The sequence below is a fragment of the Canis aureus genome, chromosome 16 (assembly GCF_053574225.1).
Source record: "Canis aureus isolate CA01 chromosome 16, VMU_Caureus_v.1.0, whole genome shotgun sequence".
In the NCBI taxonomy this organism is placed as follows: Eukaryota; Metazoa; Chordata; class Mammalia; order Carnivora; family Canidae; genus Canis; species Canis aureus.
In genome coordinates this window covers 59,546,235-59,668,130 of record NC_135626.1, presented here as the reverse complement: position 1 = coordinate 59,668,130, position 121,896 = coordinate 59,546,235, and the positions used below count along the sequence as shown (strand labels likewise).

Genomic DNA, 121,896 nt, shown 5'->3' with positions numbered 1-121,896 from the left:
ACATCCGGTCAGTCCCCCCTGCCAGCTCCCCCAGACCCTGCCTAGAAAAGCAAATGACCCACAGGTACTAACCGAGGCAGCAAGCAGGCGGTGAGTGTTCTGGCCTGCTTGGGCCCTACCACCCTGGCGCACCAAATGGCAAACAGCCGGGGACAAGGCGGCCCAAGTTCCTAAGGTCTACACGTGCCCTCTTTTTTTTTCTGAAGCCATAGGATTCAAGGATCTGTTTTGTTACTGAAGAAACAGTGCCTCGGGCACCAATGCCACAAGTCGTGTCTGACCTCAGAGTCCAAGGCACCTGAGCAGGTCTTCTTGTGGCTGTGAGGGAACCTGTGGGCACCGGGTCTCTGCTGCATGTCAGCCGCTTGCAGCTGCGATGTGTCTGCAGGACAGCCCGTTCCTGCACAGTGGCTCCCAAACTTCTAGAATCCCGGCGCTCGGGCTCCAGATGTGTCTGGCTCCAACTTCTAAAATCTCCTAAGGATGTCAAACTCTCCAAGGGAGGCTGCTGCTCCACATTTCACAGGAAGAAAGAGACGTTCTCTTTTTTAAACAGTTCACATTTATTATTGGTAACAGTAAAAAAATCTTTTAAAGACTATCAGTATTGTATTACCAAGAGTGAGGTAATATGTTTACAAAACATTTACAGAATTTGATATGCAAATAATGAATTTAGGAAGAAAAGTGAGTTAAGACACTAGTAATAGAGGGGAGACCAAAAGAACCCTTAGTGCAGAAGAAAGGCGGAGTGTGAGAAGTCAGGGCATGGACAGTAGGGGCAGAGTCCAGGTCCATGTGCCCGCGGCCCCTCAAGGAGAACCAGAGAACCAGGCGCCGTGTCACTCAGGAGGAACCCTGCAGGCGTCTGCGCAGTGATGTGCTTTGAACTCTTAGAGACGCGTTCGACTCTCTGGGAACAAGACAGTGCCACTTCTGAGGCAACTTAAAACGAACACGTCTTCAGACTGGGGGAGGGGGGAGTGGCTGCAACTCAAAGAGTTCTACAAACACCCTGGGCTGAGGTGGACTGTGGAGGGAAGCGTTTTCTTGGCAGCTGTCAGCAAAATCGCCATCTGAGACACAGAGAAAGAGAGAAGAAAGAGAAGAAAGGGACCATTTTCAGGTCCTTATAATTTAGAAGCAGGAAGCACTGATCGGAAGCAGCCCAGATGCACTAACCAACCCTACTGAGCTTTCTGGAAACAAGGCTTTAGGGGCCAGTGGTGAGTGTTTCTTTTCAAAGGAGACACAGGGCTGTGCCCCAGGAAGGCGGCAAGCACGGAGAGGCCCAGTCTCCGGTGTGCAGGCAGCCTGGGGGCCTCACTGACCAGGCGTTCCTCCCGAGCCCTCCAGGGCTCGCCCGCGGAGCACACACGCCCTCCACACATTGTCCACTCGGCGGCCACCCACCTCCGGCCTGGAGAGCAGATGGGAAGCCACGCAGCCCCGGGCTTCCGTGCCTCTCTCACATGCCAATAACAGCCACGTGGGTTTTGGCACATATCTGTAAAAACACAGCCTCTTCCAACACACGACATCACACATCACACCCTTATCACAAACGCGAACCCAATGCAACATCCAGACAGATCTGCAAATAACTTGCTTTTCCCATAAAAAGCAGAAAAAACGCGAGCCAATCCAAGAATGCCATGCTTTGTAATTGGGAATCAAAAACAAAAGACAAAAGGCAAACCAAGCTCACATTCTGATTTGCTTCTAAGAAGAATCTCTGACAACTTCATCTCACTTTCTATTTGCCCTGTTTCTCACCAACACCCCACAACCCCCGCAGTGCCTCACTCACCTGCATGTGCCCCCACTGCCACTCACGTATGTGCCCTATGTACTGCCACACACACACTCCCATTTGCTCCCACTGCCACACTCACACACTGCCATACTCACACACTGCAACACACACACGCACCCCCCCCCAACTGCCACATTCACATCCACTGCCACAGCCACCCCACATGCCTGCACAGGCAAACACACCCCCACAATCTGCAATTTCCTTCTATGAAGGAGCGGGACTCCCGTAAGCCTCATGCTCTCCTGGAGTGACCACACGGCAAGAACACTGGTCAGCTCAAATGAACACTGGACAATTTCAAAATGGCAAGTGTGACTGAGTCTTCAAAAGAACCTTCTAGTGACCTCAAGGACCACGTGGGTTCTGATGCTATCAAGCTATGAGGAGGCACCGGGAATATAAGTCTACATTGAGTTTAGAGCTAGCATGTGCAGGTAAGAACATACTAGAAGAAAAAGGGAAAGAATCCTTTCCGCGCAAGTTCACATACAGAAAAATCCTGCTCTGAAAGTATCAAAAAGATATGGAAAGGAGGAAAGAGAAGCTGTTTAATGGTGGCGGTACTCTCCTGGCGCTGTGGGGGATCCTCGAGAGCCCCCGGGCCCACCCGCACCCACTGCAGAACACCCGGTCCACCTGCCAGCAGGGCCCGAGCCGGGTGCCGCAGGCTGCCTCCAAGTCCTCCCCACAGAAGCAGTGCTGCTCAGAGGACACATGCCTAGCAGGTAGCCCCTCAATCCACGGGCCGTGCCGGCTACCAGCAGAGGGTGACACTGTGACGTGGTGTGGGGACGAGCTGGCAGTTCCTGCTCCGTGTAGGAAGGCTGGGTCACCTCTGAAGGATGATGTAGGAATTCATCCGCTAATGGACAGAGTGTGAAGGTTGCTGGAAACATTTTTTGCATCAACGTTTGAGACAAAGTCAACCTCTTGATTGTATATAAACTACTTTTCTTTCAAGAGAGCCCTTGTGCTCTGGTTTGATTTTGTGCACACTGTATACAAAATCTATGGCTATGGAGTTGGAGTTAAAACTACCTGCTGAGATAGTCTGGGATCAAGGACTACGTCTGCCGTCTGGAGAGCTATCTGCTACCTAGAGGGTGAGGAGTCTGCACAGTGTGGCCGCCGAGCGGGTGGTGGAGCGCGGCGGGCTGTCCGAGGAGGCGCGCCGTCCCCTCCACGGCCCAGGCACGGGCGCCGCAGCACTACCTGGAGATCATAGAGCTGGCCTGAGACTGGCTGGAGGAGGTGGTGGCGGCGCTCAGCTGGGAGAACCCGCTGTGGCTGGACTCCAGGCTGGTCATAGAGCCTCTGCGGACAGCACAGGGAGCAAGGAGGTGAGGTGAGAGGACCCCGCTGCGGGCCACCCCCCAGCCCGCATCACCCGCCAGACTTCCTGGCAGCCTCTGCTCCCTGTTGCCCACTCGGCCCACCTGGCACTCACAGAGCAGGCTCTCCCAGAACTGCGGTCCACTACGGCCCTGGCCCATGATGACAGCTGGCAGCAACGAACGGCCCAGAGGCCACCCCCGCCCATACCCAAGCCCACAGCAGTGGTGCTGTGATGGCCCCAGTGGGAGGGGAGCCATACCGGAAATCCTCGGAGCCGATCACTTCGGTGTAGTACATCACTTTGCACTTGTGAGACGACACTTGCAGGGAGGCCAGCACATCGTCCACCCGGGGCAGGTTGGTGGCGGCGCACGCTGGCATGCTGTGGAATCTCCACTGCAGGATGTAGAAGCCCGGCCATCTCGTCACGTGTGAGCCCTAGAATGAGTCAGGCAGTGCCAGCTAAGAACTGACTTCCAAGTCCCTACCCTCCACTGGCCCAGGAGGATGTACCGGCAACCTTCCCCGAGTCCACTCGGATTGGGTGGTGACAGCCAACCGACCATTCCAGTGCGTGGAGGACCTACTACTCGCTACCAGAGCCAGTCCCACACGGGCTCTGCCTGCCTGCCTGCCGGCCCTCACCCAGGGGCTGGGCAGGCCTTGGGGAGGGGCTCTCCCCCTCTGCCCGTCCCTAGGACTTGCAGCCTCAGGAGGAGGCCACAAGAGAAGCAGGTGCCTGGTGGGGTGGGAAGAGCTTGGGGGCCCTTCATTCAGCCTTAGGGGGTCAAAACAGATCCTCTGACCAGGTGGCACCCTCTTGGACACGCTCCCAATGATCTTACTAGAGTACTCTGGTTAAAAGCCTGACAATCTAAAGGAGAATGTCAACCTATGAAAATTACTTTCTCCATTAATTCTGGAGCTTACACTATCCGTTATTTATAAAATTGAATTAAATATTCTCTTTTATTCTGTTTCTCGGATCACCGAACACTGAGAGGCTTATCCCCGAACACTCTAAAGGCAGCAAAACCATACATCTATGATGCCAGCCAGAAGCACCTAAGAACTTCTGTTCTGGGAACAAGCACTCAAAGTAGCTGGCCAGATTTTTAAAAACTGAACCAACAGAGCATTTGTAAATGAATGAGAACGCTCTGTGATGAGAGTCAATGGTTTCCTCAGCACACTTGCTCATCTCCCTGCTATTGAGGGTGACTGTCCTCTCCGTGGAAGTCTGGATCCCAGCTGGTCACGCACACAGAATGCCTTCCCCTTCCTTCCACGTTGCTTTTGTGAAGCTAACTTCTGAAGAAAACTCATGCACTTAGATAAAAGTCATGGATTCAGTCCAAAACCACTGCTCAGGTCTGAGTTCCTTGCCTTCAGAGTCTCACTCGGCTCCCTGGGTCCTTCTGACAGTAACTAAAACTGCACACACCCGCCGACTCTCCTGCAGACAGTGCCAGCCACATAGGACAGCAATGAAGCAAAGGACCCTTCCTTTTGAAGACAAAATACCCAAGCTGTAGAGGATCAGAGATGGCTCTACCTGCACGCTTTCTCCTTCTTTGCAGATCAGAGGTGACTCCACCATGCTATAGTCACGGCCCAGCTGCCATACTCTGTCTATAAGCTGCACGTTGTTCCCTCCCGGGGAAGTAATGCTGTGCGCCCCCAGTGAGTCCTTTTTGGGAGGCTGGGGCGACCTCTTGGAGTGGTAGATGTTGAAGACGATGTCCCCTTTGCACACGTCAAAATCCCAAGTGATCACTGAAGAGGCATCCACAATCTGAATGAGGATCTGGAAAAAGAGATTACACTAAGCAATCATGGTAAGCATGAGTACCCCATCCCTTTGCCAACACTGTGGCAGCTTCGTCCCTGGAAGAGCTTCTGGGCCCAGTCATGCGTGTTTTGGAGGGAGGGAGACATGTCATGTCAGCCGTCTCTTGACCTGCATCCACTGTTCAGCTGCCCAGCTTTTCCTGTCTTCCCTCCTCCCAACCAATGGCTCCTGCTCCGTGTCACGTGCCAAGCTCCGTGCTCTCCCTTAGCTATACCTACAGCCGAGATTCCCCACCGCACCATCCTTAGCATTCTGGCACACTGGGTACTGGCTGTAAAAACGCGTTAACAACACAGAACAGAAGTGACTCAAGGTATAGAAGTGGTTCCGTGGATCACTCTAGGCTGGCAAGCACAAGGAAGGTCCCAGAGAAGGTGTGAGCTAAATAAAGAGCATATGGAGGAATGGAAGGAAGCGTTCCAGGCAAGGGAGGGGACATAGACTCACAAGAACGGTGGCAGCCAACACAAGGTGGGGAGAAAAGAACCAGGGGCTGGGCAGGGCAGGGGCCCCGGGGACTGAGTGCCAACCTCAAACCCAAACTTCCTAACGGCGCCCATATAAAGTTTCCCAGCAGGGAATGATCAAAGTCATATAGTTTAAAACATTACTGTGGGAGGGATGTGAGAATTGAAACCAGCTGTAAAAGGCTGTGTACTCGCTCAGAAATTTCAGCCAAAGCCAGGGCCGGTGCCCCCCTCTTCTCGTAAGACCCATCTGTTTGCTCTTCAGCACTCTGCTTGTCGTCAGGCAGACTCGTTTCAATTCCACCACTGCTGCTTCTCACCACAGAAATACCACTCTGGAATTTCCCTAAAGAGCAGATTCCATGGAGCACAAGAGTCCTGTCTGGGAACAGCAACTATCCCGCAGCAAAATGGCTCCCCAGGGGCTGAGCTGTCCCCAGACGCAGCCCCCCTGTGCTGCGTGACAGGCACCCTGCTTCCTGCACTCAAAACAGGGACTCCGACTTCAGCCTTCGTTTCAGGGGCATCATGTCCTTGATTTGTGTTTTACTTAACCCCCAAAGCAAGTTTTAGTGTTCTGACGTAGAAAACTTTCATAAACACCCTGTGACTCACAAAAAACGTCATACACCATGCGGTTCTCTACCAGACAAGAGCGAGTTACCTGAGAGAAATAAGAACTGCATCTCCTCAAGCCTGGTCTCCAAGAAAGGAATTCATACAAATAATCCCCAAGACACAGTCATGAAAATCTGAGCTTTCCCCTACAGAATCTATGAATGAGGCAAAGCAAATCTGTCTCTACTTATTCAAACCCAGCAACAGTACCCACCTGCCCCACAAGCGACGGGCTGGCCATGGGGGGACACACACCAGTAAGGACAAAGGCTATGGCAGTAAGGGGCGGGCTCCAGCCACCACCATCGGCCTGAGCCCCCCAGCCCCTAGTGCATTGAACACTGGCTCAGAGCCCAGTGCCACCACCACCCTCAGCGACAGCCCGAGGCACAAACAAGCTGCCCAGAGCTCAGGAAGGGAGACATGGCTGTGAGCCCTCACAGCTCAGACCACTCATGATGTCACAGGACACACAGCGTTTGCAAAACACAGGAATACTCTAGCCTCCACACCAATTGTGACAGAAAGAAGGGAAAACAGAGATGTGCTTTTTCCTCACTCCATTTGACTTACAAAAATGGGCAAATTCCTTAAAAATATAATCGAAGCCCACTCATGAAAAAAACCAGAAAATGAACCCAGCCCTATATGATCATTAAATAAACTAAATTTAAAGTCAACACTCAGGCAGCCCCAGGGGCTCAGCGGTTTAGCATCGCCTTCAGCCCGGAGCAGGATCCTGGAGATCCAGGATCAAGTTCCACGTCAGGTTCCCTGAATGGAGCCTGCTTCTCCCTCTGCCTGTGTCTCTGCCTCTCTCTCTATGTCTCTCATGAATAAATGAATAAAAATCTTAAAAAAAAAAAAAAGAATTAAAAAAAAAATAAAGTCAACAGTCTTCCACAGGAAAGACCTTCCACATGCCACTCATCCCTGTGCTCAGGGCTCTCTGGTAAAGCCCAGGGCAGGAGGCCTTATCTCCTTCAATGAAGAATTTTACCTCAACTAAAGATTAAAAAAAAAAAAAAAAAATCAACAAAAATCTAAATACAGAGACCAGAAAAAGCATTTGATTCTTCTAACGTAAATCCTACTGGGGAGCCCCGTGGGGAGGAGGGTCCCCACCCGCCACCCCGCCAGGCCCTGAGTGCAGACGGCGCAGGCGCACCTCGTGCGGGGCTCCTTTGAAGACGCTGGCCGACTGGTAGATGGTCTCGGTCCAGAGCCTGAGGTCTTCGTTCTCCAGCTCCTCCGCAGTCCTGTACAGAGACTTGGGCACCAGCCCGCCCTCGGGCACTTCACACTGGGAACACAAACACGGCAGTGAAAGCCATGCACACAAGAGGGGCCCTCTGAAAACCAACACCCCGGCAGGCACCGCGCCCCCGGCCACTCGGGGAATGGCACCCACTGGCAATGTCGTCACAGCTTCTGCAGGACTTGGCAATATACATTTTTAAAACTTCTGAAATATCCATGTCTTTCTTTAACTAAATGACAAAGCTGATTTCCCACAGAATTTACACTACTACGTATGAGGTATGAGGTACTGGACTCCCTCACTACTGCTGCTTCGTGGAAAAACCACAAGCAGTTACTGTGCTGTAGAGAGAAAACATGTTAGGAAAAGTCTGATTCTCAGGCGACTACAGGCATGCGTTTATTGTAAGCAATTACAGTTAATCTATATATAACCAACAAAGAAAGCTTTGTGTCTATGCCGAGTCAGAAGGTCAGTCCACTACACCAGACAAAAAATAACAACGGAGAGCCTCTTCTGAATCGTGAAATGGGCTAGGTCGAATTAGAATCTGAACACTTCATAAATTTCTGAATTGACCCTGACCTAGTGACTCAATCCTGAAGTCCAAAGAATCCCAGCACCCCGTGCACCGTGGGCTCTGGGAGACGGTGGACAGAGCACACATGCACTACCACAGTCTCCAGCTAGCAGTGCAGCACGACGTCCCACTAGAAGACCCCACACTCACACGGTGCATGAACACAGGAGCAAGGAGGGCGGGGAGGAGCCTCAGCGCCGGAGCCTGGACCCGTGTGGACAAGTGAGGAGGACTCTCCCCACGGGGAGCACATAATGGGGGTCAGTGCCTGATAAACGCGGTCCGGTTTGCCACAACTCAGGTCTCCCTCTGCTCCAGCTCACTACTGGGAGGACCAACCACTTGGGACCATTTGTAACATGAGTTTGTGGGTCGCTGCACAGCTGACCTCACAGTTTAACCTCATGGCCTTCGGTAAGGGAGGGTCCCATGACCCTCACACTGCGTCATGATGACGCCTGCAACAGCAGGATCAAGGCCCTGGAAGCTGAATCCAAATGCCATTCAAAGTCCTCTAACCAACCCAAGAGACCTGAAAGCCCAGTCCGTTAGCTAAATACATGCATTGAATCCAGTGTGGACACATCTCAAAGGACTTTATTACGAGGATGACAGAAGTCCTCTAAGGAGAACCAGACTCCTCTCTGCATTCAGCTGTCACTACAGGAAGCCAGCTGGGCCGCTAGCAGTGTCTGTCTCCTTCACCCTCATGTCAGCCCATCATGTCCCGGGGCCCGTAAGGACCTCAAGGACCCTTCATCACAGCTCAGGGCCCTGATGTGGAGGTGGCTGCCTGATAACTTAGCAACGCCATGGATACAAACCCCAAATTATAGAAGGGAAGTAATTCCCTTAATGTGCCCCTTTCAAGATGTTATCCTTATTTATTGTCAAGGGGGAGATCTTGCAGAATCATTTTGAGTCTTTTAAGTGTTTTCATAAAATGCACAGCTCCTCCAAACAGTTACAAGAACGTGATCCGCACAACACTGAGTGAATAAAGCAAGCTGCAATCCTATCAGGTTCTAAAACAAATTCTCATTAGTATTTAACATCGAAGAAATATGCACATTGTCAACAATTTACCTAACTGGCTCTATGTAGCTTAACTCTGGGTCAGAGAAATGTCAGCCAAATAAAGAAAAACAACAATCCAAACTAAAAGTTCTGAAAATCATTTGTACCAACCATCACCCACCTCTCCTACCCTATAAAGCAGCCAAATGTATAGCTGCTTGCCTAAATACATACCATGCACTCCCCACTCAGGAAATCTGGAATGATCTCTTTATCAATGTAGTCCAGCAGGCCTCCAGGGCCCTGGTAGTCATTTCCTGCATAAATCAGGAATTTCCTTCTGGTGTTGTCATCAATGAATGGACTAACCTGTAAGTAATGAGAAAAGACCACAGAGTCATTTTGCTTTGCTGTCTGATTTCCAAAGATTAAAATTACAATGCGATGGTAAAAGTGGGTGGGGGCAGGGGCAGGGGCAGGGAGTCCGATTCCCTTTTTCCGTGAAGTCTATTTGTGTGACAAAAGGAATCTTGGGAATTCTTTCTGCCCTTAAAGGACCTGAAAAAGTGTATATCTTTCCAGGGTTGTTACTTCCTGACTAGTTAAGACGAATAGTCACAGACTCGTCATAGACTCGTGGATATGAATGCATGTGTACCTGCCTTCTAAATGGCTAATTGTTTCTTCAAAACAGCATCCACACCTACCAGCGTCCAGAGCACAGGGAACACCCGGGGAGCACGAAGAATAAGGAGGCGGCCGAGTGTCTCTGGGTAGTTGGCCTCCACCACCTCTATGATGCGCAGCAGGGCCTTCACGCCAGGTCTCCACAGGTGGCGCATGTTCAGCCCCTCCAGGTCCACCAGGCAGGTCCATGAACTGCAGGGGATGCACACGTGTGAGCTACTCACTAGACAGCACACTTGCAAACCATGTCCTAAGCTATTTTCTCTCTGATATTATGACACAGTCATTTATATCCATTTCCAAAAATATACTAGTTTCTAAAAATTAAAGTGTCACGAATTATATTTCTATCTACTTGTGTGAAGCACACGGGATCAGTGTGGTAGGACCAATCCCTGAGACATCAAAGCCTCAATGGCTGACAATTAATAACAACCTCATTCAGACAGGCTCATGACCCAGCAAACAAGGTGACATGCTGTGCCTGACATGCTGAGCCACCTCTACTGACCCAACAAGACAAGAATCTGGATTTTTAATGCACAGTGTGACTGAACTGCAAGCAGCTTTTCTTCAACAAATACCTACTGAACCCAGCAGTGTCTCAGGAGCTGAGAAACAGCAGGAAACGGAAAACCCTCGAAACTCTCTCCTGTCGCAGTGGAACTTCTGCTCTAGTTAACCTGCTATGTGTCAACCTCTGAACCACTGCACATTTTCCAAATAGTTTACCATAACTCCAGTGTGGTTTAGAAATACAGGATAATTTTCTTGTGCCCCTGCAATTAAAATCAAAACCAAAAACCAAACCAAAGTCAACCTGCAGCCCTGTGCTCCCCAGGACGGTGCAGACTAACCACACAGGCCGACCCCCTCAGACTGAGGTGACAGCAATGACTCGCTCAGGATTAGAAATACCCAAATCCAGCACCTCTCCCTACCAACCGACATGGTTATCTATCTTCTACCTTCTGGAACACTGCAGAAAATGGGAAGCTAAAAATCTAAAAGCCTAAAAATCAAACCAGATTTTGATCCTGAAAGTCGATGGGAAATATTTACCTCACGTTCTCAAGAAACTGGAAGGAAAAACAAAATCATCATCTACCTGATAGGTCGACCGAAGACTTTTGTATTTTCTTCACATCGTCTCAGCCCTTCTTCGTTTATGGAGAGAACCTATGTGCAAAAGAGCCATAAAAAGCCCAGGATTAGTCTAAGTAACCCCACTGTGTCAAGTTATGCAACAAAATGACAATCATACAACCCATTTTAGGCAAGCGTCTCAACCAGAGGAGTCATCTGTTTAGATTTTCTGACACATTCATACACACAAAACATATCCCAAAGACTCTTTCTCTCCAGAGAGTGAGCTCTGTCCTTAGGACAAAGGTGACAGCTACGTCATGAGAGATCAGAGCTAGGCCCCACCAGATGGGCAGAGAGGGCGTGACCTCCTGACCTGTCTTCAGAAGAAGCATTTGGAACAGCTGGAGGTCACTGGCTGCGATGGGGGAACATTCTAATACTACACGTACTATCCACGAGAAAAGGCAGTTTAAGAGCTGACTTGAAGTACGGCTAAGGGGAACCCTTTGATTTGGATTAACAAGTGCTTCCCCTGGAGACACGGTCCATGCACATCTTTATGTGCTTACAGGTGTACATGGGGTTCTGCGTGTGTAAGCACTCACATGATGGCAGGGGCCAAGAGAATATATAGATGCCAATGGCAGATATTTGAAGATAATGGGATTATAGGAGTTTCTTTTAAAGTTTTTATTTGGGGGACGCCTGGGTGGCTCAGTAGTTGAGAACCTGCCTTTGGCTCAGGTTGTGATCCCATATCCGGGGATTGAGTCCCTCATCGGGTTCCCTGGGAAAAACCTGCTTCTCCCTCTGCCTATGTCTTTGCCTCTCTCTCTCTGTCTCTCTTATGAATAAATAAAATCTTAAAAACTAAAAAAAAATTTTTTTAAATAAAGTTTTTGTTTGGTTTTTAATTTAAGAACATTCTTCTCTTCATAACTAGCCTGTGGAGGCTGAAGTGGGAGGGGAACCTAGAGTTCAGCAGGCAGGAAGTATTTATAATTGCCCAGATAAGAGATGTTAGAACCCTCACGTAAGGAAATACTGGGCAAGAATACTATGAATAGGTCTGATCTGAGCTCAAAAGGAGAGAAGAGGTAAGGGGCCAATCCAATGGAACAAGGGGACTCAAAATTGGACCCACGAAGTCACCTTGAGTGGCTACACAGATTTTTGTTGATGCTTCCCTGTGAAAACATTTTTATAACTTCCATGCCCTCTTTTGGAATTTTAAAAATATATTAATAGATCTTCCTTTCTAATTACAAAAGCACTCTATGCTTGCTGTAACGTTAAGTGTAAGACTGCAATCCTGCTGGTAGAGGAAGGGGTGGTGACCTCCCCAAGAAGGCACTTACATATCGCAGCAGAGCCTCCTCCCCGAGGGCTCTCACCAAGCCCTTGGTATCCATCTGCCCCAGCCTGAGCACGTACAGTGGCCGCCCGTCTGCAGGAGGGGAAGGAAAGGTATGATCACCATTCCTGACGAGAAGCTGACAGTACAACCCTAGGAACCTTCCCAGTCAGAAGCTGCTGTTGGCTGTGTGTGCGCACAGGAGATTCCCCCGACTGCCGTCCCCCTGCCCAGGATGAGCAGCATGAAGCGGAACCCAGCCTCTCATCTGGGCCTAACCACCAGGAGTGACCGGGGCCGTCGCTAGGCTCAGCCTCCTCACTGAGACAATCAGGGCCTTGGGCAAAGCCGGCTCTCAACAGCAGGGAGACCTCAGAAGACCTACAGACTTTTTTTTGTGAATGTGGAGTATTTTAAAATTTTATTTTTTAGGGAAAACAAAAAATTTTCCCCCATTTTATGGGTTATCAAAAAGTTAATGTCTACTAGATTTTTTTTTTAAAGGCAGCTTCCCTTGATTCCCACCGGAGCAATCGGGCTACATGAGGGTTTTCAGGAAATGTTTTAATCCGTACCAGCCAGCACATGTTGGCTCTACATGTTTATAGCCTGGAGGTCCAATGGATGGAAACTGAGAGAAACCTCACTCATTACACAAATAATGCACTGTCATCACGAGCCAGCTACATAGAGGGGAAGATGATCTTGGGGGCCACGGTGTCCCCTGCAGTCAGCAGATCCTCTAGAATCTGGATTCCTAATATTTGGTGCCACAGGAGCAGCAGGAAGGACAGCAAGTAAGACTTGTCTCCTGTTGTTAATGGAGGGCTCGTTCTGTATATCTTGAGATATACAGAGGCTGAGATATAAAGAGGCTGAAAGTTCCCTTGTATTCATCAGCCGGTGACCTTCACCTCCTAGGGGAATCTGGGTCTATATCTTGTCTTTGCACTCCCAAATCTTGTTGAAAGGAGTATTGATTGATTTTTTGAAAGGAAGATTTATAAAAAGCATCTCCCAACATTTACAAAATACATTTGTTAATGTTTTACTACTTCTGAATGGCGGGAAAGTAGAATAAGTAGATGTTTATAGTAAGAACTGACAGAGCTACAATTAATCTGGAAGAGTACGAGAGATGCAGTCCAGAACACAGACAAGTCAGAGCTGTTCCGTTCTAGAAGAGTCTGCCTGGAAGGGGCAGGGGTCCCAGGGTCCTCCCTGTCTGCAATTCTGCTCTGTCCACTGTCCGGCACTGAATCAGGAAACAGAGCGCACCTCTGGCAACGCCAGCATTCCCACCCAGCGTGGTACGTAAAGTGACCCAAGCGGACTGTGCTCCCCCACACCGCCCTTCGTCTGAGGACCATCGCTTCCTTGGCTTCTGTGTTGCTTCCTGTCCAAAATGGAACGGAAATTCTTCACTGTTGTGAGGGAGAAAACCTGGCTACATATTTTTACAGATATTGTAGGGGTTGAAGTTATAAAAGTTCTTTTACTAACACTGTGTTCCTGAAAACACTGCCCTCAAAGTTGCAGGCTTTTTAAATCAATCAAAACAAAGTCCTCGGGACTAAGAAAGGAGGTGAAGAAACCTGGCAGCCAAGAGACCATGCACGGAGAGAAAGAGCACACAGCCGTGCTGCTCCATGGGGGACACCGGGGACTCCCTGAGTGTTGGAGGGCCGGGTGGGGTTGGCCATGATGAATGGGAGCCACTTTGTTCAGGTGGGGGTGGGGTGTGTGCCCGATGCCTTCACGGGCCCCTCAGACTCCATGTAACAAGGCCTGGAAGCACGTCCTCAATGCCCAGCTCACCTTTATCATGATGGTGCCAGCCTCCTGCATAGTAGTCCTGGAGGACCTGGGGAGGGCTCCAGGTGTCAAGAATGTAGTCCACCTGGTGTTGCTTTCGCCAAGTCAAGGACTGACACATGATCTCTCTGGCTTTGTCTATGTTGAAGTCGCGGGCACGTAAAAACCGAAGAATATGCTCATCTTTCGGGATCTAGTAAGAGAAAAAAAGGTTTCTAAGCAATGTTAAAAGTTGCTAAGGGAAAAAAACCCAAGTTACTAAGGGAATAAAACTCCTAAAACTGTCACTTCTCATCCAGAGTGAGCTGCATTATTGCACTATTTAAAATTAGCGATTACTAAAAAAAAACCTTCCTCAATGCTTTAGCAAATTGGTATCATTAATCTGAATAATCTTTATAGTACCCCATTTTAGTTTCAGCCAAGTAGAGCGAAGGCATAAATCTGTTAAACATCAGACGCTTCAATTCACTGAACTGATTTACGATTATGAACTGTGTGCACTTTTTTTTTTAAGATTTTATTTATTTATTCTTGAGAGACACAGAGAGAGAGAGGCAGAGACACAGGCAGAGGGAGAAGCAGGCTCCATGCAGGGAGCCTGAAGTGGAACTCGATCTCGGGACTCCAGGATCACGCCCTGGGCCGAAAGCAGGTGCTAAACCGCTGAGCCACCCAGGAATCCCCGTGTGCACTTTTCCACACTTAACAGTACACTAGTGCAAAACTTAGAATACAGAAGTGTTGTTGATTTTGGCAGCGGTGGTGGCATTCCTAACACACACCTTTTCTAAAGTCTGTTATTGGATAAGCTGACTTCTCTGAGTGAAAAACATGCCCAAAACTGCGTCCGTGTGTCATCCGGCCTGGCCATCTTCCTCTGCAGCCACAAGATCACTGACGCACGCAGCTGGTCCACAGGGGACGGGAAGGTGGTACGAGGGGAGCCTGCCAACTAACCCCTCACTGAGAGAGCAACTCATGGCACAGAGATGGGGTCGAAAGGACCACCATCAAACGTGGTGAAGAATGTGGTTCTGGAACCAAAGGGCCTGGCTTGCTGGAAGGCCTCGGGCAAGGTACTTGTGCTCTGTGCCTGTTTCCTCACAGGATAAAAATATCACCACCTCAGAGAGCTGCTGGGAGGACTTCTCTTTTTTTAAACATTCTATTTATTTATTCGTGATAGACACACAGAGTCAGAGACACAGGCAGAGGGAGAAGCAGACTCCATGCAGGGAGCCTGATGTGGGACTCGATCCCAGAACTCCAGAATCACGCCCTGGGCCAAAGGCAGGCATGGTACTACTGAGCCACCCTGATGTCCCTGGGAGGACTTCTTAAAGATCGCAAGTGTCTAGGACACAGTGAGTGCCCGACAAATGACCACCATCATTACCATGGTTGTGCTCTTGACAAGCAACACTTAACAGTCCTCAGGATGTGGCTCCAGTGACCCAGGCGGACAGAACAGAGAGTGGGCCGACTCCATACAATCCCAGCTTTCCTTTACTAAATGATGCCAGTACCAAGTGGACATGCCAGTCTGCCTGCACTACTAGCCCCCATTAGCATGAGGATTATTAGAAAAACCTGATTCCTTAACGAGGCTAAAGTTCTACCAAAAACCTCAAAATGAAAGTTCAAACATTTCTGGTCTTGGAATAACCTATGAACTCCTTCCAAAGCTTCTGAAAATTAAAATATCTGAATACTTGGGGTCGCCCAGGTGGCTTGGTTGGTTGAGCATCTGACTCTTGGTTTTGGCTCAGGTCATGACCTTGAACACATGAGATGGAGCCACACATCCGTCTCCAAACTCAGCGGGGAGCATGCTGGATATTCCCTTTTTTTCTCTCTCTACCCCTCCCCCTGCTCTTTCTAAATAAAAAAATCTCTGAAAAAATGTCTGAATACTTGGAATATAATATTGCTTTGTAATTTGGCATGTAACTGTTTTTTTTGTTTGTTTGTTTGTTTTTTTATTTTTATGATAGTCACAGAGAGAGAGAGAGGCAGAGACACAGGCAGAGGGAGAAGCAGGCTCCATGCACCGGGAGCCCGATGTGGGATTCGATCCCGGGTCTCCAGGATCGCGCCCTGGGCCAAAGGCAGGCGCCAAACCGCTGCGCCACCCAGGGATCCCCACATGTAACTGTTTTTAAGTGAGACCCTCCTCTGGTAAACCTAGAACAACACAGCTAATTATATGTGGAAGGGCATCCCAACTTGCCATGAGGGACTCAGATGCCACACACACAAATACAGATGCAGTGACTCTGGGACTGGGAGGGACGTCCCCAGCTATGACAACTGGGGACATTTACTCTGAGTAACTACGAACGGGACCAGGGTCCAGAGTTCCACAGACAACACCACTGCACACGGGGTGCCGGTCCTCACTTTGCCCTTGTGGGTTTCCTGGAGCCACTGGCGAAGCCGGATCAAGCAGCTCTCCTGTAGTGGGGTCAAGTCGCCCAGGTACCTCTTGATGTAGTCCGCATCTAGTTTGTCTGGAATACAAGTTACACGACGACATTTACAACAAAGAACACTAGAACATGAGGGCTTCCAAAGTCATCCCGCTCAGTGAAGTGAAGTATGGTCCCTGAGTTGCAGAACTCAACAATACCACAGGGATGGCAGAGCTAAGCCAGCCCCCTCGAGACCCTCCCTCAGTGATAGTTTGTGAGATCAAATCACTGAGCAAACCCCAGGTCAAGCTACTGATTCAAGTATATTCACTGACCACCCTGTGGTCAACTCTATTTGCAAAATCTCAACACTATTCATGTAGAAAAAAATCTGTAACAGCTATTTTAGTGGCTATTTTAATTCAATCTTATATAAAGAGGACCTACGTGACATAAAACTAGGAAATAAAACAAGCATGTGGATTTAAACCTACTCTGAATAGAGCTACTGTGCTCCAGAACACAAGAAATCTTCATGATAGGTACCATAAATACAGCAACATCCATAAGGTGGAAAAATAAAATGTGTCCCCAAACCAATTAAAATATCTGCCACCTGCTATCTACTGGATGGCTAACAAATAGCACAGTTTAGCTACAGAGAGGAAAGCATGGAAGAAGTAGCAGCAATACTTTAACAAAACTTATGGGTGATAGAATTTTCTTGTGTGGTTTACAACAGGCATCGCTCAGAGAAATAAGAGATGTGTGTGTGTGTGTGTGTGTGTGTGTGTGTGTGTGTGTTTAACACACATGAAAGGCAGCACAGCACAAGCTAAAAGCAGACCCTGGAGCCAATTGCCTCAGCTCAATCCCAGCACCACGACTTGCCAGCTGTGAGACTCTGCAAGTTAACTCAGTTCCTCTGGGCCCCAGTTAACTCACATATAGAATGAGGGCAATAAGCACTTCGTACCTAAAAGGAACCACTGTTAAGTGAATAAATATTCATAAAGTGCTTACAACAGGGCCTAGCACATACTAAGCATAAAGTGATGGCGATACAATTGTGTTAAGAGGGTTAGTTGCCACCTTTCATTCACTAAAGATGTCTCAATTAAAATAAATGAAACACATTTCCTGGTTTCAAGAATAGAATAACTTGATGTAACCCTTGCTGCCCATTAAAATAATTAAACGTTTCTTCATTTTAAGAAAAAAATAAAATATGTTCTATAAGGCAGAGGAAAAGAGACCGTAACAAAATGATCTCTATATGTCCTCAGGAAACAAGAATGGGCAGAGGAGGCAGGGGAGAAAGGACTCCATGTAATGCCCCAGCCTTGCTCACAGGACAGACAAGTCACTTTCCGACCCACCATCAGGGGTCCCTGCCACAGGCTCGGGCGGCCCGGTGGGGGTGCCAAGGGCCTCACTGGCCAGCCCCTCTGCCTGGGCAGTGTCTGGAACCACAACAGCCAAGGACGCGGCTTGTTTCTTGCATGATGAGGAGGTCTCTGAGGAGGGAGCAATGGAAGGTGGAGTCCAGCGGGGCACGAATGTTATGCCTTCTTCTTCCAACTGACGAAGGTAGTATTCAATTATTTCTTTTCCCTTTAAAACAAAACCGATTTTAAAGTTAGTATATATTCAACATTCAAATTATTCATCACTCACAGGTTTTAAAACACTAATAAAAACTTAATTGCTATAGCATAAATCTACAAAAAGAAAACTGAATTGCCTTTGTCTTTTTGTTTTTCATATTTTACTTCCTCTTCTCCAAACATTTAGCAAATATCTAAAAAGACAAAGTTTTATGACTAATTAAAAGCACCAATTTATCACACTTGTACTTAATATGTGTTTTGTGTCTCAATCCAAATTCTTTACAACATCCTGAAAATAAAACAAGCCTTCAAAAAGCACTCAAAAATCCCACATGGATACATTTCACAACCAAATTCCACACCAACACTGAGCAGCAGTATAAAAACGAGAAGGAAAGTGGGGTGGGTGCCTGGGTGGCTCTGTCAGTTGAGCAGCTGACTCTTGATTTCAGCTCAGGTCATGATCTCAGGGTCATGAGATCGAGTCCCTCATCAGGCCCCACACTCAACAGAGAGTCTGCTTGAGATTTTCTCTCCTTCTCCTTCTGTACGTCCCCCACACACTCACACATGCTCTCTCTCTCCCTTCTCCTCTCCCCACCTCCCAAATAAATAATAAATCTTTTTTTAAAAAATGAGAAGGAAAGTTTTTCCATGGAAGGTGAACTTAATAATCCAAGGCCTGGGGAACCCCAAAGAGATCCCCAGCAATTGCCTCCTCATGAAGTACCTCCTGCCCACAGACCCTGAGGTGGCAGCAGGGGGTGCTATCAACTGGCTGTTCCCGCCTAAGCCACCCCACCCCAATTTCCCAGCGATTCTAAGCAGAGAGTACCACGGCCAGTGGCTACATGCTCCTCCTTACCTCCACTGGCCACCAGCATCATCTGAACACCCATCCACCCCTACAACTCCCTGGAACACGAGGCCTGGGGAAAAACCAAAGCATTTCCTTGTCTTGAAATGGCCGGTATCCCTGACTAGTCCATTTCTGAGAACACTGCCAGCTCGGAGCATCTCAGAGGCTACTGCCTCCCCTTCTCCATAAAATCCCAAGCTGGACTCACTTTTTTAATGTTGCTGGTATATTGTTTCATTGCAATTTTTTCAACTGTACTTTCAAAACCAAAGAAAGATTTAATATCTAAACTTGCAGACTGTTCAAAACAGGTCCAATCTTCATTTTCAGGGTGAACCTGCAGATAAATCAGAAATCATTCCCATTAACTATGCTGACAACTGATAAGGTCATTTGTTTGCTCCTCAATCAACTCGTAACTGAAGAAAACATGTTATTTTACTAACAATGTTATTATCGTGAAAGCACCAGATGGAAAAATTATACAGAGAGGTATTATCATAAAAAGACCTAAATAATATTTCTAAGATACTCTAAAAAAAATTCTAAAAATGACTGTTAAAAGGAGAGCTTCTTTTTCATTCTTGATTCGTTTGTTTACCGCATTTATTGAGCAGTGTTCTCTATCATAAACGCAACGAAGATCCCTGCCCTATGAAGCTTACAGTCTGCAGGGGGAGAATGGCAGTTAGCCATAACATAAGCGGTATAAATTCTGCCATTGTTGGAAGACAAGCGCCGCGGGAAAAGGAAAGATGGAGCAGCTTCAAAGGACTGGGATGGGGGTGGGGGGCAGCGGAATTAAATAGGGTGTTCAGGCTGGCTTCATCCAGAAGGGCAGATGTGAGCACAGACTGGAGGAGGGGAGGGCGGGAGTCAAGCAGAGATCCGGAGGCACAGCGTTCCCGGCAGAGGGCACACTTGGAGCGGAGGTCCTTCGGGGAAGCGCGCCTCCGCACCCAATCAGGAAAAGCAAGATGGTGTGCAGGCTTGTGCACGAGGAAGCCAGGACAGCAGATGTGTGATTAAGAGAAAACACAGGGCCTTGTAAACCACTGGAAGGCCTCTGGGCTCCTCCTCTGAGTGAAATGCAGTAGTGCTGTAGAAAGTAGGACATGATCTGATACCTTTAAGAGGACCACTTTGGATTCAGTGCTGAGGACAGGTCGTAGGAAGCTAAAGGAGAAGCAGAGAGACCCTACTAGATTCTTCTAATAATCTGGTAATAGAAGTTATTGAAGATGGTGTGGCACATAAGTAGCCTGATCTTAGAGGTACACATTACAGGCATTATCCCTTCCCAAAGTCTGCATTCCACAACTTTGCTTTTACAAAAGATCTATATTTGTACCTGGCTTTGCTAGCCAAAAGAAATCCAAAGAGGATTTCTGCTTTTAGGAAAAAGGGCAAAAGGGAAAACAGCATTCACTATTTGCTTGCAAAAGCCATTACAGAGGCAGCTCGTAAGCTCCCCAAGCCTTGAGAGTAGCACCAGCGCCCACTGGCAGAGCCACACTCAGCATCTCAACATCAGGACTTCGGAGTTTAGAACTGTGTCTGTGCATCTGAGCTTTATCTCATTTTGTTCATCTGTTAGCAAGATGTGTCCTAAGGTCTCAGAAAAGCCTAAAGAGATTATTTTTTTGAGGCTACAAATGCTTAAAAAAAATTCCACATAAATTCATGGTAATTTGCTGCTTTGCTTTGTCCCATTTCAGTGTATGCCAAGGGTTCAGAGGAACGCTCTACTTTCAGACAGTGGAGGAAAACGGTATCTTGGGTCCTTCCATAAATACTTCTCAAGTGTTAGAGTGGCACCAGAGAGGAAAGGACATATTAAGGTAACATTTAATGACAAATCAAAGCATCACTAGGCTCCCTTAACTGCTATGACAACGTAATCCATTCTGCAGTAAACCACACCTGCCACACTGCTAATCCCACCAACAAGAAATGAGTGACAATATATGATGGAGAGTTGCCATCTGAGACAAGGCAGTGCACTGGGTAAAGTGGTGGCCAAGCAACTCCCTGGAGCACATGCTGACCCACGCCTGCATCTCTCCCGCAAATGCCAGTTACTCACAGTGTAGCAGCAGTGCTCATTGATGATGACGCGATTAGAAAAGGTCTCATTATGGGCCTCAATGTGCAAGGTACGTTCCCGAGAATTCAATGAGTTCTTCTGGACAAAATAAACATAATCAACTCCTGCAATCTTTAAAAAACAAAATAAAGAGGAAAAAAAGGGCTTGTTATTAACAAGTACAAGAGAGGCTATGAACATTAAGTTTGTCTAGTTTGGGGATGGTCTTTCTAAGGTGTCCCTGCAGGTACCTTTTTCAGCAGCCGTGGTGCATCTATGTCCAGCTTACAGCGCCTTTCTATAACGTGAATAGCCCCATCTTCACTCTTGAACTCATTCACAGTATCACTGTCCACAAACATTGGAATCAAAGGACATGTAGGAAACCTCCTTTCATAGGCCTACGAATAAATTTTTTTATAAAGAAATTGAACAAAGATGCAATCTGACAGTTTGCATTTGATATTCTCCCTGGAATGAAAGCATCTCTTAATATATGTCAACATGTTACATCAGAGCCATCTCTGTCTTTACATTGCAAGCTTTCAAAAGAAAGAAAAAAGACATTCTATGCTCATGGATTGGAAGACTCAATGCAGTAAAGATGTCAACTCTCTCCATATGGATATAGAGGTTTAACATAATTCCTGCAAAATCCCAGCAATGCTTATTTTTTTTAAGCTACACAAAAGATTATTTTAAAATTGGTATGGAAAGGTGGAAGAACTAAAATAGCTACAACAATTTTGAAAAAGAGACACCTGGGTGGCTCAGTGGTTGAGTGTCTACCTTTGGCTCAGGGCGTGACCCCGGTCCAGGGATCGAGTCCCACATCGGGCTCCCTGCAGGGAGCGTGCTTCTCCCTCTGAGTCTCTGCCTCTCTCTCTCTAGGTCTCTCATGAATAAATAAATACAATCTTCAAAAAAAATCTTTTTGAAAAAGACTAAATTGGGAAGAATTACTCTATGTGGTATGGTGGTGATCCAGGCTACTGGTACTGGCAGAGAGAGATACACAGAGATCAATAGGACAGAGTAGAGAGCCATAAATGGACTCTAACAAATATGCCCAACTGATTTTTGACAGAAGGTGCAAAAGTAATTCAATGGAAGATGTACAGCCATTTTTTCCAACAAATATTACTGGAGAAATTGCACAATGACAGGGGGAAAAAAAGGACCTCAACCTGAGCCACACACCTTATACACAAATTAACTCAAAATGGACCAAGGACTTAACCATTTTTGTAACATTCTTGAAATGACACCACTACAGGGGCACCTGGGTGGCTGTTGGTTGAGCATCCAGCTCTTGGTTTCCATTCAGGTCATCTCAGGGTCATGGAATTGAGCCCTCTGTTGGGCTCCAAGCTCAGCACTGAGTCTGCTTGAGATTCATTCTCATTTTCTTTCTTTCTCTCTCTCTCTCTCTCACCCCCCACCCCCACTGCCCCTCTGCTCAAATCTTTCTTTAAAAAAAGATTTTATTTATTTATTCATGAGAGAGACAGAGAGAGAGAGAGAGAGAGACGCAGAGACACAGGCAGAGGGAGAAGCAGGCTCCATGCAGGGAGCCCGACGTGGGACTCGATCCTGGGTCTCCAGGATCACACCCTGGGCTGAAGGTGGCACTAAACCGCTGAGTCACCCAGGCTGCCCTAAATGAATAAAATCTTAAAAAAAAAAAAAAAAAGACACCACTATAGAAATGCAGAATAGGTCAGTGGCTGCTGGGGGGAAAGACAAGGCAGGGGTGTAACTGTAAAGAAAGATACTTGGGAAATGTTCTGTATCTTCACTGTATCAACATCAGTATCCTGGTTCCAAATATGTACTACAGTTTCCCAAAATGCTGCCACTGGGGGAAAATGGTTAAAGAGCACATGGCATCTCTCCTTATGATTCCTTGTGAATAATGTATTATTAATATATTGTCAATCTTCAATTATCTCAAAATAAAAAAACAATTAAAAAAAGAAAGTTTCACTTGCTATATAATTCATCCAAACTTTTAGAAAAATGCACTCAGGCACTTGACTGAGTCACTGTATAGTGTGTGGTGTGATCTGGGAAGACAACTTCGCTAAAGACCCTATTAAATTCACACTAAAACCTAAGCCACCCAGCAGCTCACAGGAATGTGTGAGCAGGAAAACATGGAACCCAGAATGACAAGTCCTGGGCTATAAGAAAGAGCATAAAAAAGAAGCTTGGGGCTGGGCTCAGCAGTTCATGGAGCTGATGCTCCTATTAAAGTGACAGACAGGGGATCCCTGGGTGGCGCAGCGGTTTGGCGCCTGCCTTTGGCCCAGGGCGCGATCCTGGAGACCCGGGATCGAATCCCACGTCGGGCTCCCTGTGCATGGGAGCCTGCTTCTCCCTCTGCCTGTGTCTCTGCCTCTCTCTCTCTCTCTCTTTATGACTATCATAAATAAATAAAAAAATTTAAAAATATATAAAATAAAATAAAATAAAGTGACAGACATCACTCCTCCATCAAATCCTAAAAATGGGGGGAAGGGGCTGACTTTCCATCTTAATCACAACCAAGCACAGATTTAAGAAGAAATGTATGCTGTTAAAAAGATTAATGAAAATCTGAAAGCAACACAGATTGCTCTGCTTTTACCTCTAACAAGGAGCCAGGAGTTCTGGGGCACCACCATACTAGAAAATACTGCCTATCATGGAGAAGTTTCCTGATGTTCCCTGTGAACAGGCTTGAAGTCTCAACAAAATACTCAGATCACAAGAGCTGCACTGAAGATCCCATAAAGCACCAGAGCAACCTATTAATCCCTCCACCTGGTTTTCACTAATCCCACTCCAAGTGATCGTAGATTCTCTGGTCCATAGCTCATCTCCCCTCCATAACATTGCAGGGTTATACCACTCTGAAAACCGTGGGCTGTGCTCTGGCTATCTATACATCTATACAAGATATCACACTAGGTAACACGGCAGGGAGGGGGAAATGAAGCAGACAGTTCAGGAAAGGGAGTCAGGGGAATACAAAAGCATGCCCTAAGAATAAGCAAGTGCATAAAGGCTTGAGGAGAAAGAGAACACCCTCAGCTTTGAAGAGTTGGTTTGGGAAGGCTTCATGGAAGAGGAAGCATTTACACCGGGCCTCAAAGCATGGGAAGGTCTGTTTATAGTCAGCAAGGAGGGGAGGGATTTCCAGGAAAGAGAACCAGGGCGCACAGCCTCACGGGAATGTCGGGGTGTGAACAGGGACCCAAAGCTGGTGGAAGAGAGAATGGTGGCCTGCAGTGGCACTGTGACATGGCATGTCCCTACTGAGCAGTGACCACATGGCCATGCGCTGAGGGTACAGTGCTGGCAGTCCTGGAGCTGACCTCCTCCACAGGGGATGGAGAAGGAGGAAACTCTACCATGGGACTAGGGTCGCCTTTTCAGGAAATTAATGACAGTCACACATAGGGCAGGCTGGAAGGGAGGCAAAATTTACGTGGTCACCAGGTGTATTTGATTTTTTTTTTTGTATTTGATTTTTTAAATGTTTTTGCTTTGGGAATTGAAAATATATTCTTCGTATTTATCTACTCCCCGCTTCCCCTCAAATGTATTCTGAATCCCATTACTGCTATAATCTTGATAAATCACACAGTATCTGTCTCTCAATGCATTTTAAATAAACAACATTTAAGAAGTTTATCCAACCACTCAGACGTTTAATACCACAGATAAGTCTCAAGGAGGACCTGAAATTTGTATTAAGCACTGTGCACATGAACAGTTCTAGAAAAAAATTTGCTATAATTTGTTCTACAGACACTGAAAACCATCTAAACTGATTTTTAAATTGTAATACATTAAAAAAATAAAGATAAAAAAATTGTAACACATTAAAAAACAAACAAACCTGGCTTTGTACATTCCAGCACTATGACATACCAAAAAACTGAGAACACTGCGGCTTCAAACAAAACAATTCTTTTTAGGTTACGTAAAGGGTAAAGCAAGCACTCACCAAGAAACAACCTAAGCTAGGGTCTCTCCTATTGAAGGACCTATTGAAACGGGGAAGCTGTTTCTCCCTCTGCCTGTGTCTCTGCCTCTTTCTGTCTCTCATGAATAAATAAATAAATAAAACCTTTACAAAAATAAAAATAAACCAACAAATTCAACTTTTTGTTTCTGTGCTCACTTCCCTGGGCCAATCTTTCAGAGATACATAAAGTCAATTAATTCTGCATACTGTTGGCATAGAAAACTCTTACTTTCCAGGGGTTTGGGGAAAAGGAAGACTGCAGAAAGCTGACATAATTTTAGTCTCTGAAACTGCTTACAGATACCAGACCCCAGGTTTTCAACACAAACTACAACCAATACAGTATTGCTACAGCCTCTGAAAAATAGAGACATTCCAATTGTATTAAAAACATTAATATATGTTCTAGTTTTATCCTTAGGAAAGGCCTAGAAGCAATGACCTCTCACAAGAAACCTGACATCTAGACCCTGGTTTCCTTTTAAGATTTTATTTATTTATTTGATAGAGAGCTCACAAGCAGGGGGAACCGCAGGCAGAGGGAGAAGCAGGCTCCTCCCTCAGCCAGGAGCCCCACGCAGGACTCAATCCCAGGACCTTGAGATCATGACCTGAGCTAATGGCAGACACTTGACCGACTGAACCACCCAGGCGCCATGACCCTGGTTTCTAAATACCACTCTCTATCACAAACGAACATATGCATTGTGAAGAAGTGGCTGATTACAGGTCTAAAGGAAGAAGAGGTCGAGATAAATCTGAAGTACTTATCAAAAATTGAGGATGTGCTCAGTGACTGATGGGGACATGTCAAAAAGACACAGAAACCTGTCCAGAGAGGTTCCCTCCCCAACCCTGGGGTCATTTGAGAAAAAAAAGAGAAAGAGAAAAGATAGTAAAGCTTTCTAAACCACAGAGTGATACTCAAAAATGGGCAGGGGAGGAAATCTTACAGGCAAATGTCACTTAACCACAAGAGCAAATGACACAATTAGGAGAATCACAACTGTGCTAGTACCAATCCAGTCACCGGTTCAGACAAGGACCACCAAAGGGCACTGCAGGGCGTGGCTGTTGGAGGAGGTTATCACAGTCTCACATATCATCCTGCAGGTTACTAGTTACAAAGGGACAAAAGTGCCTTTACAATGGAAAGATCTAGTAGACATCACCTTGATCAAACAATTCAACTCAGGACGAACAATGGGACAGCCTGACAAGCTGATGTGACACAGTGGAAGCACACACAACCTATGCAGTCCTCACAACAAAATGGTGAACCCGAAGCTCATGAGGAAGCAATCTGACTAATCCAAGTTACAGAATATTATACAGAACCACCAGCCTGGACTCTTAAAAATAATTGAAAAATGCTGGTGCTTTGAAAGATGAACAGAGAACTATCTAGAATAAAGGCAATTAAAGAGACGGAGCCATCAACTGCTGCACTGGCTCTCTGATTGGAATAAGAATAGCTATACAGAATATTTAAGGAAATGTGACCATGCCTCACACATTAAATAATATCATTCTGTCAGTGTTAAGTTTCTCGGGTGTGATAATGATGACCGTTAAGGAGAATTTCTCTTAGACAATATACACATTATACTTAGGGCAGAAGTGTTTTGATAGACACAGCTTATTTTCAAATGGTTCTGCAAAATATATGTCGCATATGTGTATGTTTAGAAATAAAGCAAATGTGCTAATCTACCTAAGTGGAAATGTATACAGGTATTTACTATACTTCCTTGATTTTTTTAAAAATGGGATTTTCTCAAAAAAGAAGTTGCGGAAAGTATTTTTTTTGGGGGGGGGGAGTATTAATAGGAGATGGTAACTTTAGGGGGAAGGGCCATATGGAAGCTAGCAGTGCTTTTGCATGTAACTGATTGAATATGACACTATCACATTTTATACATGAAAAGGTAGAAACCTGAGGTTTCCCCAGGCCCCAGCCCAAGGTGGAAGGCTGGATGTGGAGTCTACCAGAAACCTGGGCCTCTGCAGGTACAGGGGCCCCCTGCCCAGGCCTGACGCCGCAACTCTGAGGACATGTAGGCCCAGAGAGCGCTAGCTCCTGGCTGTTTAACAGAAGACAGCAATCTGGATTTCTATGTGAAGCTTCCCTATTTTTAAAACCTTGTTTGGGCCAATGAGCCCACATAAGCAGAACTTTGAGCCTTCCCTCTAAGAAGTCTCTCCAAGAGAAGTGAGCAAGAATCCAGGCTTCAGCTCACATGGAGTTCAAATGACCGCCTCAGGAGAACCGCAGGAATTTCTAAATGTCTTCTTTTTCGTGAACTATTGGCAATATTATCAAATCACTTCCTAATCACGTTCAGCATTTATCAAACACAAAAATCAAGAAAAGCTGAACAAAATTAACTGTTCTAGAAGGAAATCTCCAGAGAGGGAGAAGCATTCTTCTAGGTCTCTTCTTAAAAGTTTTATTTTAGCAAGAGAAAATAACTTTATAATCATTTGCTCACTCTTTTTGTTTAACATAGCAATTGTTTCAATAATAAAAACAAAACCAGGCCCTTATCCATTTGCCCCTGGGAGGAAAGCTGCCTTCTGGGTAACTTAGCTTCCTCCTACCTTCCTACACCCACTCTTCCTCTTTCAAAAAGGAGTTCTGAGCCTGTAATTTGGGAGCTGGCAACAGTACTTTCAGTTTTTAACCAACCTTTAAGATGTCAGAAGCCTGTACTGTGCTAAAGAAAAACCATATTTTAGTGAAGACATTTCAACTTGAGAATTAATGAGCTTAACATTCTGCCAGGAAAACCCATTTAAAAGAAATTCCATTTAAAGAATCTACCTTTAAATTGAACTATGTTCATACACAATTTAGCCAACAAACCAAGCCAGCAGCTTTCCATACAACCACCTGGGTATCCTGTGGCACTGAACGTGACCATCAGACTCACTTAGAAACAGATCTGGTTTCACCCCAGAGAGAATCCATAAGTGAAAAAACTAAACATGACTTAAGTGTGTCTCAGAAGTTGCCAGTGCTCAAGGAAGTAAGTATAAAACCGATCAAGACCATATGGCAAACTGACCAACGTCCTTCAGAGTCAGGATTCCGTAATTCGGGGACTGCACAGTGACAGGTACATACAGAGGGCCTGCCACATACGGCAGTCCATTAAGATCCCAGAGAATGCAACAGTGCAAGGCACAGGGATGTGGCTTCAGAGGCAAGACATAAAAACATGTACTGTATTCAACAACAGAGGAGAGGACAGGGAGGAGGTGACAAGCGTCAAGGAACTGTACTGACCCTAAAACTGCCTGAGAGAGTCAGGGGGAAAGGGCTTCAGGATGGACAGTGAACGGCTTTACCCAGAAGTGCATCTGCCGAAGGGAACGTTCCTGGCGGGAGGAACAGCAGCGAGACGAGCAACAGCAGCGAGACGGAGAGGGAGCACAGCACGGACACACTGCAGGCCTGTTTACACCAGGCAGTGCTCTCAGAAGCTGGCCCAACGCAGGCGGGGGCTGCAGGCGGGGGCTCCATGCGGAGCTTCGGGCGCCTGGTCTGTGGCTGAAACTCAACAGCATGTGAACAGCTCAGCTGACCGTAGAGGTTAACAGTGTCACCCACCAGGGAACCCGAGGGCCCGGACACTGCACGTACTCACTAGTCGGCCCTTTGTGGGCTTCTGGAGTCTACCTCCACTACTACTTCCGTCTAGTCCACTAGCAAAGCGAGGTTCCAAATTACACACTGCTTGTGAATGCAAGTGTTCAGACTTCACGTATTTATAAAAACGTCCATTTTTTAAAAAAAATGTGAGCCCTTCTAAAGAAAAGTTATAAATCAGTTATTTCATTCATCCAAACACTTAATGACAACCCGACCAGATGAGCAATTTTCAAATGAGCACGAGACCAGGAGCAAGCGAGCGAGGGTAGCACAGTGCACACGACCGTGGGAGGAAGTGGTGCCTTGTCCTCAACCACCATCCTCAGTGAGACCCACGAGTCAAGCCACAGCAGACTGGAACACTCGCTGGGAAGATCAAACAGGAACATACAATGGCTCTACTAAAGCGGAAAAGAAATCTGTAAAAATCTGATGGATTCCAAGCCATCTCCCTCTGAGATCAAACACACTTTAAGTTTAAATTATGAATTTCATCTTAGAAAACCTCAAATCCCATGGTTCTGATCACACATTCTTTCCAGGTGCTACTTAGTGTGGAGAAGGCAGTTCAGCCCATGGTGCCCTGAGCTCCAAGGACAAGGAGGGCATCGTGATCAATGCCACAGTGATCTGGCAAAAGAGCTTGGATTCTCTCCTAGGACCTCCTCGTTCGAGTAGGAGTGCGCTGCGCTGCTGAAGGCACAGCTCTAGCGGAAGAACAGATGGCAGACATGCTGCTCACACCACGCACCGACACGTTCCCATCTGCAAACATTGGAGACAGTTCTCACCAGGATTACCTTCTTTTTGCCATCCATCTCTCCAGCACCCGCCCTCACAGCCACCCCACCATGACGGAAACCAGCCGTATTTATTGTGATAAGGCAGGCGCCACTTGGCGCTCCAGAGAGGGAGCGGACAAATACTGGGAGGGAATGCGTATTGGTGTCATCGCTGCCCTCGCTCTCATGTCCCTGGCCCCAGCTCACACTGGACTCCAACTGCCTGCCCTTTCACTGGCCGTCAGACAACTGGTAGCTGGCAACAGTGGCACAGTTCTACACGGCCTGGTAAAAATTATCCAGGATATTAAAAAACTTCACACATAAGAAGTTATCATCTCAGAGAGGTTGTTAATCTTGTTTACCCATACTATGATCATTTTAAATAGTGTCCCCAAAACACATAATAATAGGGTTTTTTCTGACCTCTTAAAATAATTCAGGTCAGTGAGACCCAAACTGTGCTTGGCTCTACTCCAAAAGACAGGACAAGAAGGCCCTTAACCCAAGTGCCTGGCAAAGGTCTCTCCTGAAGAGGAACACAAATTAGCACTAAATGAAGTTCTATCCATTTTAAGATTTTCTAGCACAAATTTTCCTAACCCTTCAGGTCCTAGAAATAAATGCTAGTCTATGACCCCCTCCCCAAATAGTGAGCAAAGGAGCAAGGAGCAGGAGCAAGGAGCAGCAGACAAATCCCAGCAAAAGAGCAGGGCACCCCTACCAAGTGCCCCTGCCCTGCACCTCCCTCTCCCACAAAAGCCAGTGAGCCTGAGGCTCGATTTTATCCTGCACATATGGCAGCATGGGGCCAGCTAACAAACTGTTCCTGGTTCACAGCAGAGAAATGACTGGAAGTCACTATTACACAACACGCAGCAGAGTCCCAGAACTTCTCAGCATTTGAACCATTACTATAAGAACAAAACAAGCAGGAAAACAAAGAACTGTCCTCAGAAGATAAATAATCATCTAAATCTTTTTTTTTTTTTTTTTTTTTGGTAAGATTTTATTCATTCACTTGACAGAGCGAACGAGCACAAGCAGGGGGAGCAGCAGGCAGAGGGAGAAGAAGAAGCGGGACTCCCCGCAGAGTAGGGAGCCGGATGCGGGGCTTGATCCCAGGATTCTGGGATCATGACTAGAGCCAAAGGCAGACACTTTACTGACAGAGCCACTCAGGTGCCCCCATAATCATCTAATAAAAATTTTACTGAGCATGTTTGGGACATCTGGCTGGCTCAGAAGGTATAGTGGATGACTCTTGATCTCAAGGTTGGGCGTTCAAGCTCTACATTCAATGTAGAACTTAATTAAAAATAAAATAATAAAAATAAATAAATAAAATAAAATAATAAATCAGGCAGACACTGGCTTGCTCAGTTGGTTAAACGTCTGCCTTCAGCTCAGGTCATGATCCCGTGGTCCTGGGATGGAGCCCCACAGGCTCCCTGCTCGGTGAGGAGTCGGCTTCTCCCTCTCTCTCTGCTGCTCCCGCTAGTGCTCTCTCACACACGCGCACTCTCTCACTCTCTCAAATAAATAAATAAAATCTTAAAATAAAAAATAGCATGTTTACATTTGGCTAAAGCAAAGCTACCAACTCATAACAGCAGCGTAGTTTCAGTTGTTAAAGACAAACATCAAACAAACCATTCCTTCTCTCTTGGCAGTGTGCAACCAACTGTATAGCTAAAGCCTTGATTTAGAAAGGTCTTCTAGAGTACTCTTACAGTACTTGTAATGTATTCCTTTCCAAGAATCTCCAGGCAAGACTACCTAGAAACTTCTGTTAACACAATTTAATCGATTGACACAGAGCTCTTGAGCTTTCAAATAAAATTCCAAGTACGATCTAGCATGCCTGATTAACGGCATCTTCTCCTTTTTAGCCTAGATTAGAAAGCTGGGGCCTGCACTGCTTCAATTGTGTCCCATTTCTGAAAAGAGCTCAAAACTGACATCTCACACAACAGCCTGAGGGTGGTTTCACAGTGTGTTTACTGTCTTAAAGATAATCACTGATGACATTTCTGACTATTCGTCCTTAGGCACAGTCACATGGAGCTCTACGGCAAAGGTTTTTCCAAATTTCCTTTCAAAATACCCTTGATATCTCAGTAACTTTACTATGGTGCCCCAAAGCCAAAAGAAATGCCATTTGTTATTAGGTCTAAACAACTTAAAAAGCGTCAGTAACCATCTAAAACAATAACACATTTAAGTTGAGAGAAAACATGTTTTCGTTTCCTTCCTAAACACCCAGTATTACTTGTGAACGTGTATATGTGGGTACACGTGTGGGGGCTTGGAATCACACTGGACACTCCTACTCTGGTTTCCTGTTGCTCACTGATTCTCATGCGGCACTCGCTTTTTAGCATAGCAACCAGTGAAAACCCAGCTCCACAAAGATGTGACACCATTAAAAGAAACGCAAGTGTGATCTAATCTTAAAATGTGAGCTACCGTGGGCTGGGAGTTTGCACAGTGTCCAAGAAATGTTGACTATCACTGTGTTTCCTTGAAAATTAAAAATACCCTACAGCACTGTGGTGCCTCAGAACAGTGAGGGAACTGTGGCTCCAAGTGCTTTAAATCGTATTCATTTGTTCACAAATTCTGCCTATATAAAGAGGCAGTATTCAAAATCTAAACAAAGGACGCCTGGGTGGTTCAGCATTTGGGCGTCTGCCTTTGGCTCAGGGCGTGATCTCAGGGTCCCAGGATCAAGTCCCACATCGGGCTTCCTGCAGGGAGCCTGCTTCTCCCTCTGCCTATGTCTCTGCCCGTCTCTGTGTGTCTCTCATGAATAAATAAAATCTTAAAAAAAAAAATTTAAACAAATGAATTTCAATACAATCAATCATCCTCTACCATCAAACTTTGTATCAAAAACAAAGAGTCCAGTGTTCTAGTAAGTTTCCAAAGTCTACATAGAGACCTTTAGAAATGGAAGAGCTGGGCGAGCAAATTCCTCCTGTAAGTAAAGGGCCAGATATCAAATGCTTTCAGCTTTACGGGCCAGACATCCTCTGTCACAAATAGTCAGCGCTGCCACCGACAGCATGTGAACAAACGAGTACAGCTGTGCTCCGATAAAACTATTTACAGACACCGAGAAATGAATTTCATACACTTTTCACGTCATGAAATATTATTCCTTGGGATTTTTCCTAACCATTAAAAAATTTAAAACTGTTTTTAGCTTGCATATGAAAACAGGCTGCAGAACATCGTTTGCCCACTCCTGATCTAAGAGATTAACTGTGACAGGTTCCATTTAATTACTTTCTCACAAAAATTCAAGAGTTATTTAAAATGCCAACCAGTCAAAACTGTGATGGACAAAAAACTTTAAATAAAATAGAAAGAACTGCAAAGCCAATGGATTGCCACTTCCTGTATCTGTATTTACATTCACCTAAACTGTTCGCCATTAGAACGGCAGAGTTCCAACAAATACACATCTAACTTACGCACGCAAATTTGACTACATACATTTTACCCAAAAAAGGAGTGGAGAGCAGGGGAGAAGAGGGAATGAATTTGAATAGTGAGGAAAACACCCACCATTCCACTCACTGAACAGATGACTCCGGAATGGTTCCATAAACCAGCAGCCACCGACCACACGACCACACGTGGCGATTCACAAAATCAAGTAACATTAAAATTCAGTTCCTCACTCTCACAAGCCACATTTCAAGTTCAAGAAGTTGCTCTGATATTCCTGACTTAACAATGAATAACTAAATCTTGTAACAAACGTATTGACCTGACAACTCCACACCTTTGTCCTAAAGTCCCTAATTAGAACGTCTGCGAGGCTGTGCTGGCGGACAGACGCTGGAAATCATAAGTCCTCTGATAAATTTCTTCTCCCCATGAAACCCAGAGAGTCATTCATACTTATTGATAAGCTAATTATGTTAGTCTGAGTTTCAAATGTTTTATTAATTAGGCTTTGTTATTTAAAGTCTTTTGTCCAGGAACAGAAGACTATATTCTCCATCTAAAAACTTCTGGCATCAGATGGAATTTTTTTTTTAGAAAACTGGTGACCTCTGAACTCACACACCAATCACTAAGCTAACTTAAGGGTAAACATCAATTCATTCCTTCAAGGACAGCTTACTGAAGCAGCTCAAAGCTCTCTTCAGCTCCTCTGGAGGCTGCACCTCCCCACCCCCGCCCGTGGACCCCCTTCCTGCCTCACCCTCCCCCAACCTGATCCCTGCTATTCCTTCTCTGTCTCTCCTTGCCAAGAATCTTAGATCAGGTTTTGTTTTCTGCCTAGAATATAACTTGAGTAACTGCTTTTCTTCTTTTTGCTGACAGCCTGAAAAGCATCTCTTTTCTAGTTTACAAACATTAACCCAGCATTTTTTTTTATTTTATTTTTTAAGATTTATTTATTTATTTATTCAGAGAGAGCGAGAGAGGCAGAGACACAGGCAGAGGGAGAAGCAGGCTCCATGCAGGGAGCCCAACGCGGAACTCGATCCCGGGACTCCAGGATCACACCCCGGGCTTCAGGCGGCGCTAAACCGCTGCGCCACCGAGGCTGCCCTTAACCCACCATTTTAAAATAAATTATAGGAAAAATAAAAAATAAAATAATATAAAAAATAAAATAAGTAGGGGCGCCTGAGTGGCTCAGTCTGCCTTCAGCTCAGGTCATGATCTCAGGGTCCTGGTCAGGCTCCTTGCTCAGCAGAGAGCCTGCTTCTCCCCTCTGCCTCTGCCTGCCCTTCTGCCCACTTGTACACGCACACGCGCTCTCTCTCTCTATCAAATAAATAAATAAAATCTTTAAATAAAATAAATTACAGGTTTTACTCTTGAGTCTAACAAATTCAAAATTTTAGAAAAGCACTATAGAGGGATGCTGGGTGGCTCAGCGGTTAAAGCATCTGCCTTTGGCTCAAGTCATGATCCTGGAGACCTGGGATCGAGTCCCACGTCGGGCTCCCTGCATGGAGCCCGCTTCTCCCTCTGCCTGTGTCTCTGCCTGTCTCTCTCTGTGTGTCTCTCATGAATAAATAAATAAAATCTTAAAAAAAAAAAAAAAGCACTATAGAATCAAAAGGTATTCTCTTTTTTTAATGCCAATGTTTCCTGCTGCAATATATATTAATAAATTGTGGTATACCCACCCAATGAAACACTCTTCAGCAATACAAAGTAACGAATTATTTATTTATGCAGACATGAATAAACCCAAAATAATTATGCTGGATCAAAGTAAACAGGTAAAAAAAAAAGTACATGTGATTCTATTTCTGTCAAATTCTAGGAAATACAAACCAATTTATACTAAGAGAAAGCAAATCAATGGTGGCCTGGTCATGGGAAAGAGGAGAAACTACAAGGGGCATAAAGAACTTCTAGGGTGAAGGATATGTTCATTATCTTAATTACAGTGATGGTTTCAAAGGTATATACACATGACAAAACTTATCCATCTATACATCCTTAAAATGCAGTTTATTTTTCATCATTTAGATCTCAGTAAAGCTAAAAAAAAGTAAAAATACAAGTACATATAGTTTTAATTAACAAGCCAACTCAGGGAAGCATTTCTAGCAGTGACCAGGATTTCCTGACAAAGGAACCCGATTCTCCATCATCCAGCATGGAGCAGGCAAGGGTCAAGGGCATTTGAAAAGGAACATAGCAAAAAAAGAAAAAGAAAAGGAACATAGCAATCGTCAAACACTGGAAGCAGCCAAGATGTCCCACAAAAGATGAATAAACAGGCTGAGGCACATCCATACAACGGAATATTATTCAGCAAAAAAGAAAAATCAGCTATCAACCCACAAAAATACCTGGAAGAAACTTCAAAGACTATTGTTTAATGAAAGGAGGCTGCGTGAAAAGACCGTGTCCCATATGATTCTAACCACATAAAGCTCTGGTAAAGGACAACTACGGATGCAGCCACTCAGTGGCTCCTGGAGGAGAGGGAGGGAGGGACAGGTAGACACGGTTTTGAGGGCAGTGAAACTTCCCTGTATGACACTGTAATGTGGACACATGATATTCCACACGTGTCCACACCCAGAGAATGTACAACACAAAGAGTGAATCCTAATGTAAAACACAGACTTCAGTGAATAATATATTAATATTGGTTCATCAATCAAAACAAACACACCACACAGGATGTCAGTAACAGAGGAAGGGGCGCCTGGGCGGCTCTGTCTATTCAGTGTCCGACTCTTAATTTCAGCTCAGGTCCTGATCTCAGGGTCATGAGGTCAAGCCTAGCATGGGGTTCCAGGCTCAGTGGGGAGTTGGCCTGCAATTCTCTCTCTCTCTCTCTCTCTCTCTCTCTCACTCCCACTCTCTCTCCCTCCCTCCCTCCCCAGCTCCCGTGAGGGTGCGCACTGGCCCTTTCTCTCAAATAAATAAGTGGAGAAATTATAAAGGGGTATTTAGAAATTCTCTGTACTATCTGCTTAATTTTCTATAAACCTCAATCTATTCTAAATATATATATATATATATATCCATTAAATACCAAAAAAAGGCAAAAACCTAACCTATTAACTATGCTATAAGAAAGCAAAGTTCTTTTCCAAAGAACTTAGAAAATTCAGAGCATCACGTACTCCATAATCACTCCCTCCCTTCTCCCATGACAGGCACTGCAGGGCATGTGTGGAGGGGCACCAACAGAAGGCAAGGAGCATGTGCGAAGACCGGAGGAAGCAGGCCGCAGAACAGACTCCCAAACCACCGCCTACTTACTGAATCCTACGTGTGTAGCCTCATGGCTTTCACAGAGATTAATGCAATTACCATGCAAGTTCTTTCTATGAAATGAGTTTTTCTATGAAACGAATTTCTCTCTACTTTGAAATGAGGAAATGGAGGCTGAGGGAGCAAATGTCCCAGATGTGACCCCAGGTCTGCCCCACTCCTGATGCAGATGGCCTTGGATCTCAGAGCCGAGCCTGGGAGAAAGAGACAGGCTTCAGATCCCAGCTCTGCCCTCAGCCAGAAGACAGCTTGAGGGGTTACCGAATTTCCTCATCTTTTTTTACTGTACAGAATTGTAGAAGATTACAGAAGAAAACGTTTAGCAGATCCTGACTCAGAATAAATAGTCAAAACACATGGCTACCGTTCCCCACTTGTATGTGAACTTCCCAAAGAGGAAGGGACTGACGAACCCTGGGTAAGACCGCAGCCACCCAACAGTCCCAAGGAGCCAACTAGACCACGCAAAAAGAGGAAGGACGCCTTTCTAATGCAAACAGCTTTAAAAACTAAACAAACTAAACATTTTTTTACATTTATCTTCTCTACTATACTTCAAAAATGCACCCCTCAAAAAAATCTATGTGTTCACTAGACTAAAATGATAATTATGTCCCCAATGGCCCTAGAAACACAAAGATGCAAATCTCATGAGGCTCTAGTGGAAACCAACTGTTAAGTTTATAAAATAGCCAGTGGTGGAAAAAAAATTTGGTATAAATAACATCATACAGGTCTCCTTTCTATAAGAAAAAAGAAAAGCCAAACAAGATGAAAACAGGCATCATCTTTATTTCAATTTAGGCATTGTGGATAAAATATTCCCTTCGTAATATAAAATAAATACAAGAAATAGATGGCTTTAGCAGGTTAAATAACTGATTAATTAGCTGAATATACTATACCCAGTTACTGGAAGGAGAAAATAGGGCCCTGAAGATACGCGTAACTGGAGCTGGGAAGAGAACTTTCATAAAATACAGGAGGGCAGCCGGGAGGGTGCCGGCTCCCAAGATGTTCTCTGAAAAGATTCCAGTTACAGGCAGCCCTGAATCAGGCCTGATGTTAATGGTATTAACATTTTCCACAGAATGAGGAAATACAATATACCTGGAAGGGAAAGAACTCACGTCAGGAAACTAATCGCTCAGCTCCCGCTGTGGCCTGAATAAATGTAAACATTAGCCTGCTGTTCCCACAGTCTCAGGAGAGCCATCCGCTGTTCTGCAGACAGAGCCCTGCCCGGGTCACCTCGTACAACTCTTGACCAAAGACATGATGCTGCACCAGCACTTACAGCCTCACATGGATTCTTTATTTAGTTTTTCAGATGGACTATTTTTTTAAAGATTTTATTTATTTATTTGAGAGAACTAACGATAAAGAGAGCAAAGGCAGGGGGAGGGCAGAAGGAGAGGGAGAAGCAGACTCCCCAATGAGCAGGGAGCCTGAAGCGATTGGGGCTCCATCCCAGGACCCCAGGATCAGGACCTGAGCCGAAGGCTGATGCTTAACCGACTGAGCGCCCAGGTGCCCCCAAATGGACTAGTTTAAACTCAGAGCACCAGCAGCGTTCCTTCCACCCCACAGCCTCACCTCACCAAGTATCAGGAATCTGACTCGGCGGCGCAGCAGTGTCCCTTCCCTCCACTCCTGTGGCACTGTCACCTTAGGACCAAGACACAAACCAGAGAGGCACACCAGAGCTTTAGTTCTGGAGTTAATAAGCCCTGATCAGAAAGCCAGCAGCACCCACCTATGAGCAAGAGCCTGCTGTTAAAGAGAAAAGACTGAGAGACCGGGCACTAGAGAAGTCTGACTGCCCAGCAGGGAACCAGGTCAGAGACACAGACAGATGGGAGGCAGAACAAGGAGAAAGGGAGAGGAATTTTAAAACAAAGACCACAAAGCAGCCCTGGGCAGAATCAGGAGAGGCAAGGGTGGAGTGTTACCTGCTAGCTGGTAAGATCTGGGTCTGTCTGGAGGCAAGCCAGCTGCAGGAGGCCACCCTCACCTGCTGGCTGGCTGGCTCAGGACTACGGTCTGTGCCATGGTCACTGGGTGAGGTGGCCAGTTCAGAACTGCCATGGGGTGAGCAATTTCAACCTCAGTTTTCCCACCTGCATAGTAGAGTAAGAAAAGACCTACTCCCCAAAGTACACACTTTCAGTTATAAGTCAGTAAGCCCAGGGGCACCTGGCTGGCTCTGTCAGTGGAGCATGCAACTCCTGACCTCGGGTCCTGAGTTAAAGTCCCATACTGGACTATAAAAAAGGTAAGGGAGGGCATCTGGGTGGCTCAGTCAGCCAGTCGGTGAAGTGTCCAGCTCTTGATTTCGGCTCAGGTCATGATCTCAGGGTCATGAGATCAAGCCCCAAGTTGGGCTCTGCACTCAGTGGGAAGTCTCCTGGGGGATTCTCTCTCTCTCTTCCCACCTGCTCACAGGTGCACACACAAACACACTCTCTAAAGCAAACCTTAAAAAAAAAAAAAAAAGTCCTGGGGATGTAATCACAGCAGAGTGATTATAATTAATAATACAGTACTGCATATTTGAAAGCTACTAAAAGAGTACATCTTGGAGGTGCCTGAGTTGCTCAGTAGGTTAAGCGTCTGCCCAGGTCACGATCTGCTTCTCCCTCTCCCCCTGTGTTCGTGCTCTCACTCTCTCGCTCTCTCAAATAAATAAAATCTTTTTTAAAAAAGGGGGCACCTGGGTGACTCAGTGGTTGAGTGTCTGCCTTTAGCTCAGGTCATGATCCCAGGGTCCTGGGATTGAGTCCTGCATCAGGGCTCCCTGCAGGAAGCCTACTCCCTCTGCCTATGCCTCTGCCTCTGTGTCCCTAAATGAATAAATAAATAAAAATAAAATCTTTAGGGACGCCTGGGTGGCTCAGTGGTTAAGCATCTGCCTTTGCCTTAGGGAATGATCCCAATTTAGGGATCAAGTCCCACATATCAGGCTCCCCGTGGGGAGCTTCTCCCTCTGCCTATGTCTCTGCCTGTCTCTCTGCGTCTCTCCTAATAAAATCTTAAAAAAAATAAACTAAAATCTTGAAAAATATAAAGAGTACATCTTAAAAATTATCACAAGAAAAAAAATGTGTAACTAGGTGAGGTGATGAACGTTCAATAAACTTACTGTGATGATCATATCACAAATATGTACATATATCAAAGCACTATTATGCACCTTAAACTAATACAATGTTAAATGTCAATGACACCCAAATAAAGCTGGTAAGGACCTTACCCACAAAGGAAGTGTAAGCAATAGAAGAGATACTAGCAATATCCTTAACTTCTGGGTCTAACTTAGGTCAGTGGAAATGAACACAGTGTACACATTTTTTAAGATTTTATTTTTAAGTAATCTCTACTCCTACCGTGCGGCTTGAATTTACAACCCTGGGACCAAGAGTCACGTGCCCTTCCAACCAAGCTGATCAGATGCCCCAAAAGTTTTAAACTTTCTGAGACAGGATATAGTTGTAATTGAGGACCATTTACAAGAGACTCTAAAATTCCTTTCATGAAAAAGAAACATGACTTTAAGAATCATAAACATAAAAGGACCCCCACACACACCTTTCCACTTTAAGGTGACAGAATCAAAATGTGGATGTATCACAAAATGTGATTTTCTGCAGCTCTAAGTCAGACCGAGAAGCAGAGGACATTACCACTGGTCTTCACCATTCTTGATTTCACCAATCAATGCTCAAAGGACAGTCAAACAAACAACCTACTACTATGTTTTCATTGTATAGGAAGGTCCCCCATTGTTAGTTAGACCAGTTGGGCCAGGACACCTGGGTGATTCGGCAGTTGAGCTTCTGCCTTCTACTCAAGGCTTGATCCCAGGATCCGGAATCGAATCCCACATCGGGCTCCCTGTGAGGAGCCTGCTTCTCCCTCTGCCTGTGTCTCTGCCTCTCTCTCTGTGTGTGTCTTTCATGAATAAATAAATAAATCTTTAAAAATAAATAAATAAAAATAAAAAAAAAACAGTTGGGCCAACAAGCCATCAAGTGAAGCACCCTATCCCCACAACCTCCGGTTGTTTTCAACCTCAGGTTGAGTTGCAAACAAACGTGGTTCATAGGGATTTATGCAAGTACAGAAAAATCTAATGCCAAGTTACTGGGTACCAAGCTTGAATAATGTACAAACCTCTTTTAAAAGAGAAAAGTTTCTTTGGACCTTTGACGTTGACCAGTTATTTTTATTATTATGTTACTTAAATACGTACAAGGTACATAAAAACTCATAGAATTAAAAAACCCATGACATACATTTACTAGGAAGGGTGACAACTTGTTGGAGCCGATTTCTCCTTCAGCACAGGCACAAACCGGTGGCCAGGGCACAGGTTTCAGACCTGAAGGCCTGTGGGGAGACACTGAGGGTGACCCGCCATCCCCACTGCTGTCTTTAGTTAGGCCTATATTTGTAAGTTCCCTGTCTGTGAGGTACCTTAGCCTATCTTGGCTCAAACACATCATCCATGTATTAATTTCACCTCAATTTTTTTTGTATTTGCTTTCAATCATTAAAATAGTATACTGGCACCCCCAAATAAACCTAACAGCAAACTGCGTACCATCTGATAACACTTAGCTATAAATATGTCCGGCATCCAGATGACCTCAATGTGTTCATACATATTTTTGGACTGTCAAAATAAAAAGCATATTAACCAATCCCTACTAGAGAATTAAAGGACACTACAGTTGACCCTGAACATGAGTTTGAACTGTACAGGTCCACATGTATGCAGATTTTTTTTTTATAAATACAGTATGGTAAATGTATTTTTCTTATGATCTTAACATTTTTCTTTACCTTATTTGATTATAGGAATACAGTATATGATACATATACAAAATATGTGTTAACTGCTTATGTGATCAATAAGGCTTTGATCAACAGTGGGCTACTTACTAGTAGTTAAGTTTTTGGACAATCAAAAGTTATAGATTTTTTTTTTAAGATTTCATTATTTATTCATGAGAGACATTGAGAACAGGCAGAGACAGAGGCAGAGGGAGAAGCAGGCTCCCTGGGATCAAACCCTGAGCCAAAGGCAGATGCTCAACCAGAGCCATGGAGGCGTCCCTATATGCAGATTTTTAACGGCATGCGGGGGGAGGAGCATCTGTGCCGCTAAACCCTGTGTTAGAGGGTCAACTGTGGTTAGAAAAAAAGAGGTATATAAATCTTTCAAGTAGGTCTTTACACTATATCTCTGTCAATAAATCTTGAAGGTCAAATATTTCACAAGCCACAATTACTTAAGCCCCAGGCAAACAAGAGTGTCTAGAGTGCTATGAAAGGTTTCTCTTCTCTCTGGTTTTCATGTGCAATCATATGACTGACCCATGCATGATCTAATGGCATCCAAAACACACCATAATTTGCCAAAACCATTCCTAATCCATAAATTGTTTTGTCTAATAAATAGCAAACAGAGTATAGGTAGCAACAAAAATAGCAGTTTTGCATATTCCTGTTCAAATCAAGTTAGATTTGGCAGAGTACTATTTTACTTTCCAGAGTGTAAAAAATAAATCCATGGACTTCAGAAAAGCATCTGGTGTTCCAGGGAATCGCAGCTGTCAGCTTTGAAAGATGCCATGTGTTTGCCCACATAAAAGAATGTAATGAGCTATGGAAATATTATCCGGTTTCACAAACCAGAATAAAAACTTCATCATCAGTAGGCTGAAAGCAGGAGCTGTTTCAATCCATCAGGAACATATCTGTTGTGCACTATTTATTACCTCCCTAGACCTTCCAGCACCTGCTCCCCTATATTCTCTGCCACTTCTCTTCCCCTAAGCAGGACCCCACTGCTGTATTTCCGTGGCACTACACCTGCTGTAGATGCTGCTCTTTCTTCAGAAACCAACAATAGCAACCATGAGATGTAAATTACAGATATACTTTGAATAGACGGAACCAAATTCAGTGATGGAATTTTTCAAGGAACCTGTCTTTTGGATCTAGAATCTATTAACATAAAGGACACACACACACAAAAATAAACCGAGAGAGATATGCAATTTTGGGGGCTGATGCTATAGTAAAAAACTAGATCTTAAAAACATACAGTAAACACAATAGCTGAAAAGTGGAAGCAACCCAACTGTCCACTGATGGATGAATGGACAAACAAAATGTGGTATAAATTATTATTCAGCCTTAAAAAGGAAAGAAATTCTTTTCTTTTTTTTAAGATTTTATTTACTTATTCATGAGAGACAGAGAGAGAGAGAGAGGCAGAGACACAGGTAGAGGGAGAAGCAGGCTCCATGCAGGGAGCCTGATACGGGATCTGATCCTGGGACTCCAGGATCATGCCCTGTGCTGAAGGCAGACGCTCAACCGCTGAGCCACCCAGGCATCCCAAAAGGAAAGAAACTCTGACACTTGCTACAACATGGATGACCCATGAAGACATGATGCTGAGTAAAATACTCAAATCATGAAAGGACAAATGTTTTATGATTCCATTTATGTCAAGGAACAGTCATAGTTCTATTCAGAAACAGAAAGTGAAAAGGGGGCAGGGTGTTTGCCAGTGGAGTTGGTGCTTAATGGGTACAAAGTTTCTGTTTGGAAAGGTGAACAATTCTGAGGATGAAAGCCAGTGGCTGCCCAACAACATGAATACCCTTAAGCCCACCGAATTATACACTTAGAAATAGTTAAAATGGTAGATCTTGTATTACTGTATATTTACCACAATAATACAGTACAAATCTACTCTACCTGAAAATTAGTAAACAAAGCCATACAAATAATTAAATTAAGGCAAGTTCAGAGAAACATACACTTGTAACTTTGGTATTATTAAATAACAAGAACAACCTTCTGGAGGAGCATATAAAGCAGACAAATAGTCTCCCTCTTGGCATGTTAAATCCTTCAAAAGAAAATATAATGTAAGAAGAGTCTCTGACATAGCCTATTAAAGAATCTATTCCTTTAAAAAAATTTAAAAGTTACAATTAAAATCAACTTCCCTTTCTCCAATCTCATCTCCTGTAAATTCTAATGAAGGAGATCTACCCCAGTGGTTCTCAAACCTGGGCAGGTGTCAGAATCACCTGCAGAGCTGTGAAGCCACACTGCTGAGCCCACTCTCAGAACTTCTGATTCCATAAAGAATCAGAACTTAGAATTGCTAGAATTTGCATTCCAAACCAACTTTGTGTTAAACATAAAATGAAGATAAGAGGTATTTGGGGAAGAGTTCTGATTATTAACAGCATAAATCCTGCAATAAATCAATGATCTCTTAAATGAATTTACTTCTTAAAATCTGTACCTTGCAGCTTTTAGGTCTGGACTTGGTTTTTAAGACATACACAAAGATAAAACTAGGAAAAAGAAAACACACACATTTATGACTAGGACTACCTGATGGTACAGAATAACTTATTCACTAAGGAGAAAAGAGTCATATAATAACCAATCTTTCAGATTTAAACCTAAAGGTATCTCAAAAAAAGGGGAGGGGGGACACCTGGGTGGCTCAGTGGTTGAGGGTCTGTCTACCTTTGGCTCAGGCTGTGATCCCGGGGTCCTGATATCAAGTCCCACATCGGGCTCCCCACAGGGAGCCTGCTTCTTCCTCTGCCTGTGTCTCTGCCCCTCTCTTTGTGTCATAAATAAATAAATAAATATATATATATATATTTTTTAATAACCAGTTTATTTTTATTTATTTATTTGTTTAATTTATGATAGTCACACAGAGAGAGAGAGAGAGAGACAGAGACGTAGGCAGAGGGAGAAGCAGGCTCCATGCACCAGGAGCCCCACGTGGGATTCGACCCCAGGTCTCCAGGATCGCACCCTGAGCCAAAGGCAGGCGCTAAACCGCTGCGCCACCCAGGGATCCCATAAATAAATATCTTAAAAAAAAAAAAAAAAGAATACCATACTATTGGTCAACAATTTTTAAATGAATTTTATGTTCTATAAGGGAACTACAGAAATGAAATTCTTTTATATTCCATATTCATCACTATGGGAGAAAAGCCACTCAAAACACCAAATGATACATAAAACCAGGACACATTTTTTTAGTCAACTATAGTGATTATAAGCTTCAGTTTACTGAATATAGACTTTATTTTACTCACAAAACATGATTTGAGTCAGTTCCTTCAAAACATGATTTAAGTAGTAAATACCTCCAACCAAAAGAATATGATCTGATGTGACCTTTTGTCAAAATTTTCATTACCAGAAGCAGAAGTATCAAGGAACACAAGCATATATTCCAAGATTCACTTATTCTTTAGACAAATCTATTTCTGAGAGCTTACTATATGCTCAGGTTACAAGCCCGAAGGCAGAGAGCACAGAGAGGGAATTTCACCTAGGAGAAGTGAGTCTGACCAGTTAAGAGTCAGCCAGGTGAGAAAGAGGGAGGAAGGTATTTGAAGCAGTCTGCAGAAAGGCAGAGGCCATTGGAAATAACAGCATACTGAGGAAACTCCAACTAGTCCAATATAACTGGATGCGCAGCAAACATGGGGGCTCATGCGGGGAGATGAGGCTGGAGGTGCAGGAGCAGATGGGGAAGGGCTCCAGGTACCAAGCTGGGTACCAATTTGAGCCTCACTCTGAGGTGCGGGAAGACACTTAAGAACTCTAAACTAACACGGAGCATGTTCAGCTTTACCGTCAAGAGCTCCTGGGAGCAGCCCTGAGCAAGAGCAGGTTGGGTGAGGTGGGGTCAGGAGTCCGAGTCCAGAGGCCCCGAACAGGACACCAGGAACTCTCATCAGAGAGAAGCCAACATGATCAGAGACTGGCAGATTCAGAAGCGGTCTGGGTGGGGCGCCTGGCTGGCTCGGTCAAAAGACCACATACGTAACTCTTGATCCCACATCAGGTCTAGAGGTGACTTAAACAAAAGTTTAAAAAAAGATACAAACAAGCGGTTCAGGAGACATCCTGGACATCCAGGAGGGTCTGGTCATCCCTGAGCCTGGGGGGTGAACAGGGAAGGCAACGAGGGATGCCGAGGCGCCTGGTCTGAGGGCAGGGCACATGGTGGTGGCACGCGTCAGATGCAGGAGTTCACAGGAAAAGGCAGAGCTTCCGAGTGGCATTTTATTGAGGGCTTTTTTGGTTTTTTTTTTGTGTATTTGTTTTCTGTTAGGCTATGTTCTTTGTGCAGGCAGGAGGAGGGAGTAGATTCTGTTTCAGACACACTAAATTTGTATATAGTCAAATGGAGATGTTCTAGCAGGCAGCTGGCTAGGACTCTGGAAGCTGAGTGGGAGTCTAAGCAGAAGATAAACTTTGAGATCTTCTGTTTATAAAGTTAACAGTTGAAGCCATGAGTTTAAATGAGGCTGCCCAGGAAGAGATGTCAAGTGAGAGGGAACCAGATAGTTCTCAAATACCATTAACTACCAATTAAAACACCATGATGTTTATGAGGGCCAGAAAAAACAAAATATACAACTGGGCCCCCAAAATAGCAAAACAAGTATCATCAGAGGAGGAGCCCATCTGTCCCTGGAAAGGCATGGAAGTGGAGAGAGGCCAGATCAGTCAAAAGGGCAGGCCAGAGAGTTCCACATGCAGCCTCTAATCAAATATGCAAGACACTTACACACTGGATGCTTATCAATAACTCAAAGTGCGCTCTGAATACTCTAGTGCGAAAACACGCAGGAGAGCCATGGAACAGATGGCAAGATTTCTGAATGGAAAAGCACTCAGCCCATATCAAGATGCATAAAGCAGTTACCTTATATAGAGTGATAATGGTATATACATACATTTTTCATTAAAAAAAAAAAAGGCTAGTTCTCCTAACATCAAATTGTATCTTGCAAAAGAATTTGAATGCAGTTATGTGCTCTCCATTTCAACACGTAAAATCATTCCCCTAGAAATACACAAAACTGTTTCCCGCTTGTACAGGTTAAAATCAAGAAAGAAGAATCAGTTATGACACCAGGCAATCCAAGTCCTCTCTTGAGTTGAAAGTCTCTGTGTTTGCTTCTCCAACCAGCCTGATATCCCTACCCAGGGCTGAAATGGAAGAAGCACCCATAGCCAGACCCTCAGACCACTGCCCCCGACCTCACTGGCCCCAGCCAGACCTCCACCAGCACCTGCTGCTCGTGCTACTCACAAACCCTCTCAATCAGACTCGCCAACAGATTAACTCCTTTCTATCGCTTTCTATGTGACACAGTAGGACCAACGAAGTGGGTTAAAAAGTAACCATAAATAGAAAGACCCAGTTTAATTTGGGAAAGAATATTTTGCATCTTATTTGTAATTCAACATTCCTGAGGAGGGTCTCAGGGACCAAAGGGGAAGACAGGGTTTTCACCACTGGCTCCAATCTCTACCATCAAGCGTTTCAAGAGAGCTGCTACGAGTCACTGAACCGATTTGAGGCTGCATCTGCTCCTATCTGCTACCATGAACAATTAAGTCAGCCAAAGGTTAGGGGGACGGGACTGGATGATGACCCAGTTTCTCTAACAAAGGGAGGGAATGAAAGGAAACAAAGGAAAGGGAGAATGTGGGAGAAGTACAGAGACTGAAGATACAAAAACCGAGAGCAACGGCTGATCTGGAGCAGGAACCAAACAATTTCCAAAAAGACATTGTTCCTGATAGTCGAGAAAAGTCTAAACATGGGCTCAATGTTTTTGTTAAATGGGATAATGACATGGCGACCGTGTTTCAAAAGGAAAAGGTCCTCACTGGTTAGAGATGCATCCTGAAGGAGTTATGGATGAATTCACAAGATGCTGAAATCTGCTCTAAATACACCAGGAAGGGACGCCTGGGTGGCTCAGTGGTTGAGCATCTGACTTTGGCTCAGGGCATGATCCCGGAGTCCTGGGATCAAGTCCGGCATCGGGTTCCCCACAGGGAGCCTGCTTCTCCCTCTGCCTATGTCTCTGCCTCTCTCTGTCTCTCATGAATAAATAAAATCTTTAAAATAAACAAATACACCAGGAAAAGAAAAGGGGGGGGTGGCAGATGACACAATAGTTAGTGGCACAGCGCTGCTCCTAACTTAAGGGGGGGTGGCCGGGTGATGGGCCTGTGCATTTACTTCGTTCTCTCTACTCGGATATGGTTGAAAATGTCCCTAATACAAGGTCGGGGGTCTTGTCTTGTATTTTGTGTTTTCACAAAAACAGGTAAGTCAAAAAAGCAAGGGGCTGAGTCAGATCCTGCTTTATTTCGCCTTCAGATAGTTCCTACTGAACCACAACTGTCCTCACCCTAGCACATTAAAAATAATTCAGGATGCATAACATGTTGGTGAGTGGGTGTAAGAGAAGGGAAAATGCCTGGTTCCATCCCAAGCAGCGTGTAATCAAAGTGTACTATAATTGTCCATTTCCAAAACTAAGTAAGTCTGACTAATCACACCCCACTTGTATTAAATGCAGTAGGACTCACACTATGGCACTCAAACACCCTATAAACGAGAAGACTACAACGTCCCCCTACTGAAAATTGACCAGCATCTTATTAATATACCATCAGAGAAACTGGATCATTTCCCTCCACTCCTACACTTAAACAAGTTGTTTAAAGTCAGCTACCCAAAACACATGAACACTGCCTATTTACTTCTGAGTAAAATCAAATCCTACTGCCTGTCAGGCTACCTGAAGACCTAATGCCACCTCAATCAACTAGAAAGATGTATTTCCATTCACCATGAGGAGCTGGGAAGCCAAAGTCAGGGATGCCAAAGGCCCTAGGATGAGATCTAGGATGAGAGGAAGATGTGCTTCGAGAAGAGCAACAAGAGACACTAGCTAGCCCCCAGCAATGACAACACTTCAAACTAAAATGCTGCTCAATGGGACGCCTGGGCAGCTCAGTGGTTGAGCGTCTGCCTTTGGCTCAGGGCGTGATCCTGGAGTCCCGGGATCGAGTCTGCACCAGGCTCCCTGCATGGAGCCTGCTTCTCCCTCTGCCTCTGCCTATGTCTCTGCCTCTCTGTGTCTCTCATGAATAAATAAATAAAATCTTTTTAAAAATAAATAAATAAAATGCTGCTCAAAACCCATCATACACGTGACTCAGGCCAGAGGGGAAAAAAAGCAAAAGCGGGACAGGTGGCTCAATATTTTTTCAGGAGAATGAACAGGGCTTCAGGAGGCAGCTGGCTGCCAGACAGAGTGAGCAAGGGCAAAGCAAGAATGTGTTCCAGCAGGACTTGTGCCCCACTGCCCCAATCAACCCAAGGAACAATCTGGAAGCAGGATGACTTGTGTGCCAGGCCATCTCGTGAAGAAGCACTCTACTTCTCAGATTTCTACTACACACCTCGCTCTCACCCCAAAAAGACCAGATTCGGTTTAACTCAACATGGAGCTCTTCTCACACTACAGTTACACATACAAATTTACCTGGGGTCCCTACAGGTGTCCCCAGTTGTTTTGATACAGGAAATTTGAATGGATGGAATAAAGCCTAATAAATGTAAGTACAAATGCCTGTTTAATCTAAAAGAAATCTTAAAAATAAAAGAAATACACCCAATCAGAGAAGTCATTTACTTACTGATTCATTTCACCTCATATTTGGAGGTAGGCAAAGGCTGGATGAAACAAAGAGGGGAGGGCGTAGGTATCGCCAGGCCCTGTCCTCCCCGCCCTCCTATCTGCAGGCTAATTCTAGCACCTCTCACCACAGCCTTCCACTAGGTACTGGCCTAGTCACTGGGTCACCCAGCTGGTTTGTGGCAGGGACCAGATGTGTACCCAGGTCACAGCAAAGCTCTCCCTCTTGCCTTCATCATCTGGTCTTAGCGGGAACCCAAGAGACCCCCAAGGAAAGGAAAAGGGGGCTAAAAACAGAGAACAAAATAAGCAAAAACAAAACAGAGAAAGAGCAAAAGCAAATTTGGTGGTGGTGGGCCATTTAATCAACAACTGTACACTGGCAAATAGCTTTTCTGTTCGTTCCACCTATAAAAGCCATCACTTAAACAATTAGTAAGGTGCTTGTCAACACAGCTTTATATAATTTATGAAGATGTTAAAAAAAAAAGCCAAATTCATCACAAAGGGCTCTGGTCCTAAAGGAGGTATCGGTTAACTGAAGGATATAGTGCGTTACTTCTTTTCCATAGAGAAAACTGTCTGAAAACAGACCACAACTACATTTTAGATCTGAGCTTGCATCAAACCCACTTCCAAGTCCTCACACTCCAAGTTCCTGTGCACAGACAACAGCTGACCAAGTGCAATCCAAGAGCCTACTACGTGCTCAGTGCCAACACTTGAGAGAATAAGGGAAATAATACGCCAAGTCACTGCCCCTGAGGAACATACAAAACAGCTGTACAGAACCCTGAGAATAAAAGAACCTCAATTAGCAGGGGAAGCAGCTAACACCAACCACCCTGATAAAAAGGAATCAGAGGAAAGGGAGAGACACAGGCGATCCCCCAGAGGCCCAGGGGAGTGGGCCAGGTCGGCAGGAGCGAGATTCAAAGAAACCGATGGGAAAGCAAGCAGCTAAGGCAAGGAAGGAAGTGTCAAAAGGGTGTAAGGGCCGGAAAAACACTGTGTGGCAACCCAGGACAGCACAGAATAGATTTAAAAGTTCATGTTTGTGAAGTAAGGGTAAACAGATGGGGGAGGACAGGAAGGGCCTCGAGGGAGGGCACAGGAGTCTAGAGTGGGAGAGACAGATAGGCAGAGGTCACTCACACGGGACGGCCGAGTGGGCACAGTGTCTGGCAACAGAACATGGGGTGACCTGAAGGCATAAAAGATGGGATGAGAAAACAACTAACTCGGGTGGTGCCAGGAGAGAAAGGGACAAAAACGTGAGACCAGAGGGCACCATCAGGCTGTCTGCTGGGACACAGATGGTCGGGGGCTCTGGAAGAAGGCCGGTGCTCCCGAGCAAGGGAAAGCAGCCAGAGCAGAGCCCCGGGCCCAGCGTGTGAGTGGCGGGCGGCAGGGCAGGGGCAGGCACGGTGGTGGCCTGCATGCAGCACGGCACACACCACGTGCGTCAACGGCTCAGGGGGCAGCTGTCCTGGGGCCAGGAGGACACAGGCCAGTCGTCGCTCCCCGTGCCTACAGAGGACAGCCGTTGCACCTGCTCCTTAGTTCCACCATCCCTCGTCACCCCTCCTCGGGTCGGTGGTAAGGGGCCCATGATGTCAAGGAGGCAGAAAGCTGTGCTTGAAAAATGTTTCTTTTTAAAATTGTGTTTTCCCCCAGAAATGTCAACATGAAACACTCCCCCACAAGCACATCAAAGTCCTCCCGCCCATACCAAGCTCCTGCTTTGTGGGATCCCCTCACTCCACCCAGGCAAGACCCCAAACCTTTTAAATGTCCTTCAGGGATTCAATCTGCCTCCCCGCAGCCCGGCGGAGGAGCCCCAGGAAACGTGCTTGGATGACACTGGACAGGTCAGAGGCATCCTGTGGACCAAGAACACTGGGAAGCCCCTGCAGGTGCCCACGGGGCAGGAGGCCACGCGGGACGCAGAGAACAGTCAGGAAGCAGATTTCTGCCACTAAGTGTCCCTCGGGCTCCTCACCCTCCAAGGTGAGGTAGGTGCTCTCAGGCCATTTCTCAGCTGAGGCTCTAACCTGCTGTTCTTGGGCAAACATCTCAAAAGCAGGCCCTCAATGCCACAAGGGCCTGCTGGAAGACTCCACTGCCATCTTGCTCGTTTGCCATTTAATTCAAATGAGTCAATGAGAGCACTAACACATGATTTCTTCATGCTACGGGTATACTGATTCCAACACAAATGATAATTCTCATTATATCAATCAAATGCAATTAACATGTTTGATGCCCACCGTGTCACTACTTACACTAGGCAATTTCCACCTGAGCCATTTTCTGGCACTACTAAGCTCAGTCACACCCATGGTTGGCAGACAAGGGCATGTGTTCCCTGCATGGCATTTCCCCCAACAGTCTCCTCCCAGCAGGGACCCCTCTTGAAGTAGGACTTGGAGCCCCCCCTTTGATTCCCCAGGCCCACCACCTGCTCAGTGCTCTCACCACTACTAGGCACTTGCTGTGGTGCTCTCTCAAAACCCTTTCCCTTGAGGAGTGCCTGGCTGGCTCAGAAGGTAGAGTGTAGGACTCTTGGTTTCCAGGTTGTGGGTTCAAGGCCCACACTGCGTGTGGAGCATACTTAAAAATAAAATCTTTAAAAATAAAAAAAGACGGAGGGGAACTCCTTGGGTGGCTCAGCAGTTGAGCATCTGCCTTTGGCTCAGGGTGTGATCCCAGAGTCTCAGGATCGAGTCCTGCATCGGGCTCCCTGCATGGAGCCTGCTTCTCCCTCTGCTTATGGCTCTGCCTCTCTATGTTTCTCATAAATAAATAAATAAAATCTTAAAAAAAAAATTTTTCCCTTGAAGCTACAGTTCTGTTCTTGCTTTAATTCCTTGCTGTCCTCAAAACTCTCTCTTTCTCCTTGCTCTAAAGAACTGCAAAGAATAGTTCCAGACTAAGTCTATTATACTACTGTTTCTCAATGAAAAATAATAATAATAAAGAAGATAATAATGAGGATTTTATGACGTACCAAATTTCAGTCTGCAAAGTGGCCAATGGCACTGCACAAAAGTCACTAACGACTTAAAACATTCTAGTTTCTATCTAATTCTGGAAGGAGAGCATATTTCATTTTTTCGTTTTCAGATTAAAAAATATTTTCTACAACTCAAAAGAAAAGACGCCTTGCCTCAAAACAAAGCAATTTAAAAATGAGTTAATTTTGGGACGCCTGGGTGGCTGAATGGTGGAGCGTCTGCCTTCAGCTCAGGGCGTGATCCTGGGGTCCTCAGATCGAGTCCCGCATCGGGCTCCTTGCAGGGCTCCTGCTTCTCCCTCTGCCTGTGTCTCTGCCTCTCTCTCTGTGTGTCCCTCATGAATAAATAAAAAATCTTAAAAAAAAAAAAGAGTTAATTTTAAAAGCCTAGGGGAGATGGTTGAGAACTTGAATTTCAAATTCTCCTGTAAATCCACACATAAAATGGGCAGAACAAACTTCACCATTTTGAAAATTGTCAAGTAAGGAAAATAAAGTTGACCATTAGATGTCAAAACTTCTCTTTATTAATCTAGTGTCTGCAGAACACATCAAAAAACCTTTGCCTCACACAATCAGTTTTGCACTGCGCTTTTAAAACCGTACTTAACGTTTTAAAAAACAGAACATACCACTCCTGTCTCCCATGCCCCCCGCACCTACCTGGCCTGACCCAGCCCCTAGAGCAGTTCTCTGTTTCAAACGGGGCCACTGAGCTCCACGGCTCCCCACACCTCTCCCCCAACCCCACCAGCCTCTGCCAACTGGAAAGGGTTGGACAAATAAGCTGGAGGCTGGCCAATAACCTACATACTTGCTCCAGGAGAAAGATGACCAGATCGAGTCTCTCTAGAATCTGAACTGGGAAACATGACAAGACTGGGTCACTTAGAAACTGAAAGAATGCAACAAGAAATGCCACAAAGCTGAACTGGGGCCTGACAGGCTTTGAATAGCTAAAACAGCCAGAGGGCTGAAGCCACAGGGGAGGGAAGACCAGGAGTGAGCAAAGCAGCCGGCCAGCAGGAGAAGGGGAAGAGATGCTCCCCCATATGGAGCAAGGCAGAGTCCCACAGGGTGAAGTTCCAGGGACAACTGCAGCCGAGGTTCCCCGGAGCTGCCGGGAACCACCTTCCAATGCCAGGTTCTTGGAACTCAGCCCAGCCAGCTCTCATTCCTGCATTCACATCACCACATCACGCCACATGTGTTCCCATGAACAATACCCCTTCTCCAGCTCTCTGGAGTGGGTCTTTGCTGCAAACAACCAAAAGCCAAAGCAGCACACATAACATGCAAACAGGAAACAAGCCTTTCTGATAAACCATCAACATAAAATACTGAACAGTCCTTGTACTTAAGGGAAACACCGGGGCGCCTGGCTGGCTCCACCGATCAAGCACGGGACTCTTGATCTCGGGGTTGTGGTTCAAGCCCCACACTGGGCGTAAAGATTACTTAAAAATAAAATCTTCAAAAAAAAAAAAAAAAAAAGGAAATACAGAACTAAAACCACCACCCCCGTGCCAAAAGAAAAACCCCCAAAACCTCACATTGACCAAGAAGAGGCACAAGGGAACTTTCTGCGGTAATAGATGGAAAGGCTGAAATCCTGACAGCATCTTGATAGAGGTGTGGGTCCCTTTCATCAAAAATGATCAAACTGTACACCTAACGTGGCCATTTCACTCTATATAAATTATGTCTCAATTTTTAAAAACTCCCTATATCTAAATTTTTTCCTTGAGAGGACTTGTGTTTAGGGGGTTATTTTTCAAAACTCTACTGCTCTGAATAAATCTCACAAACAAGGTTGAGCAGAAGCAGCCAGATGTGAAAACACCTGAGTTTCTAGTTAAATATAGAACAGAAACAGCCAACACTCATCAATGGTGTTGGAAGTCAGAGCACTGGCTAACTTTGAGGTGGGAGGGAGGGGGCAAGTGGGACTTCTTGCTGGGCTGGTGTGTCCTGGGTCTTGCTCTTGGTCCAGTTTTGCATTTTCACCAGGTTATGTTCATGACAAAAGCATTTCCGGGACGTATGTTATATACACCTTATATACACCTTAACAGTAACACAAACGAGAAAGGAGATGGAATACCCAAGAATATTCTATAAGTGATTGGGAAAGATTTGTTTCCTTTTGCATCTAGTGAAATGCTTATTTTCAGGCAAACTCTTCAGATAAATAACAAAGAAAATTAAGACTTTAGTCACCCCATTTGTGAAATTCTACTATGCCTCATGAATTTGATGTTGGGGAGAAACTCATTCAGTAGTCGTTAGAATAATCTAAACTCCATCCCATAGTGCTCAGTGCTACGTTAAGTGCATTCACTGACAACCAGAGCATGCTTCCGAACAAGCAGCAGAGGGGAAAAAAACCACTCTCCATATTCCTTTTCTACTTTAAACCAAAACAGCAAAATCCAGAAGTATTTCGTCAGAATTCCACTTCTGTGTTTTCAAAGAGAGAATTAACTCAAATTCACCTATTAGCCTGAGTTGTATTTTTAAAAAACAAATATGCAGGTTTGGATTTTCAGAGATTTACGGTTTAAAAACATTTCACGAACTCTAGATCTGGATCATAAGCATAGAAACAGAGTAAGTAAAGGTGAAGCAATGGAGACAAATTATGAAATAAATATCCATTTACAAGTCATCAAATCTGAATACTTAAAAAAAAAAAAAAAAAGCCAAACACTAAATTAAAATGTAAAGTACTTACAGCCATAATTAATTCAAAGGGGTGTTTATACACCCTCACCGGTGACTGGTATTTCTGCACCATGATTGTAACACAATAGCAATCCTCTCACACCTGCAAAACACAAATATAGGATTTTTTTTTTAACATGATTAAGTCTGGAAAAAATTAAGTCTGCATTTACTCATCACACCACAGTCTAAGTGTAGAAAGGGACCTCAGTAGGTCACATACTTCTCTACGCACAAAAACCCAAAGATGACACTTGGACTATATAAGGAGAAGGAGAAGGTAAGAAGGCAGCAAGAAAAGGTGAAGAAAGTCCCAGCGTCATGAGGGAAGCAGCTCTGGTCTGCCTCCCAGGGCCTGTGCTGGGGTCTTTCCAGCACTGAAATGTTATGATCTGATTATTCTCGAATCATTTTCTCTTCTACAGCTTCTACAAGAGGCCAAATAAAAAGGATGGCACTTCAAGGTATTAAGTCTGGAGACACACAAAAATAAAAATGGAAAAAAATGCCATTGTATCTCAAATTGTGGTACACTCCTCAAAAGCTGGCTCCAAAGTAAACTTGTCAATCCGTGTTTTCTAACTGCGTAGACTACTATGTCAGAGGCCTGTCTTCAAATGACAGCAACACCAAGCACTCTGGCTACAGGGAACCTCCAGCCTCAAACAGCTGTGATACTTGTCAATAATCCATTAAATGCTGGAGCCTACTTCCTAGAGGAAGGAATCTTCCTGCAAGGTACATATTCCCACTCCAGCACCAGCCTACATGCATTTTTCTGGAAAACACACTTTATCTGGAGTCCTCTGAGTGACTTAACTTCCCTATTTAAAAGTGAGGAAGAGGGATCCCTGGGTGGCTCAGGGCGTGATCCTGGAGACCTAGGATCCAGTCCCACATTGAGCTCCCTGCATGGAGCCTGCTTCTCTCTTTGCCTGCGTCTCTGCCTCTCTGCCTCTCGTGAATAAATAAATAGAATCTTTTTTCTTTTTAAGATTTTATTTATTTATTCACAAGAGACACAGAGAGAGAGAGGAAGATGGAGACACAGGCAGAGGGAGAAGCAGGCTCCATGCAGGGAGCCCCGCGTGGGACTCGATCCTGGGTCTCCAGGATCAGGCCCCGGGCTGAAGGCAGTGCTAAACCGCTGAGCCACCTGGGCTGCCCCAATAAATAGAATCTTAAAAGAAAAAAAAAAAAAAGTGAGGAAGAGGGGCACCTGAGTGGCTCAATCAATTAAGCGTCTGCCTTGGGCCCAGGTCATGGTCTCAGGGTCCTGGGGCTGAGCCCAACGTAGGGCTCCCTGCTCAGTCGGGAGTCTGCCTCTCCCTGCACCACCCCCCCAACACCACCCCCACCTCCCTGCTTGTGCTCTCACACTCACAAAGGATTAAATAAAAATCTTTAAAAAAAAAAAAAAGAAGTAGAAGAGAAATAAACCCAAAGAGCCTACCTGTCCTGCTGAGAATAATCATTAAAAATGTTACTTCATGCTGAATATGGTCAGAGGATATTCAAAAGCACAAAATGGAATATCCTCAAGGAGCCCAAAGGCTAGCTGTAACCAAAAAAAAAAAAAAAGATTAGGGAGATATATTTTATTTCAGAAGATTCTTATCTACGTTATTACACTTAAGTCTAGGACTCTCTCTGGTATGTTTGTTTAGCATATCTCTCCCAAGGAACAGGTTCTGTCGGACAGCAGCAGCACCAGCAGCCTGAACCCTGCTACAGAACTACTCCCCTGTGACCTCGACCCAGTCGTTTGGCTTCCCTCGGACTCAGTTTCCCCTCTGCAAAAAAGAAAAATTAGAGGGTTTTTTTTGGGGGGGGCGGAGGGAGGTGGAGGGGTGAGAGATAATCTTGAAGGGCTTCCAGCTCTAAAGTCATGCCACTGGGAGCCCAACTCCGCGGGAGGGACCGCGCGAGCCTCCATCCCGGGCCGGCAGGTCCCGATGCGCCGGCACCACGTTGGTTTCTTGCAAACCTGACGACGCCGGTGCGCGACTTGAAAACTGGGAAAATGAACTCCGGAGTTAATCTCCCAGCGGAGGGGAGAGGGCTGGTTACAGGGTCTTAAAAAAAAAAAAAGGGGGATGCGGGGGTTGGGGGTGGGGTGGGGTGGGGGTGGAGGAGAGACTTAAAGAGCAGCAGGAGGCTCGGCGAAGCTCCTCCAGCACCCAGCGGGATTCCGCCGCCCGCGCAGCCCCAGGGACCGGGCTGGGGGACCTGCCGGCTCCCGAGCTTCGGGTGCTCCGGTCCAGGAGGCGTCCTCCGTGGGCACCCGGGGCCACACCGGCCGGGGCGCAGCCTGGACCCGGGCAGCCTCTATTGCATGACAATTGGGCGCTTAGAAGTCAGCCACAGGCCAGACCCCGGGAGGCCGCGCGCGCCGCGGAGGGGCGGCCGGGCCCGCGGGCCCCAAGCGCTGGCTCCCGGGGTCGCGGGGGTCGCGGGGGTCGCGGGGGTCGCGGCGGGGACGCGGAGGAAGCCGCGGGGCCGGGCCGGGGGCGCCTACCTCTTGTCAGAAAGGCCGGGCCCGGGCCGCGGGGCGGCGCGGGGCGCTCATGCCGGCGGCTCCGTGGGGCCGCCGCCGTTCCACTGCCGCCGGCCGCAGGTCCGCCGCCGGTTCCGGGGAGGGAACGGGGGGGCGGGCGCGGGAGGGGCGCGGCGCGGCTCGAGTGGTTGTTACGGGTGACGGGGGGCGGGGCCGGGCGGCCGGAAGCAGCGCGCGTGCGCGAGCGCGGCCGAAGGACGGAGGCGGGCGCGACGACGGTTGCTAGGCGAGGGGGCGGGGCCAAGCCGGCCGGAGCGGCTCTGCGCAGGCGCCACCTCGGGGGCCGGCGGGCGTGGGCGGAGCTCGGAGCTGGCGCCGGCCCTGTCGTCCGGGCGGGGCTCACTGGAGGCCGCTGGCCCCGCCCTGCTTGCGTCACGGGGCGGGGCGGGGGCGGGGCGAGGGGCGGGGCTCTAGGGGCTGCGCGGCCAGCGGGGAGCTCCGCTGAGCTGGAGCAGGCGGGTCCTCGCGGGCCTTCGGGTGTCGCGGCTGCCTGGGGCCGGAGCAGGCCGCTGCCCCGGGAGGTCCGGTGCCTCCTCATTTTTTGTGCACTGCTCCGGAGCAGCCGGAGCAGCCGGAGCAGCCGGAGCAGCAGGCCTCCCCTGCAGCGCCCTGACCACACCCTCGCCGAGTAGTGCAGCCGAGGCGAGCGCCAGGGCCCGCGAGGGGCTGGGTGGAACCGAGCATCGAGCATCGTCCTGTCGACACGTCCGGGCCCCGCGATGGAGCTGACGCGGGGCCGGGGGCCGGGAGCGCCGTGTTGCAGCGGGACCGCGCAGCTCCAGCGCCAGCCCTGAAGCACGAGTGTGATGCGCGCTGAGACGTGGGGCCTTCAAGGCCCGGAGGGGGCCACCCATACGGCGTCACGACCCACGCGCGCGATGTCTCTGGCGGTGTCCCAGCCGTGCCCTGTGCATTAGTCACCCCGGGTGGCTGCACTCTGGATGCTGCCGCCGCACAGCGCATTTCCGGAGCTGCTGTGGAATTTCCTTCAGGACCAGTTTAGCAGCCACACGACAGCATCATTTATAGCTTGATCACACTTTGTTTTTCTCAAACCATCATTTTCGCACTTGAGCACCCACGTTGCTCACTAGACTCGGCTCCGACAGGCTTTGGCCTGTTTGTAAAAAGCACGTCGACCTCCAAAAGATGCTTTCAAGAAGAGACATCCCAGGAATGATGAGCCTCCCACTAGGAGTAAACAAGCAACACCTATGAAATGGTCTTGGCAAAAGCTGACCTGATCTGATAAGCCTGTAGGTGTAACCACCAATTTACAGGAAACGGAGAACAGAGGAACATGCCAAATGATACCATGGGGAAACAATTGCCCAAGCATCAACTATGGGAAACCCTGCATGACAGTCTTTATCAGATAAATTCCAAAGGGAAAAAGGGGGAAGGGGCTAAAAGAGATTGGGTGATCACTGAGTCATAACAGTTAAGATTCAGGCACTTTTGTCTGTATATAGTACACTTCAATTAAAACTTTTCAAGAGAAAAAGACCTGAGACATCGACCAATTGCAGCATATGTACTTGATTTCCATCTTCATTTTCACAAATTGTTATGAAACCAAGGAGCTTAAACTCTTCAAACATGCAATGATACTAAAAAAATGACTGATTTTTTAGGCAGGATAATGGTATCACAGCTAACATTTTTCAAAGAAGCCCTGTCTTTTGGATTAAGGGGAAGGTCATTGCAGGAGAGACACTGGGAGGCAAGTGACAGCCTTAGCTCAAACTTCATTAAGGGCTTAGATGAAATAAGATTGGTCCTAAGTTGATAATTGTTCATTGTATGATTGTGTCCACTTTTGTATAGGTTTGAAATTGCCAATAATAAAATGTTTTTCATTTAAAAAAAAAAAAAGATGGTCTATGACCACTGAGGCTGGCAAATCAAGACATAATTACAAAAGAGGGATCCCTGGGTGGCTCAGCGGTTTAGCACCTGCCTTCAGCCCAGTGTGTGATCCTGGAGACCCGGGATCAAGTCCCACATCAGGCGCCCTGCATGGAGCCTGCTTCTCCTCTGCCTATGTCTCTGCCTCTCTCTCTCTCTCTCTGTCTCTCATGAATAAATAAATAAAATCTTCAAAAAAAAAAAAAAGAGGTATTTGAAAATGTCTCAAGCAATAGTAGTATCATTGAAATACAAGAAGAGACTCACAAAGAATCTAATTTGGAGGAAACAACACTTGTTTAAAGTATAAATTATGGTATGTTTGATTGGGTTTTTAAAAGATTTTATTTATTTATTCATGAGAGACACACAGAGACATAGGCAGAAGCAGTCTCCTCCGAGGAGCCCAATGTGGGACTCGACCCTAGAACCCCAGGATCACGATCTGAGCCAAAGGCAGACAGTCAACCACTGAGCCACCCAGGTGCCCCTTGAAGATTCTAGTCTTGAGGAGTAAACAGTTGTCTAATAAATAAGCTGTTTGCCCAGGTGAGCAATCTATCCTCCTGAGAGGGGGTTGTTTGCCAAGATGAGCCAGCTTTTGTTAGAAGACATTATTTTTCATGAGTTTCCTGAAGCAAACAGTAATGCTATTTATTGGTTTACAGTCTTATCTTCTGGGGGGAAGAATTCTCTAGATAAACAGTAAGCCATATTGACACAGGAGCCATATTGACACAGGAGTCCACAGTTAAATGATTTGGATATGGGTGGTCTCATTTTTCATCAGGGCCATGGGTTCGTTCTGTCTTGCTGCCTTGCCCTTATCTCAATGTCACCTCGACCCCTAGCCAGCAAGGAGAAGGAGAGGGCAAAGAGGATCACTCTTCCTTGAACGACACGTCGGGGATGCAACGTGTGTGTGCACGCAGTAGTGTGTGCATAACAGGCAGAGCAAAGGGCAGGGCTGGTGAGACAGCTGAGCACTAGTGGAGATGACATGGTGTGGCCTCCCTCGTCTGCAACAGCATCCCTGCTCTCTTCCTCAGACTCTTGAGAGTACTCCAAGACATCCTGAGCGAGGCCTCAGCTTGATGAACATTTTTATCAGTAAACTCCTCACTTGTCTGTGGTCACCTCTCATTTGGTGGATGGAAGGCTTGATGGGTGCCCTGGGATGGTGATGAAGATTCCCAAGTTCTGGCATCCATAGAGAGATCCTCTGGCTCCTTAGGATTGCTCAGCTGAGTTACCACTAGGAGCCGGAATCTGAAGCTGCTGTTTCCCTGTGGCTATCTCTGGCTGACTTGGTCAGGATATGGGATCAGTGGCCTGCTCACACCTGCCTGGGCCCCGACGCTGTGGCTGTTCCATCTTCCCCAACAGGATTAACCTGAGCTGGGGACACTGTCCCTGGTCCCTACAGCCACATCTTCTCCATTGTTCTTAGTACACTATCAGGACTCATCCCCAAGAAAGCATCGGGAAGTTGGTGACACCACTAGGATTGGGGGTATGAATTAAAGGGACGGCCGTGGCTGGAGAGACACTGGGAGGCAAGTGACAGCCTTAGCTCAAATTTCAGCCTGCAGTGCCCAACGTCTTCCCCATAACAGCCAAAGAAACAGGAAGTAAGGTCTGAATGATCCCTTTGAATGTAACTAAGGGAGTCAAGTAAGTGTTTAGGCTGTGTGGGAAGCCCAGTGGCATTTAATCGTAGTCTCCGGTGGCCCAACCCACCCTGGCATCTGCCCCTTACACATTTGGTCACAGGGACATGTCCACTCTCTTCCACGTCTGGAAGAGATTACTTTCTCATTTGATGGTAAAAGACAGCCTCGCAAAACACAGCAGATTCTCCTGACTTGGGCCATCTGGCAAAGTTTCCAGCCTAGAAAAGTATGGAAAATGTAGCTTACTCCACAGGCACAATTTCCTAATTGAGCTCTGGCGGCTGTCCAGTGGCCTTGAGCTAATACCATTGCATCATTTCCAACCTGGGAAAACTCGAGGCCAAGAAGCCAGATCTGCAAAAGTTATCATCTGACCTTACACATTTCTAAAATACCTCATTTCCATCTGGAGAGGCAAAGCTCCCCTTTCCCTAATTAGTTCCGCTGCCAAAAAGTCTGCCCTCTTCCAGGGCCTTCTTCTTAATGCTGTTGGCAGAACTCGCTTGCAAAAACACAAAAGCAAACTCACACCTTGGCTCTGAGTCTACATCGACGACAGAAATAAATGTAAGCATCAAGGCCTGCCATCTGAGATCTTCTATAAATCTTGTCCCCAGCTTTCCTTTGTCCAGAATGATTCTATTTCCACCTCCACTCTGTCTGTTCATTTATTCATCCCTTTGTTAACTCGGCAAACATTTATTCAGCTCCTTAATTTATTCAGACACCATATTAAGCACAGCAGTGTGGGAAGATACATGATATAAAAGCAGATTTTCCTCCCAGGTGCTCAGCCTACCGCATAGGGCTGACATGCAAACAGTGAAGATGTAGCTTCTAAGTTCTGCAGCCCCCCCGAAAGCCTTCCCTGTCTCCTGTTCTTTCTTGAGATGCCTATGAACGGGGCACTTCCAAGTAAGGCATGCCGCCTTCAATGGGATTGTAAAAGAATCAGGTCTAGAAAAAAAAAAAAAGAAGAACTGGGTCTGTATCTCATCAAATTGCAAGTTGCTTGGGTCCTAGGACCATATCCACTCATTATCTTCTACCTGTCGTGGCACCTGCCATTTTCCAGAACCCTATTAAATAATGGATGGGTTGAAGTCGTGACCCTTACCCTAGGCCTTTATTCTGAGTGCATTGAACACATCTCTCCATCCCATGGACCGAGTGGGAGCATCCTTGGGGGTGGTGCTCTCCCACCCTGTCCTGTCCTCTGTGTCACCGAGTAGGACAGCAGGCCTGGCATAAGAGAATTGCTTTCCTGTGCCCTGGGAAACACAGCCCTCATCCGATGAGATTTAGGACAACAAAGGATGACCTGAGGCCTTTCAGCTTCCGGCTCAGAGGAATAAAAATAGCCAACCCAATCATACTTCTTTTTGGTTTGTTTGTTTCACAAAATATAGTCCTCGCTTCTCCGACCCTGATGCAGCTGTGTGGCACTTCTCTCCGAGGCTACATCGGGACTTCGCAAGTCAGCAATTGCTCCCAGGCTGCTCCTCTGCGGGTCACACCAGCCGGAGGTGGGGTTGGCCTGGCAGGAGCAATGAGGTGCCAAGAAGGCACAGACCAAAGGTCACACAACAGGGGGACACCGAGTGAGGGATAAGAAGCAGAGCATCCTAAATAGGATCAATGAAGCATTTTCCCCAAAGCTAAGGAAGGAAGAGAAAGGCCTGCTCCACTTTCAGTCCTGTGGGCAGAGAGGGGAAGAGACAGAGGGCCCAGACCTCCCCCTCTCTCTGCCATATATAAAAGACAGGGCCACCTCAGACCCCGAAATATCCCGTCCCCCCAAAGGCTTTTGACCACGGCAGTTGGGGAGGGTGTTTCTGCTCAATTCCACAGCCAGGCATCTTGCTGCTGTGCCTCCAGAATGTTCTGTTACCTCCCGCTGAGACCCACACATCTGCTCATTTCACACCTCGCTGAAAATCCCATCTCTCAGCCCTTCCCACCTTGGCAGTGCCTGATTGAACCATCTCCATAGCCCAGAGCAGCTTTTAAGATCTTTCTCTTCCAAAGGATAAAAAAAAATTTTTTTTAATTGGATGTTGATGGGATTTGCTGTCCGAAAACGTTATCTCCTAGGGTTGTAAAAGCTTAGATAAGAAAATGTTTGTAAAAACTTTGTAAATGGTTAGGCTTTATGTAAATGCTTCCCGTAGCCAGGCATCTCACAGCTCTGCCTCCGGAATGTTCTGGAACCATAGATTATTATTACCCTGCTCACTCCTTTGGTTGTTACTAGGATCATCCTGTTTATTTAGAGGATGGATGAACTTCCCCGTCTGGAATTTCCCCTGCTGAGCCTCCCAGGCATCCCCAAAAGACCAGTCCTCGAGTGAACAGCTGCTAGCACAGACCTTACCTCTTTTCTTGGTAAACCAAGAAACCAAAATCTTAAAAAATAATAATAATAAAATAAAATAAACCGCTACTGTGTGAACTCGCAATCATCCCTCAAAGGGACCCTGCCTCCCAGCCCTGCCTTGCATGGTGGCCTCTGTCAGCTACTGTACTCTTGCAGAGGCAGGCCTGTCGCTGCCTCCAGGACACTGGGGGGTGTCTAGCGCTCCCCAGAAACCATGCAGGTGACACAAGTCCAAGAGCCCGTGTACCTTCCTCCAGAGCCCCAGGGACGCAGGGTAGACCTTTGACCTTTACACAGCAGGGACAGGGGACTTACCACCAGGCTCAGGAAGCCCCTGCAGCCTGAGGACAAAGACATCAGTGTCCTTGGTGACGGAGGCTGGCCTCTGGGTCTCGGCTGGCCTCATCTGAAGGTTAGGCATGTGCACCTTGATCACAGGCAGGCACACAAAGGATCCTCTGGGGACCAGCCTCTTGGCAGCTCGGGAGAGTCTTCCAGGAGTCGCTGTGATGCCGGCAACCTGAGTTTATTCCACACTCAGGGAAGCCAAGGCACAAGGAGGCCAGGTTGTTTGATCCCTACAGAGAATTCGGGAGCCAGCTGACCGTGCCTCTCCCCCCATATGACATCTTTTTTTTTTTTTTCAAAGATTTTATTTATTTATTCATGAGAAATGCAGAGAGAGAGAGGCAGAGACACAGGCAGAGGGAGAAGCAGGCTCCCTGTGGGGAGTCCGATGCGGAACTTGATCCCAGGACCCCGGGATCACGCCCTGAGCCGAAGGCAGACGCTCAACCACCGAGCCAGCCAGGTGCCCCCTGCATCTTCCTCCTTCTTCTGGTCTACCAGTTTCGAGATTGGTAAGGCCAGGTGTCATGATGAAAAGCGGATCAGCCATAAGCACAGAGGCGTGGGGTCCACCTGGAGGTGCGTGAGCCCCTGATGGATGTAGGGGCCTGTACATCCTCAGACATTCTGCTGAGCAAGCTAACCAAAGAACATCTCCAGCCTTCAAGTATTTCCATTTGGGCCGCAAATAGCACTTCAAATTGTCTTGACCTATAAATTCTTTAAATAACAAGTGGCGAGATCCCGTATGACTTTTTAATGTTCCATTTATCCTTCCATCTGTTGTTCTGAGATTTACAATCAGGGAGCTCCTGAGTGCCTAGCCCATGACACGGAGGAAAGAAAACTTCACTGCTTTGCACACGAGGGATTATGTTCACGCTCTAGAAGGCTCTGTGAAGTTAAAGGTACCCTTGACTTGGTAAAAATAAGTAAGTTTCTTTCTTTCCTTTTTTTTTTTTTAGTGATCTCTACCCCAAGAATAAGTAGATTTAAAGAAAAGGAAAAGTAGGGTGCCTGGCTGGCTCAGTCAGAAGAGCATGCGATTCTTGATCTCGGGGTTGTGAGTTTAAGCCCCATATTGGGTGTAGAGATTACTTTTAAAAAAACTTTTTTTTTAACTTAAATAGAAAAATTTTAAAAATAAATCCACTTACGTCCTGGCAGCAATTTGAATCTCAATACAAAGTAATGCTTATTCTCTGTTAGAAGACTTTGAACCGGGATCCCTGGGTGGCGCAGCGGTTTAGCGCTTGCCTTTGGCCCAGGGCGCGATCCTGGAGATCCGGGATCGAATCCCACGTCGGGCTCCCGGTGCATGGAGCCTGCTTCTCCCTCTGCCTGTGTCTCTGCCTCTCTCTCTCACTGTGTGCCTATCATAAATAAATAAAAATTAAAAAAAAAAAAAGAAGACTTTGAACCTATTCTCTTAACTTCTGCATCTCTGGCTTTAAACATCGGGCAACTATGCAAGTTGAAAGGAAACAATGATTCTCCTGCAGCTGTTTCAGACTCAGTTGGAAAAAAAAAAAAAAAAAAAAAGAGGCCCTGAGGAAGTCTGTGGACTCCAGAAAACCCAAAGGGCCTCCGAGTGGTTTCTCCTACCCTCACCCTCAGATCTGCAGCACTGGGATCCGGGGAACTTTCAAGACCACTTAATTCATCTTGGCCCAGCATTTGACATTTAAGAAGGCCGCGTCAAATAATGTCTGCAGAAAGCTTAGCACACTTCACGGCTAACAACAAAACTTGATTTTGAGCCTTGACAGCCTGAGTAAGGGACCTTCCTAGCCGAGATGGGATCCCTGGTCAGTGGTCTAGGTCACGTGACCCAAGTGATGGACACACCTACAGAACTTTGGGCCTCATGACGTCCAGGTGGGTCCTGCTCAGTTCCTGATGTCCCCAGAGATAAAACAATATCGTGCAGCAGAAACAGCACAGGGTTTTTGTTCCTGCTTAGGCCATGATTATCATCCGTTAGGAGCAGCAAGGTTTCATGCACAGAGTGGACACAGCAACACGGTTCCCACCAAAGCCCTCAGCGGTGGGGCCAGCCACATGAGGGTAGTTTTAAATTTTTAAACATGTATGTAGGGGGGCCTGGGTGGCTCAGGGCGTGATCCCGGATTCCTGGGATTGAGTCCCACATCAGGCTCCCCGCAGGGAGCCTGCTGCTCCTTCTGCCTGTCTCTGCCTCTCTCTGTGTGTCTCTCATGAATAAATAAAATAAACAAAGATAAAAAAATAAAAAGTTATGTAATTTTTAAAAATATTTATTTATTTGAGAGAGAGAAAGAGAGAGAGAGAGAGCACACAAGCAGAGGGAGCAGCAGGCAGCAGGAGAGGGAGAAGCAGCTTCTCTGCTGAGCAGGGAGCCAAATGCGGGGCTTCAACCCAGGACCCTGGGATCATGACCTAAGCTGAAAGCAGACACTTAAGCAATTGAGCCACCCAGGCACCCTGTAATTTTTTATTTTTATTTTTTATTTTTTTAAAGACTTTATTTATTCATGAGAGACAGAGGGAGAGAGGCAGAGGGAGAAGCAGGCTCTACACAGGGAACCTGATGTGGGACTTGATCCCAGGACTCCAGGATCATGTCCTGGGCCAAAGGCAGGCACTAAACCGCTGAGCCACCCAGGCTTCCCTGTAATTTTTTAAATTATAAAATAATATCTGCCATAGTAGACTGTCTACATGGCATCCATGTTCCCATGTCTTCACTCCTAAAGCCTGACTTTTTCAGGCATTTGCCCTTGTCCACATTACAGGGTCCCAGGGGAAGCTGAGTGCTGCCCAAGGCCCAGCAGGTAGATCAGTGAGGCTAAGGCATCCCTCCCCCCAGGGACTGATTCAGAAATGAGCGTTTCACCCAGTTCTGACCAATGAGACCTGCAGGGGAGTCAGCCAGGGGGTCCTGGAGAGGTCCCTGCACTCTGAAAAAGGAGACACCTAAACAGAAGTCCCCTATTTCTGTGTGTGGACACTGTCGTGCCTGGTCTCATTCCTGGGATGGCTGCAGCTGTTGCTGGGTCCACGAAGGGAGCCAGCATTTGCTGGGGAGGATGCTGAGGCCCCAGAGAGGAGAGGAGCAGGAAGCAGAGGGAGGCTTTCGTGACTTGCCCTTGCCGTGTGCAGGGCCCTCCTGCTGGACACCCAGTCCTGAGAATCCATCCGCCTCCTCATGGGGCAATCCAGTTTGATGAAAGGTTTTCTGTTCCCTGTGGCTAAAAGCAACCTGAGCACATGCTCATTTTAGAAACAGGTTTAAATGCAGAAACACATAATGAAGAAAATAAAAATCACCTATCATCCCACCATGCCAATAATAACCACAATTCATGTCTTGGTGCCTTCCCACCACTCTTTGGCAGTGCTCATTTTGCTGTATAATTACATAAGCAATACACTTGCTTCCTGTAGAAAATTCAAACGGTGTAATTGCCTTATGGGGAAAGGAAAAAGCTGCTAGAAACCCTTCCCTCCCCACTGGCCCCGGTGGTCGGCCCTTGGCAGTGTTTTCTGACGCATGCTCTGCTCCCAACTGATCAACACCGGCCCAGCCCGTGAAGCCCATGCACACGTAAACTGTAGTGTGCCTCCGACGGAGAAGGGGAAGCCAAGAGGAGGAAACAGAATGGGACGGGAGCTTCCACTCCCTTCTGCAAGCAGGCCTGGCCTGGGCACAGTAGCAGAGGGAAGAGATCCTGGGCTTTGAGCAAAAGGATCTGGGTTCAAGTTCCCAAGTCGCAGTCAAAGGCAGTGTGGCCTTGGGCAGGCCCCTTAATCATCCCGAGACTGTGTGCTCCTCTGTCGAACAGGAATAATAATGCCAACAGATCTGTTGCAAGGGTTGGAGATAATGCACATGGTATGGCCATTATTCAAAATATTTGTCAATTTCCTTTATCTCTTTCTCGACTCTTCTATCATATGCTGAACATCCTCCTCCCCGCCCTCTGCTGTCCTTGCTCCATCTGTGGCAGCCAGGGCTTCTTGGGTGCAGACAGCAGAATCCACTGCAGCTGGTTCAAGCCGAAGGGGTTCCCCAAGGGGCAGGGAGCTCACAGAACTGTTGAGACGGTGGGGGATGCAGGCACTGGGCAGACTTCCAGAAACAACCGACTCCCCTGAGAAGAACCGAAGGACCAGCTCACCCGGCGGCACCTCCCCAGGAGGAGGAAGCTGCCAAGTCAGGATGTTGCTGCCTCGGCCTCCGTCTCCAGAACCGGGCTCGCCCTGCCAACAATCCGCGCCAGCAAGGCGATGCCCTGTCCCCCGCCTCCACTAAGTCAGTCTGGATCAGTCTCCCGCAGGAGCACGCAATTAGGTGAATCTAAATCACCCAGCTCAGCCCCGGCAGGTGTTACCTTTCTCCATTGGAAAGGGGATACCTACAATCTGGAAATCCGAGTACAATCAGAGTGTGGAGAGAAGGTTCAAAACCTTTGGGGCAGCCTCAGATTACAGTGGGGAGTAGATCAAGGGTACACGCTTGGAAGTCATGCACCTATGTCCCCGTCCATCGGAGACGGCACTGCGCCACGCTCCAGTTAGGCCCTAGCTGGGCTCGGATGCGAGAGGCAAGGCAAGGAGATCCATCAGGCACGTGTTTGATGGGTCCTTCACACTTCATGCTTTTAAGAACATGTTTGGGACGGGGTTCAGGACCTACTACCCCCAAATACGGCACCTTGGCACATTAAATGTTGCAGACTGGAGGAATTTGAGAAAATAGCAGGAGCAGGAAGTCCACTCCGACCTTCCCTCTGACACAGGTCATAAAATCCTGCCATGAGAGGTGCCCTCCACCCGGAGCAAAGGAGCATCCTTATCTCCGATGACAGGGGGGATGCTGGGAAGAATCCCAACCAACAGGCCTCGCTGAGCTTACCCCAGTTTACCACCGCTTACCTCAGATTCCTTGACCTATCGCATTCGACCATGACTGTCCATTCAGCATCAAACTCTGCACAAAAATGCTCAGGTCTGGGGGGCCCCGGCTGGTTGGGTCAGTGGAGCCTGTGACTCTCAATCTTGGGGTCGTGGGGTTCGGGGGGTAGAGATTACTTAAAAATAAAATCTTAAGAAATGGCCACTCACATCTGTTTCTTCAAGTCTTTGTTTCCTTATGACAGATCTCACGAAACAGAAGACTTCTATTAAATAGGGACGCCTGGGTGGCTCAGTAGTTGAGCATCTGTCTGCCTTTGGCTCAGGGCGTGATCCCGGGGTCCTGGGATCGAGTCCTGCATCAGACTCCCTGCAGGGAGCCTGCTTCTCCCTCTGCCTGTGTCTCTGCCCGCCCCCTCTCTGTCTCTCATGAATAAATAAATAAAATCTTTTTTTAAAAAATAAGAGACTTCCATTAAATCATCATGTATGTTTTTCTCCTTTCATGTCTTTGCAGTTTAATTTTCAGACCTCACCAGGAACCCTAAGGGAGGCTGGGAAAACTTCCTCCTCCCTTGGCTTGTCCACCCTAATCTCCAGTCGATGAACTCCCGGGCAGTGTAACAAATGAGCCAAAATTGCTTGCAGTGAGATAAAAGGAAATGCTGTCAGTAAGGGGCAAACGTAGCCCGAGGGTCACCGAGGCCTGGGACAGGTCCCCACAGTCGCATTCCTGAAACTGTTCCTGTTTTCCTAAGCTGTTGTCTCTTCTCCGGCACGGGATCAGAACGCGTCTGTACAGGCTCGAGTGTGTCTGATAACCCAGCCCTCGCATAGGAGCGAGGTGGCCCCGCAGGTGTGACCTTAGGCTGGCTTAAGTCACCCAGGGGTCACACACCCAACAGCAGTATCAACTGTTACTGCGGAAGGACCCTTCAGGACAAGCCACACTGGCCTTCTTCTTATGGATGAAGATGTTATTAATCACCTACACTCACAGATGGTATTTTGCACTCACTCAGGATGAATGATTTCATCAAATACTCCTTCATTCTCCAGGTGGATAAAAGAAAGGTTGCTTCTTGTCCTGCCAGAGGGCTGGCATCCCTGGTAACAACCCAGTCCGCCCTCCCACAGGGTGTACAGGCTGTGCCGTGAGCTTTTCCTCCAGCTGATGCAATGATGTGAGCCTCATCGTTTTGACCCTTGAAAGAAGCAGCTGTTCAGGGCACCTGTGTGGCTCAGTCGGTTGAGCATCCGACTCTTGATTTTGGCTCAAGTCATGATCCCGGGGTCCTGGGATCGAGCCCCGCATCAGGCTCCCTACCCGGCAGGGAGTCTACTTCTCCCTCTGCCCTTCCCCAGTCTTACACACACACACACACACACACACACACACAGTCTCTCTCTCTCAAAATAAATAAATAAATAATCTAAAAAAAAAAAAAGGAAGAAGCTGTTTGTTCCAGGGTAGAACAGAAGCCTGCAATTCACCCGTGACCCCTAAGGAGAAGTGACCAAGTGATCTAGACTCTACTCTCCTTCCCCTATGGCTGCAGGCAGAGGCTCATTTTCCTGGGTGTTAATCCAGCTGGTGGGACTCTGTTTAGGAAGACAGCACAGCCAGCGCTGCCTGCAGCTTTCGTTGAAGGGGGTGGGATGGTTACTGGAAGGTACTAGTTATTTCTTTCCTGTCCTCAACCCCCTGGGATTACCTTGCCAGTCAAAGCCTGTGCTTCGCTGCGTGCTGTGACAGAGGCAATGCTGATGGCAGGAAGCGGGGACCGCAGCTTCTGGGCCCACTGCCTGCACGCATGCCTGCACACACATCAGAACAATCGGGTGAAAGGGCTTCCGGCGCTGCGCAATTATAACCTTGACTCGGGATAGATGACCTTCTCTGGCTGGGGCCAGGTTTCTCCTAAGGTTAAATGCCATTCCTGGAATAGCAGCTGGAAATGCCCTGTCCTCTGTTACCTTTGGACTTAGTGGCGCCTGGGACTGTCTTACATAACAGAAAAATGACCATTGTCACTTGGAATGTGCAGGGATTAAAGGACAGCCTGACATGGGTGGAGATGAATGAGCCTCATTCACAGTCCTTCCCTTCTTAATCCCTTTTAATTAGGGTGACGGACGTCCCAGTTGGCGTGAGACAGTCTCAGTGTGTGCCTGTTGACTCAAGGTGATTATTCACAACACCCCCCATTACTGAGAAGTGACCTGGTTGGACAGCAAATTTTAAGATCATCGATTTGTAATTGTTGAGGAAAAAGAGGGAGACAAGGCCTCCTGGTAGGGATGGACGCCCTTGAGAGCCTGCCTGGGTAAGAGGTGTTAGGTTGAAGAAAGAAGCAGCTTTTCCAAACCTTTCATGGCTCTGAGCAGCCAAATACCCCCAGCTCCTGAGATCTTGGGGAGACCTACCCAAGCCAGGTGGACCTGTTGGCCTTCTCAGTATGCCCAGATTGGAAAAAAAAAATCACATTATTCCCGCCATCCAGTTGACCTTGTGTCTGACCAAGACGAAATGCTGGTCTTGCTCCCTGGCCTCCAAGCCTCGGGCCTTCTGGTCGTAGATTCTAGAGGACATCAGTGCCAAGCTGAGGCAGCAGCTGCTCCTCTGACCACGCTGGTCCTGTCGAGGCCCATTCCACCATTCTATGCAGACTGTCACCTAGAGAGATGGGAATAAGAGGGAGGGCCCTGGCAGGGGTCTTCCAGGAGTCTCAAAGATCTCACACCTCCAACCTTAAGCATTTGCCTCCAGCTCCACGATAATGAAGGTCCGTCTAACCCCTCAGCCCTAGGATGTTTCTTCCAGCAGGAGATGGCCAAGGCCAACAGGGGGATGGGTTTTCCTGAGCAGTCACTGGGGACAGGCCAACTCTATGGAGAAAATTCTCATCCAGGGCTTGATCTGTGAAGTTACTCTATAATTCAGCAGCTCCGTCTAAAAGCTGTAGAACACATCCATCACCATTAGGCTGTCAAAACATTCATTCAGCCGATGAGAATAGCTTATTAGCACTTTTAAAAATACCAATCTTTTGCAAAGATGGTTGGGTTTCTGCATGTACCCAAAAAGAGTCTTGGTGCACAGATTAGTTCACTAGCATTTACTGCAAAGAAGAGAGAGGGAGGCTGGGAACAGTGGGGTAGGTGGCACTCAACAGACCCAGAGATCGCCAGTTATGGCATGAAGAGGATGCTTACCGTTTAATTTCATAAAGATGGGGTGTTGGCCCGAAATCACAGTTCCAAAACTCCCACTTCCTGCCGCCTGGCCCCAACCCACACCCACACCGGCCATGAAGAAGGGTGAATTCTACAGCCGAGGACCAGGTATCTTGCCCGGTAGCCCCTTGGAGGACTGGGAGGAGCTTGTGGAAAGTCCATGGAGTTCCACGGTCATTCAAACATGCTGGCACTGATAAAAATGTCTCCTTGAATTCCAAACGAAAGCCCTTAACATAGCAAATTGATGCTTGTGTCAGTTCTCAGACTTGTAAAGCCCAACACAAAAACAGCGACAGAGGGCACCAGGGTGGCTCAGCGGCTGAGCATCTGCCTTCGGCTCAGGTCGTGATCCTGGGGCCCTGGGATCGAGTCCCGCATCGGGCTCCCTGCATGGAGCCTGCTTCTCCCTCTTCCTGTGTCTCTGCCTCTCTCTCTCTGTGTCCCTCATGAATAAATAAATAAAACCTGTTTAAAACAAACAAACAAACAAACAAACAAACAATCAAACAAACAGGGGATCCCTGGATGGTCCAGAGGTTTAGCGCCACCTTTGGCCCGGGGTGTGATCCTGGAGCCCCGGGATCGAGTCCCACTTTGGGCTCCCTGCATGGAGCCTGCTTTTCCCTCTGCCTGTGTCTCTGCCTCTGTGTGTGTGTGTGTCTCTCATGAATAAATAAGTAAAATCTTTAAAAAAAAAAAAAAAAAACAGCGATAGAAATGCCTGATTTCGGTGTCACTGTGCCCCACGAGCCACGTCCATCATGCCGCTGCTGGGGCACATGCACACCTTTCTCCTTGTCACCTGCTCTGGAACTTGGAGCCTCTCCGGCCTGGAAGGGCTGTGGTCCGGGCATCTGCTCTGCGAAATCCCACCCCATCCCTCACGCTTCGGTTCCCCCACAAAACACCCAGATGCAAAGGTCAGAATCAATTCCTCCTTCCTCTGGATTCTGGGTTGGGGTTTCGCTCCTACTGTTAGTCAAGCTCACAGCCCCAAATGGGCTCTTTGGCATCTTTACAGCCACGTCCATTTCTGTACGATTTCTAAAGACCTAAGAGTCAAACTCTTTGCTTTCTTTCTTTTAGTTTTCCCTGCTGTACAAACTGACTTCAAAGCAGGCCTTGGTGGAGAGGAGTTTTACATAGAAGCGTTCCTGCTCTACTCTGCCAAGGACTCTCAGATACTTGGAAAGCATCTCCCACGACCTCTCCCAGTGCTAATTTTGTTCCTTTTCATTTAGGAAACAGTGACTTGTTTTCTGGGTTCTGAAAAGCTAGGAGAACACGCTGCTTTGGTTGCAACAATTTGCAGTGTGGTCAGAGCTCACGGCTCCCTCCCGGGGAGGTGGGCAGCATCACTGAGAGGCTGGGGCCACCGCGTGAAGTCCCGGGGGGCCATTCCCACCCATACACCGTGCACAGAGCCAGGGACAAGGGCCTGGTTCCAAGAAGGGTCTGCAGCAGGCGGGGTCCTTGGTGAAAACCCCCTAGCCCAAACTCAGCTGCCAGGCAGACCCAGAGGACTCGGGGCTTTAGGCAGATGCTACAACCACCTTAACGCTCTGCCTGACGTTCCCCAGGCGAAAAACCCACACTTGCATTTAGCAGTTTATTGGTCACTGGTGGACCTCAGGCCCAGGAAAGAGGTGGAAGGGGACAGTTTCCTGGAATGGATGATTTGAGACAAAACAAGACAGCTCTGAAGTTAGGAACCGAGAAGAGCTTTGATCCCGCGGTTTGTGGCTGTGGGCCTCCAGAAAGTGGGAGCCCACTGGGACTTAATGGTTGAAGTTTGAGCCCGACTCCCGAGATAGGAGGGGTGGCTGGAGGGGACGCAGTGGCTCCCGGGACCTCTACGATAAGGTCTTCTCACAGATATCCAGGTGGGTCACACAGTATTGTAAAAAAAAAAAAAAGGTCCCAAATAAATAAAAATCTTTTAAAAGGGGGGGAGGGGGCAGCCCGGGTGGCTCAGTGGTTTAGCTGCTCCTTCGGCCCAGGGCGTGATCCTAGAGTCTCAGGATCAAGTCCCACGTTGGGCTCCCTGCATGGGGCCTGCTCCCCCGTCTGCCTGTGTCTCTGCCTCTCTCTCCCTCTGTGTGTGTGTCTCTCATGAATAAATAAACAAAATCTTAAAGAAAAAAAAAAGGTCCCACTTGGGGTGCCTGAGGGCTTCGCCGATGAAGCATCTGCCTTCAGTTCAGGTCATGATCTTGGGGTCCTGGGATTGAATCCCGAGTCAGCTCCCTGCTTAGCGGGGAGCCTGCTTCTCCCTCTCCCTCTGCCCCTAAACCCTGCTTGGGTCTCTCTCTCTCTCTCTCTCTCTCTTTTTCAAGCACTATCTCTCTCTCTCAAATAAACAAAATCTTTAAAAAAAAATGGAGATCAGCTTGGACTATCCAGGTGAATCAATGTATTCATGAGGGTACTGTCTACAAGGTCCTTGACTTCAGCTCAGTGAGACCCGAGTCACACTTCTGACTTTAGGAACTGTGAGAAAATACATTTGTGTTGTTTCAGGCCACGGAGCTTATGATAAGTTGTTACAGCAGCCACAGGAAATGAATACAAGGCCCTTCTAGGTCTTCTTTGCACATACTTTTTTTTAAAAGATTTTATTTATTTATTCACGAGACACACAGAGAGAAAGGCAGAGACACGGGCAGAGGGAGAAGCAGGCTCCATGCAGGGAGCCCGACGTGGGACTCGATCCCAGGACCCCCAGGAACATGCCTGTGCCAAAGGCAGACGCTCAACCACTGAGCCACCCAGGCGTCCTGTACATAATATTTTTACATAATCTTTTATTGAAGCATACCGTTCAAACAAAGTCACAGATCCTCAGCCAACAGGTGCGTATCACGAAGAGATGCACCCACGTGGCCACAGCCCCAGTGGAAAGCTCCTCCATGACCATGACCTGGAAGCCCCTCACCCTCTTCCTGGTCACACGTGTCCCCGTGGGAACCTCTTCTACACCACCGCCTCGTGTTCCTGTCTGTGACCTTCACAGATGAAATCACACCACCGGTACACAGTATGCTTTCTTCTTTTATGGAGCTATAATTCACACCTAGCAAAGAACACAAATTCTAGGCGTGTTTTCACATTTGCACACACTGATTAACTGCCCTGAGAAGGGAAGGATAAGGACCAGGTCCCCCAAGCTCCCTCCCTCCCCAGAATAACCGGTTTTCTGACCTCCGGCAGCGCAGAATGACTTTTGCTGGATTTGGGACTCTTTGTAGGCGGAATCACACAGTACACTGAAACCTTTTTCCTCACTCATCAAAACACCAGGAGCCCGGGCAGCCCGGGTGGCCCAGCAGTTTAGCGCCGCCTTCAGCCCAGGGCATGATCCTGGAGTCCTGGGATCGAGTCCTGCGTCGAGCTCCCTGCATGGAGCCTGCCTCTCCCTCTGCCTGTGTCTGCCTCTCTCTGTCTCTGTCTCTCTCTCTGTATCTCTCATGAATAAATAAATAAAATCTTTAAAAAAATTTAAAAACCTTTTAAAAAAATACCAGGAGCCCCTTTCCACTGTACAGCCCTGCCACAATTGGTGTACTCGACTGCCCCTTTCTGTCTCTGGTTGCTTCCAATTTCTGGTTAATTTGAAGAATGAAGTATCTGCGACGCATCAGGCTTCTGTGACTCGGCCTCCCAGGGGTCAAAATCTAGCCATGCACAAGGCCAGGTCCTCACACTTGGTTATCACACACACCCACACCCACCCACCCCCCGCCCAGGCAAGTCGCTGTTGCAGCCACTTCCAGAACTGTTGGAAAGGAGACTGTCCCCTCAGCTGAAGCAATTGTTTTCTTAGTCCCACAACACAGGCCACTGCCTCTCCCTGCAGCCCGGCAACCGAGGAGGCATTTCCCCTCCGAGCTCAGGCAGCCAGTCCCATGACTCGAGGGGGAAGTCACCGTCCAGGGCTTCGTGTTCTAAGACAGGAACTTTTCTCATGTGTCCCTTGGAAGACAAAGACTGTTCCTGAATGCAAACCAAGTAAACAAGACCGCACCTCTATTCTGGGCCCTGGGACGACGGTGAGAACCTAAGCAGTTCGCCTGCGGTGGGTCCCAACTATTGTGTTTGCACGAAAAGTACGGAATTGGGAAGCGCAGGGGAGCCCGGCGGCGTCCAAGGAAAATGTTTGCACACTGGCACATCGTGCTGAAGTATGACGCCACTTTCAACAAATGTGCCTCTTAGGAGATGAGCATGTTATGCCTTCGGTGACTGTAGCAGACGATCGTCCGCGACACCTTAGTGAAACCGAGGGCTGGAAGTGAGTAGATGCTGAGCATGTGCGGGTTTTATTCCCCATAGTACAGGTGCAGCAGTAGACGCTTCCAGCACCAGACTCCGAACGCCGCAGAGAGGAAATGGAGAGAAAATACAGAACAACCAGTCTCAGCTCACTGTCCTCACTTTTGAGGAAGCCATCAAAAATTGGTCAAACAGGGATCCCTGGGTGGCGCCTGCCTTTGGCCCAGGGCGCAATCCTGGAGACCCGGGATCCAATCCCACGTCGGGCTCCCGGTGCATGGAGCCTTCTTCTCCCTCTGCCTGTGTCTCTGCCTCTCTCTCTCACTGTGTGCCTATCATAAAAAATTTAAAAAAAAAAGAAAATTAAAAAAAAAATTGGTCAAACACCCTTTGCTATCGTGTCACACAATTTTTTTCTTGGGATGACCGCAATTCTAACGGAACTGAGATGAAAATTCATTTGGGATAGGAGATGCCACGCACGCACACGAAAATCTCCAACACTGGGGGCCCCGCTTCACGTCCCGAGGGGAAGAGCAAGGGCCACCTGGCTACCAGGCCACCCTCCCCATCTGTCCCTGAGACACACAGGGGACCCAGCTGCGGGCCTCAGGGTCGTGCTGACACCTCAGCTGGGCAGCTGGGGACTCAGGCCGAGGGTGCCGAGTGGCTGGGCCGTGGCGGGCTGCGTCACCACCAGGTCCCTCCACCCGCTTCCCCGCTGGCCTGGAGGGCTGCAGAAGTGGGAGCACGTATGGAAGGGCGTGGGGAGGGGGGCTGAAAACAATGACATAAGTCCCAACCCCAAATTGTCTCCGTCAGAAGCTGCGGGATGGAAGCCATCAGCACAGGCCCTCTGCCACAGGGTGATCCGGGTTGCTGGCAGAGCTCCCGCACTCCGATAGGGCAAAGCTCCAAAACCACCAGACCATTCGCTCCTGTAGAACCCTTAAACTTCTAGAACCTCGGGGCACCTGGAGGGCTCACTTGGTTCAGCGTCTGATGCTTGGCTGTCCCTCAGGTCATGATCTCAGGGTCACAGGCCGGAGCCCTGTGTTGGGCTCTGCACTCAGTGGAGAGCCTGCTTGGGATTCTCTCTCTCTCCCTCTGCCCCTCCCCACTTTCTCACTCTCTCTGAAATAAACGAATCTTAAAAAAAAAAAGAAAAAAAAAAACTTCTAGAACCTCAGTAAAATAAGTCCGTGTGGTGGTGTTGCCAGAAGGTGAAAAAGAGCCCCTCTCAGGGCCCTCGGTGTTGCGGGGCCCCCAAGCCGCGGAGCCCACTGTGTGTGTCACAGGAGAGCTCCTGGTCTGCTCCACAGGGTCCCCAGGTTCTCACCCCGTTTGTGCGCTCTGACTGCCGGTGTCACCCTCTCTCTCCTCCCACATCTTCGTTAACAGAGAACGGGACACATAACAGGTATGTTGTATTTATAATACTCGTAATGACTTCTATCTTGTTAGTGTAGGAGCGGATGAATGAGCCTCATGACCGCACGTCGCCGTGGGGGCCAGGCCGGGCCGCGTCCACACCCCTGCTCACGCCAGCTGCGGGGCTCCGGCAGGGACGGCCCCTCTGCCCCCGTCGCCCCATCTCTAAGGTGGAAACAAGAACCACTCGGCCTCAGGAACCTGTTGGGAGGTGTAGTGAATGAGATGAAGGTGAAGCACCAGGCCCGGGACCCGGGTGGTAAGTGATCCTGGGGTGGAGGCTACTTTGGGCCCGACCTGTCCCCCGGAGTCTACGGCGGGGTTGGCTGTGTGAATACAACTCGTCCTCACCGCCCCAGAACCTGAAGGTGCGAGAGCCCCACCGGGAGCGCTGGTTTTCCCCTATACAGCAGGGACTCCTGGGAAATCATAGCCCACGGGGCATAGGTGAGCGCTTGTGGGTGACGCCCCAGCTCCTGCAGGGCCGTGGGCCGTGTAGATGCGAGCCGGCACTCACAGGAAGCTAGCTGCGGGGTGAGGCGAAGGCACGACAGGGGGAAGCTGGCGACTGGGGGCCGGGCAGCTTCTTGCCTGACTCTGGAGCGGACAGGACTAATTTCAACTTCCCCTGACTTGGGAGGAGGAAGTGGAGGATATCCTTGACTCCTCGCAAACTTAGATAAGAAGAAAGCCAGGGACTGGGTCCAGAATAAGAAGGGGGGGGGGTGTTTGTCTGAACTTCCTTTATCTGCCTAAACGCAGAGCCTCCCCAAAGAATTCAAGTGTCATAAATGCCTGAGAAGCCCGACTCCTGCCCGCAGAGAACAGTCCAGACCCAGGCGAGAAGTCAGCCTTGTCACAGAACTATCACACCTGCCACCTATTCTAAAGGGTCACTCACCTTTTCTAAGTCTTGCCTTCCTGCAAGTGTCCTCCCCGCCCCTCCCCTCCCCTCCTTGACATAGTAGATGAGCCCTCAATTGTAAGCTTCCTCGAGGCACCGGTTTCTGTGAACTACGCACCACCGCAGGAATACACATCTGCCTTTCTCGTACTAGTTTGTCGGTTTAATTTGCAGGCCTCCCGGAAAGCACCTAAGAGGGTAGAGGAGTTCACATCTCTTTCTACTGGTAAAGAAAAACACGTGGGACACCTGGGTGGCTCAGTGGTTGAGCATCTGCCTTTGGCTTGGGCCATGATCCCAGGGTCCTGGGATGGGGTCCCACGTCCAGCTCCCCACATGGAGCCTGCTTCTCCCTCTGCCTGTGTCTCCACCTCTCTCTGTCTCTCATGAATAAAATCTTTTTTAAAAAAAAGAAAAGAAAAAGCTTGCAGGGACACTGATTAAGGATGGCAAGGCAGGCTCCATCCAGGACCGTCACGATGGGCTGAGAGGCGTAGGGACCATTTACAGGGCCGAGCAGAGAGACTGAGCTGGACTCTGAGGGCAGCGGGGACAGGTGGGGATTTGTAGCCACGGGGAGTGGGGGGGAGGAGATGGAAAATCACTAAGAGGAAATGTCAGGGGTAGGGGGGCTTCTGGCTAAATTGAAAGAGCAGGACCCTGGCTGAAGGCAGGCCAGGGTGTCAGGCATCACCCTGGGGCAGGGGGAGGATGAGGAACTTGATCAGATATCAGAGAAGCGGGGAGGGTGTGTTCTGATGAAGCTGACTTAGCAGGGTTCTTGTTAAAACTGGATTTTACAAGGAAGTGCACAGATGGGCCTAGGAGACGGTCCAGGAGCCTGACGTTTGCTCAACCGTCCTGGACAACAAAGCTCTCCACGAAGGGAGGACACAGTGTTATTGAATAAGCATTCAACCACAAGGTGAGGAGCACCCCAGGCAACCCACTAGAAAACCGCGATCTGTGACAGCGCCAGGCGGCCGCAGCAAGGCAATGGGTCCTCAGGGAGGTTTGCAACTGGTCAGGTGACAGCGGAGGAGCCGGGCTGTCCCCTCCCAGGGCACCGGGCTGTCCCCTCCCAGGGCACCGAGAACACCGTCCTCCTCATATTTCAAAGAGGAGGCTCTCTGGTCCTAGGGAAGACATTCCCAGAGTTTTGAGATGCGCCAGAGCCTAATTTAGCCTCGAAGCAGAGAAGGGTCTAGAAAGGCTGAGAGCAAAGGGAGAGAGGGCGGGGAGGCTCTTCCCTTGTTTCTGTACTTTTAAACAATGGCTTCGGGCACCCAGTGGCTCAGCGGTTAAGCGTCTGCCTTCGGCTCAGGGCATGTTCCTGGGGTCCTGGGATCGAGTCCCGCATCGGGCTCCCTGCATGGAGCTGCTTCTCCCTCCACATATGTCTCTGCCTCTCTCTCTGTGTCTCTCATGAATAAATAAATAAAATCTTAAAAAAAAATAAAATAAACAATGGCTTATTTTCACAAGGTTTCAGATCCTTTTTTTTCCCATTGAGATATCATTGGCATATAATATTATATGAATGTCAGGTGTCCATGATTCAGTATTTGCATATATTACAAAATGATCACCACACCCGTCACTCCTCCCTGGTTTTCAACAGGGAGGAAAAAACCTCCAACTTTTCATTTGTGTTTTGCCCTTTCACGCAGTACAGGATTCCTGAAGCTGGACTCCGGAACACCAGGAATGTCCTGGAATTCTTTTTTTCCAGCTGCTTTTAATCACCCGTGTTCTCTGAGACCAGGGAACAAGGACCACCGACACGCACTGGGTGTGCGGCCGCCACTGTTGGCCTGAGATTCCCAGACCTCGCTGGCGTGCCCGGCCTGCTGGAGGTGACAGAGTGACCCGGGAAGGAGAGTCTTTCTACCTCCTATGGAAAGGAGAGTTCCCAAATGGGACACTTCTGGCGTCGGCTCTGGATTAGACATATCTAATCATATGCTGGCAGGAAGGAGGATGACTCACTGACTATGCACCTAGTTCCTTAGCCTGGAAGAGTGGGGGGCCTTTGAGGCATCACGGCCCGTTTGATCACCGCCAGGGGGAGGTTGTGGACAAGGCCCATCTACATATGTCAAATTTTTTGCAAATTGTGATAGGCTCTGCCAGCTTTTTTTTTTTTTTTTAAGATTTTAATATTTCAGAGAGAGAGCGAGAGAGCACGCACACACATGTGCAGGGTGAGGGGCAGAGGATAAGCAGACTCCCCACTGAGCAGAGAGATCGACATGAGGGCTCGATCCCAGGGCCCTGAGATCATGACCTGAGCCAAAGGCAAACGCTTAACCGACTGAGCCACCCAGGTGCTCAAACTCTGCAAACTTACAAAGGTCAAATCTTGGTTTTTGCTTCAGAACCAGGTGGAAGACCTTGAACAAGTGGCTGAAGCTGAGCATCCGAGGGCCTTTGCGTCTACCTCCTGCCGATACCAAAAGCTAAGTGATGCCCACCAAAAGGCGTGGGGTGCTCGTGAAAGCATTTGGCTGTGTTCACTCCCTGAGTGGCAACTTGAAGCGCTTCCACTGGGAGGAAACGCCAACCCACAGGCCTCTGTCTGCTTTCTGTGTCCTGTGGGTCCAGCCTCTGCTCAGAGGATGTATTGACACGAGTCAAACAGCTATGAAGGGGAGCGAAATGGACCTCCAGATATGCTTCTGTGGCATATTATTAAAATGTTATTTTATATATTATAATATGTTATTTTAATAATATGTTAAAAATAACAGGTTATTTTTAAGAAACTGCAGTCATAGGAGGCGGTCTTACCCTTTAGTAGACATTTCGTTCTGAGGAAATCTCCATGTGTGCGGGCGTCTCCAGAGAGCTCTAGAAACTCATCAGGGGAGAAGGTGTGGACTTAAACCCTCATGACACCCTCACCTCATTCGTGGTGCTTCTCTTGATCACATCCCACCCCAACATCTCCTATGTCTTTAACTGGAGGTGGTATTTAAAAGGTGATGGCTTTGGCCATTTGAGGGTAGAAACTCGGTTTTTCTGGCCCTGTATATAGGAGGTATGCATGTTATTAAGCTTGTTTTTCTCCCATTAATCTGTCTTGTGTCAATTTAATTATCAGCCCAGCTAAAGAAGCTCAAAGGGCAGAACGAAACCTCTTCCACCGCTGCAGCCTCACAGGGTGACCTCAGCTAACACCGTCTCTGGCCTACTCGCTCCTGGAGCCATCCCTCCGCCTTCACCCCCACGCCACACCTCCCATGAAGGAGTTTTCCTTTTTGCCAAACTCTTCTGGGGCAGATCCCTCGTCAGAGTATCCTCCCTGGTGGGGTGCTCCCATCCCTACAATCATCCTTCACAAGATGGTCTGTTTCCTAAATCTAGATTTATTATTTGACACCAGGCAGCAAAATGGCAGAGGCCTCAGTGGGGAGACCACTGACTTCGGAGTCCGGCAGCACCAGGTTCAGGTTCCTGGCCCACTGCTAGTTGGCGTCCTGCCGTGTGGCCTTTGCACCTGCTGCTCCTGCCACCTGGAATGCCCTTTCCTCTTCATTCCTGGCCTGCTGCTTCTTGTGATTCGGCTTTCAGTGCAGACCCCACCAGTGAGCCTTCCCTCTCCTCCAAGCCACAGCAGGGGCCCCGACAGCACTCAGAGCAGGAACCTTACCCCAAGGCCTCTTCTGTGTTCTATGTGATGGTTCATTTTGGTTTTTGTGGGACGGGTCTTTCCTCAACTAAAAAGCCCACTCCAGGGCTGTGGTGGTGGTCTGGTTTCTCCTGTACCCCAGTGCCTCACACGGTGCCCAAGTGTGTGACCCACACTTTTGAATGAGAAAGTGGACACTAGCCTGTGACCCCAGGCAGTCACCGGCCCTCAGTGAACCTATGCCCCCCACATAAAATGAGAGGTTCAAGGAGGTAACATTTGCAAATTACTTGGCACCTACTGGATGGGTCATACATTTTGCTTACTATTCTCTCAATTATATATTTCCTTTTCTCTCACATTTTAGAGAATGTTCAAGTAAACTTCCAAAGGATCAATGAAGGTAAGGTTAGGACAAAGATTCTTTGTCGGACTCCTGGCCCATCTCCTAGGCCCGTCTGTGCACTTCCTTGTAAAACCCAGTTTTAGCAAGAACCCTGCTAAGTCAGTTTCATCAGAACTTCTCTCCCCCGCCACCCTCCCCACTCTGATGTCTGATCCGGTTCCTCATCCTCCCCTTGCCACAGAGTGATGCCTGACACCCTGGCCTGCCTTCAGCCAGGATCCTGCTAGGTCAGTTTAGCCAGAAACCCCCCTACCTGTGACATTTCCTCTTAGTGACTTTCCATCTGCTGCCCTGCTCCTCTTCCCTGTTCCTGCTCCATTTAGAACTAAACCCCATTCTATACCGAGGTCTCTTTTCCTTTATTACAATTGTTCTGAATAAAATCTTTTTTTTTTAAGATGTATTTGAGAGAGCATGAGCGGGGAGAGGGCAGAGGGAGAGGGAGAAGCAGACTCTCCACTGAGCAGTGAGCCCGATGTGGGGCTCAAGCCCAGAACCCTGAGATCATGACACGAGCTGACGGCAGATGCTTAACTGACTGAGCCACCCAGGCGCTGCTACAATCTGTTTTTACCACTGTAATCCACCTCTAGTTTTTGACAGCTGGGAGGTTTTTACATGATCTTTCGTGTGACTTTAGTTTCATTAGGCAAACTGTAAGGAGATGGTTATCATCGCCTCTTGCTGTACCTATCTAGGGAATAGGCCTGACTGAATCCAGTTTATATACTAGAGCGGCCTCGGTGCAAAGACTGTTAAGAAATCCTCACCACTACGTGCTGTGCTGGGAAATTCTTCTGAAAGAGAGGAAACTGGCTCATGAACATGTATAGACACTGTGAGTAATCATAATTGGGCATGTGTCAGATAAATTAAACCTACACCCAGATCTACCATCAACGGGAGACGTGCCAAGCAACCCAAACTGCCCTCCTTCACTCCTCAAAGTGTGGTCCCTGAACCAGCAGCACGAGAGAACTGGTGAGAAATGCAGAGTCGCAGGCCCTGCTGCACCATAATCTGCATTTGATGCCCACCCCCCACCCCCCCCCGCCGGGGTTTGGGCACAATTTGTTTGGGAAAGGTTGAACTAGGCAACACTTCCGTTTATGTTCTTAGAACCAAAATGCAACAAGATGCATTTTTTGAGCAAGTCACATATGATGTCTAGGTCAAAGATAGGGTTTAAAATACTGGTCTAAGGGTGCCTGGCTGGCTCAGTTGGTGGAGTGTGCGACTCTTGATCTTGGGGTGTGTGAGCCCTATGCTGGCTATAGAGATGACCTAAAATAAAATCTAAAAAGAAAAATCAGTCTAAACCCGTCTTGGGAAAGAGCCTTGTTTTGCCTAATTTAAATTCATAGCCTCCTTCTGGGAAGATTGGCATCCCTGACATAATTGCAAAAGAATTTCCTAGGAAACCAGTTACCTACCCACCCAGCTGTCAGACCGTTAGCCAGCATTCTTTTAGCATTTGCCCTGACAATAGTCCAACCTTCATATTTTCCTGTAAAATATAAAATTCCTAACTAGAAATGAACTTCTGAATCAGCCTTCTGGGGCCTCTCCCCTTGCACATGTGATTGTAACAAAACCATCACATTCTACTCAATTGTCTGAAAAGTCTTCTCACACACACCTAAGAAACAAACGGAATGTCTATGTCATGTGGTTGATCTTGTGTAAAGTTAGGCCAGGAAGCGATGCGGCAGGTGGGAACAAGTTAGAGACCGTAGAAAGTTCAGCCAAAGAAACAACAAGACAGGAATGCCTGGGTGGCTCAGGTCATGATCCCGGGTCTAGGGATCAAGTTCCACATCAGGCTCCCTGCGAGGAGCCTGCTTCTCCCTCTAAGTCTTTGCTTCTCTGTGTCTCTCACAAATAAATAAATAAATACAATCTTAAAAAAAAAAAAAAAAGAAAAAAAAAAAAAACCCAGCAAGACAACTAGGAGAGAACAAGAAGGAAACAAAGAGGGTCTTGCAAGACTAGGTCAGGAGGCGGGGAAGCAGTTATCTGCAGGACGACACCAAATGCTGATCTGAACAGAACTTACACAGGATGATTGTACTGGATGATGGGAAGGGGAAGCGGATGGGGTCCGTGGGTGCTCAGCTTGAATCCACCAGAAAGAAGTTGACAGGCAAGGCCTAAGATGAGGAGTCAGAAGGAGTAGCACATATATGTTACTCGCAAATGGGGAGATGCAACGTGAAATGGTTGCCGAGGGCAGGCCCCTGGCAGGTGGGGTTCACTGCCAGCCTTTTAATCTTCTGAGCTTTAGAACTTGTGCATGGCTGGGGCACCTGGGTGGTGCAGTTGGTTAAGTACCTGGCCCTCAATTTCAGCTCAGGTCAGGTCACGATCTCAGGGTCGTGAGGTCAAGCCCCACGTTGGGCTCCACACTGGGCATGGAGTCTGCTTATCTGCTTAGGATTCTCTCTGTTTCCTTCTCCTTCTGCCCCTCCCCCACCTCTCGAAAAACAAAGAACTTGTGCACTGTCATTCAGGAAAAAACTAAAAATGAAAACAAACCCCAAGCAGTGCTTACAACACATCTGGAGCGACCAGATGAAGTAACACTTTTATTTCACTTAGACTTCTCAAGATCTTCTATCTCCTCCATTAACTTTCAAAGGGGTGCAGCAATTTGGAACAAAGATGGCACAGGGGTGAAGGGGATTTACGGGAGCTGTGCCCGGAACTCACAGTGATGGATGACAACCAGCTAAAAGTTTCAAACGGGGGCAGCCCCGGTGGCTCAGCGGTTTAGCGCCGCCCTCAGCCCGGGATGTGATACTGGAGACCCGGAATCGAGTCCCACATTGGGCTTCCTGCATGGAGCCTGCTTCTCCCTCTGCCTGTGTGTCTGCCTCTCTCTCTCTCTCTGTGTCTCTCATGAATAAATAAATAAAATCTTTAAAAATAAAAAAAGTTTCAAACACAAAAGTTGGGAGTTTGACTTTAAGAACTGTGTTCCACGGAGACAGCCACAGAGACGGGAGGGATATGGCTTATGGAGCCTCTAGTGGGAGTTAGGATTAACAACCCAAGTCTGGTTTTAACAAAGAACTTGCTGTTCAAAGAGAGTCTAAGTCTTATTTTAATCCCATGCAATAATCTGAAGGTTTTGCTGATGGTGGCCACAGGTCTAAGGCAGGGTTGCGTAACCATGACACAACTGCACAGCTGCCAGGCCCAAGCCACGTGACTTTCCTGTGACTCACTCGGCTCCATGTTTAATTACGTTTGCAAGAAAAGAACTAGTTTTCTGCTGTAGCTGCATAATTGATCTGGATAAAATATCACAACGAATAATCATTTTAAACACATTATGTGTAACCACGGAACATCAAAACAGGCCTCTACCCCCTAAAGGTTATAGGAGAATGTACTTTTTGCAGTTTTCTTGGCAGTAATTTAAATGACACAGATCGACCCTTTGTTGAAAAAGACAAGTACACGGTTCCTACGAGGTGGTGACAGTCTAGGAAACGATGGGTTTCCACGAATTCCACGATGGAGCCCTGTACCTGTGCCCAGGGCCTTGCCAAGCTGAGACAGGACGTTTGGGCTGTCTCTGGCTTCATCTACAAGGTGAACGGCACGAGGGTATCCCAGGAACTTATATCCAAATGTCTCTTCCCAAGTCGGTCCCCCAGGGAACATCACGGTTACAGTTCAACAGAGCCCAGAGAGGCCTCCCGCAGTGGCCAAGGAAGGAACACACTCCCTCCTCTGCACACATCAGGGATCCTCTCAACTGGCAAATTTGTTAGCACAAGAATAGAAAATTTTTCTAATGCCAACTACTTTTTTCAGGGGGGGTTCCCCTAAAACAAGAGAGAAAAATGTGAGCTACTTAACCCTACTTGGTAGGAAAAGTCAGACTTTCCTACAAGGCCCTGCAAGACCCAAGGCCCAGACCCCTCCAACTGTCTTCGGAAAGCCGCCTTGTCCACTCACCACAGGTGCTCCCTCTGCCTCGGATGGGCTTCCAGACTGTTGCGTGACTTCCTCTTACCTAGGATGAGGATCCTCTCCCTGACTACCCTATCTCAAACTGCAACTTCACCCCCCACTCCATCCTGGCCCTTTGCTCCACAGCACACACCACACTTCACTTTTCTCCCAACTTCTGGTCCCTGGTACACCAGAAGGGAAGCTCTCCGAGGGCAGTGACTGGCTCCCCATCCTGGCCTAACACAGCCTGCCCGCAGTAAGCGCTCAATTCAGCATGTTTATTTTTTTTTTTTAATTTATTTATGATAGTCACAGAGAGAGAGAGAGAGAGAGAGAGAGAGGCAGAGACACAGGCAGAGGGAGAAGCAGGCTCCATGCACCGGGAGCCCGACGTGGGACTCGATCCCGGGTCTCCAGGATCACGCCCTGGGCCAAAAGCAGGCGCCAAACCACTGCACCACCCAGGGATCCCAATTCAGCATGTTTAATCCATCAGAAAGCAGCCAACCAGGTTCACAAACCAGAGAACATTTAGTGTTAAAGGGATACTTCAAGATTGTAACTCTTTTTTTTTTTCAATTCAATAGTGCTTTTCAAATGGACAACGATGGATCAGCAATCTAAACCACACTGGCTCTGAACAGATCTTGTTCAGTGTTGGGAGTGTACCTCTCAACTGCAAGTATGAGCAACATACTCCGGAGAGATGCTTCTAAACCCTTAACACACCATCTGGGACCTCAAGTACTGCCGTGTGTTGCACAGGAGTCCTTACCAAAGGAAATCTTTCATGCTGACCAGAACACCTTGTCGCCCCTGGGAGTCATCCTGGATGGGAAGTTCCATTAGAACATGCACTTCTGGGCAGCCCCAGTGGCTCAGCAGTTTAGCGCCGCCTTCAGCCCAGGGCCTGATCCTGGAGACCCAGGATCGAGTCCCACATCAGGCTCCCTGCATGGAGCCTGCTTCTCCCTCTGTGTCTCTGCCTCTCTCTCTCTCTCTCCCTCATGAGTAAATAAATAAAATCTTAAAAAAAAAAAAAAAAAAGAAAAAGAAAAAGAAAAAGAAAAAGAACATGCACTTCTCCCCCAAGTGCCATGTCCCACGCCTGGGTCTGGTTCAGCTCATCCATCATGAACCCTTCCCAGGAACCACAGGCAACAGGGACCTCCTGCCTGAGTCCTAACGAAGAGCCCAACCCTGCAGATTAGCCTTCTGCATAACTTTCTGGTGAAATAAAGGCTAGGCTAAATTTAAAAAAAAAACCTGAAACTGGGGACGCCTGGGTGGCTCAGTCGGTTAAGTGGTTACCCTCAGCTCAGGTCATGATCCTGGGGTCGGGGGATCGAGCCCCACGTCGGGCTCCCTGCTCAGCAGGGAGTCTGCTTCTGCTTCTCCCTCTGCCTCTCTCCTCGCTCGTGCTCTCTAATAAGTAAATAAATAAAATCTTCAAAACAAAACAAAACCGTACTGAGTTATAAAAGAGAACGGGGTGGCTCAGGACTGCGTCCTCTAGTGGACAAAGATAGAAGTTCAAAACCGTGATGTGCTGTTCCTTGTAGTTCAATTTTCATTCCGTTTTCTGCTTACAGGCCTTTTGTGTTCCACAGCAATTTTTAACATTAAAAAAATTACTTCTTACAGACTGTGCATTCCATTATCCACTGCTATTATTAACAGGCCCAGCTCTTTGAAAAGACTGGACTCCTGCCTACCTCAACTCTCTCTTACATAATCCAATCCAGAAATGCTGAAGCCCATCCATGTCACGCTGCAGCCTCTCATAAATATGTGTTCTTTGGGGAAAACAAGTACACCACTGCCACGCCTCGGCCAGCTGGAATGACACCACGAAGGAACTGGGACTGAATGACAGCTGGGGAATATTCTCAAGCCAAACGAAACATCCTCCCGAGTCTCCTCGTGGGTTCCAGGCTTCCCTATCACCGACAGAGCCCAGGGCACTGCATCAGCGTGCAGGATGGATGGAGGCTGTTGTCTTGGGGTGCAGCCACAGAGAAAAGGGGCACCCACATGTGGTAGCACTTCAGCGGACTGAAAGGACAGCAGGCATCTGGAGAGGTGCAAGGCTGCCAGGGAAGACGGTGGGGTCTCAGCCCACACCACTCTGCATCAGAGCATCTCTCTTCTCATCCGTTTGTCTCTCATTCTCGGCGGGCTCAGGCCAAGCCATGTGGACCCACGGGGGACAGCTAAGCACCCTCCTCTGTCGACACCAACGCCAAACGAGAGAGAAAGAGGCACCTGCACATCACAAATGACTGTCAACATGAAGCACATTCGTTTTGTCATTTTCCGTGCTAGAAACACGGTGTTCCTGCTCAGAGGGGCCCAGGATCTAATGCTTGTGATTCATCTACCAAACCAAAGGCTGAAGCAAACTCACTGAGCCGCAGAGTTGCTCCAGCAGACACACACTGAGGCCAGACAAGGCCCGGCCACCACCACCGTGTGCAAGTGCACATTTACACTCAAGGAAAGCACCACAAAGAACAAAGCGGGGAGTAGGCTCAAAACGGTTTATTTCAGAAACACCAACATGTCCAGTCTCCCCCAGTATACGTATCCTAACACAAGATGTTAATATGGGCAATTACTACTCTTTCTCTAAAGACAAGCATGGATAGCAGGGCAGGTGCTCACTCCAGGAGTTATGTGCTCTTGCGAGCAGCCCAAAGGGGTGAAAACACCAAGAGCCTGTAGCAAACATGCCCCAGCTCCCACTCTGGAAGCAGGGGTGACCTTCCAGTGGCAGACAGCACTCTGGACCCCACTCTGGAATCTTGCAGCCCCAACTACCACGAGATGCTCTGGAAATCCAAGAATGTACAACAGCCAGCCCATGGATCTGAAGGGCTCCCGAGCACTTCACACAATTTCCTCGGGGGTCACCGTCATCATGGTCCCCGTCTTACTAAGAAACAGGGACGTGGCCCGCCTGAGGTCACACAGCAGGCTGGCGCGGAGCTGGGATGTGGGGCTAACCCCACACCGTGGAGAACGTGGTACTCCTGCCCCTCACTGCTGACGCAAGAACCCATGTGTCCCGGGTGGCCCTGCCTCCCCAGCACATCTGCGGTCCCTCTGACTACAAGTCCGTCATAAAGGCCACCAATGGCTCACCTTGCGGGTCTGAAGCTGCATTCTGGGCTCGGTCAGGCACTCGTGAGCCAGACCCTCCTGGGAGTACAGCTGGACAAGGAAGGGCTGGGCCAGAAGATGTTAAGTCAAGGGATCGACCAAGTACGTCCAAGACCCAGACACAAGCTGCGGGAGGAACCTGAGGGGCAGCACGACTACATCTGAAGGTCAGGACAACCGCTCTACGCCACGTAACAACATACATACGTCCTGCCCTGGTTTCTCCTCTTCTCACATCAACACGTGGCCAACACTCAAAGGACAGGAAGGCCCGGGAGAGTTCTCTGCAGTGGATGGCTCCCGTGGGGCTGGAAACACAGGAGGAAGCCGAGGTGGGCAGCGCCCGGCAGCTTCCAGGGACCAGTGCTGAGGCCAGCAGCCATTCCCTGGGGAGTTCTGTCCCAAGTGAAGTCTGCACAAGGTGACTGCCACCCTGAACTACACTAGCTGCCCCCATCCCCCTGGGTCACCAGGAGACAACGGTCACCTCCCTCCACGGGCCCCCATTTTGAGGCGGCTTGTGCTCTAGGATGAGCAGGGCCCTGAGTGCTCCTGTGTCCTACAGAGAACCGGGAGGGGCTCTCTATGTCACTCAGTGGGACCGGTGCTGCCAACTATGTAGCTCAGAGGCAGAAGCGACATGGCACACACAGTCATGGGGATGAAAACCATAAAGTGCAGGAAAAGTCTCCTTGGGGACTGAACCCTTTTATTTACATCCACACAAAACAGGGTCTTGAGCAGGTCAGGCTTCAGAAGTTACAGGTTGAGTAAATGAAAGCAAAGAAACCTAGGAAGTTCTAAGCCCCCAACAACGACACTCCAGGTTCCCGGGATCAGGCAGCAAAGACACCAGCACGCGTTCAGCCCGCACACTGATCTCCCAGTGAACTCACCTGCAAAGAAAGTACACTGGTCAGTTCTCATCGTACCTTACCAAATCGGTTAGCGCCACGAACTGCCCTCCCAGATCCAGTAACTCCACCCAGGAGCGCACCTAGAAGGTGCCCTGCAGGGACCCGGCCCCCACTAGCTCCCCCGCCTTCCAGGTCTGCGGACTCCAGTGAGGCCTTGGCCACCCAGCCATCTCTAATCTATATGCCGCCTGGGGCCTCAGACACCTGCCAGCTCGGAAGCCACAATGAACCCAGACCCTGACAAAGCCCCTAAACCCCGCACCAGCCTGTGCATTCCCGTATTTCCTCCCCTGCTTCCAGCCGTACGGTTCCCCAGTTTGGTCCTAACTCACCAGCTGCCCACATCCTCAGGCATTTCCACCCCCTCCTGCCCTTTGCTGAATTCCACCTGCTGGGAACAGCCTTTATGTCCTCATGGGGGCCACATTCCTTTAGGTCCTACAGATGGGGATGATGTTCCCCCCCCGCCCCCCGTGGCTGCGCAGCACTCACGATGCCCCCATCTCTAGATTCTAAGCCCCTTCCTGGCGACTGCTTTTCCTCCCTGCCCAGCCCCAGCACAGATGTTAACAGTAATGCTCTGACCGCTGCAGGCACTTCTCCATCTGTGTGCTGACTACCAACCAGGCAAGAGGATGGAGCTACTTCACAGGGGCAGGCTGACCTCCAGCCAACAGCATAAAGGTGCTGCTACGTGTGAGCTCCTCAGAAGATAGGGGGGGTTCTCCAAAAGCAGAATCTCAGGACTCCTGGGTGGCTCAGTGGTTGAGGTCTGCCTTCAGCTCAGGCTGTGATCCGAGGGTCCTGGGATCGGATCCTGCATGAGGCTCCCCACAGGGAGCCTGCTTCTCTCTGCCTATGTCTCTACCTCTATGTCTCTTATGAATAAATAAATAAAATCTTAAAAACAAACAAACAAACAAACAGGGCAGCCCGGGTGGCTCAGCGGTTTAGAGCCACCTTCAGCCCAGGGCCTGATCCTGGAGACCCGGAATCGAGTCCCACGTCGGGCTCCCTGCATGGAGCCTGCTTCTCCCTCTGCCTTTGTCTCTGCCTCTCTCTATCGCATGAACAAATAAATAAAATCTTTAAAAAATAAAATAAAATAAAAAATAAAAACAAAGAGACAAAGCAGAATCTCTGAGCACTTGGGTGGCCCAGGCAGTTAAGCCTGTGCCTTCGGCTCAGGTCATGACCCCAGGGTCCTGGGAGAGAGCCCTGCATCAGGCTCCTTGCTCAGCAGGGAGCCTGCTTCTCCCTCTCCCTCTGCCACTCCCTTTGCTTGTACTCTCTGTCAAATAAATAAATAGCATCTTTTTAAAAAATATTTTATTTATTTATTCATGAGACACAGAGAGAGGCAGACACAGGCGGAGGGAGAAGCAGGCTCCCTGTGGGGACCCTGATGCAGGACTTGATCCCAGGACCCCAGGATCAAGCCCTGAGCCAAAGGCAGACACTCAACCACTGAGCCACCCAAGTGTCCATCCCATAAATAAATAACTTAAAAAAAAAAAAAAAAAAAAAAAGGCAGACTCGTCTCAGCCTCTACCTGGGGGGGAATGAGGTGCAGAAGACGTAAGAGAGTGTCTGTGTGGTGTGATTCCAATAAAGCTGCCCCTGTGCCTGCAGCACAAGCTAGACCTGTGCTGTCTAACAGGGTGGCCACTGGCCTCAGAGGAGCACTTACGATTATATTATAATGAAACATCTAGGTCCCCAGTAGCACCGGCCACACTGCCCCGCGTGGCTTGTGGCCGCTCTACGGGACAGTGCAGATAGATAGAGGCCATTTCCAACACTGCAGGAGGTTCCACCGGACAGCACCGCCCTATACATGGTGTTTTCTGGGAATTACAGTTTTGTTTTTTTTTATTATTCGTTTATGATAGTCACACACAGAGAGAAAGAGAGAGCGGCAGAGACACAGGCAGAGGGAGAAGCAGGCTCCATGCAGGGAGCCCGACGTGGGATTCGATTCCGGGTCTCCAGGATCGCGCCCTGGGCCAAAGGCAGGCTCTAAACCACTGTGCCACCCAGGGATCCCGGAATTACAGATTTTAGCACATTGTTTTCATGTTTTGTTTTTCTTTTCTTTTCTTTTTTTTTTTTAAGATTTTATTTATTGGGCAGCCCAGGTGGCTCAGCAGTTTAGCGCCGCCTTCGGCCCAGGGTGTGATCCTGGAATCCTGGGATTGAGTCCCACGTCCGGCTTCCTGCATGGAGCCTGCTTCTCCCTCTGCCTGTGTCTGTCTCTCTCTGTTGCTCATGAATGAACAAATAAATAGGATATTTTTTAAAAAAGATTTTATTTATTTATTCAGGAGAGACACAGGCAGAGGGAGAAGCAGGCTCCATGCAGGGAGCCAAACACGGGACTCGATCCCGGGACTCCAGGATCACACACCCGGGGCCAAAGGCAGGTGCTAAACCGCTGAGCCACCCAAGGACCCCCCCCTCGCCCCCATTCTTAGGAAAGATCAAAATGCTCAGGTGAGCCACAGGCCCCGCGGGGTCTGGCCCTTCCCACCTCTTCCGCTCGGCCCCACAGCATTCCCCCAGCTTTGCAGGTTACAATGGTTTTCTCCAGGTTCCTCCGCTGCTAGCGCACCTGCTGGGCCCCCGGGCCTTTGCACATGCCGCCGGGAGACCTCCCAGAGAACCCCCCCCACACACACACTCATCCTTGCAGGGTCCAGCCCGAGGACCCCACCCTGACCCTCCTCCTGATGTAACTGCTAACAGGGCTGTGCTTCCCTCCACGCCTCTGACCTCCGCTTGAACTACGCCCTGTTTAGGGCAACCGTTCACCTCCTCTCCGGGCCGGGGCCGTCAGGAGCTCCCGGGGAACCAGGCCCCGCGCTGCTTTGCCCACCCCCGTGACCCCTGCCGCGCAGCACGGTGCCCCGTGCAAGTGCCAAGTACCGACGGGCGTCTACGGAGCCAGCTCTGCTCCCAGACTCTGCGGAAGCCAGACCTCCGCGCGGGTCCTGTTTGCAGTATCATACATGATCATCAAACTGCTGCTAGAATGTTCACACCTGTTACTGCAAATCCAAACCCCGGGGGGAACTGGGCCCCCCCGGGGGATTTTACTCTAGGTCAGGCTCGGGCTGCCTGGTACAAGGCTGCACCCACACCCGGGCAGGTGCGGCCACACAGGAGCCTTTCCGCAGACCATCGGCCTCAGGCCCTTCGTCCCGGCGCCGGACCTACCTGGAGGGAAGGGCCGCCGCGGCCCGCCTGCGCCCCGCCTGCGCCCCATCGCCGGGGACCGGAGCTAACCCTGGGGACAGAGGCGCCTCCCCCGTCGCGGCCCCTGCGGCCCAGGCTGGAGCCAGTCACCCCGCGCCCGACACGCGGAACCCGCGCCGCCGCCCGCTCCCCGCCCCCCGCCCCCCGGCGCGGAAGCCACTCCGCACACGCACTTCCGGCCGGAAGTGACGACGCACCACCGAGGCGGCGGCCGGAGAGTCGCCGGAGGCTCTGAAACCCGGTCCTCCAAGGCCGTCTTAAAGGGGCCGAGGCCTGCGGGGGCCGGTTCGGGAGGATGGGCGCCCTGGCGGGCGCGGAGGGTCCTAGCGCCAGGGATGCAGAAGGGACGCCTGTTTGCGGGGCTCCTCCCAGCTGTGGCGTATGCCAGAGCTCCATTTCTGCTTGTGACTAACATGCCACCCTAACAGAGGGGGCTTTCAAGGTCGTGTGCAAACCACGAGGACTGTGGGAATCCCATACAGCCGACTTGGAGGCAATGGTGACTTGCTCCAGTTGACATAAAGGCCGAAACTGTCTGCCCCTTCAGCACAGATGGCCTGAGCAGCCAGAACAGGGACTGCATGTGTCCTGAGCTCCCGGGCCCCCGGGCCCTCAGTACCCAAGTGGAGTCCTTGTAAGGCCGAGCTGCTGCTGACCGCGCCCCAAGGTGCTGGGGGCTCCCCTGGAACCATCCCAGGCCAGGGTGAAGCTGCAGCCTCTGGCGTCTGGCCTCCTCTTTCGGGACCCTCAGTACCATCCTGAAAGAGCGTGAGGTCTTGCAGGTACAGGTGACAGAAACCGAACCTGATGCACACTAAAAAGCGGCCTCACTTGTTCGTGTAGGTGATGTTGTCCAGGGGTGGAGCAGCTGCACGGGCTCAAGAGCCCCGTCGCGGGATGCAGACACCATAAGCCTCTCTGGGTGGCTCCCCTCCGTCCTCCCCTCTCCAGCCCCAGGAGGGAGAGCCGGGGTGAGGAGGGGTGCGCAGTGCACAGCTCCCCGCAGAAGCCACCTGCCTGTGTGAGGCCAGAGGGACAGGGCAACCGTGGGTCTGACTCCCAAGGCTGTCCGTGCCCTAATCCCTGGACCTCACAGTGCAGAGGGCACTTTGCAGATGTGATGAAGTTAGGGACCCTGGGGTGGGGAGATTGCCCTGGACTGTCCAGGTGGGCCCCATGGCATCGCGAGGGGCCTTGTGAGACGGAAGCAGGACAGTCAGAGACCCAGCGGAGATGTGACACTGGAAGCTGCTGAACTTGAAGGTGGGGAAGGGGGGCCCACGAGCCAAGGAACACGGTGGCCTCTAGAAGCTGGAAAGAGCAAGGCAAGTCTTCTCCGCTGGAGCCTCCCTGCAGACACCATGGATTGTCATGTTTGACTACAAGGGAGTTTGCAAAGTAAAATCTTTTAACTGACTGCTCCTGTTGCCAGAGGGACAGGGGTTACGGGGAGGTGACTGTGGTCTCTGCCTCGGGTGCTGTGCAGGGTGTTTGGAGGCTCGAGGATGAGAGGGCCGGGTGACAGCTGGTGCTCAGGAAGCGATGTTTGCTGAAATGGCAGATGTGCTTCTCCGTGTCTTTCTTTTCAAAACGTCCCCTCCGATCGCTGAGCACATTTCCACCTGGAGCAGGAGCTCTGCAGATTGGCAGTGATGAACTGATTTGATGTAACAGTCGCGTTGGTGTAACAACCTCTTCCTGGAGAGGCGCAGCTCGCAAGAGTCCCCATGGAGAGGAAGAAACAGTCTCCAGGCTTGGGTGCTGCCTGGTGATCAGCCGAGTGATTCCGGCTCATCGGAATGAGGACTCTTTATCCCTTTCCAGTCTAGTGGCTCAGAGAGGCCCTGGAGGAGCTGGCCGAGCCCTGTCACCACTCTGAGTGGCTCATGGTGTCCTGGCTCAGAGGCCGAGGGACTGGAGCAAGCCTGGGGTTCAGCAGACGACAGTTATCTTCTGTACCCACCTTGAGAGACTTCCCTTTGGGGCCCAGGGAGTCCCGGGTATTGTTCGCCTTTGGACCTGACACCCCCAGCACACACCCCCCATGCCCACCCCGTTCTGAGGAGGTGTGCGTCCTGCCCTGGCTTTGGAGCTCTCCCCAGGCTGCAAACATGTTCTGGAGGCTGTGAGCAGATCTGCTCCATTCTGCCTTCTGTGCCAGTGGGAGCTGGGGCCCCCCATGTGCCCAGATTTATGCCCTTGCCTGCTGAGCACAACCAGGCAGCCCCACAGCCCACCCATCTTGGGGTTACATGCTTTCCTGCAGCAGCTGCTGCATTTGTTTTAAACTATTTATTTAGCCGGGCACTCAAAGGGCTTCTGATGACTGTCACTCTGCGGGGCTGCCGGAGCCAATTTCCTGAGGGTGATAGATTTCTTCTCATTTGCTGCTCTCAAGCTGTGGGGTCCTTCTGGGTGTTGGAGGAAAACATTTTCAAAAGATGCCATCTTCGGGGACTGTTCCCCAGGGTGCAGTGGGAACGGGGTTGTCCTGGGCTGCCCCCACTTGATGCTTTCTGCACAAAAGTAGGGAAGTTTCAGGACCCTGAGAGAGGCACAGTGGAAGCCAGGCTGAGCCTGGGAGAGGAGGGGAGCGGAGGGGAGAGGAGGGAGCCTAAGGGTTAGAGGGAGGGGAGGGGAGTGGAGCTAGCCTCCAGCTCCTGTTTGTATGTCTTCAGAGCTCTGGTTCTCAACTTGGCAGCCCATCAGAATCACCTAAGAGCTTAGAGCCTGACATTAGGGACGCCCCTACCCCGCCTCCCAAATACTGATTTTATGGGTCTGGGGTGTGGCCTGGGAATCAGGATGTTGTGGGATCCAGCCGGGGGTCTCCCTCTTCTCCCTCTCCCTCTGCTCCTCCCTCTCACCCTCATGCTCTCTCTCCATCTCTGGCTCTCTCAAATAAATAGAATATTTTTACAAAATAAAAATAAAAAATAAAAGCTCCCAGGTCATTCTACTGCGCTAGATTGAGGTGCTCTAAGATGGTCTTGCGGGTGTGAGCAAACCTACATAGTCCCCTGCCGAGAGAGGCTGTCCGCTTGAAAATTGGCAAAAGGATATGAGCACACTTTGAATGGGGTGCAAATGCAGCCCCCTCCCCAGGGCTCGCCTGGCTTGGAGGAGCCAAGCTCTGATGATTGCAGCTCTGATGAATGGGGTGGGGGGGGGGGTGTTAGAATGTAGAAAACTGAAATAATTTTTGTCCATAACAATGCAGATGGATTTTGTCCCGCAGAGATACAACTGGGGTCTGGGTCCTCAGGTGACCTCAAACATTCTATGTGACTGCCCCTCCCCCAGGACCCTGACCAGCGGGGCATCGATTAGCAAACCCATTCTAGCATTCCTGATTGCCTATATACATGGCTGATTTTCACATTCTCTTTTCTAGTGGTCTTAACATCTAACTGGTTTCCTCATGAATTAACAAGTTGGAAAAATTACTTCTACATACTTGTTTTATATGTGATATTCATTTTATAACAATTGGGGAAAGTATAATTTAGCCCCCCTCAGGGAGAGTGGGGTGCCCCTCCTTCCTTTCCCTCTGCACCTTACACACCACCCCACTGTGGCTCCATCCTGCTGCGCGGTCTGCTCCACCTGCTTGTCTCCCCGACTGCATCAGGACCACGAGGGCCTGTGTTTTACCTGCTGGTTAGAACCTATGATGTTGGGATCCCTGGATGGCTCAGGGAGTGATCCTGGAGTCCCAGGATCGAGTCCCACATCGGGCTCCCTGCATGGAGCCTGCTTCCCTCTCTGCCTGTGTCTCTGCCTCTCTCTCTCTCTATGTCTATCATAAATAAATAAATATTTAAAAATAAATAAATAAATATATAAGATCTTAAAAAAAAAAAAAAAGAACCTTTGATGTTCGTATGCCCTGCACCTGGCACGGTGTCAATTAAAGGTAGGGACTACCTGTACTCAGTATGTTCAGTATGAGGTGGAACACAAGTGGGGCCATCCTTGTCTTCCCTAGGGCCTTTTTTTTAAGATTTTTTTTTTAAGTAATCTAGGGGCACCTGGGTTGCTCTGCTTTCAGCTCAGGTCATGATCATGGGGTCCTGGGGTCGAGTCCCGCATCTGCTTCTCCCTCTGCCTCTGTCTCTGCCTCTTTCTGTGTCTCTGCTAAATAAATAAATTTTTAAAAATCTTTTTTTAAAAAAGTGATCTCTGCACCCAACGTGGGCCTCAAACTCACAAACCCAAGATTAAGAGTGCACGCTCTACTGACAAGCCAGCCAGGTGCTGCTTCCCTGGGACTTTATTGCAACTCTTTCTGAAACGTCACTATTAAGTCTATTAGTAGTGGGCTTTTGATGAATCCTGTTAATCCGGTAGGAGGGTTATTTTTTTTAAGATTTTATTTATGTGAGAGAGAGAGCATGAGCAGGGTGAGGGAGAAGCAAGCTCCCCACTGAGCAGGGAGCCAGCCATGAGCTGGATCCTAGGACCTTGAGATCATGACCTGATCCCAAGTGAGACCCTCAACTGACTGAGCCTCCCAGGTGCCCTGGAAAGTTACTTTTTTTTTTTTTTTTGGAAAGTTACTTTTTAATTCTACTTTGTTAGAGTGTTTTAAAATCAAGAGTGACTATGATTTGTATTGGGTATGTTTTCTAGAACCGTTGGGACAGTCACATAGCTGTTCTCCTTTAACCTGGAGGGCATTAAGAACATTTGTGATATTATTTTTACATGCCTAGAATAAAGCACAATTTTGTTTGATGTTGGCAAAGTTAAACTTGCTGTTATTTAATTTCCATATCTTGCACATATCTTCAGAAGTGAGCTGGGTCTTTACTTTTCCTTCTCCCACAGGCCTTTGTCTGGTTTTGGCTTTAGATTAGATTGGGTGCTGCTGATCCCATTCCCAAACCCTTTTCCTTCTGAAACAAACAAGTATTTAGGAAATACTTGTTCATTTTTTTTTTTTTAAGTAAGCTCTATCCCCAACGAAGGTATTGAACCCTCAAAATCAAGAGTCGCATGCTCCACCGATGGAGCCAGTTGGGTGCCCCTGAAACAAGTATTTTCCTTGGTGTTTGAGGAGTGGGAAGCAGAGAAACATGAATACTGATTCAATTTCTTTAATGTTAATTGTTTTATTCAAGTTTTCCTTCCTTAAGTCAATTTGGGCAATTTACATTTCTTTAGAAAATTCTCCATTTCATCTAAAATTTTAAATGTGTTGACATAAAGTTGTTCATAGCATTCATATAATTTAAAAAATCCCTAGCATTAGTTATAATTTTAAAAATCTCTACTATGTCTGGAGTTAAGTCCCCCTTTCTATTCCTGATACTGTTTGTCTTTTTCTTGCTTTAGTTGGCTATAGTTTTGGGTTTTTTTGTTTGTTTGTTTGTTTAATTTATTTATGCATGAGAGACACGCAGAGACATAGGCAGAGGGAGATGCAGGCTCCCTGCGGGGATCCCAATGTAGGACTCGATCCCAGGACCCCAGGATCCCGTCCTGAGCTGGAGGCAGATGCTCAACCGCTGAGCCACCCAGCTGCCCCCATCTTTTTGTGTTTTTTTTTTAAAGATTTTATTTGTTTGAGAGAGAGAGAGTGAGCACATGAGCGGGGAGAGGGGAAGGACAGAAGGAGAGGGAGAAGCAGACTCCCCAATGAGCAGTACTTGATCCCAGGACCCTGGGATCATGCCCTGGGCCAAAGGCAGACGCTCAACCCACTGAGCCACCCAGGCGTCCCTATGGCTTTCTTTTTAATTAGTTTTTCCAATAAAAACTTGTTTCCCTGAGGCTCTCTATTATTTGTTTTCCACTTCATGACTTTTCTCTTTTACTTTTATTTAGCTTATTCCACTTTTTTGTTGTTGTTGTTTAGCTTTACTCTGCTTTCTTCCCCCAGCATCTTGAATTGCACGGTTGACTCACGTTTTCGGCCTTTCTTATTTGTAATACACACAGTTAGGGGTTTTCAGGGACCTCTAAGTGCCAAGTTAGCTGTATGGCACGTGTTTGGGGATCATACTGGACGCTGCTTCCATGCTGGCACAGAGCTTCGCTGGACCCCGGTTCTTCTCCTGCCGCAGCCAGCTGCTCGGCCATCAGCACTCCCGGGAGGAGAGGGAGCGTCCACCTGGAGAATGCAGAGGCTGCAGACTTCTGCAGCCGCAGCCTTGGAGATCACAGCATCACTTCCACAGCCCTCCGTGTCGAAACACGTCAGGCTCAGGAGGAAGGGAAACAGAGTCTGCCTTTTATGGGAGGAGGACAAAGAGCTCTCAGCCACCTCTCATCCACCATGAAAATACTGCGCATTTATTCTGTTTACATCAGGTGCAGAAACAGACCCAAGGCACCTACAGAATAAATACCTGGGTAGTGGTTGCATCTGGGTATGGGGATAAACTTAATATAGCACCAGGGAATCTTCTAGGCTGCTGGTGAGACTCCATGGGCTGTTTGAGCCTGTTGGTTACATCAGTGTATATGCATTGTCAAAACCCATCAAACAGACGCCTGGGTGGCTCAGTGGTTAAGTGTCTGCCTTTGGCTCAGTATGTGATCCTGGGGTCCTGGGATCGAGTCCTGCATTGGACTCCCTGGATGGAGCCTGCTTCTCCCTCTGCCTGTGTCTGCCTCTCTCTTTGTCTCTCATGAATAAATAAGTAAATAAAATCTTAAAACAAAACCCCATCAAACTGTACACTTAAGAGCTGTGCACTTTACTGTATGTAATTGTACCTCAATAAGTAAATAACCACCAACAATACAACATGCCTGCTCAGCCTTAGGACCCCTCCCCCGCCACAGGCATGGGTGCGTGTGCTTACACGTGCGCGCGCATACACACACACACACACACACTAGCTAGAGCCAGAGACTAAGGCTTGTTTGTTTGGGAAGTAACCCTAGTGAACAGGAGTGAGGGGCTGGAGGAGTGGACAGGGGAGGAGAATGAGTCATCAATTTTGTCACTGCCATTGGCCGCTGCTGGTGATTTCACCAGGACCTTCTCAGGAGCCGTGTGAAATGCATCTCAGAATTGTCTGCGTGGGACACCTGGGTGGCTCCGTGATTGAGTGTCTGCCTTCGGCCCAGGGCGTGATCTTGGAGTCCCAGGATTGAGTCCCACATCAGGCTCCCTGCATGGAGCCTGCTTCTCTCTCTGCCTGTCTCTCTCCCTCTCTCTCTCTATGTCTCTCATGAATAAATAAATAAAATCTTAAAAAAAAAAAAGAATCTTTAAAAAAAAAAAAAAAGAATTGTCTGCCTGGAAGGGCAGAGAGGAAGTGTTTTTCCATTCCCTCCTGTCCCTTGTGGGTTCAAGCTGACTTCTTAGGCGTGAACCTGCTGGTGCTTCTGGGTTGTGGGTGGGAGTGCTGGCCAGCCCCAAGGTGGCCCCAAGGACTCTTGGTCCTGGTATTCACAGCCCTGTGTAGCACCAGTGTGTTCCAGCTCTTGTGGATGTAGCACCGCACGTTGGCCATCAATCTAGGGAATCTACTGCATCCTAGAGGGTATAGCCCAGCTACGCCACAGGATGTCACCCCGATCAGGTGGCTGTGATGAGCCTTTAGTGAGCCATACTACTATTCTTTCAGCTCAAACGTTTCCAGGTGATGGAGTATTTATTTTTTAAAACATTTTTAATTAATATATGTTAGTGATCTCTACACCCAGTGTGGGGCTTGAAGTTATGACCCTGAGATCAAAAGTCACATGGTCCTCCTACTGAGCCAGCCAGGCACCTCGGTGGAATATTTACATGGTAAGACCAATGGCTCTCATGGTCATGTGCACGTTATCACATCGCCTCTGCTTCTGGGAGTTGGGAGTGGAAACTGATTGGGACAGGAGGGCACTTTCTGGGCTGATGGTAGTGCTCTGTTCCGTGATGGAGATTTGGGACACATAGTGTACGGAATCTGTCAAAACTCAACGAATATGCACTTAAGATATGGGCATTGCATTGTGTGTTCATTTTGCCTCAAAAGAAAAAATGTAAAACATACAGCTCAAGTGAATGATAGGCATGCGAATTATTCAGGGGAAATGTACCAGTGACAGCAATTTACTTCTTTTTTGTTTTAATTTTTTTTTTTTTTTTAAGTAATCTCTAGGGCAGCCCGGGTGGCTCAGCGGTTTAGCACCACCGTCTTCAGCCCAGGGCCTGACCCTGGAGACCCGGGATCGAGTCCCACGTCGGGATCCATGCATGGAGCCTGCTTCTCCCTCTGCCTGTGTCTCTGCCTCTCTCTCTCTCTGTGTCTCTCATGAATAAATAAAATAAAATCTTAAAAAAAATAAATAATCTCTACACTCAACATGAGGGTCAAACCCACCACCACGAGATCAAGAGTCTCACACTCCACAGACTGAGCCAGCTCTGAAATGCAAAAATGGGGGTGCCTGGGTGGCTCAGTCAGTTAAGCATCTGCCTTAAGGTTCAAATCATGATCCCAGGGTCCTGGGATGGAACTGCATCAGGCTCCCTGCTTAACGGGGAGCCCGCTTCTCTCTCTCCCTCTCCTACTCCCTGTGCCCCTCCCATGCTTGTGCACACTCTCTGTGTCTGTCAAATAAATAAAATCTTAAAAAAAAAAAAAAGAAATGCAAAGATGCACTGATAGTTGGATGGAAGTGTTACAGAATTCAAACTTGTCCTTGTACTTGACCAGCAGTGATCCAATGTCTGAGATACTGGTTTTAAAGCAAAGAAAGTTTTGTTATCGGAGGGGCAGCCTGATGAGAAGGCAGGGGAGCTGCCTTCCCCAAGCTGCATTGCCCTGCTGAGTCTAGGGGCAGCTTATGTACGTGAGAGGTGGGGAAGGGGGTTCTTGAACACTTGAGGGAGGGGGTTCCTGAAACAATGTGGAGGTAAGCATTCTTCTGGACAAGGAGGCACTATCTGGGGCCTGGTGTGATCAAATACACCAAGACAAATGTCACCTTCAGGTCCCCATTGGGTTTCTACAATCAGTAGGTAAACAGGGAGTGGGGATAAAAAGCAAAGTTAATCATTGATCGTGCATGAGGTTAAGAGGTGCAAAAAACATAATTGAGTAAAGAGCAACGCAGAACGTGCGGCTAAGGTAGCAATGCAACGAATACAACTATGGTTCTGTTTATGTTTTCAAAACAGGAGCCAAGCATCTGGCCTCATAGGGAGGAGAGAGGACCGGACAAAGCAGGAGCAGCTGAGCGTTAAAGGTAGAATCTAGAGGGCTCGTGTGTTCGCTGTCAACGTTCTCCGCTTTGCTGTCTACCTGAAACGGTTGGGAACAGAAGGCGGGGGCAAAGGGTGGGAGACAGCTGGGGGGAGAGCCCCCTGCGCGTGGGTCCCAAGGCCTCACTCTCACCCAGTGAGGCTCCGGGTCGTCAAAAACAGAGCAGGACAAGCTGCGGCCTTGACTTGGCTGCCGCGGATCTTGACGGTTTGATCCGTAGGGGAGGCAGGGCTGCAGGGAGCTCATAATTGGTGAGCACAGGCTTTTTTTTTTTTTAGCACAGGCTTTTAATCTTGCAAAACAATTTTGCAGCAACCCACATTGTCCAAATCGTGTCCACTCGGAGGTGAAGGGTTTTCACCTACCGTTTTGGGAGGCCGTGTCATAAATGAAAAACACGGGTCCGGACTCGGATCCGATTTTCAACATGGGCTGTGTTACCCATGAGCTGGGCTGCCTCAGGCAAGTCGCTGAACGTTTCTGTGTCAGTCTGTCCCCTCGTGTGTAGTATGGGCTGAGTCACGCCTCGCTCCCACGCAGGGCTGCCCGGAGCCCCATCTGTAAAACCTGCTGTGCGGGCACAGAGACGTTCTCAGGAAGTGGTGGGTTCCCCCCCCCCCCCACCTATGTAAGTCCCCTTGCCCCGGAGTGTTTGATTTGATCCGGGCCACGCTTCGGAGGGACAATCTAGGCAGGGATGTGGGCCCGGAAGACCTCTCATCCAGCACCGCGTTTCTGACATGGGCTCCTGCCTGGGTCCTCTCCGTCCACTGCTGCTCAGCGTCCTGATGCCTGTGGAGCTTGACAAGAAAATCACCTCCTTCTCCCGGGTGTTCCGCAACACGTCAGCGGCTCTATTATTTGCTACATTTCTTTTCTCCCCATATCTTTCTTTCAAACACAGCAGCTGCAGGAGTGAGCAGCGTGTGCACGTTTTATTTTTTTATTTTTTATTTTTTTTTTGCGGGTGCACGTTTTATTTTATTTTTTTTTAAATGGGGACATGACCCTTTTTTTTTTTAAATTTTTATTTATTTATGATAGTCACAGAGAGAGAGAGAGAGGCAGAGACACAGGCAGAGGGAGAAGCAGGCTCTATGCACCAGGAGCCCGATGTGGGATTCGATCCCGGGTCTCCAGGATCACGCCCTGAGCCAAAGGCAGGCGCCAAACCGCTGCGCCACCCAGGGATCCCAATTCTTCCTCCCTCTGTGGATTGCTTGGCGAGTGTCCGATTGGGTCACGGCCCCGGGGGATCCTGTGTGGGCCGCGGGGGTGCTTGCAGGTGTGGCGGTGGGGGGGGACCTGCGCGCCCCCTTATCGGCCTCCCCCCGCGGCTCCTCCAGGCCCGGCTGCACCTTTCACAACCAGAGCCTCCAGGGTGGGTCCGCTCCTTCCTGCTTCAGTGAAACACTGGTGGTGGGGGGAAGGGGTGGGGGGGGAGAAGGGGGGGATCGATCGCTCCTCCTTCCTTCTTTTCCCCCCTCTCGTTTGTTAGGGCTTCCAGACACACATGACCTATTTATACTCTGACTCGGAAAGGAGCTGGCTCCGGAGGATGCCTGCCGGGTAATTGAAGTGAATGGCCAGCCGGCTCTTCAGTCCCGACAAGGGCATTCCTGGAGAGTCGAGTGCTCCTGCCAGCTCTGCCCGAGGCTTTCCGGAGGCCCCAGAAGCCATTCTGTTTGGTCCCAGGCTACTTGAGATGGTGGCGAGCTGGATGGTCCCCTCGGGAGCTCAGGAACAGCCTTTGTGGGCAGGGAACGATGGGGAAACCATCCTGCCTTGTCCCCCAAAAAGTTTTCCACTCTCTTCTTTGTTGCACCCGTGACACTTTGCCCAGGATCGAAGTCAGTGAGGCAGGAGGAGCAAACACAGACTCTCAAGTCAGACAGTCCTGAGTTCAAATCCTAAGTCCCCACCTGTGGTCGATGGATGAGATCTTGGCTTCTGACTCTCCACTCACTCCTCGTAAGGGAATTAGACCTTGCAGCCCTTTGGTGTGTGAGCCTGGTGACCCTCCTGCTGGAATGGGCCTGGCAGGTGGCTGCGAAAGAGGGGGGGCGAAGGGGACGACAACTGTGTGGGCCCCAGGTGGGGCCTTTGGCCGATCATCTGTTTCTGACGTGGGAGACAAAGGTAGAAGGAAATGTAGAGAAAAATTTAATGTCTTTATAATCTGCAACCCATCAACAAGTACTAGAAGGGTATAACATTCCTCCAGGAAGCTCCCAACTGTTTTAATATTAATGCCTCGCTGGAGGGGAAAACAATCTTAGCTTGACAATAGCCAGGCCTCCAGGATCCTGTGAGTCTTTAGCATATGAAAGTCCTTTTGGACTTTATCTTACTGGTCCCCAATCCCACAGTATATAATCAGCAGCACCTGACAATGTGGGGGCAGCACACAGCAGCAGCTCCTTCTCCTCCTGGCTCCACTTTGGCTCCTTTCATAAAATCACTTTTTTTTTTTCCTTTGCACCAAAGACATCTCAAGAATTCTTCCTTGGCCGTTGACTTCGGACTTCGCCAATATTCCAAAACTACATCATTTCTGCTATTCTTTCTCCACCCACCACAAGAAGGACGTGCTCTGGGTCCTGCTGGCCCCAGACAGGCACAGATGGAGGCCTCCCCGAACCCAGCCTGCAGCCCGGAAATAGTCCTAGGAGACCCAGAGAACTGTGAGGGAGAAAAATCAATGTTGGCAGGCTTTGCCTAACTTTATCTTTAAAGGATCGGCTACTAATTATTTTAGGCTGTGAAGGCCAGATGGTCTCTGTTGCAACTCCGTAACTCCGACGGTGTAGGGCAAAGCAGCCACAGACAATTCGTACACAAATGAGGGTGGCTGTGTCTAATAAAATTTTATTTGTAGACATCAGCATTTGAAGGATACATGAATCTCTCATGTCCCAAAATCATCCTCTTTGAGTTTTTTTTGACCATTTCAAAAAAAGTAAAAACCATTCTTAGCTTGTGGGCTTAGAGGAATCGGCTGGATCTGGCTCACAGGCCATGGTTTGCCGACCCACCCCCTGGGCCCCCAGCAAATCGTTGAGCTTTGTAAGATTTCTTTGTTCTACAGAGACGGATTAATAACACCGTTCTGATCATGCAATCTTGAACAAAACACCCTCCCTAAATGTCAATTTTTTCACCATAAGATGGAGGCAAAAGTAGAATATTTCTCTCAGAGTAGATGGAATAATGTATAGGAATTGCTTCATTATAAATGTTTAATCTATTGGGATTTTATTCTATGTTCCAGTGCGGAGGGGCACACAGTGGGGCTCCAGGGGATGACTGTTGGCATTGGCAGGGTCTGTGAGGAGAGGCCATGGAGGGCAGGCTCCTAGCTGGGTTCTTGCCGGGCTCCCGTCTACCCTGTTCTGCTCTCAGGACAGATTGGGGTGTGGAGAAGGCGTCCCCGGGAGAGCCAGGCCCGGGTCTTCTGGAGTATGGTGTGCATGCAAATGTAGGAACTCCCATCCACTTCCAACCCGGAGCATTCCCATTCCCAGGGCAGCACTCTCGCTGGAACATGGGCAAGTAGGGACTGGGATGCAGTAGCCCGAAAGAAAGGACAGGGGGTCCCCCAACCTGTGGCTCCTTGTAAATGACCATGACGCCGAGGACAGGCAGCGATCGTGAACCGCCTGGGTGTGCTCCACCAAGGGCTAGGGGCCCAGAGCATTGGCCGGCCTGGGGTGATGAAGTTTTGTAATATAGGTGAGGTCCTGAGCTGATAACCAACAAAGAATTTTTGAGACATCTTTGGCGCAAAATGGTGGTTTTATGAAAGCCCGGGGACCGGCTGCCCCAGGCCTGTGAGGGGTGGCTGATTATATCCCTGGGAGTCAGGAGATGGTTAGGGAGAGTGAAAGTCTCTAAGGAATCTTGGAAGCAAGGTTCCCAGGACCTTGAGGGGGTGCTGGCTAATGTTGGGAAAAGGTCACTCATTACCGTCTAATAAAACCTGAGTCATGAGACCTTCAGATGCGTACTGGTGGGTCATGTGCTTGGGGGGTGATCGCCGACGCGTACCTTGGTGGTTTAGAGATAAAGGAAATTTCTGAAGGAAATTTATATGTTAAAGTAGATTCACAGGATCCTGGGAGTTGGGCTAGGATTGCCTTTCGCCCTCAGCAAAGTATGAACATCGAGGCAGCTGAGTCCCTAGAGGAAAGTCACTCTGTCTCTTTCAAGGACTTGTCGATGTGCTGCCCTAGGCTTGTGCTTTGTCCTCAGCCAGCCCTGTTCCCCCATGATGGGGGACACGGGGGTCCTTCAGCAGGGCGTTCTCAGCCACGGACACGTCCAGCGTGAGTCTGAACATCACCCTAGAGCAGTGGGAGGGGAATGGGCCTGCCATCTCCACGGAAACCACCTTGCAGTCAGGCCAGAACCGGACCAAGGCTGAGAGAGCCAGGCAGCCAACACACCTGCCTCAGGCCACAGCTGGGCCGGGGCAGGCCGGGGCAGGCTGGGGCAGGCCATGGGACCTGAAGGCACAGAATCAGACTGAGGTCGTGGTTTGAGGCCAGGAGGGAATTTCTAATAACTGAGAGAGACCAGAAGGCAGTGGGACCTGCCTGAGATGTCAGCAGGCGATGGAAAGTGGAATTTGACAGAGTATGGCTTATGGCATTGATTAGGGAACATGTAAAACCATTTTATGTGGTTATGTTTATGCCTTGGAGCCTGAGACCGCTCGGTAAACCAGTTACACATTTGATTACGATCCTCAGGGTGTCCCTCCACCCCGTCTCCCCACTCCCTGCCAGCGGAGAAATGTTGCAGCTGGTTTCAGCCTCTTGCTGGAGGAGGGAAGGCGAAGGAGGGGAGGGAGAGAGAAGCAGAGGGGTGGCTTTTTGCAAGGACACACCTGGGCCCAGCTCCAGGCTACCATCTCCCCTGAGCTGGTGAGTGTGGTCCCCTGACTGCCAATGGGATTTTACTCCACATTGTGACCTATGCGGGTTATGAAAACGTGCAAACACTGGGGCACCGTGTGGCTCAGCGGTAGAGCGTCTGCCTTCGGCTTGGGACATGATCCTGGGGTCCCAGGATTGAGTCCCGCATTCAGACTCTGGGCATGGAGTCTGCTTCTCTCTCTGCCTCTCTCTTTCTGTCTCTGTGTCTCTCAAGAATAAATAAATAAAACCTTAAAAAAAAAAAAAAGAAAACATGCAAACACAGCTAAAAAGACAGTTTACACTTCTGAGCCCAAATGAACCAAATGTTAGCTTTCTTTCTGGGTCGCGTCCCTGCTTTCTCCCTTAAAAATTCCCATGCACAATCTGAGACCCAGTTTTAACTACGACTTCCCCACGAAACTACTTCAGACTTAGGAATTGGAGGTGCAGGCCCTAACTAATGGACGTGAGGCCTCCCCAACCTGCCTGAAACGCAAATTAATTACAAAACATAAAAGCGTGTTATTGTATTCCTAAATTTGTTGACCTGGATTTACGCCCCAGGTGCTTGGAAAGCTTTGCAACTTCCAAATTTACAAACACCCATGCAGGAATTTTAGTACTTGAATAGTTTTCTTTTTTTTCCTCACTGACACCTATGATGCAGGTGGAATTAATCTGGGTGTAAGGATGAAGGCAAGAAGTAAGATTTTGAGACAAATCTGTGTCCCCCAGAATCACCTAATGTGGCAGTTCTCGTGTCGCACCTGACAGGTACTGTTTGCAGGGCTGACATGCCCCTGGGAGCCTGTGCAGGTCTAAGCAGATGCAGGACACCCAGGACAGAGGCCAGGACACAGAGACAACAGCGTAAGTGGGAGGGTGACTGAAGGGTGGCATTCTCCAAGGCACATGGCAGAAAGAGAAGAGCAAGTGTGTAGACCCGAACCTGGGGGGCGATGCAAACAGGAAGGAGAGTCCTCAAGACGACAGATGGCGGGAGAGCTAAAGGAAGGTTAGAGTTTCATTGACAGAGTGGCCACATATTGGGGACAGCCTGATTGTTGGAGCTGTTTATGCAGCTGCAGCCAAGAGCAGCATTTTGGGGGCAGCACGTTGCAGAAGCAAGAATGTGGGCTTTGGGGTCTGACATCCTGCCTTGGTCTGGGTCTAGCTGAGTGACCTTGACCTGGTTAATTGCCCTCCTGTGAAAGCCTTCATTTCCTCTTTTATGAACTAGAAACAATTCCTGTCCCCAGGGTTGTTTTAAGGATTAGGTGAGATTTCTGTGAGCTCCAGGACACCCTGTGCCAGGGAGAGGCCGATAGGCTAGTTCATTTTTCTTGCCTCCCTTTTCCTTTGTGTGTGTGTGTGGGGGGGGGGGGGTTAAGACTTTATTTATTTATTTGATAAAGAGAGGCCCAAGTAGAGGGGGAGCAGCAGGCAGAGGGAGAGGGAGAAGCAGGCTCCCCGATCCCAGAACCCCAGGATCATGACCTGAGCTGGAGGCAGACGCTTTACCCACTGAGCCACCCAGGTGCCCCTACCTTTTCCTTTGAATTCCACAAGAGGGAAGCTGGGGATAGGAACCCAAGGATACATTATTTCTTCAGCTAATGAGGTTAAAAGGCATTGTGGGTGGGTCGCTTTTGGGGTCAGAGATGGTGTGACCAGATTGTTGGGTGTGGGTGTTATCGGGGATTCTCTATCACACCCACCCTGGAGGGGAACGGAGCGCCAATAGCACCTGCACCGCCCTTCCCGGGGTGCCGTGTCTGCAGGCCACGTATGTCTGTCTGCCTGGAGGAAAGAACAATGGGGTCAGAAGCTCTGCCTCCAGGACCAGAGGGGACTTTAGGAGCCACCCCTGCTGGTTGGAGCAAAATAATTTCCATGTGCATCCGCCTCCTGATTGTAAAATAGACACATCCTGACTGGCTCAGCCCGAGGACCACGTGCCTCTTGATCTCGGGGTCCTGAGTTCGAGCCCCATGTTGGGTATAGAGATTACTAAAACTAAATAACAATTAAAAATAAAATAAAATAAAATAAAATAAAATAAAATAAAATAAAATAAAATAAAATAAAATAAAATAAAATAAAATAAAATATGGGACACCTGGGTGGTGCCATCAGTTGAGCGTCTGACTCTTGATTTTGGCTCAGGTCACGATCTCAGGGTCGTGAGATTGAGCCCTGCATCCGGCTCCACACTCCATGTCTGCTTGAGATTCTCTCTCTCTCCCTCTGCCCTCTGCCCCTCCTCACCCAAATAAATAAGTAAACCTTTAAAATAACATAAAATAAAACAGACGCACCCACAAAGTGGATTTGTAAAGGTTTATGAGTGAGCCAGGCTTACTGGGGCACCTCCTCAGCTCTCGGGAGTGTCACTCGCTGTAAAATGTGAAGCTACATTACCAAGAGCAGATATGAATAGCCTGTAGGTGCCTAAGAGCCAGGTCTTGAAGTCATCTCGGGGCTACAAGGACGTTAGTTGCCTCTTGTGTCATGTTGCATGGTTCCAGCTAGAGAGATAGAGACAGAGATAGAGGTAAAGAGAGACAAAACAGATGGGGGGGGGGGTGAGGGGAGAGAGAGTGCACGCCCGAAGGATGGACTCTCAAGATAAATAAAATAAGGTCCAATTTTTGTCACTCTAGGGTTTTCATTTCTCAAGCTGCCACGGATGTCCGTGGCTGTTTGCACTCAGGCGCAAACACGACAATCCCGCAGGGCCTGGGCCCCACGCCAGCCTGAGTGTGACTAGTCACATGTCACTTCTGAGTGCGGGACCAGGTTCCTGCCAGACAGCATCCTTCAGCTGTGGTTGGAGGGAACAGAGTGTCTACACCCGCACTCCCAGATGGGGATCTCTCTCCTTCCTGCTGGAAATGCCCCAGCAGACAGAAGCCAGTGGGGCCAGGGAGACTAGAAGTCAGACACCGTCTCTCTGCATAAGCGCCCTAACCAAGGGTTCCTAGAGCGAGGACGCTGGGTGGTCGTGGGACGTGGGTGCAGGTGGAAGGAGGTTCGACCTGCTGGAGGCAGAGGGAAGAGGCCTCGGAGGGGATCTGTGCTGCCTCGGCTCGGCAGTGGCGGAAGGTGGAGGGCGACACACTTCTCATCCACCGGAGACGCCTTGCTGGTGGGTCACCAGCGAAAATGTTTTGGTCTATTGTCTGTTCAACCCATAGAGCTTGGGTTCCACGAGTGTGGGGAAGATCTGTTTTATTTTATTTTATTTCTTAAGATTTTTATTTATTTATTCATAAGAGACCTACAGAGAGAGGCAGAGACACAGGCAGAGGGAGAAGCAGGCTCCCCGTGGGGAGCCCGATGTGGGACTCGATCCCAGGACCCCGGGGTCACGCCCTGAGCCGAAGGCAGACGCTCAACTGCTGAGCCACCCGGGTGCCCTGGAAGATTTATTTTAAATTATGATATCCTCAGGAATGAGAGCAGGGCACAGAGTGGTGCTGAAGATATTTGGGGAATGAAGAAAGGCATCAGCCCTGAAGACAGTGAATACCCCTGAACGGCGTCACAAGGCACTGTGACCTCACCCCATTTGCTCCACAGGCACCAGAGCTTGAGAATCACATCTCCACGGACTGTGGCCCATGTGGACACCTGTCCTTCATCTGCCCCAACAGCTGGGGGGTCTCTGAGGTCCCCAGGGCTCAGACTGCCCTGAGGCTGTCTCCCCCCTCCATCACCCCGCAAGTGGTTCTGGAAATCTCCTTTATTCTGTTTGCAGGGCAGAGATGCAAAGGGACAGGGGAAGGTTACCTCCAGGCCCTCCTCTGATTTGCTTAACGGGTTTGAGGAAATGGTGCTTCTCGCAGCGTGCTAAGGGGGGCTTGCAGTCGCATGGGTTACGGGCAAATGAAAACACAAAAGCAGCCCTTGGCATTGAGAACACCCGCAGCACGTGAGCGGGGAGTGGGGTACATGCAGCGGGGCGCTTGCAGGTGACGCACACCTGGGGCTCCCCACCACTTCCCCAGCCCTCGGCCCCTCGGCTTCTGGAGCAGGAGGCGTGGGCACAGGGTGGCAGTCCCCTTGCCCCGCGGCTCTGCCTCCCACCGGCCTCCTGCTCACCGCGTGGACCCCCAGCCTGGGTCTGCGCGTCCACGAGCCACCCGCTGCGGCGGGGGTGGGGTGGGGGTGGGGGAGGGTTATCAGCGCAAAACACTCCGGCTGCTGGCGTGTTTTATGGGATTCCCAAACCGTAGCAAGTGGAGGAATGTTTTTCCCCTGCGCTTCCCTCAGGAGAGAGAGAGAGAGAGAATGAGAGAGAAAGAAAATGAGGTTGGGAGAGATGAAAGGCTTTTTTTTCTTCCAAAAATTGGAACCTCACTTCAGATGAAAATAATGCATCTTGAAGGTCGTGATAAGATAGAGGTGAAAATTGCCCGGGCCTAAGCCGTGCCTCCCGTGCCTCCCGCTTATCTCCTTGTGCCCCCGTCGGGTGGAGACCGTGGTTTCTGCTGATTGAGAAAACCCCGAGGAAGGAACAAAAGCTGTCTTTAAAACATGGTCTCCGAGAACATTAGCCTATTTTTTTAAAGTGTTTCATTTCAAGGCTTCAACATGTTCTTTTTCTATTTCTTTCTTTTTCTTTTTTTCTTTTCTTTTCTTTTCTTTCTTTCTTTCTTTCTTTTTTTTTTTTTTACAATTCCACGAGGCCATTGCGGGGAACAAAACAAAATGTGGCTGCTGCCAATTAGTGCTGTGTCTTACTTGTCGAACTGCTCCATCTTTTGTTAAGCCATAAATGCGCTTTTTTTCCAAGCCACTTGGCTTCTCGGATGCTGGATATTTAATTTGCTCAAAACGTTCCCGCAGATCAGGCGATTTTAAACCAGCATTTCATTAGAGCCTCGTGTGATTGCGCGTGGAGCCGGCCCACAGGGCGGGCGACCGCGTTGGGGTGAGGGCAGTCTGCTGTCTGACTCTGCAGGCCCGGCACCAGCTCCCCAAGGCGGTCCAGGGGGGTCCCCAAGGTCTCAAATGTCCTCCCCTGGTCAGCGCGGCCCGCACCGCCGGCCTTCGGTCTTCCCCAAGGCTCTTGGGCAAAATCTGTCGTCAGCATACAAAATTGGTTGACGGGGGAGCCTGAGTGGCTCGGATGGTTAAGCATCTGCCTTCAGCTCAGCTCATGATCCCAGGATCCTGGGATTGAGACTCCCTCCCCCCATTCTGCTCCGTGGGGGCCCTCCCTCTCCCTCTGCCCTCCCTCCCGCTTGTGCCCACGCGCACGCTCTCTCTCTCTCTCTCTCCTTCTGTCTCAAATCAATCAATCAATCAATCAATCAATCAATCAAATCTTCAAAGATCAAAAGTGACTGACGACTTGACCCAGAAAAGCCTGACTTTCTAGAACATTCCTTGTTACACTCAGCATAGTTGTGCCTCAGAGGCCCACCTGGACAAATCGGGCAGTGCAGACATCTTCTGAGCCCTGCTGACCATGAGGAGTTTCTGCTCAGCTGAGGGGCTTGAGCTCGGTGGTGTTGACCCTAAAACACACTTGCCGCCCATGTGATGGCAGCTGATGCTGGCCTAGCTACCTGTAGGTGCGGGGGGGAGGGGGGGGGCGGGGCGAGACAGGGTGGGGCCCGGGGGCTGGTCTGGGGACATGTCACATGGTAGGAGCATCTCTGTAGCCTTTTAAAGATGGGGGATGCCTGGGGGTGCTCCATGGTTGAGGGTCTGCCTTTGGCTCAGGTTCTGATCCTGGAGACCCGGGATCGAGTCCCATGCCTGCTTCTCCCTCTGCCTGTGTCTCTGTCTCTCTCTCTAAATAAATAAAATCTTAAAAAAAATAAAATAAAGATGGGGGACGATGGAACTGAATGTGGGAGGTGAACAAGCCAGCTGTGAGGGACATTTTGAGGTGGGAACAGACAAGCCCAGTGTGGAGGGTCAAGACCGGGGCGTTCGTCACAAGGGGAACTTGTTGTTGACCCCAAGGTAAGATGGTATCCCAGTAATGCGCCATCTGTCTGAGGGCTGCTGTGGGCTGAATGGCGTCCCCCCAAAAGACACGTTCAAGTCCTCCCCCCCCCCCCCCGGGAATGTGACCTCACTTGGAAATAGGGTCATGGCCAATGTGATCAAATCAAGATGAAGATGTCCTTGCGTGGCGTGGACTAGAGCTCTAAGCCAGCACGACTTGTGGCCTTGTAAGAAGAGGAGACACGTGCACACATGTGCACAGGGGCAAGGCCACCTGGATTGTCGCCGTCTTCCAGAAGCCGGGAGAGACGAGGCAGGGAACAGACTCTCAGGGCCTCCAGAAGGAGCCAAGCCCGCTGACTCCTTGGGTTTGGACATGGGGCCTCCAGAACCGGGCGAGGACAACCGGGGCGCTTTAGGCCACCCCACTGCGGTCGTTTGTTAGGGCAGCTGCAGGAAGCGGATACGCCAGGGCTTCTAGATTCTAGCAACAGCAGAGAGGTGGGTGGTGGCTCCTTTTCCAAGACACCCCGAGTGAGCAGCAGGGTCAGGATGGGAACCCTGGCCACCTGACTCCTCAGAGGGCCAGCCCAGGGCAGGATGGCTCTGTGCCCCTTGCCGCTTCTGCCAGGACACAAACCCACTCCAACACCTCCAAACCCGTGACACCTTTCTCTCCTGGGCCCCCGGGGCCCACCTCTGCCTTCCACATCCCTCTTGGGCTCTGGCCACACTGCCCTCCACACCCTCTGGCCTCTCTGGTGGGCAGAGGGGTGGGGGAGCCTCCCACAGATGGGATGCCAGGTGCCCACGGTTTGAGGCCTCAGCAGAACGAGCCTCGGCAGCCGCTTGCTCCTCACGCAGGCCCCCCTCCCCCCCGGGGCCACGCCAAGACTGTTGCCTTCCAGAAGGCTGGCCCTGGGTTTGCCAGGTGGAGACTCTGAGCCCTATCAAGCTAAACTACAGCATCATTTTAAAGGTGCCTAGACTTCGGCTCTCTGTTCTGGAACACTCCTCCCTGCGGTGAACCTGGGGGCCACTAGATGGCAGTAAAGACCGAGCCTGGACTAGTCTCACCAGAAAGGGATGGTTTGGGGGGAGACCCAGAAAACCCACTGCAGCAGAAGGGAGGGCACCTGAGCCACCCGTGTTCATGAAGGGATGGAGGGCCAGGAAGGGGAAGCAAAGGACCAATGCGTGGCGGGGATGAGCTGGGAGCCTGATGATTTGGAAGGAGGTCCTTTGAGGAGTCCACCTGGTTCTTCCATCTTGAAGCAGGTGTCTCTCCAGAGCCCCAGGCATCCTTTGCAGAGAGTATGGAGCCCGGGACTGCTTGCTAGACGGTGCACACCTGTGTGTCAGGCCAAGGAGACCCAGGGAGATTGGGGGTGACGCCGCAACAGGGCAGAGCAGAGGCTGCTGGGGCCCACGGGCCCGGGGAAGAAGCCTGGCACCACTCCCCACCGGTAATGACCCCATAAAGGTAACTTACCCTTTCTTCACCTGTGAACGGGGGTAATGACAGGTAACTTGGGGGTGATCATGGCAGGGTCACACGAGACCATGTAAGGAAAAGATGCACAGTACCTGGTACCCAGCTTAGCTCAGAACATGTGCCATTAGCAGCCTCACCAGCTTCATCATGCGTGTTCTTGTTTCTTTTTAAGTTTTGATTTTTTTTTAGTAATCTCTATGCCCAATGTGGGGCTTGAACTCACAACCTCAGAGATCAAGAGTCACACGCTTGTCTGACTGAGCAGTGAGATGCCCTCATGTTCATTGTTCTTAATGGCTTAGGGTTCTCTTAGAAGATGAGTCAGATGTAAAAAAAAAAGCAAACCAAACCAAACCTGACTCATTTGCTGCATGGTGTGCACACAGGAAGTCCAGCTTTGAACTGCAGCGTGGTCAGCCCGGCCTCTTCCTAGATCTCTTCCAGGATGGCTCCTTCCCATGGATGGCTCAGCATCGCCTGCAGATGTACTCACACTCCCTCCCTGAATGTCAAGGAGGATCCTAGGGCACCAGGAAGGGGCCTCCACCTGCTTTAAACTGTGATGGCTGAAAGTGATACTGGAGTTGTGTCTGAAGGGGCCCCAAGGTCAAAGCCAAGAGGACCAGTCATCCAAACCAGACATTGACCTAAGGGCCAGGCTGAGAGTGGGAGTCATGTGTGGAGCCACATGGGAAAAGAATGAGGCCGGGCAGAGGTCTGGGTGGCCACGGGGCTTGGAGATCAGAGGGCCGACAGGCTGGGGAGAAACCCTGAAAACGTGGGGAGTGGCAGCCTTTTAGGTCATCCTGCAGTTGGTTTGTATGGCTGGCTGATGAGGCCAAGCAGTGCCACGCAGGCTCGAGGAGGGAGTATTGTTGGGTTCTCCACGTCCAGAGGGCTCGGGGGTTAGGTCAGAGGCCCATGTGTCCCTTCTAGGAGCAGCTCCAACACAGAGTGTTCTCTCTCTCTCTTTCTTTCTTTTTTATTTTATTTATTTACTTGAGAGAGAGAGAGAGCAGAGGGAGAGGGAGAAGCAGACTCCCCACTGAGCAGGGAGCCTGACATGGGGCTCCATCCCAGGACCCTGAGATCATGACCTGAGCCGAAAGCAGATGCTTCACCGGCTGAGCCACCCAGGCACCCCCAGAGTGTTCTCTTTCGATAAATGTCTAAGAGAGAAAAGTAACCAGCAAGTAAAAGCGTGACCCTCCTGGTCCCTTTGAACATGGTGCCCTCAGTCACTTCACACACATTAGACAGGGTCCTTCCAGTTAGTTAGCTCATCGGATCTTTGGGAACCTTAGAGGAGAATGACTTACCGGTTGCCAGCATGCCAGGCCATTTTCGATTTCCCTGGGCCGAAATCATGACCGCCTAGTAAGATATTTCACGGGCTCTTTGGACCTGGTGTTGACAGTGACAAAGAAGCAAGAGGTAAGGTTAGTGAAGACACTTTACTTCCTAAAAATAAATCCGACAATAATAGCTACCATCAGTCAGATGTATACGATGAACCAAGCATTTTGTGTATGTTAGCTAATTTAATTTGCAAAGACCTGCTCAGAGAGGAAGCAAAACAATAACTCATCCTGCAGATGGAGAAACTGAGGTCCAGAGGGTTGGTGGTGAGGCTTCAGGTTGCAAAGATTACTTAAGGCACAGTTCCACTTTCCCCAAATACCTCTGGTAGAACCTTAGAGATCACATGAGGACGGCTCCATGGATAAGGCAGTTTGGGCAACGCTGGGTTAAGTGAGGTGCAGCGGGGGTCTTTGTGGAAGGATTTCCCGAGGCTTCTGCTGAAGCCCAAGTGGGTCACCGAGAAAGGAGGGTATGGAGGGACAACAGTTTCAAATGCTGTTTGACCACACAACCTTCCTGGGAACCACTGGTAGGATTTGGGTTCCAAAGCACACACTTTGGGAAATGCTGCTCCCTTGGACTCTGGAAGAGTGACCCTCACTGGGGTTAGCAGAGGAGTGGCTCCCCGGAGACGTCCTCCCTATCCTGGAACCTGTGGAAATGCTAGTTTTGTGGTGTGCAGGAAGAGATTGGCCTTGGCCAAGGAGAGATCTGCCCTTTGCCCTCAGCTCCTGGGAAGTTACCTCGGGGCCCTTGAAAGGTCCTGTCTGATAAGAGAGCCTTTGTTTCCCTGGGGATCTTGGGCCAGTCAGATAGTCTTTGAAAACAATGAGTTTTAGGGTTGGAGCCTTGGGCCACACGTGGGAGCTTGACCTCTGGAGGGGCTGCAGACAGAGGTCAGCCCTTTGGCCAGGCATTTCTATTTACATGGTGAAACCCAGTGAAAACTCCGGACCCTAAGGCTCAGGTCGGTGTCCCTGGCTGGCAATACTCCACCTGTGTTGTCACACATTGTTGCTGGGAGAATGAAGGGCTGTCCACATGGCCTTCCTGGAAGGACACCTGGAAGCTCACGCCTGGCCTCTCCTGGGCCCGGCTCCACCAGCCTCTTACCGCTGCTGACTTTAATCTATGTCCTCTCACTGCAAAACAAAACAAAACAAAACAAAACAAAACACCCCACATAATCATGAGTATAACAGATTTATTTTCTAAGTTCTACGAGTCTTTCTAGTGAATTATCAACCAGAAATTGGTCTTGGGGATTCCTGAACTTTGCACATGGCAAAAGGGACTTTGCAGGAATAATCAAAGTTAGAAATCTTAACGCAGGGAGATTAGGTTGGATTATTGGTAGGGGGCCTGGGGATCTAATCACATGAGCGCTTCATAGTAGAGAACTTTTTTCCAGCTGACATCCGAAGAGGAAGCAGAGAGATTTCATGGATGACAGGGACTCAACCTGCCATGGTGGGGCGCGGGGGGCAGGGGGGGTCATGAGAGAAGGAGTGTCAGCGTCCTCAGGAGCCAAGACTGGCCCCAGCTGACAGCCAGCCAGGAAGGGGGATCCTTAGTTCTACAACTTCACAGAATTGAACTTGGCAATTACCTGAATGACCTTGGCCATCACCCGAATGACCTTGGAAATGGTTCTTCCCAGAACTCCCTGATCAGAGGCCAGCCTGGCTGACGCCTTGATTTTGCCCTTGTAAAACCTGGAGCAGAGAGAAACCGGTAGAGCCTGGACATCTGACCCGTGACCTGATAAATTTCTGTTGTTTTAAGCTGCTAAATTTGGGGCAATTTGCTACAGTAGAAAGAGGAAATTAATACACTCACCCAACATGGACTCTTCCCGTTCCTGTTTTCTGGACCAAATTGCAGGACCTCTGGCCCTCCTGCAGTAGTATTCCATCTGTAGTGTCTCCAGGGTCTGTCTCGTTCTGCCCTGGTTCCCAGGGCGAGGCCTGGAGCCAAAGCTCAGAGGTCCTTTTGAAGTTGTCTGTATAAAATAGGGTCTTTGAAGCCTGGAGGGAGAGGGAGGGAGGCAGGGAAGATGTGCTTGGCCCAACAAAAGCTATTTTAGATTCCAACACAAAGATTCCAAATCTAGAAACCTTCTCCAGCACACAGACTGCATGGAAAATTAAAATTGCTTAAATATAATTATCTGGCTTTATGCTGAGTTAAAGAAGCCTGACACAAAAGAGTTCATTCTGTGTGATTTCATTTCTGTGAGGTTCTAGAAGAGGCACAACTGATCTTTGGTGGTAGAAATCAGAACAGTGGTTGCCTTGGGGGTGGGGGTGGTTGGAGGAGGGGGGGATTGATTGGCACAGGGCACGAGGGAACTTTCTGGAAGACAGAGATGTTCGGTATTTTGGTAAGACTGTGGGATATGTATTTGTTAAAAGTTATCCAGTTGTATACTTAAGATACATACATCTCAATGTATGTAAATTCTCCTTGGATTAGAAATTAGGAAAAAAAATTAAAAGGATGGCTTAAGAAAAAAATTGAGTCTTGTGAACGAGCTTACGTCATTTAGAGGAGAGGTGTTAACGGCCTCGCAGATAAAGAAAACACATCTCTCTGCAGCATCCAAATAACACACTTCAACCGGCAGGACTGGCTCTGGGGTCCAAGGGCGATTGACAGATGGTCTGTTTCTGCGGCTCCGTCCCCGGTGGGTCCCGACTGGATGGGAAGTTCATCAATGTCATGGGCTGAGAGAGGATGGGAAATTCTGCTGTGTGGTTTAGGGCTGCCCAAAGCAGGGGCTGGAGCACAGGAGGTTCTGAGGCGCCTGTTGGGGGGGGGGGGTTGGGGAGCCACCCCCACCCCACCCCAGCTGCCATTGGTGTGCAGGAGAGACTGGGAGGGTGTTTGGTGTTCAGAGGAGTCTGCTGGTGGTAAGGAAGCACTTCCTCCAGCACTGGGGTTTTTATAGTGGTAGGTGATCCCTGCTGACCTTTAAGGTTGGGTTTGAGCTGGCTGTGCCTGCTTACCTGCAGGGGGGGGGTAGGAGTAGTGTCCTTGGGAGGGGCGGGTGGGGGCTGAGAGCTCGGGTGGCCCTGCCTGCACCTCCTTGGAGCACCAGTTCTAACCGCATGAAGGGGAAGGGGTATACCCGACCTCCCTTGCCAGGCCCTGGGAGGGTCTTGACAGGGTTGGTGTTAGGATGCCAGGATGATCTGGGTCAAGGCAGGCAGCAAGGGTATGCGGCTAAGGGAAGCCCAGCTCCCAGGGCAGACCTGGGCAAACAGGACCATTCCTGTCATCGGTCCTAAGGAGGGGATGGATGGATGTAACACAGATGGGGATGCAAAGTGGAGGGGTGCGGAAAACGGGCCAGAAGGAGGTGGGGAGGCGGAGTCTGGACCTGAGGCCACAGAGCCTCTCAGAGGGGCCAGCAGCAACTGCAGGTGCGTGGGGCCTGGGAAGGGTGCTTGAAGCTTTCCAAATGCATCTCCCACTGAGAGCAACTGGTTTCAACATAGACTCGAGGAAACCCAGGGCTGGCATTCCGCTTTCCTTTTTTAACCTCTAGATCGAGGGGTGCATTGGTAGGTTTTAATTACTGACTCTCTGGACTGAAGTAAAAAAAAAAAAAAAAAGCCATGATTTATAGTATTTACCAATTTCTGTGCTGTAACTACCTCCACTGTGATGGATTTCAGCCTATCAGCATGAATAATCAGAGTTACCACCCTACGGATACAATAGAATCCTCAGGAGCATAGAGAGCCCTAAAATGTAGTAATTAAGGTGATGAGCTTGAGTTTTCCTGACCTTCTTATAGAATCCATGTCACTTGCACGGTTTATTTATCTATTTTAAAAATAATGGTTGCGTTCAACAATTGCTTTGCCAAAGTCCTGAAAATTTCACAAGCTCGTGAGCAAGTATGAGTTGGCTCCGGGACCGCACCGTTAGACCAAATCTGAGAAAAAAGCCAGAGCAGCTCCAAGCTGGGAGCCTGGGCAGTAGCCAAGCCATTGAGAAGTTTGATCTGAAAAACGTTTTTTTTTGTTCTTTGTTTTCTTTTTTCTTTTTTCTTTTTTTTTTGTAGCAACGCTCTCTGCTGAGATCACACAGGCCCTGGGAGTGGCAGGAATGGGATAGGCCCTGAGCAGGCATCGGTCCAGGAAAGGGGCACTTACCCCCACCCCCACCCCCCATGGTGCCCTGCCACTCATTCTTTGTGGATGATTTAACACCTCATGTCTTTGTGCCCTGACTTAGAGTTTCAGTTCAGCTCCACGCCCTCTAGGTGGGTCTCAGCGTCCAAACGTTAGCTGGAGGTTTTAAGCTCCTGGGATGTCCGGATAGCGAGTCTCGGCCTCAGCTGGACATTGAGATCACCTGGGGGGCTTCTAAAAAACTCTGGGGATCCCTGGGTGGCTCAGCGGTTTGACACCTGCCTTCGGCTCCGGGTGTGATCCTGGGATCCCTGGATTGAGTCCCACATCGGGCTCCCTGCATGGGGCCTGCTTCTCCCTCTGCCTGTGTCTCTGCCTCTCTCTCTCTGTGTCTCTCATGAATAAATAAATAAAATCTTAAAAAAAAAATCTGAGGCCTGGGTTATACGCCACTCCTGCATTCAAAATTATTGGCTTTCAGTTGCATCCAACAGTGGGTGATTTTTTAAAAACTCACTGGGTAGTTCTTTTTTTTTTTTTTTTTCCACTGGGTGGTTCTTTTTTTTTTTTAATTTTTATTTTTATTTATTTATGATAGTCACACAGAGAGAGAGAGAGAGGCAGAGACACAGGCAGAGGGAGAAGCAGGCTCCATGCACTGGGAGCCCGATGTGGGATTCGATCCCGGGTCTCCAGGATCGCGCCCTGGGCCAAAGGCAGGCGCCAAACCGCTGCACCACCCAGGGATCCCTCACTGGGTGGTTCTAATGTGCAGCAGAGCTTGAGATATGATTTACATTAGTCAATTCATTCAAACGTTCATTCATCCAATGCTGATCTCCTGTATGCCAAGTCCCCGATATGACCTAGGCCATTGGGGAAATAGATGAAGAAGCCATCGTCCCAGCCCTGAGGAATTCATAGGAAAAGTCCTGTGGGGAAAACAGGTCACCGAGTAGAACAGTCCTGGTGTCTGCTCCCCAACACTCATGTGTCTGTAGTAGATTTGCAAAAATTGACCACAAAGTTCCTTCCATGCATGCATGAGTGTCCCTTTGCAATGTGACCTTGCCGACCCTTTCATCCAGAGATGAGTCTACTGTATATCGCCTTGAGTCTATCTAGCCTTGTGATTTGCTTTGACCAACAGAATGTTCCAGAAGCAGCATGTGATGGAGTTTAAGCAAACCACATAGTTCGCGGGAGCTGTCTTCCACATGACTGCCCTCAATTCGGACCCCAGCCACAAGTTCAGGGGGTGGCTATGACTTTGGGGGTCCCCACAAGCAACCTCCAGTTGGACACCTCACTTAGAATGACTCACAGAGCTCAAGAAGATGTTATGCCTGGGGTTATAGTTTTATAATAGCAAAAGTTTACAAAGTAGAACCAGCCAAGGGACAAAGTGAATGGCGGGTAGGAGTCCAAACCTGCAGCTTCTGGTCAACCTCCCCATGGAGT

General features: G+C 48.7%; 1 protein-coding gene, 4 long non-coding RNA genes and 1 other non-coding gene across 8 annotated transcripts; 1 reads left to right on the top strand and 5 right to left on the bottom strand.

Annotated features, from left to right (window-relative positions):
• Nucleotides 1-539: 539 nt before the first annotated feature.
• SEC14L1 (SEC14 like lipid binding 1) lies at nucleotides 540-57,072 on the bottom strand. 2 transcript variants are annotated; one of them, XM_077854379.1, is made up of 18 exons: nucleotides 56,923-57,072; nucleotides 55,858-55,962; nucleotides 54,415-54,507; nucleotides 21,115-21,264; nucleotides 20,864-20,995; nucleotides 18,986-19,114; nucleotides 17,688-17,922; nucleotides 16,298-16,407; nucleotides 13,898-14,087; nucleotides 12,084-12,172; nucleotides 10,745-10,815; nucleotides 9,657-9,828; nucleotides 9,184-9,318; nucleotides 7,260-7,394; nucleotides 4,710-4,961; nucleotides 3,414-3,592; nucleotides 3,032-3,133; nucleotides 540-1,076 (listed from the first exon to the last, which is right to left on the bottom strand). In XM_077854379.1, exons 3-18 carry the CDS (start codon nucleotides 54,475-54,477, stop codon nucleotides 1,061-1,063), a joined length of 2,160 nt encoding a protein of 719 aa, XP_077710505.1. In that variant the 5' UTR covers nucleotides 54,478-54,507; nucleotides 55,858-55,962; nucleotides 56,923-57,072; the 3' UTR covers nucleotides 540-1,060. The 2 variants fall into 2 exon arrangements, with proteins under 2 accessions (XP_077710505.1, XP_077710506.1); XM_077854380.1 differs by lacking the exon at nucleotides 55,858-55,962 and having other exon boundaries at nucleotides 56,923-57,064.
• A 14,195-nt stretch (nucleotides 57,073-71,267) lies between these two features.
• Nucleotides 71,268-78,343, bottom strand: LOC144287083 (uncharacterized). Its single transcript, XR_013354987.1, has 2 exons — nucleotides 77,015-78,343; nucleotides 71,268-76,007 (listed from the first exon to the last, which is right to left on the bottom strand). It is a non-coding gene; the product is annotated as an uncharacterized LOC144287083 (long non-coding RNA).
• A 6,789-nt stretch (nucleotides 78,344-85,132) lies between these two features.
• Nucleotides 85,133-93,474, bottom strand: LOC144287082 (uncharacterized). Its single transcript, XR_013354986.1, has 3 exons — nucleotides 93,306-93,474; nucleotides 89,155-90,068; nucleotides 85,133-88,275 (listed from the first exon to the last, which is right to left on the bottom strand). It is a non-coding gene; the product is annotated as an uncharacterized LOC144287082 (long non-coding RNA).
• On the bottom strand, nucleotides 93,078-93,270 carry LOC144287325 (small Cajal body-specific RNA 16). The gene has a single exon (XR_013355161.1).
• An 8,900-nt stretch (nucleotides 93,475-102,374) lies between the features above and the next one.
• On the top strand, nucleotides 102,375-106,551 carry LOC144287081 (uncharacterized). The gene is made up of 2 exons (XR_013354985.1): nucleotides 102,375-102,536; nucleotides 105,041-106,551. It is a non-coding gene; the product is annotated as an uncharacterized LOC144287081 (long non-coding RNA).
• LOC144287080 (uncharacterized) lies at nucleotides 102,921-118,510 on the bottom strand. 2 transcript variants are annotated; one of them, XR_013354984.1, is made up of 5 exons: nucleotides 118,133-118,510; nucleotides 117,903-118,008; nucleotides 117,290-117,435; nucleotides 116,251-116,335; nucleotides 102,921-104,674 (listed from the first exon to the last, which is right to left on the bottom strand). It is a non-coding gene; the product is annotated as an uncharacterized LOC144287080 (long non-coding RNA). The 2 variants fall into 2 exon arrangements; XR_013354983.1 differs by lacking the exon at nucleotides 117,903-118,008 and having other exon boundaries at nucleotides 118,133-118,486.
• Between the last annotated feature and the right edge of the window lie 3,386 nt (nucleotides 118,511-121,896).

Excerpts from the sequence above, each read along its gene's own strand:
- SEC14L1 (XM_077854379.1), bottom strand. The coding sequence starts at position 54,477 with ATGGTGCAGAAATACCAGTCACCGGTGAGGGTGTATAAACACCCCTTT. Across the intron at positions 12,173-13,897 it reads CTGGCACCATCATGATAAAG|ACGGGCGGCCACTGTACGTG; the intron begins GTGAGCTGGGCA and ends CCCCTCCTGCAG. Across the intron at positions 3,593-4,709 it reads AAGAAGGAGAAAGCGTGCAG|GGCTCACACGTGACGAGATG; the intron begins GTAGAGCCATCT and ends GACTCATTCTAG.